The sequence below is a fragment of the Marmota monax genome, unplaced genomic scaffold (assembly GCF_021218885.2).
Source record: "Marmota monax isolate L192 unplaced genomic scaffold, Marmota_monax_Labrador192_F-V1.1 WCK01_AAM20220418_F8-fsc00251, whole genome shotgun sequence".
Classification (NCBI taxonomy): domain Eukaryota; kingdom Metazoa; phylum Chordata; class Mammalia; order Rodentia; family Sciuridae; genus Marmota; species Marmota monax.
This window is the reverse complement of record NW_026694546.1, coordinates 1,851,060-1,995,238: the sequence shown is the minus strand read 5'-3', so window position 1 is coordinate 1,995,238 and position 144,179 is coordinate 1,851,060. Positions and strand designations below refer to the sequence as shown.

The 144,179-nt window shown below is 39.3% G+C and overlaps 4 protein-coding genes and 1 non-coding gene across 10 annotated transcripts; 4 read left to right on the top strand and 1 right to left on the bottom strand.

Moving 5' to 3' along the window:
• Positions 1-22,267: 22,267 nt before the first annotated feature.
• On the bottom strand, positions 22,268-22,374 carry LOC124076669 (U6 spliceosomal RNA). The gene has a single exon (XR_006846414.1). It is a non-coding gene; the product is annotated as a U6 spliceosomal RNA (small nuclear RNA).
• A 16,062-nt stretch (positions 22,375-38,436) lies between these two features.
• Trim16 (tripartite motif containing 16) lies at positions 38,437-57,335 on the top strand. Its single transcript, XM_046420710.2, has 6 exons — positions 38,437-39,013; positions 46,085-46,180; positions 50,172-50,405; positions 52,616-52,781; positions 53,271-53,366; positions 56,443-57,335. The coding sequence occupies exons 1-6, from the start codon at positions 38,513-38,515 to the stop codon at positions 57,024-57,026; spliced, it is 1,677 nt and encodes a 558-aa protein (XP_046276666.1). The 5' UTR covers positions 38,437-38,512; the 3' UTR covers positions 57,027-57,335.
• An 11,037-nt stretch (positions 57,336-68,372) lies between these two features.
• Positions 68,373-115,984, top strand: Fbxw10b (F-box and WD repeat domain containing 10B). 3 transcript variants are annotated; one of them, XM_046420717.2, is made up of 13 exons: positions 68,373-69,060; positions 71,003-71,179; positions 72,956-73,156; positions 73,256-73,383; positions 74,826-74,948; positions 78,242-78,351; positions 80,601-80,801; positions 86,933-87,054; positions 93,797-93,945; positions 95,351-95,493; positions 108,923-109,081; positions 110,825-111,096; positions 114,474-115,983. In XM_046420717.2, the coding sequence occupies exons 1-13, from the start codon at positions 68,562-68,564 to the stop codon at positions 115,292-115,294; spliced, it is 3,105 nt and encodes a 1,034-aa protein (XP_046276673.1). In that variant the 5' UTR covers positions 68,373-68,561; the 3' UTR covers positions 115,295-115,983. The 3 variants fall into 3 exon arrangements, with proteins under 3 accessions (XP_046276673.1, XP_046276671.1, XP_058427573.1); XM_046420715.2 differs by having other exon boundaries at positions 72,956-73,383; XM_058571590.1 differs by having other exon boundaries at positions 68,932-69,068; positions 72,956-73,383; positions 114,474-115,984.
• On the top strand, positions 87,512-89,837 carry LOC124076666 (occludin-like). Its single transcript, XM_046420718.2, is given in 2 exon segments — positions 87,512-87,704; positions 87,707-89,837. Coding segments are annotated over 2 exon segments (1,572 nt in total). The 5' UTR covers positions 87,512-87,661; the 3' UTR covers positions 89,236-89,837.
• Positions 115,985-117,398: 1,414 nt separating the features above from the next.
• Positions 117,399-137,316, top strand: Tvp23c (trans-golgi network vesicle protein 23 homolog C). Of its 4 annotated transcripts, none has more exons than XM_058571589.1 (8): positions 117,399-117,651; positions 121,033-121,110; positions 122,247-122,278; positions 122,421-122,565; positions 127,503-127,592; positions 128,753-128,884; positions 134,354-134,482; positions 135,599-137,316. In XM_058571589.1, exons 4-8 carry the CDS (start codon positions 122,518-122,520, stop codon positions 135,623-135,625), a joined length of 426 nt encoding a protein of 141 aa, XP_058427572.1. In that variant the 5' UTR covers positions 117,399-117,651; positions 121,033-121,110; positions 122,247-122,278; positions 122,421-122,517; the 3' UTR covers positions 135,626-137,316. The 4 variants fall into 4 exon arrangements, with proteins under 4 accessions (XP_058427572.1, XP_046276661.1, XP_058427571.1 ...); XM_058571588.1 differs by lacking the exon at positions 117,399-117,651 and adding an exon at positions 117,659-118,156; XM_058571587.1 differs by lacking the exon at positions 117,399-117,651 and adding an exon at positions 117,659-118,156 and having other exon boundaries at positions 121,028-121,110.
• Positions 137,317-144,179: the final 6,863 nt, after the last annotated feature.

Sequence of the window (144,179 nt, the reverse complement as noted above, 5' to 3'; positions counted from 1 at the left end):
TATCCTGAAAAGAATTATTGAATATAATGAAAAGGAAAGGTGAAAGTAAACAAACAGATCTGTTAACCTACTTTAAAAACAATCCTTAACAGCTGTTTACCTAATTTAAATTAAACCATTTAAATCACGTGAATAAAAATAATAATAATAATTCGGATCCATTTTTTCATGAGCGCTCCTCATATAAGAAATATGGACATACGCACATACAGACATACAACACAAAACACAAGAGTGTACACAAATGTACAACACATAAGAAAATAGTAAAGGCCTTGTAGCTTTACCTGGGTGAAATCTCCATTGCAATGTTTAAAAACTCCACAGTCAAAAAATAAAACTGATCAGAAAAACATTAACCTAGGTTTGTATGAGCTCAAAAAATAAAAATAGAATCTTATGATGTGGAAAAATGCTATAATAAAATAGCTATTGAAAAAAGCATCCTGGTTAATCACTGTCGCAGATGTAAGAATGGCCAAGCTGGAGTTCTGGATATCAGCTGTTATGGATTTGAGTCAAATCATCTTCTTTTCGATCTGTAGAAATTGTTTTAGTTAATCTCTCTGGAATCCAAATTGGCTGCTGTTCTCCCTGTGGAAACACACAAAAAGACCCCCGACTCCAGACAATCACTGGGTCAGGACCTTTCCATTGTCCTGTTAGAATATCTTTCCAAAGTACTTTAGGCTTATGTACATTTTTTGGATACATATGCCTTTCTGCAGCACTAAGTCCTGATGAATCCAAATTTAAAAAGTTTAGAGTAAAAAGCGTTATTTTAAGTTTATCTTTGGGGGATATATACCCCCTTCCAATTCCCTCTTTTTGCTTTAATAAGTACGTTTTAATAGTTTGATGAGCTCTTTCAACTATGCCTTGTCCCTGTGGATTGTATAGGATTCCTGTTATATGAGTAATACCAAATGATGAGCAAAATTGTTTAAAAGAGGTAGAGGTATAGCCAGGACCATTATCGGTTTTTAACTGTTTAGGAACGCCCACAGTGGCAAAATTTTGTAAGCAATGAGCTATAACATCTTTAGTTTTTTCTCCGGCATGAAGGGAGCCCATCAAAAATCCAGAAGAAGTATCAACTGTAACGTGTAAATATTTTAATTTTCCAAATTCTGGCAAGTGTGTGACGTCCATCTGCCAAATATGGTTAGGTATCAGTCCTCTAGGATTGACTCCAAGATTAACTTGTGGTAAAAATGTCACACAATTTTGACATTGTTTTATTATATGTCTGGCTTGTTCCTTAGTTATTTTAAAACGCTTTTGTAAAGTATTAGCATTAACATGAAACCTTTTATGAAAATTTGTAGCTTCTTCAAATGTAGAGAAAATATGTATGTCATGTGTAGTTTTATCTGCTAAATCATTGCCTAAACTAAGGGCTCCAGGCAATCCTGTATGTGCCCTAATATGTCCTATGAAGAATGGATCTTTTCTGTCCCAGATTAGACTTTTTATAGTGGAAAACAAAGAGAAAACAGTAGAGGAAGGGGAAATCCTACCAGCATCTTCAAGAGATACTATAGCATTAACTACATACTGACTATCAGAAAATAAATTAAATACAGAATCTTTAAACATCAAAAAAGCTTGTAAAATTGCATTAAGCTCTACCTTTTGAGCTGATTGTTTGGGTACTAAAAATGTAAAAGTTCGATCTGGGGTAACTACTGCTGCTGTACCATTATTAGACCCATCAGTGAATATATTTGGAGCATTCATGATAGGTGTTTTTCTTGTCATTTTAGGAAAAACTACAGGATGCTTAAACCAAAAAGACAACAAAGGATTAGATGGCAAATGTAACATTAGATTTACACATGATTATTGCCCAAGTATTTAACTCATTAGCTAACTCATCAATTTGATCCATAGTATATGGAGTAATAATTTTATTGGGAGAAATTCCAAACACTCCCTTCACTGCTTTTATTCCTTTGAGTATTAATTGTCCTACAGCCTCAGGATACCTAGTACGAATAGTGTTAGGAGAATAAGATAAATGTATCCACAATAATGGACCTTCTTGCCAAAATACTCATGTAGGAATATTTTTTGTTGGTAGTACAATAAATAATAAAGGCAAACTTATATCAATTCTATCCAAATGCATATTTTCCATATATGTTTCAATAATTTTTAATGCCTTTCTTGCTTTAGGAGTTAACATGCGGGGTGAATTTGGATCTGATGGACCTTTTAGGATATCAAATAAAGGTCCCAACTCTCCTGTTGGTATACCTAGATAAGGCCTTATCCAATTTATGTCTCCCAATAACTTTTGAAAGTCGTTAAGTGATTTGAGTTGATCTACTCGTATTTGAATTTTTGGTGGATGGGCCATGGTTGAGGATAATAGAACTCCTAAATAATTAATTGGAAAATTTAATTGTACTTTATCTATTGCTATCTCTAGATTACAATTTTTTAATAAGTTTGTAAGTGTGGCATAACATTCCAGCAATATGTTTTTATCTTTATGTGCCAATAATACATCATCCATATAGTGAAATATTTGTGGTTCAGGATTTTGATTTCTAAGTGGCTGGATTGCTTTGTTAACATATATTTGACACATAGTTGGACTGTTAGCCATCCCTTGAGGGAGTACTTTCCATTCATATCTCTGATCAGGACCTTCATGATTTAACGCAGGGATAGTAAATGCAAAACGTGGACTACCCTCGGGATGAATTGGAATTGAAAAAAAACAATCTTTAATATCTATAGCTAAAACATGCCAGGTTTTTGGAAAAGCAGACAATTGAGGAATCCCTGATTGAGCAGGTCCCATAATAACCATCTCATTATTAATGGCTCTTAAATCTTGCAATAATCTCCATTTACCAGATTTCTTTTTGATGACAAAAATGGGAGTATTATGGGGAGATATGGAAGGTTGTATATGTCCTTCCGCTAATTGTTGTTTGACCAGATCATGGGCTACTTGTATCTTTTCTTTAGTCAGGGGCCACTGAGGAACCCACACTGGTCTTTCTGATTTCCAAGTAATTTTGATTGTCTCAGTGGCCCTTTCTGAAAATCCAACCCATGTCTGTCTGTTCCTTGATCTATTTGTATTGGTGCTGCTATACCTTGCCCTTGTTTTCCTAATCTTTTTTCTTTCCTAAAGCCTTGTCTAGCCCTAGTAGTGGGCGCATTAGGATTGATGTTATTTGTTAACGTCAAACCTAATTGATCTAGGACATCTCGTCCCCATAAATTTATAGGAAGATGATCCGATACATATGGCTGTATAGTTCCTTCACATCCTTCAGGATCCTTCCAATCTAATATCATAGAACTTCTATGGGGATTAGTCACCACTCCTAGGCCTTGAAGCGTTTGAGTGGCTTGTTGTAATGGCCAATGTTTTGGCCATTCTTGACGAGATATAATGCTAAGGTCAGCTCCTGTGTCCAGTAGCCCATTAAACTCATGACCTTGAATATTTAGTTTTAGCATTGGGCGAGAATCTAAATTTAAAGACAACATAGCCCAATCTACACCTGTGGAGCCTAATCCCCTGGAACCTCTTTCTACACTACGACTACAAAATTTATTATGTAGGCTGGGTATTATTAACAACTGTGCTATTCTATCTCCAGGTGAAATTACTGATATACCTCTTGGAGAACTAGCTATAATTTTTATTTCACCTACATAATCGGGATCAATTACCCCAGGACTTATCATAAGTCCTTTTAATGTAGATGAACTACATCCCAATAATAAGCCTACTGTTCCTTGGGGAAGAGGTCCTTTTACTCCTGTGGGAATGATTTGAACTCCCATCTCTGGAGTTAATACTGCTCTGGCAGAGGCGCAGATGTCCAACCCTGCGCTCCCTTGGGTTTGTCTGATGAGGGATTTAATGGACAATGTGTCCTGGGCACTACCCTGATGGTGTTGCTGGGTTCCTCCACTGCCCCGTAGATTTGTGGTTGTGGGCCCCGGGGCATTGGGCTCCCCTGTCCGTTTTTTGGCAATAGAGCCTGATGCCTTTCTCCATGATATCGTGGATAAATACCTGGTCTTTGTCCGTTTTTTGATAAGGGAGTAGCCTCTATGGTGGTTTGAGAATGGCATTCATTAGCCCAATGTCTCCCTCTACGGCATCGTGGGCAAATACCCGGTATTCTATTCCTTTGATACCTACTTTTGTTAAACCCTCCTCCTATGGGGCAATTCCTTTTAAAATGTCCTGTTTGTTCACAATCATAGCATGTTTTTAGCCTGGCATCTAAAGCCTGTTGTACTGCAGCTGCCAAGACTTGCCCTTGTTCATTAATATCTCTACATAATTTAATATATGTGTTTAAATCTTCATGTCTCCATGGTCTAATAACCTCTCTGCAGCAACGATTTGCTTGGTCATAAGCCAGTTGTTTTATTAATGGCATTGCTTGTTCTGTATCCCAAAAAATTTTGGCAGCCGTTTGAATTAGCCTATCTACAAAGTCAGCGTAAGGTTCATTAGCTCTCTGTATTACCTTAGATAGCTGACCTTGTAAATCTCCATGTCCTTGTAAAGTCTTCCATGCCCTAACTGCATCTGCAGCAATTTGTGCATATATAGCAGGATCATATTCAATTTGTTGCCGTTGACCCTCATAAGGTCCTTTTCCTAACAACATATCTAGATTTCTTTGAGGGTAACTGGCTGCTGCATTTCGCCTAGCTGTCTCCGTGCAAAATTCCTCATTGGCAACCTTCCATAACAAATATTGTCCTCCATTTAGTACAGATTTACATATGCTAGCCCAATCTGCTGGCGTCATGTCCAAGTTAGTAATGGACTCGACCATGCTTACCGTGAAGGGAGCTTGGGGACCATAGGTTGTTATAGCCTCCTTTAACTGCTTCACTGTTTTAAAATCTAAAGCACGGTGAATTCGCTGTCCTCCTACCTGTTCAGTACAGGGCATGCTAATCTTTGAGGTCCTGTCTCAGGATCCCATTTATCAACTACAGGGTTTGAGGGCCACTCAGCTGTCTCCATCGGTGGGGCTGTTGGTTGAATTATGCCCTCTTGTGATAAAACGGAGTTAGTAACAGCCTCCTGTTGTGGCCTTTTTCCTAACAACCCCTTTTCCTTTAAATTTTCTTCCTCTGTCTGACTAGCTCGAGAGACCTTCTCTTTTGCTTGATCTAAAATGTCTTTCTCCATGGTCTGAACCTCTAACAATTTACTTAACATCTTTTCAGTTTGTTTTTTACTAATTTCTAATCTACTATAAAGATAATGCAACCCAATAAGATAACACAAAACAAAACCAAAACTGAATGAAACAAAAACGGAATAAAAAATCGTTGTATCTATTTTCTCTTCCTCAGGGCCGACAAACTTCAAACCTTTAGTCAACCATTTTTTCCAGTTTTCCTGAGAAATTTCTAGGGATAGGCAGCTTGAAACAACAACAAGATAAATCAAAACAATAACACATTGCTTTTTGAATTGGTCACCCATTCTTTCCCTCTTCCTCAGGGGCGAGCAATTTCACTTACCTCCAAGCTTCAGAAGTTCCCCGCACGGGCCGCCAAATGCCGCAGTCTGGCTGGGCACACAATCACGAGCCACCACACAGCTTATAGATTCAAACAGCAACTCTTTATTCCCGAACTCACACCAGCCATCTACAATCACGTTCTGGGGAAATCCACGTTCTCTGCCCAAATCCACTTCCACTGGGCTTCTATCTCCCAAAAAATACTGTCTGAATCCCGTGAGAACTCAAGGGGAACTCAGGCAGCAGGATACGCCCTATTCCCAGCAGGAATAATCTTAAACCTGGAACACCCTAAACCCAATTATCCTAAACCGGGAACACCTTAATCCCGGATCCGCCTTGGTCCTTGAGCAAGGTCACCTAACTGCAATGTCACTGCAAAATGTCCTATTTCCACGAGTCCTTCCACTAAGCAACATGGGGTACGCTGGCAAGGAAATTGTCATACTTACTTGGCTAATGGCTCCCAGCAGCCCTAGGTTCAATCCCCAGCACCAAAACAAAAAAATAAAAAACACAAACCAAAACAAAACAAATCAAAGACACACCAGGCAAATATGTGGTTAAGTGCCCCTTTGCTTAACCACAAATACCAATTTTATTATAATAAAAATGAATTTTAAAATGAAAACATCATACTGAGCAAAAGATGGACATTATATATTTGTAAAATGATTAAGGAGAAGGATTATCTATTGTATTTGTCCAAATTTCTATCCTTTCTATTGTTCTTTGCTCCTTCTTGATGCTCCATGATTAGTTTCCTGTTTGAAGAACTTTATCCTTCTTTAAGGACAAGTCTGATAGAAGCTGATTATTTTAGTTTCCATTCATCTCATAATATCTAAATTTCTTCATTCCTAAAGGTTAGCTTCAATAGATATGCAATGCATGTTTGACAATTCTTTTCCTTGAAGTTGACAGCACTTGAAAAATATTCTATTCCTTTTTTGCCTTCATTATCTCAAGTAGCAAACCCACTGTCATTCAAATTGGTGTTCTTCCATAGAAAATGCCATGTTTCTGGTGCTATTAAGATCATTTTCATTGTATTTTATTTACAGCATTTTTAATGTGCCTCCATAGAAATTTATTTAATTTGGAACTTATTCATCTTCTTGAATCTGTAAGGTTATGTCTTTCTACAAATGTGAGATATTACCTACCATTATTCCTTTGAATGTTCTGTCAGACCCGCTCTCTTTTTTCATTTCTTTCTGAGACTTTGTTGGAGATGATTGGATCTTCTTTCATTGATCCATAACAGCTTGAGACTCTTCATCTTTAGTCCATTTTCTTTCTGTTGTTTAGATTGGGTAAATTCTATTGATTTATCCTATGTTCACTGATTCTATTATCTGTCATCTTCACTCTACTCAATGACAGTTTAATTTTTAGTCCTGTTTTGGTCTGTAGTTCCCACTGGTCCATGCTGGTGCTGCCTGAGTGGCTGGAAGGAGTTTTCCCAGGTTGGTCCAAGGTGGGGAAAGGAATTCTTCAGTCCATGAGGAAGACCTATGTGTTGGTATTCCCAGCTGCCATTATTACCCAACTACTTTATGTTTCTAGGTGTGTGTGTGTGTGTGTGTGTGTGTGTGTGTGAGAGAGAGTGGGAATTCCCAGATATGGCTGAGCCAGTAATTGCTGTGGTAGGATGCCCTTTTTTGATGCTGCTCATTTACTTGTATTCTGGATGGGAGATATCTTAGTCTTGGTTAGGAAGAAAAATACTTCCTCTGGCTGCTTATTGTCAGTAGGCCTTCCAATTGTCCTCCAGTCACCAATCCTTGCCAGTTCACCTGGAATTGTCCCTGGGGCTGCAGCACCTTCTACCACTAGGGTTGGGGGAAGTAAGATGCTTTGCTACCACAATGTTCCTCCAGTCTTGAATTCTCTTTCTATCTACTCCATCTTCCTTTGTCTATTCTCAGAGTTCCTATATATTATTTCTAATATTTTTACTGTACTTAGCATCTGGATCCACTTGTACTTATAAAAAGAATGAAAGATCAAGAAAGCATTTTAGTGAACTGATAGATAAATCAGTATTCATAATAGAAAACTTTTATATAATTTCTGAGAAACTGATAAAGTAGCTAAAAGTAAGAGAGTTTTAGACATCTTAATAGTAAGAATCTCAAAGTAATAAATCTATATGCAATTTCCCATGAAACAGAATATATATTATTTTCTAGCACACATGCATTATTCAGAAAGTGTGACCATATGCTAAACGCAGCTGTCTCAATGAATTTAAAATAATTAACATCTAAACCTGTTTCTATATGTATTATAGATTATAGAAACATAATTCATCCTCACATGTAATTTTAACTATTTTTGAAGCTATATTTAAAAAATATACTTACTTAACCCAACATTTTTATTTTAACTTATATTTTTGTCTTAACTTATTAGTATAATCAATATTTTTATTTTAATTTAAGATCAATATAAAACATTGTTTCTTTGATTAAGCCAAAGAAACAAAAAACATAAAAATAATAAATGGTCAAAATTGGTAAAATAATGTGCACAAAACCAATAGATTCACAAAATCAAAAGCTCATTCAATGGATAGATTAATAAGGTATACAAGTCTCAAGTGAGAATGATGAGGCTATACTATAAAAAAATCTACCAACCATTCAAGGAATAAAGTTTCTTTATCTCATAAAAGGTTCCCACACTGCCCATGTCCAGGGATTGAACTCAGGGGCACTTTACCACTGAGCTATATTTAGCAAGACTCTAAGCAATGAAACAAGACCCTGTCTCAAAATTTAAAAAAATAAAAAGGGTTGGGGGTGTGGCACAGTGGTTAAGTACCCCTGGGTTCAATCCCTGATCCCCCCTCCCAAATTAAAGGACACTAAAGGAGAAAAGTCAAATAACTAACTTGGTAAAAACACAAATCATTTGATAAACTACATGATCTTTTAATGACTAACATTTTAAAATTACCAAGATTACTTTCTCAATTTGATAAACTTTATATACCAAAAGCTTAGAGAAAATGTGAATTTAAAAGAGAATTTAGGAATGTTCTCTTTAAGCTGCTGTTGTTTAATATAGTACAGGAGGACCTGTCCCATACAGTAACAACAAGCAAACAAAGAAGGGTCTGGGCTAGAAGTCTGAAAGACAATAGACAAAACTTGTATAGCAGTCATTTGACAGGCAGTCTCAATAAATCCTAAAGCAAGGTGACCAGGTTTTAAATTTAAAATTTTGGCTCTGTTACTTGCTCTTTGACCTCAAGCGTGTTCCCTAACCTCTCTGTTCTTGAATTTCTCTCATCTATAAAGAAGAGATAATAAATAATACCTTCTGTATAGAGTAATGGGGAAGATTAAATGAGCTATGCAGGTGAGGATCAAGTGGGCTTATGTTAAATTAACTCATTATATATATGTGTATGTGTGTGTGTGTGTGTGTGTATATATATATATATATATATATATATATATATATATATATGTATATATATATATATATATATATATATATTTTAAATTTACTTATGTCCTAGTGGTAGACCCTGAGATAATTATCTACCTGAAAAACCTGAAAGAATCAGCAAATAATTAAAACTATAAAAAATTAAGTTTAACAAAGTTTCCATATTAAAAGTCAGTTTACTAATGTCAATAACATTTCTCTCTACAACAACAGAAAGTAATATGCTATCTGTAGTATGATACTACTTGGATTACCATCCAAGAAGTGGCTACATGGGCATTTGTTTTATTATTTTTAAGCATTATGTATTCTTTTGCATGTCTGACATTTATATCATAATAAAAAAATTTAAGATGCCACTTACATGCTCAACAAAAAGAACCTATAAGTTGCCTAATAAAGGAATACACATGCAAAACAAGTAAGTGCTTAGGATATATTGATCAAAACAAAAGAGTGGAGGTAGAGAAAGAGCAAATAAATATATAAATATATAATGTCAAGTGGAGATAAGTGTTATAAGGAAATTATAAGACGGTGAGTGATATTAAACAGTTTTTATTTTGATAGGATGTAGGAGGAAAGACATTAATGTTCAAGGTGACATTTAAGCAGAGATATGATGAAGTCGAAGGAATAAGCTATGTAACTATATGAGGGTGTAGCATGGCATGTGGAATAGCAAAGAGGCTGGAGTGAATATTGAAATATGGGGGAAGAGGAAAGGTGAGTGCTAGTACATAAGGGACAGGCTATGAGGTTGGAGACTGGATCATTATAGCAATAATTCTCAAGCTCCTTTGACCATTACCCAAAGAAACACCTAACCCCCTGCCCACAAAAACTTTACATTACAACCAAGTATACACATGCAAAAAGCATAAGTTCATTTAACAACTACTTATTTGTACTACATATAATGCACTCCAGTGTTTTTTCTTCTTTTCTGTTCTATTTCTTTAAAAAATGATATAAGCAGGCTTGGAGGCTCACGCATGTAGTTACAGGGGCTTAGGAGGCTGGGACAGGAGGATCCTAAGTTCAAAGCCAGCCTCAGCAATGGCAAGGTTCTAAGCAACTCAGTGAGACCCTGTCTCTGAATAAAATTATACAAAATAGGGCTGGGGGTGTGGCTCAGTGGTCGAGTGCCCCTGAGTTCAATTCCTGGTATCAAAAAAAAAAAAGGTATGTAGCACTAAGTGGATTACATGATTACTCAAATAGTATACACTTTGGATTTCAGCTTGCAAAGGGAAGCAAGTCTAACGAAAATTTTGAGCATAGGAAAGGTAGATTCTAACCTGCCTTATTTTTTTTATGCTCAAGGTATTTATTTTATTTTATTTTATTTTAATTTTTATTGTTGGTTGTTCAAAACATTACATAGTTCTTGATATATCATATTTCACATTTTGATTCAAGTGGGTTATGAACTCCCATTTTTACCCTGTATACAGATTGCAGAATCACAGCAGTTACACATCCATTGATTTACATATTGCCATACTAGTGTCTGTTGTATTCTGCTGCCTTTCCTATCCTCTACTATCCCCCCTCCCCTCCCCTCCCCTCTTCTCTCTCTACCCCCTCTACTGTCATTCATTTCTCCCCCTTGTATTATTTTTCCCTTTCACCTCACTTCCTCTTGTATGTAATTTTGTATAACCCTGAGTGTCTCCTTCCATTTCCATGCAATTCCCCTTCTCTCTCCCTTTCCCTCCCACCTCTCATCCCTGTTTAATGTTAATCTTCTTCTCATGCTCTTCGTCCCTACTCTGTTCTTAGTTATTCTCCTTATATCAAAGAAGACATTTGGCATTTGTTTTTTAGGGATTGGCTAGCTTCACTTAGCATAATCTGCTCTAATGCCGTCCATTTCCCTGCAAATTCTATGATTTTGTCATTTTTTAATGCAGAGTAATACTCCATTGTGTATAAATGCCACATTTTTTTTTTATTCATTCGTCTATTGAAGGGCATCTAGGTTGGTTCCACAGTCTTGGTATTGTGAATTGTGCTGCTATGAACATTGATGTAGCAGTGTCCCTGTAGCATGCTCTTTTTAGGTCTTTAGGGAATAGACCGAGAAGGGGAATAGCTGGGTCAAATGGTGGTTCCATTCCCAGCTTTCCAAGAAATCTCCATACTGCTTTCCAAATTGGCTGCACCAATTTGCAGTCCCACCAGCAATGTACAAGTGTACCCTTTTCCCCACATCCTCGCCAGCACTTGTTGTTGTTTGCCAATCTTACTGGAGTGAGATGGTATCTTAGGGTGGTTTTGATTTGCATTTCTCTGAGTGCTAGAGATGGTGAGCATTTTTTCATGTACTTGTTGATTGACTGTATGTCCTCCTCTGAGAAGTGTCTGTTCAGGTCCTTGGCCCATATGTTGATTGGGTAATTTGTTATTTTATTGTATAATTTTTTGAGTTCTTTGTATACTCTGGATATTAGGGCTCTATCTGAAGTGTGAGGAGTAAATATTTGTTCCCAGGATGTAGGCTCCCTATTTACTTCTCTTATTGTTTCTTTTGCTGATAAAAAACTTTTTAGTTTGAGTAAGTCCCATTTGTTGATTCTAGTTATTAACTCTTGTGCTATGGGTGTCCTACTGAGGAATTTGGAGCCCGACCCCACAGTATGTAGATTGCAGCCAACTTTTTCTTGTGTCAGATGCCATGTCTCTGATTTGATATCAAGCTCCTTGATCCATTTTGAGTTAACTTTTGTGCATGGCGAGAGAAAGGGATTCAGTTTCATTTTGTTGCATATGGATTTCCAGTTTTCCCAGCACCATTTGTTGAAGATGCTATCCTTCTTCCATTGCATGCTTTTAGCCCCTTTATCAAATATAAGATAGTTGTAGTTTTGTGGATTGGTTTCTGTGTCCTCTATTCTGTACCATTGGTCCACCCGCCTGTTTTGGTACCAGTACCATGCTGTTTTTGTTACTATTGCTCTGTAGTATAGTTTGAAGTCTGGTATCGCTATACCGCCTGATTCACACTTCCTGCTTAGCATTGTTTTTGCTATTCTGGGTCTTTTATTTTTCCATATGAATTTCATGATTGCTTTCTCTATTTCTACAAGAAATGCCGTTGGGATTTTGATTGGCATTGCATTAAACCTATAGAGAACTTTTGGTAATATTGCCATTTTGATGATGTTAGTTCTGCCTATCCATGAACAGGGTATATTTTTCCATCTTCTAAGATCTTCTTCTATTTCTCTCTTTAGGGTTCTGTAGTTTTCATTGTATAAGTCTTTCACCTCTTTTGTTAGGTTGATTCCCAAGTATTTTATTTTTTTTGAAGATATTTTGAATGGAGTGGTTGTCCTCATTTCCATTTCAGAGGATTTGTCGCTGATATACAGGAATGCGTTTGATTTATGCGTGTTGATTTTATATCCTGCCACTTTGCTGAATTCATTTATTAGCTCTAATAGTTTCTTTGTAGACCCTTTTGGGTCTGCTAGGTATAGAATCATGTCACCTGCAAATAGTGATAATTTAAGTTCTTCTTTTCCTATTTTTATGCCTTTAATTTCTTTCGTCTGTCTAATTGCTCTGGCCAGTGTTTCGAGAACTATGTTGAACAGAAGTGGTGAGAGAGGGCATCCCTGTCTTGTTCCAGATTTTAGAGGGAATGCCTTCAATTTTTCTCCATTCAGAATGATGCTAGCCTGAGGCTTAGCATAGATTGCTTTTACAATATTGAGGTATGTTCCTGTTATCCCTAGTTTTTCTAGAGTTTTGAACATAAAGGGATGCTGTACTTTGTCGAATGCTTTTTCTGCATCTATCGAGATGATCGTATGGTTCTTATTTTTAAGTCTATTGATGTGGTGAATAACATTTATTGATTTCCGTATATTGAACCAGCCTTGCATCCCAGGGATGAATCCTACTTGATCATGGTGCACAATTTTTTTGATATGTTTTTGTATCCGATTCGCCAGAATTTTATTGAGGATTTTTGCATCTAGGTTCATTAGAGATATTGGTCTGTAGTTTTCTTTCTTTGAAGTGTCTTTGTCTGGTTTAGGTATCAGGGTGATGTTGGCCTCATAGAATGAATTTGGAAGTTCTCCCTCTTTTTCTATTTCCTGAAGTAGCTTGAAAAGTATTGGTGTTAGTTCCTCTTTAAAGGTTTTGTAAAACTCTGCTGTATATCCATCCGGTCCTGGGCTTTTCTTAGTTGGTAGTCTTTTGATGGTTTCTTCTATTCCCTCAATTGATATTGGTCTGTTTAGGTTGTCTATATCCTCCTGACTCAATCTGGGCAGATCATATGACTTAAGAAATTTATCGATGCCTTCACTATCTTCTATTTTATTGGAGTATAAGGATTCAAAATAATTTCTGATTATCTTCTGTATTTTTGAAGTGTCTGTTGTGATATTGCCTTTTTCATCCTGTATGCTAGTTATTTGAGTTCTCTCTCTTCTTCTCTTCGTTAGCATGGCTAAGGGTCTGTCGATTTTATTCATTTTTTCAAAGAACCAACTTTTAGTTTTGTCAATTTTTTCAATTGTTTCTTTTGTTTCGATTTCATTAATTTCAGCTCTGATTTTAATTATTTTTTGCCTTCTACTTCTTTTGCTGTTGTTTTGCTCTTCTTTTTCAAGGATTTTGAGATGAAGTATGAGATCATTTATTTGTTGGTTTTTTCTTTTTTTAAGCAATGAACTCCAAGCAATAAATTTTCCTCTTAGAACTGCTTTCAATGTGTCCCATAGATTCCAATATGTTGTGTCTGTGTTTTCATTTATCTCTAAGAATTTTTTAATTTCCTCCTTGATGTCTTCTATAACCCATTGATCATTCAGTAACCTATTGTTCATTCTCCAAGTGATGCATGCTTTTTCCTTCCTTTTTTTATTGTTGATTTTCAGTTTCATTCCATTATGATCAGATAAGATGCATGGTATTATCTCTACTCCTTTATATTGTCCAAGAGTTGCCCTGTGACATAATATATGATCTATTTTTGAGAAGGATCCATGTGCTGCTGAGAAAAAAGTGTAACTGCTTGATGTTGGGTGGTATATTCTATATATGTCAATTAAGTCTAGGTTATTAATAGTGTTATTGAGTTCTATAGTTTCCTTATTCAACTTTTGTTCGGAAGATCTGTCCAGTGGTGTGGTGAGAGAGGTGTGTTGAAGTCTCCCATGATTATTGTATGGTGGTCTTTTAGACTCTTGAACTTGAGAAGAGTTTGTTTGATGAACATAGCTGCACCATTGTTTGGGGCATATATATTTATGATTGTTATGTCTTGTTGGTGTATGGTTCCCTTGAGCAGTATGTAGTGTCCCTCTTTATCCCTTTTGATTAACTTTGGCTTGAAATCTATTTTATTTGACATGAGTATGGACACTCCTGCTTGTTTCCGAAGTCCATATGAGTGATATGATTTTTCCCAACCTTTCACCTTCAGTCTATGTATGTCTTTTCCTATCAAATGCGTCTCCTGTAGGCAGCATATTGTTAGGTCTTGTTTTGTGATCCATTCTACTAGCCTGTGCCTCTTAATGGTGAGTTTAAGCCATTAACATTTAGGGTTATTATTGAGATATGGGTTGTTCTTCCAGCCATATTTGTTTATTTATGTTACTAAACATGGTTTGTTTTCCTCTTTGATTATTTTTCCCCCGTTTACTGTCCTACCTCCCACTGTTGGTTTTCATTGTTATTTTCCATTTCCTCTTCCTGTAATGTTTTGCCGAGGATGTTTTGAAGAGATGGTTTTCTAGCTGCAAATTCTTTTAACTTTTGTTTATTGTGGAAGGTTTTAATTTCAACTTCCATCCTGAAGCTTAATTTCGCTGGATACACGATTCTTGGTTGGAACCCGTTTTCTTTCAGTGTTTGAAATATGTTATTCCAGGGTCTTCTAGCTTTCGGAGTCTGTGTTGAAAGATCAGCTGTTATCCTGATTGGTTTACCCCTAAATATAATTTGCTTCCTTTCTCTTGTAGCTTTTAAAATTCTCTCCTTATTCTGTATGTTGGGCATCTTCATTATAATGTTTCTAGGTGTGGATCTCTTATGATTTTGCAGATTCGGCATCCTGTAGACTTCTAGGATTTGGGATTCTGTCTCATTCTTCAAGTCTGGGAAGTTTTCTAGTATTATTTCATTGAATGGATTGCTCATTCCTTCGGTTTGGACCTCTATACCTTCCTGTATCCCAATGACTCTTAAGTTTGGTCTCTTTATGTTATCCCATATTTCTTGGATGTTCTGCTCATGGTTTCTTAACAGTCTTGCTGAGCTGTCTATGTTCTTTTCAAGTTGAAATACTTTGTCTTCATTGTCTGATGTTCTATCTTCTAAGTGGGTAGTATTCTCAATTGAGTTTTTAAGTTGGTTTATTGCTTCCTGCATTTCTAGGATTTCTGTTTGTTTGTTTTTTATAACCTCTATCTCCCTGTATAGTTGATCTTTTGCTTCTTGGATTTGTTTATGTAATTCATTGTCGAAGTGATCTTTCATTGTCTGATTTTGCTGTCTAATGTCTTCCTTGAGACTCCAGATCATCTGAAGCATGTATATCCTGAATTCTTTATCTGACATTCCATCTGCTGCAGCTATTACCTCTTCTAAAGTTGAGTTGACCTGCATTGCTTGTGGTCCTTTCTTTCCTTATCTTTTCATACTGCTCACGTTTCTTTCTGCTTGGTGAAACTGTTGTGTTTTTGAAATTTTCCTCATATATATTTATATTGCTCTTGTATAGTTGAAAAGTCTCCCTTGCAGGGGCAGGTGGTGGCTGCGCTCCTCCTCCAATTGGGGTTATCTGTCTACCACACTGACGGGCCGCTGGGCCTGTTCTGCCGGTGGGTCGCAGGTCTGCCTACCTTGCAGGCGCAGGCGGCGGCTCTGCTCTGCCCCTCCTCCAATTGGTGTGACGTGTCTACCACGCCCGCGGACCCCTGGGCCTGTTCTGCCGGTGGGTCGCAGGTCTGCCTACCTTGCAGGCATGGGCGGCGGCTCTGCTCAGCCCCTACTCCAAATGGGGTGACGCGTCTGCCGCGCCGGCAGGTCCCTGGGCCTGTTCCGCCGGTCGGTCGCAGGTCTTCCTACCTTGCGGGCGCGGGTGGCAGCTCTGCTCTGCCCCTACTCCAATTGGGGTATTGTGACTACCACACCGGCAGGTCGCTGGGCCTGTTCCGGGCACGGGTGGCAGCTCTGCTCTGCCCCTACTCCAATTGGGGTGAAGTGACTACCACTCTGGTGGGCCGCTGGGCCTGTTCCGGGCGTGGGCAAAGGCTCTGCTCTGCCCCTACTCTAATTGGGGTGACATGTCTACCACGCCGGCAGGCCGCTGGGCCTGTTCTGCTGGTTGGTCGCAGGTCTGCCTACCTTGCGGGCTCGGGCGGCGGCTCTGCTCTGCCCCTACTCCAATTGGGGTGATAGGACTACCACGCCGGCGGGTCGCTGGGCCTGTTCCGGGCGCGGGCGGCGGCTCTGCTCTGCCCCTCTGGCTTGATGACAAAGCGAGAGAGACTCGGGTGTTTGTGACTCACTTTCTTTACCAGGAGACCAACTGTTTCTGTCGCCGCTGGTATCGATGAAGTTCTCTCCTCCGCCGCTTTCTGATGACATCAGATCTCTGCCATGTTGGTATCCCATGCGAATGGCAGCATTTTGTTCCCTTTGCCGGGTGACCAAAGCAACGGGTGAGTCCTGACCGGCCCTCACAATCCCCGTCTCAATCCTGTTGCCACTGCCTATGGAAGCTCAGTTGGTATTTACCTCCACAGTATTCAGCAGGACCCGGACCGAGAAGCAGTTTCCGCGGGTTCTTTAGCCCTGGGCCAGAGCAGTTCCGGGAGCCGGAATTCAGCTGCTCCGGGCTCAGTGTATGTTCTGATAGGAGCAGACTCCAAGAAGCAGTTTCCACGGGTTCTTTAGCACTGAGCCTGAGTAATTTGTCTGCGAGACGCAGGCGAATGGCAGCCTGAAATTACCTGTTCTATAGCTAAATGACCTGCCTTATTTTTTAATGAACTTTTTATTGTTGAAAATTACTTCATGAAAATTTTCAAACATACACAACAGTGGAGGGCAAGGCATAATGAATTTTCATTTATCTGTCATTATGACAGTTAGTCATAGTCAACAACTATCAACACTTTGCTATTCCTGTTTCATCTACTACTCCAAACATTTTTAATAAATCATTAGACTCCAGAGGACTTTAGGGGCTTTTCTTGTGGTGGAGAGGGGAAGCCCAGCTGGTTGAGTGTCCTATGGGATTTCCATCTCCGTCACTGAACCCAAAATTGTAGAGGCTTCAGCATTTCTTTTCCTTTGTACTAGGGATTGAATTCAGGGGCACTTAACCACTGAGCCACATCCCCAGTCCTTTTTATTTTTTATTTTGAGACAGAGTCTTGCTAAGTTGCTGAGGGTCTTGTTAAGTTGCTGAGGCTGGCCTGGAATTTACAATCCTCATGCCTCAGTCTTCCAAGTTGCTGGAATTACATGCTTTTGCCACCATGTCTGGTGAGGTTTCAGAATTTCTTCAGAAATTCTGGCACAAGGATGTCAAGTTGGAAGTTTTGCTTTCTGTACAGTAGCATCTTTGTGATTCCCAGAGCATTCTGGCCAGAAAAATGCTTTAAAAGACAGGATCCAGAGCACAGTTGTAAAGACAGGATAGACTGAACTCAGGTACAGCTTCTCCAATTGATGGTGGAGACTGTTGCACACTGGGGCCTATTCTAAAAAATTGTATGTGTCCTGCAGACGTCTCCTGATTCCGGAAGAGAAAAAGAAGAGACCAAGAATTCGACTATCTTCATTGTTTTCTCAGTAGAACCATCATGGAGCTGGATGCAGAATGTACCCTTAATTAACTGAACCTGGGCACACAAAAATCCAATCGCTTAGGTATTTGGAGGACTATGGTCAATATAAAAGTGGCTAGGAAACAGGACATAACAAATAAATGGACACTTTTCTGAGCAGAGACATAAACATGGGGGTGCAATGACGGTCTAGGGAGGCCCCACCTCTCCATGAATCAGAACCCAGTTCTTCAGTGACAGAAACCCAGATAGCCATCAAAGGACCGTGTCCTGGGCAAAAGATGGGATCCGCTGTAGAATGAATGGGCCAGCTGATGTGTGCAATGGCAACCATAACGCGTGAGCTTGGTGCATCATCCAGAATTCTGGAAAAGAAGAATACCGAAATTGTGGCAGACTCTGAAGGAATGCTGCAGTCCAGCTTATTCTGTGGACAGTGACCCAAGGGACAAAATCTACAATTTCTGACTTCCTATCTTTTCCTCCTAAAACACTGTGAATAGTCCTTCATGGTTCACTAAACGCTCCCAATGGCTCTAGTCCGCCTTTTCCCGCCAGCCAACGACAACCTGTGCTTTCGGGGCCACAGGAGGGCTCTGCTCTGCCTTCAGAGACAGCTGAGGGTTACCGAGGTCTCAACTCAGCGGGGTCGCAGCCGGTTCAGGTCTGGCAGCCCGAGGAGCCGGACTACATTTCCCAGGAGCCTCTGCGCCGACTTCCGCTTCCGATCCCTTTTGCTGGCTGCGCTCTTTCCCGGCAGATACCCTCCTGGTGTCTGGACCTGGAAGGAGCAGATGCTGGGCTTTTCTCGCTGGGTCTCTTCCCAGGCCCCCCACCCCGCCCCAGGCCCACTAATCTGACCATAGTCCCTTCTTCTGGAGCTGGGTTGGTGTCCGTGTAGGCTTGGCCACCTTGACCCACCCCTTCTCCCCTGGAGTTTTCTCTGGGTTTTGTGTGTGCCTGACAATGGGGTATGTGTGTTTCACATCCTGAATTACCTCTGGGTCCTTTGCTCAGAAATGGGTTAAGGGTCCATACTGCCTGGCTGGAAGGTGAGGCAGGTAGAGTCCGAGGCTCCCAGTGTTTGGGGCAGGTCAGAGATCAAGCCGCGAGCACCCATGTGTCCCTGCAGACTACCCTGTGGTGGAACATTTGTTTGTTTGGTTTTGTTTTTTAAAGACGTGGGAAGGGCTGAATGTAGGAGATCATTCATAATCATTTGCGGAAAGCTGTGTTACTTCAGTAGTAGACATCCATCTCATCTTTTGCACATACAAAGAAACTGAAATACAGGAAGGAAAAGTGCCTTGTTCTGGGTCACCCACTGGCACATGGAATACAGGTGCCCTCATTCCCAGCAGGGCATTTTCCATCAGGCCTTCTTACACTTATGTATTAATTGGGCTTGTTGATTACAGTATCTTACCTTTGTAATTGTCTTATATTCTTAGGTGTCTTTCTCTGCAGAACCCCTGGGTAAAGGTATTGAGGCTTCCTGAAGACTAAGTGGTTTCTGTTCGTTCGTTCATTCTTTCTTTTCAAATATTTTTTTAGTTGTCCATGGACCTTTATTTCACTTATTTATATGTAGTGCTGAGGATCAAACCCAGTGCCTCACAAATGGTGGGCAAGTGCTGTACCACTGGGCTACAACTCCAACCTTTGAAGTTCTTAAATTTAGCCTTATCTCAAAAGATACTGCTTCAGACTCCCTATTTGTTTTGAGCAGGATCTCAGGGAATAGAAAAAGAAATATTCAGTCCAGAATCTTTTGCCAGAATTTCTGGAAGAATGGTGGAAATTCTCAGAAAGGAAGTGGAAGACTTGGGAATGGTTACTAAACTCAAGTGGTGCTGCAAAGGCTGTGATTATAGAGGATTGGGCCCACAAACTTCAGAACAGAGGTAAGAAATATGAGAGAGGACTCTACCACTATCTGGGCATCTTACAGGAACACACATAATTTGCTTTTTCTTTACAGTCATCTTGTAAAATGTGTGTGGGTAACTCTGAAATCTTGGACAAGTTACTTCTTTCATAATATATAAAAAGTGATTTATGGAAAACACCTGGTAAATGGTGAGTGCTTGATAAATGGTATTAATTTTCTGATATCATTCACTTTTTAATTGAAGCTCCAAGAAAATAAGATACCTACTTTCTATACTTTCTTTCTTTATACTGGCTTCCTCTCTGAAAGACGAGAGAGGCGGCAAGTCACACTGTGGGTGGAGATAAGAAAGTGGACAGGGAGAAGCTGATGATTTGATTTGGCATGGTAGTACATGGGGGAGTTCTGGGCCTTTGAACCTTTCATGAGGGCAGGCATATCTGTATCTGCAGAGTCCATGGACCTGCTACCTGGTTCTGAAAGAATTAGGGACTACTTCTTGGCTGGTTCTCAGTTCCCTCTTAAAAAGTACTCTCTCATTTAAGGAAGTACAGTGGGGTGATCCAGATTAGAAGGGCTTTCACACCAGGTGTGGTGGCGGAGGCCTGTAATCCCAGTGGCTCGGGAGGCTGAGACAGGAGGATCGCAAATTCAAAGCCAGCCTCAGCAAATTAGTGAGACCCTATCTCTAAAAAATATTTTTTAAAAATATTTTTTAAAAAGGGCTGGGGTTATGTCTCAGTGGTTAAGTGCGTGCGCGCGCGCGCACACACACACACACACACACACACACACAGGTGGGGAGGGGGCTTCCATAGTCTGCCCTTATTCCTATTCTTTCTGGCTTTCCCATAACATCCTGCCCTCAGCCCCTCTGGTTTCTCAAGGCTTGGGACTTATGAGTTCCTATTTCCACCTTACCCACTGCTGATTGCCACTGTCCAGTACAGGGAGCTGGTAGGCATTTTGGGGGGAAGTAGGGGTTAGGGAGTATCACAAAATATTGATTATACTTTTTGTCTTCATAGAACAAGGAATAGAAAGAAAGCACAAAGTCTTGATTAATGTTGATGTGTAGAAGGTATTGAGAATAATAATGAACTGATAATTAAATGACCTTTACTGAATATTTACTCTGTACTGGGTACTGGTTTGGCCCTTTATATGTGTTAATGAACAGTTCTATGTGGTAGATACCATTATTCCTGCTCACCCCTTCCCCCCTTTTTAAAGTGAAGAAACTGAAGCAAGAAGAAACTTTGCTATGGTTACACAGGACCAGGATTTGAAAATAGGCAGGAAACCTCCAATGCTAGTGTTGTAATGAGAAAGGATTATAAGAGGCACGGATTTTTCAAAATTGGGAAATACTGTGCTGTTTATGATGACCGAAGGCTACAAACATTGATTCCTCAAACAAATCTACAAGGGGATTTAACTATTGCTTTTGTGGATGGGAGGTAGGGGGAGAGGAGTAGAGCATGAGGGAAGATTAAAGAAATAATAAACTGTAGAATATTAGGAAAATACAGAATTATATATAGAATTAAATTGATAGCATGTTACCCTACAACCCAGAAATAAGTTCAAAGAATTTCTTAAAGTTAATATGATCTTAAAGTTATTTGTATTTCTCCTTGTAGGCAAAAAATCAAAACGGAGAAATAGACATAAGCAGAAAATTCCTTGATGGGCATTGAATCAGACATAGGGAATTAGTGGATCATTCATTGATTGATTCACAATGCTTTGGGCCTGCTATCTTCCCAGGTACACAGTGCTTAGGATGCAGGATGAGTGAGTTGACTGAATGCAACTTTGTGGATCATGTGTGTAGTGGGACAGATAGTGTCTTATTCTGTTTTTTGCTGCTGTAACAGAATACCATGGACTCGGTAATTTACAATGAAAGCAATTTATTTGGCTCACAGTTCTGGAAGCTGGGAAGTCCAAGGATTGGCAGCACCATCTCTTCAGCATCTCATGCGGGTTGCTTTGTACATCATCACATGGTGGAAGGCAGAAGGAAACGCTAGTACATGAGATAGAGGATGGGGATTGAATTTTTCCTCTTACTGGGAGTCTGCTCCTGCAATAACTATCCTATTTCTTTGATAAAAACCACATCATCTCTTAAAGGTCCCACCTCTTAATACTGTCATCAGAGCATTTAAATTTAAATGTGAGTTTTGAAGGACATATTAAAATTATAATAGATGGTCACAGGCTTATCCTGGACCTGGAATACTTAGGATGTGGTGGCTGAAGACCTCTGTGATTTTTGACTGCTAAAATGGGCACTACTTTTTCTTTTTCTTCTGTGGCTTTTCCTTGTTCTATAAAGTTAGAAAACTTTTTAAACACATTATTAATCATTTATTGTGAGATAATTAAATTCCAAATTCAATGAAAGATTCCATAGAATTGTAAAGTTTAAAGCTTCTATAAAATTTAAGAGTCATAATAATGCAAGATAAAAATATAGCCACAATAAAGTGAAATATTTACACAGTCTACTTGTACTAAAGTTGCTTCCATGTTGTGGAAGAGAAATACACACAAAAAATATGGAACACTTCACAAATCTGCATGGCACCCTTTAGTAGGGGTCATGTTAATTTTCTCTGTATCCTTCCAATTTGTGTATATGTGTTTTTGAAGTGAGTACAAAGTTAAGACAGTTTTTCCATTTTTGAATGTAGGAGTTGAGGCTGGCAGTCTTTAATTTTTTTTTAATTTGACATAGTAATTGTGTATTTACAGAGTACAGTGTGACATTTGAATACTTCTGTATAACATATAATGATCAGATCAATGAATTGGCCTGTCACCTCAGAGACTAGAGTTTTTCTCCAGCCCTATTAGTAAGGGTTACTTTTTGTTCTTGTTTGTTTGGTTAATCACAGGGAATCTCATTCTTAGAACAGTGGCTCATGCAGATCCTGAACCCCATTAATGGTCATATTGTTCCCTAAGTTAACATTCATTCTACCCTCTGAGATTATCTTTGAAGCTTTAGATGTCTGTAAAATCCTTTAAACCATATGACATCCAATGTCTGAGGCACATATTATCGTAAGTATCTTTTTCTAATGCAATAGATCTGACACATATAAAAATAACTGGTTCTTTTGTTAACTTTTTCCTTCAAGCTCTGCCATTTGGGACCCTGCCCTTTACCCCAAAAGGGTATCTTGAAGAAGAAACCATGGCTGCTCTTCAACATACAGGGAAATACCAGGTAAGCTGTGGGTTTTACTCTCTTCCCTGAAATCTTATTTTAATTTTGGAAGCAAATAGGTTTCTTACTTTTAGCAGGAAGATTGTCAGTAATAGTTTGAAAAGACAGGATCAGATGGGTGGGATGGACTGCCACCAAGATGGTGTTCAGATGTTCCTCAGTTGTGTGGAATCAGCAGTGATGATCAGGAGGCTTGGCAGCCTCTCCCATCAGTCTAGAGAGGGTGAGGAAGATGAGCCTCTTTAGCAAATAATTGGGGAGGATAAGTCATAGAATGTGGTGGAGTAAGAATCAAAGTTCCATTTGTTCACTTTGGTATAGATAGACAAAAATACAGGAGGCATTTCTTGCTTCCATCTGCTTAGAATCCTATAGGGAGAAAGGATGTACATAGTCTGTGGTACAAATCAGATTTACTAAGGGCTTACTTAATAATAAAGTGCTACAGGAAAATGCAGTATGAATTCAGAGGACAGTGAGAAAGTGTGTCTGGTTGGGAGAGATTGGGAAGGCCCTATTCATTCATTTTGCATTTTTAAGTCCTTTTAAGCAGCTCCCTGAAATGAAAGTAGTAATATTTGGGCTGTGGTTGTGGCTCAGTGGTAAGAGTGCTTGCCTAGTGCGTGTGAGGCCCTGGGTTCGATCCTCAGCACCACATAAAAATAAATAAATAAAATAAAGGTATTGTGTTCAACTACAACTAAAAAATAAATATTTTTAAAAATTTTGAATCTCAGAATATCCCAAAGCTATGAAAAGAAATCTATTTGAGAATACCCAGGGGATAGAGATCACTTATTCCACCAAAAAAGAAACAAGTCAAACATTAGAAAATTATCATGTAAAGACTTTCTGTTGTGATATTTTTGAAAGTGAATGAATACATTTTGTTTATATACCTTGCACTCATGAGACTGTCAGTCTCTTAAAAGAATGATGTTGCCAGCAATATGAATGATTTTTGAGTTCACATTACAATTCATTGAGGAAAGGAAGAATTGTATAATAAAGACTGTAATACAATTGGCTAACTGTTTGGAAAATATTGTGTTATTTCCAATTCACCTCCAATATGTCCCACTGGAGACAATTTTGGTTGTCACAACTCAGGGGAGAGAATACTACTGGTATATAGAGGATAGAGCCCAGGGATACTGTCAAACATCCTACAAGGCATGGTACATCCCCTACAACAAAGGATTAGCCTGCCCCAAATGGCAAGGGTACTGAGGTCCAGAAATGCTTAGGTAGGTGGTTTTCCATGGTAGCATTGCACCACAAGGTGGCAGCAGTGCCTCTTGTGGAGATGCTGAGATCAAAACCACAGTGAAATTTCACAGGAGCAGCTGATTTTAATCAATCTATTTTCTTAACACACACACACACACACACACACACACACACTTAAATGTTTTTACACTGCAAAAGTGAAATCTTTTAACAGATTCAAATACTATAAAAAGTAAAAAAAGCGTAAAGTAAAATATAAACTCCTCTTTTCCTCTTCACATTCTACCTTTTAGAATTGTTCAATATATATCCATTCACATTGTTTCCTTAAATATGTGTGTGTTGTGTGTGAAATGTGTGCGTGTAATTAGGATTGTACTGTTTTTTTCAACTCATTTTAACTCAAAATTATCCTGTAGACATCTTTTAAAGTAATTTAGAACTACTTCATTTAAAAAATGTTTTATGGATGCACTATTACATATTTTATATATATATATATATATATATATATATACACACACACACACACACACACACACACACACACACATATTCATTCTTTCCTTTTTTGCTGAAACAAATAATTCTGTGGTCATGTTGTTACTTCTGTAGGATAAAGTTAAATTTCTGGAAACATTTATAATGTATAAACAAAATGTATAAAGAGATACTGCAAATTGATAAGAAAGAAAGTAACCCAATGTAAAAATAGGAGAAGGAAATGAATAGATCTGTGTTCCTATTCCATTTTCAAATAAAAGGAACCAGGGATCCTTGGAGAAACAGCCGATTCCAGAATTGTGGTAGAGAAAGTATAAGATGAACATCTTATACTTGAAAACACCAAACAACAAAATAAAACAAAAAACACATCAGAGAGACACAGGAACTCAAGTGAAGGGTTCCCAATGGACAAATCTGGGCAACAAAATAAAGTAGTATTTTAATATAACTCAATGTACAAAGTGAATACCCATGAGTCTATACTGCTGTTAATAAGTGATTGAGTAAATAAATAAATTTGGGATAAATAGACAAATCTCCCATTCTGAAGAATTCCCAAATAATTTTTATAGATATTTCATCCTCAGAGAGGTGAAACATAACTTCTCATTCTTTAAGTGTAGAGAAACCTGAACAGGTGATCAAGGTTATCCGGGTGATCAAGGTCAACATCAACTTGCTAAATCATGTTGACTATATGTGCTTTTATAAGATGTGGTGAAAATGACACTTTACCTCTGTTTTTCCTCTACAAACACCAAAACTAAAACACCAGTCTAATAATGAAAACACAATTTTCAATCAAAAGACATGTGAATTTCCTAACCAGTACAATTCAGAATTGCCAAGGTCATCAAATACAAAACAAACAAAAAAACTGCCTTAAAAAAAATGTTGCAATTCAGAGTTACCTAAAGAGAATTATGATGTGTTCTTGATGGGATCCTGGGACAGAAAAATGACACTAGATACTAGATTAAAAACCAAGGATATCTAAGCAAGTGTGGACTTCAGTGAATAACATATTAGTATTGGTTTATAATTGTGACAAGTTTATAATAACATAAGATATTAGCAGTAGGGGAATTTGGGTGTGGGGTATGTGGAAACTGTAAAAAAAAAGTTTGATCTATCATGGTAGAGAAATTTGTTCTTCCCAAGAAATTATGAAATTCTCTTATGAAGAAGTACTCATAGAAATCAGCCAAAAACTATCAGAAAAAGAAAGTGTCCTAGACGTGTATCAGGAAGTTAATTAATAAAAATTAATTAAAAGAGTTATGTCTGCTTGTGATTCTCCTGCCTCAGCCTCCTGAGTAGTTGATATAACAGGTGTGCACCTCTGCACCTGGCTGCTCATAACTCTTACAATTATACAAGTACATTTTTGCTAGAAAACCAAAATGTAGTCCCATTTTGCCACCTAGAAAATATAAAGTCGTATACACAAGGATCGAGAAATTTAAAATTTAATAATTTTTTTAACATTTCATCAAGCATACTCTTGAATGAAACTGGCTTTTGTTTGCTTTAATGTGAGTGGGGAATAAAATAACATAACTGCTAGTACAGGCTTGGTGTCATTGCTTTGATTTTTGCTGAAGTCCCAGCAGTTTTACCCACTAATGCTTCTGCATTATCAGTGCCATGACAGTTGTGTTAGTTTTCTGTCACTGTGACAAAATACCTCAGATATCTCCTTAGAAGGAGGAGAGGTTTATTTTGGCTCATGGTTTCAAAAGTTTCAGTCCAGAATTACTTGACCCAGTCGCTTTGGGCTTGTGGCAGCACAGAATGTGATGGAGGAGGCCGGTTTACCAAATATACATCTAAAAACTGAAAGAGAGGGGGAGAGGAAGGGACTGGGATTCCAATATACCCATCAAGGGCATACCCCCAGTGAGTGGACTTCTACTAGGCTTCTCTCTTAAATGTTCTAGGTGTCTCAATGTTCAAGGTGTCTCCTTGGCGCCACAGACTAGGGATCAAGCTTAAAGGCTTGGTATGTTAAAACATATGGGCCTTGAAGGACACTTACAAGCCATAGTAATAATTGTGAAAAAGGGAAAGAATACCTAACACTATTAGGAAAATGACTTTTGTCCTCACACAATCCCTAAAGGGTCTCTGTGAAACCTTAGGGCTCCATCAACCACACTTTAAGAACCACTGGGTTAACAGTGGGCATCCAGATTTTAATGGAAGGTGAAGGCAAACCTTTATAAATACTTAATGCTTGTCCTTCTTAACTCATTAATAAATCTATTAGTCCTGTCCCTGTTCTCCAAAGGCAGAGATCATTAGAGTGGATGAAAACAAGACTCACGTGATACTTACAAAGATGCATTTCAAATAACAAGGTCAGGTTGGCTGGTAAAAGGATGGCAAAATGACAATATCAAATACCCCAAATCTGGAACCAACACAAACATTTATCTACAGTGAAAAGATAAATTTATTGTGGCAAGTAATAAAATTACTGTTTAGCAATCAAAGTGAACAAGCTACTAATACAGACATTCACATTTTATTGAATGAAATAAGTCAGACATACTACCTACTGTTTCCAATTATATGAAATTATATAATAAGTAAAATTAATCTATAGGGGTTAAAATATTTATTTAAAAAATCAAATCTATAGTTTCCTGGAATCAGCAGTGACTGGGAAAATGAGCAAAAAGAAATGAGAAACTCCCTAGGGGTGCTGGAAATATTCTCTGCCTTAATTGGGTGGTGGTTACATGAATGGATACCTCTGTCAAAACTCATTGATCTGGACATTAAAAAATATGTGAATTTTATTTGTGTAAATTATACCATAGAAAAGCTGATTTTTAAAAAAGCTTCTCTGGATTTGGTGTAGAAAATGGATTGGAGGAAACAATGAGTAGATGTAGGAGTTATAGTTTGGAGGCCATTGCCATAATCCAGGTGAGAGACAATGGCAGTGGAAATATAAAGTGTAAAGGGTTTGTAGATACTTGGGATGAAAAATGGTGAAGGAAGGGGGCATGGGTTGTGAGAGAAAGAAAGGAGTTAGGGATGCTCCTGAGGCTTCTGGTTTGTGCATCTGGTTGGGTGCTGGCAGCAAAACCTAAGAACCATGAGGTGGGTCAGGTTTGTTGTGATAGGATCAGGTAAGGTCTTGAGTATAATTTTGCATATGCAAGATTCAAGGTATATATGAGGAAAGCAATAAGGACATTTCTTATGTGACTCAAAATCTGGAAACAAGCAGTTTTAGAGTTTAGCAATTCAGCAATATCATTGAGGCTCTTTACATTTTTTGGTTCCATTATCCTCACCTTACTGATCTGGTCCTTGTGTTGGTTCTTATGATTGCAAAATGTTGCTGGAGCCTGAAAGCAGAAAAATCCATGAAGTTGGAAAAGAAAGGTGAAGTTCCAGAGATATTGTGCATGTAGGACTGGTAACTGCAGGACCCATGTCACATCTTGTACTTATTTTGTGACCTCCACCAAATGTAGCATTAAGCATCAAATGGATGCAGGGTAAATAATGAATGCATGGAGCAATCCTTGGTGGAGAGGAGACAGGTCCATAGAAATATCTTCCAAGTTATATATTAGGTCAGACCTGGCTCTGGGACCAATGACACAGTCCAGAGTGTACTTGTTGGTTAGTAAAAGGTTAAATGATAAAAGATGTTTCAGAAGTGAGAGAAAGTTCCAGTTAATTGGAGAAATATCCTATGCCCATTTCCTCCTCTTGAGGAGGAGAAGGCTTCTGAGAAGACAGAATTGGAGAAAGGCAGATAGCAACTGAGGGATGGACTTCACCACCACCAGCCACGGCAAAAGAAACTTTCCCACATCTACTAGTGGATGACGTGTCACTCTCTTCTGAGAGGTACCTAGGAGTAACCTTGTCCTATTCCAGGATCAGCAAGAAGGTCCCCGGGACTTCTTTGGTTTTGGAGTTACAAGTGTGCATTTGGATTCTGACTGTCATATATCAAATGTATGACGTTGGGCCAGTTACTCAATCTCATTTAACTGCTGTTTCTGTTCTATAAAACTCTACAGCATAAAGATTATATATACTCACTGCTCAACACAGTCCCTGCACTGAATGAGTAGTTAGCTATGATGATGGTGTTGCTGGTGGCAATAGTGATGGGAGTGGTGGTGGCAGGTTTCAAAGACAGATTTGCTCTCAAGTTCAAGAAGATACCATGAAAAAAAAATCACAGCTTTGCTCTGTGATTGGGAGGTCAGGCTGAAGTGTTCCAAGAGCCTAATTATATGAAAGATGAAATTTGAGAACCATGCAATCAAGGATTCAAAACAGAATGCATGCAATGTGTATAACAGAAAAAGAAAAGACAACAGGTGAATACAAACTAAGAAGTTCAAAGAAATACCAACAAAGCTATGCTAAGGAATATGGAATTCTTGTGACAACTGGAGGGAACCAGTGCAAAGAGATCATTGGTTTTGATTCAGCCAAATCTGAGCTCATCTTAGACTTGGGCCTGGTCCCTCACAACCAGTTCTCAATCCAATTCATTTTTAACAAGTATTTATTAGCTTGTTAAAAATGTACATATACAGGGCTGGAGTTGTGGCTCAGTGGCAGAGCGCTTGCCTTGCCTGCATGAGGCACTGAGTTTGATCCCCGGAACCACATAAAAAAATAAACAAATAAAATAAAGGTATTTAAAAAATGTACATATGCTTTATATAGCTTACCAAATACCATAATGTTAGAATAAATGAGAAATGGTAAGGGCAGTGAGGAAAAGGGAAAGTTAATGATTATGAAGTGATTGGGAAGAAAGAAAGAGTAGAATTTGAGCTGAGACATGAAGAATGGATATTTAGAGGGGAAAAAATGGGAGATTGAGAGAAAAATGGTCCTTTAGTTTGAGCTTCAAATCTAGCACCATGTGGTTTATTCAAGAACCTGTCATGGGAGAAGCTGCATGATAAAGGGATAGAGATGAGACAGAAAGACAATATCTGGAGGAAAGAGAGGTGTCTTCTAAGCCCTTGATAGCTTTCTTAGTTACTGTGTTACTGTTTGCATGCTACTAAATTCTTAAGTAATAATAATCCATGACAGCAGTTAGCTTGTTGAAAATGAAGGTTGCTCGTGAATATGTATGGTTTAAATTCATCCTCTGAACTCCTTTGAGATCAGTATCACTTTTTCTTTTTGGAAAAACAGAGAAGTTAAACTTGACCAAAGCTACCTCTGTAGGTTTGAACCCAGATGGTATGATTCCAGAGTTGCAGAAATTGGCTAGTCTCCTTATGGAAAGAAGATTGTTTTGGGAAAACTCAGAGTATGAAAACCAGCTGCCAAGCGTAGAGGATCTAAGAGGTAGAAGAAAGAGGCAAACAAATCTAGGATTGTACAAAATGCACTTTATTAGGGATTTGTGGACAGAAGGATGTCTTTGATGATAGTAAAGTCAGGAGGATTCCTGTGTCCAAAAGTTGATAAGCTTGGGTTTGAAAGCTAAGATAAATAGACAAAGATAACCCCAAAACAAATGAAATGTACCTGAGATTTTGTTTTTAAAAAGTAATTTGTCAAACATCAGTTAATGTTATGGTTTAGAATGCAGGTATCCCCCAAAAGCTCATATGTGAGACAATCCAAGAAAGTTTAGAAGTGAAATGATGGGGATATAAGAGTCTGAACTTCATCAGTGCATTGATTCCCTGATAGGGTGGTAACTCCAGTTACCACTGGAGGAAAAGGGTTATTGGGGTTGTGCCTTTCCGGGTAAATATTTTATGCCTGATCTGCAGTGTCTCCCTCTCTGCTTCCTGGTGTCATGTCTCTAGCTATTTCCTCTGCCGCACTCTTCCTCCTTGATGTTCTGCCTCATCTTAGGCACAGAGCAATGGAGTCTGCCATCTGTGGACTGAGACCTCTAAAACCATGATCCCCAGGTGAACTTTTCCTCCTCTAAAAATGTTCTTGTCAGGTATTTTGGTCACAGAAATGAAAAAGGTGACTAAGATAGTTAAGAAATAGGGTCAGCTGTCTTGACTATTGATTCTCAAGGCTTTAGAATGCATGCCAGGATCACCTGGTGGGCAAGATGGTGGTTGTGACCAAGTTATATATCAAGCTTGATCCCTGCAAGGATACAGGGGATACAAATACAGAGGGGGGGTCTACATTTCCAGTGCTGGAACCCCCTTGGATGGTCACATCAGAGGTAAGTGGCCCAAACTAACTATTGTTTCCAAAAGGAGTAATGTGATTAGCAGAAATTTTGCCTATAAGTGAAAAGGGTCTCTGACTACTGAGGAAAACATTGGATACAAATTCAGTGGTGCTTATAATGAACTTTATGATCTTAGTTTCTTGACGAATTTTGTTCCTCCCTGAAACAATGCAAACAGAAGCATAGGGGTGTAGCTGGAATTAAGGTTTGTGGCAAAAGAATTCAGGCTGATCTCAGAATGGCTTTTAGAAAGTATTCCTTTGTCAGGGGGTTTCAGACTATCTGAAGACTTAACTTTCTTTTTTTTTAAAACTGTAAACCTAAATAACAATTAGATTTTCCAGAGTATAATATTTATTTGGGAATAACAAAGCATTTGAGGGAACACACATGCCATAGTAAACTGTGAGGATATTCAAGGAGGTTGAGGCAAATGGATGTTTTGAAAGGTAAAAAGGGAGAAATTTACTTAAGTAACTTGGAACAAAATTCACTGGTCTTGGAAACCTGAGGCAGGAGTTGGCATCAGCTCATTGGTGAAGGTACCCTTGCCGGGAAAGTGTGCTATCCAGAGCATCTTCTCTCAGTTATTACAAAGTTTATTACATATAAGTTTTGGCCTGGTGCTGTGGCACATGCCTGTAATCCCAGTGAGTTGGGAAGCTGAGGCAGGATGATTGCAAGTTTGAGCCCAGCCTGGGCAACTTAGCAAGATCCTGTCTCAAAACAAAACACAAAAGGAACGGGATGAAGTTCAGTGATAGAGTACTTACTTAGCATCCACAAGCTCTAGGTTCATTCCCCAGTACTGCAAAGATATATTTTGTTACAGAAATCTGTGCCTAAATTGTAGGCAGGCAAATCATAGGGTGCATGTAGAACTAAAAGGAAAGTCCCTGAAATAGTACTTATCTCAGACAGGCAGACATAAGCTCTCTTTCTTTGTTACTTTCCAGCTCTAATTTTGACTGGGTCTGGCAAGAACATTCTCATATTCATATCATCAACGTATACAAAACAAAAATGTTTATCATCTCACAATTTATTTGAGTCAAGAATCTGAGCTCCATGGAGTTGCCAACCCAAATGCTTTTAAGCTATAAAGAAATGTATGGAAAGTGGATCAACCTGATTCTGCAGCTCAATGATGTCATCATTAAGGACATGGTCCTTACAGCCTCTGCTTGGCTGTTCACTGTGAAGACCTCATCCTAAGGTCAGTTCCTAGATCCCAGGGTGGTTGTCCTTATTCAGAGGAGAAAGAAGCTGGTTTCCCAAGTGTCTCTCTTGAGAGCTAAGAACTTTACAGCAGACTTCTCATATGATGGCTCTAAATTAATATAGACTTGCCCATCTCTGAGGCAGGATTGCATAGAGTACAATTTATTTGGGACTTACAGACAGAAATATGTCTTGAGTAGCAACAAAACAGGAAGATACCTGTGTCCCAAGGCAAGAGGAAGAGTTCTATATGCTAAAGTAGACAAAGATGGGTTGTGACCAACCAGAATGCATCTGGTCTCTTTTCAAAAGATACCCTCTGAGCATCAGTCACCAGCATGACACAGTTGACTATCATCTTAACAACTTTAATTGTCCTATAGGGTTTTGGATGTGTACCAGGTTCACCTGGTGGGCAAAATTGTGGTTACAACCAAGATGGCTGTAGTTATGTCAAGCTGGATCTCAGTGGTTTCTTTTGAGCAGACTTGGTGTCACATATTCTTTCTGAGTTTATGCATTAGAGGAGTGATGTCCCCTCATCCTAAGAGACATGTACAATTCCTCCACCCAGACAATCAGGGAACAGAAATACAGAGCACTCTTTATCCATCTGTTTTTCAACAATGAAGCAGAAGTAGAAACCATTTGAGCAAATGGGTGTCCCAGGGGAAGTGAAATTAAGAATTGAGCTTTAAGGACTCCTGAAGCTTAAGAGATCCCTGGAGGATTTTGGTGAGGCAGATAGTGTGTTGCTTATACAGAAAATGATGTATTGTTCTCAGAACCTGATCACAAACAGTCCCTGAAGGGAGGGGCACATTTTGGGTACAGAATGAAAAAGTCTTTTTCCTTCCTTTGAACAGTGTTCTGAGTTTATAGTCCCTACTTATTGTTGAAAAACATGTCTGGGTTTTCTTAATTATAGATGTTGAGGAGAGTAGATATTTCTGAGATTCTTTCCTACTTCAAAGGTCTGTACCTCACTAGTAAAACCAAGAAGTCCCTTACCTTCACTTTGTACCCTGATGTTGCATAAAGACATCTGTCCCTAGGCCCACCTGTGTGCCTAGCAAGGCTGACCTGCCCTGGCTATTTGGCCTGCTGAGCTGCTGAGGCACATCTCTCTTAGCATGTTAGTGGCTGTCACACCCTGGCTGATATGAGATAATTGTGCCCTTTAGGAAGGTGTGTACGGCTTCCTGGAATGTGCGGTATTCTAACAAACAGCTAGATTTTGACTAGGGGCTGGATAACTGCCCAAGTGTTAGAAAACATGCACTGTCAAGACAACAGCTGGTTTAGGACCTTTAGTTGAGCCAAACTTGAAAATCATGTTCTGTCTTAGGACAAGAGAGAACATTTGTTACATATTTTAAGAGATTTATTTCATTTATTATGTGTGGGTTCTTGTGCTATTTTAGTCATAACCTAAAAAGATAAGTAAGTTTAATTTCTGTAATTACTTTATACCATATTTTGTAGTATTGTTAAAGGGGCTGATATAGTGATTCAACAAAGCATGGTTCAAATATTCCAACTATTTTGCCCCATAAAATGTCATGCCCTTGTGTTTGGAATTTATAACAACAGTTGGAGAGTGTGGTCAAATTCCTGAGTCCTTTATTTCCAGGGCTTTGCAGGCTCTCCAATAAGTTCCTGGGTGGTACAGTAGCTAATTCTGGCCTTGTAAGCTTGGGTGGTTTGAGAAGAGGGCATCAAGGCTGTACCTCTGCCTTGTGGCCACATCTCATTGGTAGATAAATAGGAACCTGGAGATAACCCAGGACTAGACCTTTTGTAGCTTAGGGGGGAAATGACCCTGTTGCGTTTCCTTAGATGGTGGATGCCCATAGCTGAAGGCATTGTTCAAGCTGACTTCAGCCAGGTTTCTTCATCCTGTGGAAGGCATCCTTTGGGCTTTTTGTTATGTGTTGAGCAAGACAGGCCTTATCCCCTTTCCTGTGGAGTGGGCAGTCTTGCCTTCTGTACTCATATATATATCCTCCTGTCTTTGCAAAGGGAAGGCATGTATGATGCCCTGGGATGCCTCCTCTTTCCTACCCCCATAAAGGAATGTCATATTTTGAGTTTAAGAGCAATGATCCCTAAAGTCTTTAATGCTCTTCTGTTCTCTCTATTTTTTTCCCATTGTTTTGCCAGCAATATCTAATTACTAAAGCAATTCAAGAAACTGATTTCTTAAATTAGAAGAAAAGTAGGGCTAGAGACCAGTTTGCTGATAGTGACCCCAGGCCAGGGGTCCACAGGGTCTACCCCCAAAGGTTAGCTAGTAAAGTACTGGGCTGGTTCCCAGAAGAATGATGCAACTTCACTCTTGGTGGCTCTCAGACTGGGATTTTACCAGAAAAATTGCAAAGTGAATTTGGACAACTGACTCAGAAGTAACTCTTTAATATACCCTCACTCCTACTACTATTAGTGTTATTTTATATATGATAGGACAAGTTCAGAAAAAGGAAAAGGACACAGCCTAGGTGAAGTACAACATCTTCAATTAATCAAATTCAGTATTGTGACCTATTTATTTTTCTCAGTCTGATGGACTGTTTTTTCTTAATTTCTGCAGTATGATGGATAAATATTATCTAGGTTTGTGAATCACAGCTCTGCATGACTCAGGAGAATCACATATGGGAAAAAAATCCAAGGAGATTTTTAAATTTGTGATGCTGGGGATGAAATCCAGGACCTAGCATGCTAGGCAAGGGCTCTACCACTGACCTATGCATCCAACTGAGACAGGGATAATGGACAGGTAGTCAGCACAGATAATAAATGATTGGGTAGGAAAGATGGGGGCTAATTATCAATTCAAAGAAAAGGAAATGGGGTTGCTAAAGCTAACCTCCAGATAGCACCACCCCTCACCCCTTGTTAAAACCTCCAGGGGAGGGGAAGGAGGAAGGATCCCATTTCCCAGCATAAGCAATTACCCTCTGAGTGGCTCTTTTTCTGCTTTGGGGCAGGAAAGAAATAAGGTGGGGGTTGTGTGAAAAAGCGAGACCGTCCCCCCACACTCTCTTGGATACCAGCTATTCTTCTCTGGAGGAGACTACTATTTCTATTCTATCTTTTACATAAAATTTGTTTTCTGTACTTGCCTCAGCATTTCTCAGGTGTTTAGTCTTCAACACCCTGGAATGAGGACCTGATGCTGATTCCAAGACCAGTATCACAATTCTCTAGGAGAGTTTCAAAGAGACAGACCAAAGGCTTTGTATACCCAAGAACCAGCCTACGTGTCCATAAATGGAAGAATGGATAAAGAAATATGGTTTATATATACAGTGAAGTTTTATTCATCCATAAATAAGAATGAAACTATGCCATTTGCAGTAAAAGGGATGGAACTTGAGAGTATTATGTTAAGCAAAAGAAGCCAAACTCATAAAGTCAAGAGTGGTATGTTTTTCTCATATGTGGAAGATAGAGAAGAAAAAGGAAAAGAAAGGTTTATGGGGGGGGGTCTCATGAAAATGAAGGAGAGACCAATAGGCTAGAAGAAAGTGACCAGGGGTAGGCAGGAAGGGAGGGAAAGGAGAAAACTGGGTAATGATATTGACCAAGTTATAGTGTTCTATTATACATGGATATAACATAATAATATGTAACAATAAATCTCACTATTGTGTATAATGATAATGCACCAATGAAAGATATGGGAAGGAAAAGACCTTTGCTCAGAAAATGTTAGCATTAGTGTGATCTAAAGGTGGAGTTTTGGCCCTCTGATATCAAAAGATCAGACACCTGTGCAGCCACAAGTGAAGAGTCTATGGTTTCAATAAAAGCAGTCCTCAAGTCCCAGAAAAGTAACCTAGGTAACCATGATCATCATGACCCACTTGTCAGGGGTATTAGGTATTATCTTTTTTTTTTTTTTTAACTACATCAGAGTCATCACATCCATGTTTCCCAGCCTCCAACCCAGAAAATGCTCTCAAAGACACTGAGGTTCCACTGGCTCTGGACTTGCCCTTTCCTCTGGGATCCTGGGGCCGTGTTTATTAGGAAGCCACAACAATTCTCAGCACATGGGCTGGCCCTGCTCAGATCCCAGGAGAATCCAGGCATTGTTTCTACTTGTAGTCCATCATGACCCACGACACAATGCCTGGTCACTTGAATCCAGAGTCCTCTATTCCACCCAGACGGCCCTGCCCCCTGCTCAAGATACATCCTCCAATCAGCAACAGAAACTACCAGGCACAGGGCCTTGGCGCACACTGGCTTGCAAAGACCTGAGGCAGGAGGGGACCCATAGGCTGGGTGGGACCCAAGACCCTAGATCCTGGGATCACAGCTGCCCACTAACATGAACAGACAGCTCATGTGCACAGTCACTACTGACTGTCACTCAGAGTCCAATTGAGACCCTGCAGACTTGGCAGTGGACTTGGTCTACCCAGGAGTGGGGGTGAACTGCACCCATTGAAAATGATGATGTTCAAATAAAGACAGATTTTTTAGGATTTCATTTATCTCAGATTCCCAATAATCAGCTTCATAAAAACATAAAGTAGAAGTATTGTCTTGGGCCTGGGGAGGGGAGTCGAATTCAGTACTGATGGCAAGAGTATGTCCATGTGAGTTCTGGAGATGCATGGTAGCAATGGCTAGGCAACAACACAAATATGCTTAATGACATTCAACTAAGTGTGCACTTCAAAAATGGTTCAATCTCAAAGTGTGTGTTTGGTGTAGACAACCACAATGTAAATATCAGGGAGATTGCTGATTGACTCTGTTCGAATTGTTCGTGTTGTGATGGCAGAATACAAGAGACTGGGTAATTTATAGCACGGATTTTATTTCTCAAACTTGGGAGGCTGGAAGACCAAGATCAGGGACCAATTTCTGAGAACATTTTTGTTCTATCCTCCTGGGAAGCAGGTGAAACAGGGAAAAGGGCTGCTTTGAAAAGCCCCTTCCCACAGAAGGAGACTCCATGGCCTAAACATATCTTCAAGCTCCCACCTGGTAACACATCATAATGCAGAGACAAAATAGAATGACATCCTATGCTCCGTAGAACATCCAAACTTCTTGGGATGACTCAATTTCTGCAAGTCATGATTTTGGATAAGACAAGAGTTAAGCTTAACACATGGGGGAAAGGGTTTCCTTCTCTTCTCCTGCTTGTAGTGTTGGATGTGGCCCTTACAAGCCATTACTGAAGTTCTGCACAACATCTCCAACTGCCCACCTACCACTTCCCCAGGGGGGGGCTGACTCACACTCAAGTCCTGAAGACTCTCAAATCCAGAAATCAGAAACGTCACAGGAAATCCAAGGGGAATTTGTTCACAGACTGCCGAAAACACCACAGTCCACACATGCTCAAGTCTCACAAAAAATGACAGAATATTTGCATCTAAACACTGCATATCCTCTACCTGTATCACTTCCATTATCGCTAGATGACTTCTGATTCCTGATACAATGAAAGGACAGTGTCATTCTCTGTAATACTGTAAGATCCAGGAAACAATGATGAGAGAAGTATCTGTCCATAGAGACACAAATTCTTTCCTGATAGTTTTGATTTCCAGCTGGTGGGGACCATGCATGCAGAAGAATCGGTGCAGAGCCAACTGCACTTTCTTGCTTTTCATTACAGGAGGAAACACTGCAGCCAAGAGGGGGGCTTCTAGGAGCTGATATCCTTCAAGTCAACATGTGGACACATTTGTCCGAGGTATTATCTACAGCACAGCTAGTGGGAGACGAATAATATGTTGCTCAGCTTTGTGGCTTTCCAAAATTAGTGATTTTTAAAGTCAACTAAAAGCAAGTAACTTGAAACAAGTGAAGCCAGGTGGTTTGTGGTTGCAGTTGTGGGAAATCCCGCAGTCTTTTGCCTGCTAAGCAAGTGCTCTACCACTGAGCTACGCCCCAGTCTAAGTCAGAGGGCTCATTTGGTTTTTCCATGAGTTTCTGCTAGCTGCTTCATGCCCAGTTCTGAGATGTGAAAACACTCAAAGCCACACAGGCTTACGACAGAGCTCAGGAATCTCCAGTGATTCTAGAGCAGCCACAGACACACATGGTCTTCTGCAGAGCCTACGGGGGACAAATGATTCACCTAACAATAGAAGTTTCAGGGTTGGACTTGAGGAGGGGCGTGAGCTATCAAGGAGACTTCCTGAGCCAGTCCTGAGCCTGAGTAATCTAGCCGCCCTGTCACTGCTGTTGGCTGCCATCCAAGACTGAAGTGCAGTTATGAGTAACTGAGCTTCCTCCTAGAGGCAGTAAACAGTTAAAATCTTGGGGCAGCTGTAATCTTGTAGGCGTGGTTCTCTGGGCTGACTTGGGCTGCACAGATCCTGGGCCAAGGGGCAGAGGAAAGCCTGCTTAGGCGGCAGAGCCTCCAGGATGACTGAACTGGATCTGATGGCCCCAGGGCCATTGCCTGGCGTCACTGCTCACCCTCTGGCCCCTCTCAGCTCAGATTCTGGGTCTGTCAGCCCCACAGAAGAAGAGGATTTGGGCTCCCCGGGGAGAGCTGTGGAGGAGACAGAGGGAGAGGGCAGCTCCTCTGCAGAGTCAGGGGCACCCGGTGAAGATGGGGAGGAGGACATACTGTGTGACTTCTGCCTTGGAACCAGCAAGGTGAAGGCAGTGAAATCCTGTCTCACCTGCATGGTGAATTACTGTGAGGAGCACCTGCGTCCTCATCAGGAGAACAGTAAGCTGCACAGCCACCAGCTGACTGAGCCATCAAAGGACCGAGACCTACCCACCTGCTCTGCCCACCACAGCCCTCTGGTTGCTTTCTGCTGCAGTGACCAGCAGTGCATTTGCCAGGAATGTGGCCAGGATGAACACAAGGACCACACTACAGTCTCCCTGGATGCTGCCCGCAGAGACAAGGAGGTGAGTGCTTGGGGTCTGTCCAGCTGGGACAGGGCAGTGGGACATGGTGCTCGCCTGGGGAAGCCCAGCCACACCACAATCCTTTGCTCTGCTGATGTCACTTCTGTGCTCTGTATGAACAGAAAAAGGAAATTAGCCATAGCTCCTGGCTGTTCGTGCAGCATAAGAATCTGTTGCCCTTGGATTTGAAAAATGAAGTAGGTCACTCTGTCCTCTCCTTGTCTCCCTGTTGTCGTGCTACCTCTGTGCCTGTCTCGGCTTCTCTCTGAGTTTCCTGCTGTTTTTCATGTAGCTTTTGGGAATGGGTATTTGGGTGTAGGACGCAGAAGTTGTGGGGCTCAGAGGAGATGTTTCTCTCTGGAGGGAATTACATGGCACGTATACTATCAATTAATAAAACACCAACCTTGGCAGCAATTCAAGAGAAAAGTATAAATCTTTCCCCTAATTTTTCTTTTTCCCTTTATCCTAAACAAAGACTAGTGAAAAGTGACCTGCTAGAGATAATCAGTGTGAAATCCAAGAGCTTGAAAAAATGCTAAGGTAATAGAATTTGACACTCCAGTCTGGGTGTAATGTCAAGAATGGGTTAACTTACGGAAAATGAAAGTTCCTCACCAGGTAGAGTATCAGGAGGAACTAAGAATACTGTGCTCAGAGCCTGTAATTTTACTTCTATCAGATAAAGGCATTAATTGTAAAATATAACTTACCTTTGTCTTAAAGCTGAGGACCTAGAGAAATCCTTGGGAATTGATTCAGCAAGTTTATATGCTCTGTTTCTCCCACTTTGACTTTCCATGAGCACTTTTTCTTACTTTTTTTTTTCCTGTAGGGAAGTACAGTTGACTTCTGTCCCACATTTCTTATAGTCATACCTGCAGCAACTTCCCAAATGCATGGCTGGCATGTTTACAGTAATTTCTTGGCAAATGCTCCTTGGCAGTAAAGGAAAGAGGTTTCTGGGAAAGAGGGTGTGCACACCAGGGCACCCCCTCTATGCCTATCCCTAGACACATATTTTATCTAGTGCTGGTGGGAGTTGTTTTGGAGAGCTCTGAATTCCACATGTCAATGAGTCACTGCTTCCGGCCTGGGAAGTCATTTAATTGTTTCCAGTGTTTCCTGTGACCAAGGATGTCAGACTAAGAGAAAGAGCAACAAATATACACATCAAAGGAAAAATCTCCACATAGTTAAGGAGAATAGTCTTCACTGAGTATTGTCAAAATACTGAGTATTGTTCAAAATGAATTTTTGTGGCTCTTCTCATCCAATTCTCAAATAACTGTGAGGTAAAAAATTTATTATCTCCACCACATTTGTCTCAGTTCATATAGTTGACTAAGTGATGCAGTGAGGCATGGAAGTTTCTGGAAAGCCATCCTACTGGAGGGACATGAAGGAAGGACTCCAAAATTACAACAGTATAACTTTATCTTTTTGATATGTTTTACTCCAAAAACTGGCCATATATGGTAGAGATTTTAAGACAAAATGTATTGTTATTCCCTTTGGGTATAATATAGGAATTTTATTTATTTATTTATTTTGGTACCAGGGATTGAACCCAAGGGCACTTAACCACTAAGCCACATTCCCAGCCCTTTTTTATATTTTATTAGAGAAAAGGTCTTGCTGAGTTGCTGAGGTGGGTTTGAATTCAAGATCCTCCTGCCTCAGCCTCCTGAGCTGCTGGGATTACAGGCTTGAGCCAATGCCTGGCTGGAATTTTATTATTTTTTAACTGGAAAATGATATATGGAGTTGTTAAATAACAATGTTACCCAAATCGATTTTAGTGGGAAGAGAGGTCTCCAGCCCATCCCCAATCCCTGTATTTGCCTCCTCTTAACTGTACTTTGTTTCCTTCAGAAATGTTCTATGCCTGGACCAACACCTATACAATATAAATGTTAAATGTACGGGATCTAGAATGCCACAGAGACTTAGGGTGATAGAAATTTGAGCAGGAGAGCTGGGCAGAACTCCAAATTCAGATATCTTAGGAAAGAGCTGGGTAAAGTAGAATAAAGGCAATTGGGTGAGGTGCTCTAAGGTAGTCTGGGGGCTGAAAAGCAGTCATGGCTATAGTTACAGTGTGGCAGCCCTGTAACACAGATCCCCCTGCTTTCTGGTCTGCTACCGAGATCTTATGTCCTTTCTACCCTGTGTCCTCATTTTCATCTTGGAGAGCAAATTTACTCTGTGAGTGCAGCTACATTCTATGCAATTCCACCAAATCTTAGGAACAAAGGATTTCTTACAAGGAGCCCAAGCAAACAGCCCAGAAGACATGGGACCTTGATGGCTTAAGAAGCTTAAGGTTCTAGCTCCACTGTGATTGTTTTGAAAGAATTATCAGTTATCATTAAGGCTCCCCAAACCTAGGGTTCCTTTCAGCTAGCCCAAGCCTACTGCAGTTACTCTCTGAAGGTCACTTTGGAGTGGGCTAATCATTATTCAGGCAGGCATTGTGTACAGGAAATTGTAATGGCAGGTTCATCTGGGGGGACAGAAAGCACTGAGATCCTGCTGGGGATCTACAGAGTGATTGACATTTCTCAGCTGCCAAGTTAGCTTTTTCGGAAGCTTCTGTGGTTAGCAATAGCTAGGCCATTGGGCAAGACCTGTGGGCTTTGAGAGCCCAGCTATACCTAGTGGTTCCCTTTGCCCCCAGACTCCTTTCCTCTTAAAAGCAGCTGGTCTTGACTGGCTCCTGCTAATTCCTGTCACCTTTGGATCTCAGACTTGCCACCATGGAAATGAGACCCCATGTCTGTGGGGAGCAGTGTAAAATTGGGACTCCTATGACCACCTTTTCTGTCTATTCTGTCCTGTGTGGTTCTTTCCTGTTCTTCATGCTTATCATACATTATGAAGTCTGTGGCTAAGTGCTAAGCTGCCCAGTCCATAACCTCCCAGAGTTTGGAATCTAGTCAGGAAGCCAAGGCACATACCCTGGCTTCACAGAGTGCTAAAGGGCTGGCACATTGCAAGTGCTGCATATTCAAAGGAGGCAGCCATTGCTGGGAATGTTAAGGTAGGGTTCTTGAAGGAGAAGATATGAGTTGAGCTTGGCCTTAGATCTTTGGAGACCCCACTTGTACCAGGCCACTACCTTCAACTTCAGTCTTGGTTCTAGAAAAGTCAGGACTGGATGCTGACCATGGTCACACTCTCCATGTAGAGCAAGAACCAAGTATCAGAGAGCCAAAAGTCTTTGTGCTTACCTGGGAGTAGTTAGCATTGTTCAAAGTCTGATTGCTGGTAGCCAGTAGGTGGATGATATGCAGACACTCAGGACAAGAATTTCTTCCAGAAATTGTAAGGAAGGCCTTGGATTCAGTACTATGTAACTTGGTCTTTCTTTCTTCCCTCCCACCCCCAACTTTTTCTGAGAATGAGGATGGAACCCAGGGAGCTCTACCTTTGAGCTACATCCCTATCTCTCTCTCTCTCTCTCTCTCTCTCTCTCTCTCTCTCTCTATATATATATATATATATATATATATATATATATATATATATATATATATATAATTTTATTTTGAGAGAGGGTATTGCTAAGTTGCCTGGGCTAGCCTCAAATTTGTGATCCTTTTGCTTCAGCCTCCCACACTGCTGGGATTGTGTGTGTGCCACCGTGCTTGATGTAACTTGATTTTTCATAAGTAGCCTACCAGGCTATAAGCCTTCCAAGGACAGATAGTGAGTGTTTCAGTTGACTGAATTGGCATGCAATAGGTCCTGATCAATTAACTGAGGAATGGAATCAATATCCAGGTAAAATTCTCGTGATTACAAAGATAAGTCTCTAGAGGGCTAACCTCACATGGTTGGAAATACAAGAGAACTGACTCCATCTGGAATTTTCGTCTCTCTTCTCATTTTCTCAGTTCTTCCCCTTTGCATCTCTAACCTATCCCCAGCCACCAAGCTTTGGATGTCCCCTTTGCTCTGTAGACAGAATAAGGAAATATTCAGTCAACATATTTCTGTGACCTTGTACCAGAGGAGAATCTAAATGATTTGACAAGATTATAAGCCAGCAAGCAACAGGTCTGCAGACCCCAAATATTGTGCCTTTTGTACATTTTTCCAATACCTTGATGAAGCATGCAGGTCTCTTTGTGCCCTTTGCTAGAAGGTCATCTATGCTCATAGGTACCACTGTTCCACACTTGGGTAGGGTATGGGCAGGGCCCACTCTGGCCATGTATGCATGGCTGATCTTGGGAAACCCTGAAACCAGAGTCTGAGACAACCCATCATTTTCTAGGAACAGGAATAACTGGATATACGAATCTCCCAACTGGCCCCACCTTTTGTGGTAATTGGGAGTGCCTTCCCTTGGAGTGACTCACTCAGAGAGATCCTGGTTCAGTACTTAGCAGCCCTTTTCTCCTTTTATGGTAGTCTGCAGACATAGAGGAGAAGCCCCTCTTTGGATATCTGGGTGTCTCCTTAGGACATGACTGGGAACAACTGCTTTAACTTACGTTGCTGCTATTAAGGTGCCATGTTGTATGAGCTGGTTGCTAGGGTGTGTTCTGTTATGTCTTTCAATTCTTTCAAACAAACAGTTCATGTTCTTCCCCTTTCTTCTAGAATGGGTCACTATAAAAGATTCCAGGATTTCCCCCAATAGGCCAGACCCCTGACTCTTTCTCATTCTCTACTACTAGGCATTAGGTCACAGGTATTAGGGGTGAGAAGCCATGGGGCTCCCTAGACTGGTCAAAGGTTACCAGCCTTCTGCAGAGTGTACTTGTGAAGTGACTGCTCTACCTGCAGCTGTGTTCCCCACTGGGGAGCCTGGAACCCCCAGGCTTCCTTGGGAGAATTAATTTATGCACTTAATTTATGCGCTTTGAGATCTGTTGGGGCATAATGACTCACAGCTTTAAATGCAGACAGAAGCTATTAAAAATATTGAAAGCTGCTTATTTATTATTATTATTACTTCTTTTTGCTATCTCATGCCCTTGTGGAAGGAGGGAAGTGACAGGGCCTTGGAAGTTGGCAAAGTCTTAGATTTTCTGCCAGGCAGACTTTTTGGCAGAAGTTGTTTAGGGAGTCCCAGGAGGCAAGGTCAAGGCAGGCAAACACTTGCACTTGCTTTGGCTGGAGTGGCAGTGGGGCTATAGTAAGGGGAGGGAGGGAGGACTCGGGGGAGGGTTTGGAGTGGCGACGGCTGGCTCTACCTGCCTCCAGGAGCAAACACAGAGTATGAAGGGAAATCAGCCATAATAGTAAGATGGATGATAATGAGGAGGAGGAGGATCTCAAAGACAACCACTGACATTTAGGGTGTACTTTCAACATGTCTGGTACTGTACCAAGCTCTTATTATACTTGCTCTTAGCCAAAAGGCCAAGAAGCAATCCAAGTTTTTATTAACATACATTATCTCATTTAATTCATTATCTTACAATCTTAGGAAGCAGGCACTTTATTTATCTCCATTTCATAGGTGAAGATACGAAAATTTAGAGGCATTAAGTTCTGAAATAATAAGAAATACATGCTTGATCTTTGGCCACATTTCTTGACACATATATAGCTCTTAAAACCCTTGCAAGGCTGGGGATGTGGCTCAACGATAGAATGTTTGCCTGGGATGCATGGTCTGGGTTCATTCTTTTTTTCTTTTCTTTTCTCAGGGGTGCTTAACCACTGAGTCACATCCCCAGCACTTTTTATCTTCTATTTTGAGACAGAGTCTCACTGAATTGCTTAGGTCCTGGCTAAGTTGCTGAGGCTGGATTTGAACTGGAAATCCTCCTGCTTCAGCCTCCAGGGCCACTGGGATTACAGGTGTGTGCCATGGAGCCTGGCCTAAGGAATCTCTGAAGTGATCTGTGTCTTTTGTATGCTAATGAGATTACTGCTGGCTGGAGCTGCTGGACAGCCTGTGGATGGGGACAACTTGCCAAGGGAACCTACCACTCGGTTAGGTGTTTGGGACTTTCAGCCCATCTCTCAACCTCTGGGGAAGGAAAGGAGCTGAAGGTTGAGTTGTTGACTGGTGGCCATGAATTTTATCAATTGTGTCTCTTATAATAAAGTGTCCATAAAAACCTAAGGGCCAGAGTTCTGAGAGCTTCCATATTGTTGAACATGTAAGTGCATAAAGAAGACATAGAAGCTCTGTGCTTCTTCCCATATGCCTTGCCCCATGCATCTTCCATCTATCTGATTTGTGTTCTTTCATAATAAACAGGTGACATAAGTAAAATGTTTACTTAATTTATGAGCCATTCTAGCAAATAACTGAACCTGAGGAGCAGGTGGTGGAACCTCTGATTTCTAGCTGGTTGGTCAGAGGCAGGGGTTACCACCTGGACTTGGATTGGCATCTGAAGTGGTGGTAGGGGTTGCAGTCTTATGGGACCTGAGTCCTCAACTTGTGGATCTGACATGATCAGAATTAACTCAGAATCAAGTTAAATTGAAGAAAACCCAGCTGGTGTGTGAGAACTGCTATGTGTGGGGAAAACACACACACACACACACACACACACACATTTTGGTCACTAAAGTTTTCTGTGTTGAGTGTGAGTATAAGGGAAAAAAATGTCTTTTTCATCCATAAGTAAATTTTTCCAAAGTTTTTGCTGCTAAGTAAAAGAGCTGGACTCCCTACCTGGCTGTCTGGCTCCAAGGCTCACTCTCCTTGTTAGGCTGTTCTGGGGTCAGAAGGTCTAGACTCAACTCCACCAATGAGCTGCTAACCTTGGGTAAATGGTTCAATGTTATCATCTACATAATGAAGATAATAATTTTTACCTTATATGGGTATAGAAAGCATAATAAGAGGTCATCTAGCACTGTTTAAACCAGATACATTTTAGCTAATTTATGCTGAGTTCAGCCCCAGAACAGCCCTGGCACACAGCCCACGCTTCACACCTCTAGACTGGCTTCTGAGATCAGCTTCAGAGGTCAAACTTTCCCTTTCGTGGAAGAAAGGCAGGGACCTAAGGAATGAAAAGCGTCATTGCCCTTGTGGACTTTTGAGTACAACTGGGCCCCTTCCTTCTTAACTCTATCCTTTCTGTTTCTCAGGCTGAACTTCGGTCCACCCAGTTAGACTTGGAGCAGAAACTCAAGTTGAATGAAAATGCCATTGCCAGGCTTCAAGCCAATCACAAGTCCGTTTTGGTAAGATGGGTGTGGGTCACCTGTTATATTTCAGCATGTCTGGCTGCTTCTTCAGGGTCAGTCAGGCTATAGGGGGTTGTGGGACATGGGTTGTAGGTCCAGTGGGGTTTTTCTGCTAGGAGAATTATAGGTATAGTTGGCTAAACTATGAGGCAGCCTCACCTTGATGTCAGGATTTGTTATGAAATTTGCTTAAGTTTTAAAGCTGGCAAGTGATTTGCTTTTTAATAATATAGAGTAGAACCAAGATTAGTCATGGTATAACAGCATTATTTTTATATGTGCATTCTTGACCAGCAGAAAAGTGTATGAATGTGCCTGTGTGTATAAAAGAGAGGTATTTAGTTAGAGCTCCAGGAATTATAAAAAATCTTGGCTTCCTCCATCATGGGAGGATGTTCTGCATGTATGTCCTGGCATCCGGATAAAAGACTTTAGAACTGCGGGATAAATGGATGGTACTTGATAAGACCAATGGTGTACCAGGCTGCTTGGCTTTAGTCACTCTAGTGGTGGCCACTTTCCAAATAGACTCTATAAGTGGACCCAAGCAATTCCACAAATAGCTTTCATTGGTGGCAAGCCAATAACCACTACTTGGAAAAGATTGCTGAACACTTACTCTATGATAATGAGTCAGCAGTATCATTTCATATGCTGAGAATGAATAATTTCATCCATCTATCCATCCACCCACCTATCCATTCATTCATCCATCCTTCCATTCATTTATTTACCTACAAATCCACTCACTTGCCTACTTATATACATGTCCATCCATCTGTCTACCTATCCATTCATCCACTCATCCATCCATCCACCCACCCACCTAATGTAATACATATATCCATTTTAACTTAATTTCTACCTCTTTATTTTAAATAATTTTTATACCTTTATTTATTATCTATCTATCTATCTATTTATTTATTTATATGTGGTGCTAAGGATCGAACCCAGCACCTTGCACATGCTAGGCAAGTGCTCTACTGCTGAGCCACAACCCCAGCCCATAATTTCCACCTCTTGTGTTTATAACTAATTAGTTGCTGAAGAATGAAATCTCTTTCTTGCCCACAATATTTTATTAAAGGAAGAAAAATAATTACTCTTTTAAATCCTTATAAACCTTCAGAGATAGTTGATTTTCAGGATTCAAATGACTTAGAGAATCACATTTTAGCTTTTTTTCCGGCTTTTCAATGTTTAGACACTTTGATCCCTACTCAGTTCTCATAATGGCATGGTAACCAGGGGAGGTAATTTTACAATGACCTTCATGAACAAGGGATGTGATAAGGCTTGTCTAGGGTCCCTTAGATTGGTGGGACAGGAGAACCTGGGAATGTTGCTCTCTCAACCTAAGAATGACTCATACACTGATAGGCATGTGCACCATCCTCAAATATAAACCACTAACTGTTAACTACTTCGATATGTTTGTAGCCCCTCCTATCTGCACTATTTATTTGTCATCATTTGGGTAGTAAATAATATCGGTCACACATTCCATTTACATGCAAAAAAGAAGTGTTTCTCAATGGGAAGGTTTAGGAAGGAGAGGCTACAGTAGGAGCCAATCACCAATATCATTCAAGGCCCCCTTTATACTATCTCTTCTCATTGGTGGCAGGGAAGGGATGTGGATCATGAATTTTGTCTTCAGATTTATGCCTCTTATCTCACAGTATGATATTTCTATGAGGAAACTACATGTTGGAATTATAGAGAGTAAATGGATTTGGGTTCTTTACCCACCTCATGTGACTACCCATATCTAGTCCTCCTCCTGTTTTATGATAGTGATCAGGAGTAGGCAGGGCAGGGAGCCTCTGCTGGCCTCTATGATTCATGGAGTCTGGATACCTGAGCCTAATAGGGTTGGAAGGGCAGTAAGCCAGGGATCTAGCATATTCCTTAATGTAGAGCTTTGATAAGACATCAACAGCTATACCACCCTTCTCCAAAAAAAGTGATGAGTAAATCTCACCTGTATTCTAAGGTAGATTTCTCCATCTTTGCTTTCATATTTATAAAATGAAGACATATTTTGACATTTAGATTTAAATCCAGTTATGATTAATTGTCTCAGAATTCATAGTATTTATAATGACAAGGAGGCAACATCTGTAAACTCTTGCTTCATAAACTGCTGAGTAGGTTTGGCATCTTGTTTTGGTCACCTGCTCAACAAAAGCCTGTGTATTTAGTCCATTAGGGGTATAGGTGGTGCCCCTGACCTACTGCCCACAGTGACCAAAGGGCTAAGTCCTATTCCCTTTCCAGTCTCGAGAGGGCATCAGTTTAATATGCTAATGAGATGACTGCTGGCTGGAGCTCCTGGACAGCCTGCTGCCCTTCCTTCTCCCCAGAGTTAGGCTCAGCCTGAACATCCCAGAGCTCCAAAGGGAGTCTGAACAATAGATTTCCTCTGAGTTTCCTAAACTACCTCTGGTGCTACCCTTGCTTCTCAATACAGCCATCTGTCTGAAGCCTTTTCTTGGTTTGGGCTTGAGGAATTTAGAGAAAATCTGCCATCTAGCCTCTTTCTTCCTCCTACCAGCTGTGCCCAGCTGCCCTAGCCTAATAAGCCAACAAGTGATAGAAACATTGGCATAAAAATGAGAATGGAGGGAGTGTCTACATACTTTCCTACCCCCTCCCAGGAACGATCCCAATTGCTTCCTTTTCCCTGCTTATTCCTCCTTTGGCCACTGGATCAAAGGCTGATCAGAGACCATGAATTCTCTTGGGATTACATTCCTGAGTCTTGGTCTGAGGCAGGGTCCCCAGCCGACAGAAGTCCTCCTACCTGATATCATCATTTCTTTTTCTCATCTTTCTTCAAACCTCCAGGTTCCCACATGTCCTGGGCCCAACGACCCTTGTTTTCTGATTTCTTCTCTTATTGAGTTTCACTTTTTGGGTCTGAGTCTTATTCTCCCTGCCTCCCAGGATAGAGAGGTGCCCTTGCAGTACCCGTCCTAAGGGCATCTATTGTTTTGACTCCCTTTAGAGGCCTGGAACTTACCCTTGGGACCAGGAACAGAAAACAGCACCTGGAGGGGATGCTCAGAGAGATCTCAGATGGGATAGGATGGTGGGGACAATGGGAGAGACTTGAGATAGGTAGGGAATGGACTTTGGGTTGTGGGGTTGGGTCAGGGAATATCCAAGACCTATGAAATTTAAGAGCATTGTACAGTATGGACAGATGCAGAAGGAGCTGTCTACATACTTAAGAACTATTAAAGAGAAGAAGACAGCATTTAGAACTCAGATTGATGTTGTAGATGTTCTAGTAATTGAAGGCATTCAGAAGGGATATTCATGAAAGAGTTCCACAAGCATGCATATCAACATGCAAACCCTTAATATTGATTTTGTCTTATAGTTTGATTGCAGCATTCTATTTTGCATTGATAATGCTCATCCTGTAACTTCTTGGTTACCATGGTCACCTACACATATTTTAAACATTTCCTGTCTCTGCTTTGCAGAGACACCATGATCTTAAATGTGCTTTTGGCTCAGACTGTTCAGTGATCATTTTAACCAGGTGTAATAAAATGCTGAGAAAGCTGATTCACACTATCTATTTGTGCAAAAAGGTCAAGTTATTCATTTACCTCTTGAAGTATACTATCAAATATACTGAATACAGACATTTCTCTTGTAGAAAAAATTGGTTTCATAAACTCGATTAACAGACCCAGACTGTCAGAGCTTAAAGAAATCCTACAAGTCACATAGCAATCTCATCAAATGGATAAGGAGACTAAGTTAACAATCAGCAAAGAAGCACTTGCATTTCAGGAGAGTAAATCTTTTCTCCAGGAATAAAAGTTCCCTTTTACAGTAGAACATTGTTCCCTCGTTTATGGGTTTCTCGAGTTTGTTTATTTATTTATTTATATTTTATGTTGAGCTTCCATGAAATTGAATGCCTCACTAACGAATTTTTGGATGCCTTCCACTCCATCCCTGCCAGGTGTCAGTGTCGGAGGTGAAGGTGGTAGCTGAAGAGCAGTTTGGGGAACTGCTTGCTGCTGTGAGGAAGGCCCAGGCAGATGTGATGCTCTTCTTGGAGGAGAAAGAGCAAGCTGCTCTGAACCAGGCTAATGGCATCAAGACCCACCTGGAGTACAGGAGTGTAGAGATGGAGAAAAGCAAGCAGGAGCTGGAGAGGTTGGCGGCCATCAGCAACACCGTCCTCTTTTTGGAGGTACAGAATTGAGGGGTGGGGCAGGGGAAGAGGTGGAGGTATCCATGCAGCTGCACCACGGAGAATCCTTCTTCTACCAAGCCTGTGGCACATCTATGAATGCGACTGCATTTTGATAAAACCCCATTGGAATCAGAGACACAGGTTTGATTCAGCAAAGTACAGCAGTGGTAGGAGTAGGGAGGATCCCTCAGAGCAGGGAAGGTCCTAGAAGGTAAGTCATGTTCAAGGTGCAGTATGTTCCAGATAGAGGGAACAGAGTGTGCGAAAGCACAGAGGATTGAGAAAGCATGGCTGGCTTGGGGAACCAAGGCATTTCATAGAGATGGAGCACAGGATGCTGGGCTCATAGTGATGGACTATGAGGCTGGTGGGGCCAAGCAGGCATCTGACTGTGAAGGACTTTGGGAGGGGGAGTGAGGAAGGCAGATGAGTATATTTTATAAAGCACCCTGGCAGTTGTGTGGAAACTTACCTGGCAGGGATGAAACTGGACACCTGCTGTTTTTCAGACAGAGCTGTGTCTATTGAGTCATTGAGGACTGCTCAGTAGAGGGAAGGAACTTTCCACTATAATGTATCATTATACATTATGATATGTGCCTTTTGAACCAGATCTAAAGAACATGTCATTTTGCAGGAAAGGAACACTAGGTTGGGGGTAAATTTCATCATCCTGGATCTATCATAAATAAGCTGTGTAGCTTTTAGTAATATATATTCAACCTCTCTGGGTCTCAAATTTCTCACTTATCCAAACAGAAGATTGGAATAAATAATTTACAAGTCTTCTTCCAAAAGACAAAATAATTTTTCTTGCTTGCATTTTTGAAAAATAAAAATCCCTTGTAGGTGCAATAAACTGTTTATTGTGAAAAATTGGGGGATGTACAGAAAAATATGAAGGAAAAAAAATAACCCATAGTCCCAGCACCCAAAGACAGCCATAGTTAGTCTTTTATGGTTAACTCTCATAGTAAGTGAGAGAAAGAGAAACATACAAAGAAAAATAGTAAAAAATATGAATAGTATCTCTCTCTTTTAAAATGTTTTTTAGTTATACATGGACATAATATCTTTATTTTTTTATTCATTTTTGTGTAGTGCTGAGGCTAGAACCCAGTGCCTCACATGTGTGAGGCAGGCACTCTGCCACTGAGCCACAACTCCAGCCCCTGAATAGTGTCTCCTTTTTCATTTGTGTCTCTAATTTTCAATATCAAAACACAGCAAATGAATATGGATAAAAATTTGACTTTCTGTCACAAGTTTCTTCCAAGATCTCCTGCCCAAAGAGTATAAAAATCACTTTTTCTTGTTTTCTTTTCTCCTTTTGTAACTTGTTTTTTACATTAAAACTTTAAGATGTATAAGATATATTTTAGCATAGGATAACAGTTATTAATTTTGGTGAAAGAAAAGTTATTTTTGCCCAAACTGTCAGCCAACTGAAATGACAGCATTTATTGAATAATTTATTCTTTCCCCACACTGAAATAAAATTCTAGTTTTGTTGAATATAGTAACCAAATCTTTGTACAATATTAAAATGTTGTGCTATCAACTTTCTGATTTGTACTTTTTCTTCTCTTCCTTGGCTCTGGCATAGCCATGTTCATGGTTAAGTGTTCTTCTGTATCCATTCTGCTCTTCAATATTCATTTGCCTGTGAGTTTTGATAATGTCTTACGTCTGAAATCAATCTTTCCTGTTTCCTGTGTTGTTTTGGAACTGAAGTGACTTAATGTGATCATCTATATGAAAACACTTCAAACTGGAAATCACAGTAAAAGAATTATAGAAAACTACACATTGGACTGAATTGACAAGGAGAAGGTAGCATTCCTGTCTGAGGGATGGTTTGTGGATCTTTAGAATACTGCAACTAGCTCCTCCCGCCCTACCATGGCTAGAATGTTCTCATTCTTATGACTCCCAGTCTGGGCTGTGTATTAGAGCTGTTCATGGATATTAGGTCCCTCCTGATTTTAAAAGCTCATGTTCTCGCTTGATTTTTAAAAGGCCCACTTTTTAAAGTCTAGCAGCATTTAAAAAAAACGTTATTTTTATTTTTTAGACCTGAGATGGACACTGTACACACGTTTTTCTCCTTGAAGTATGTTATCAACCCATTTTAAAGATGTAGAAAGGAGAACAATCCAATTTAAGAAACAATTTAAGACGCAAATTATTCTGTTTCCTTTTTGTAGGAGTACTGCAAGTTCAAGAACACGGAAGACACTGCTTTCCCTAGTGTTTACATAGGGCTGAAGGATAAACTGTCAGGCATCCGCAAGGTCATCACAGACTCCACCCTACACTTAATCCAGCTGTTGGAGAACTACAAGGAAAAACTCCAGGAGTTCTCCAAAGAAGGTGAGGAGTTTTCTGGGCCATGGACTATAATCGGTGTGTCTCTAGGAACGGTCTATGGGGAAATAGAGAGACAGGCAAGGATGAGTAAATTGGAGAATGCTTATTTTCCAAGCCATCCTTTAGCTAGGTCATGTGACTAATGGAACAATATCTTAACTTTATTTTTATAATTATAATTCATGTATGCTTTATTTTATAATTAAGATCTGGAGAAGGTAAGTTAGTCACATTGTGCAATGGGATGCATTTCTATGATTAGCATCTCACATTGCTGCTGCTTGTGCTAGGAGGTAAAAATTCAAATCAGCGTGGGATCTTTTTCTGGTGATTGTATCTCATCCGTGAAAGTGGTGTGATCCATTAAATGTGTTCCACGTTAGTAGGCACCAGGCCTCTCTAGCCTCAGGAATCTCAGGGAAGGGTGCAGTTTTCTCAAGTTCTCTTGATTACCCAAGCAGATGTGTATTCACAACTCTCTGATTTTTCTAGAGGAGTATGACATCAAAACTCAAGTTTCTGCCATCGTTCAGCGCAAGTATCGGACCTCAAAACCTGAGCCTAAAACCAGGAAAGAGTTCCTTCAATGTAAGTTGTGAACAGATTCCCCTTCCCCAGGTGACAATGTCAGTGTAATGCTGACATTACACTGAAGTGAGAACCACCATCTTTCATATAGGATTCAGGTTCTTGTAACCTCTTGACTATCCCTAAACAATACACCTTTTAAAATTCAATTAAATAATAGTTATTCTGAAATAATTTAAAACTTAGAAAAAATTGCAAAAATAGGGCAAAGAATTCTGTATACCTTCACTCAGTTTTTCTAAATGTTGTATGTAGCCATAATATATTGATCAAAACTAATAAATTAACATTGTTGCAATACTATTAACTAATCCATAGAATTTATTTAGGTTTCATTCATTTTCCACCAATTTTTCTGGTCCAGATTCCAACCTAGGAATACAAATGTTTCCATCTCCTTAGTCTTCTCCAGTCTAGGTCAACCCTCTGTCTCTCTGTGTCTTTAATAATCTTGGCACTTTTAAGAGTTTTGGCCAGATACCAAATGGTTCACTTTTAAGTCTCGCTTGGACAGAATTGCACAACACATTGTTTTGTCATTCTAAGAAATCTACCCGTTCTGTTAACATTGTTAAAAGCACTGTATTTTTTTATTGATTTTTAAAAAAATAGATGACAGTGGAATACATTACAATTCTTATTGCACATATACAGCACAATTTTTCACATCTCTGGTTATATATAAAGTATGTTGACACCAATTCGTGTCTTCATCCATCTACTTTTTAAAAAAATTTTTTTATTTTTAGTTGTTGATGGACCTATATTTTATTTATTTATTTATTTATTTCATATGGTGCTGAGAATCAAACCCAGTGCCTCACACATGCTAGGCAAGTGCGTTACCATAAAGCCACCACCCCAGCCCCATCATACATGTACTTTGGATAATGATGTCCATCACATTCCACCATCATTGCTAATCCCCTGCCCCCTCCCTTTCCTTCCCACCCCTCTGCCCTATCTAGAGTTTATCTATTCCTCCCATGCTCCCCCTCCCTACCCCACTATGAAGCCTCCTTGTATCAGAGAAAACATTTGACATTTATTTTGGGGGGATTGGCTAACTTCACTTAGCATTATCTTCTCCAGCGTCATCCATTTACCTGCAAATGCCATGATTTTATTCTCTTTTATTGCTGAGTAAAATTCCATTGTGTATATGTGCCACATTTTTTTTATCCATTCATCCACTGAAGGACATCTAGGTTGGCTCCACAGTTTAGCTATTGTGAATTGAAGCACTGTATTTCTAATCAATACTTCATGTTAGAATGAGTTCAAGAGCTTGTTGTACAACATGGTGACTGTAATTAATCACAATGCATTATGAACTCAAAAATTGCTAAGAGAATGGACTTAAAGTGTTCTCACCACACACACACACACACACACGCAAAGAAAGAAATGCATATGGCATATGTTAGGTAGCCCATATGTTAATTAGATGTTAATTAGCTTGGTTTAGCCATCCCACAATATATATGTATTTTCAGACATCATGTTGTACACTGTAAAAATGTACAATTTTTGTCAACTAAAACAGTTAAATTGAAAAATAAAAAACACTCGATGATGGTTAACCAGTTCATCAGATCTCATCTGCTAGCAGAGGAAAAATTACACTGTGTGGCCAATGCTTATTTTTATAACTTATTTTTGGAACATGCCATTGAACCTTGCTTCTGATTATTCTTTGAGGGGGACCACTGGTGGAGAAACTCATGAACAGCCTTTTTCTCTGGTTTTTACTTATGACGATAACAATCTCCTGTTCTTGCCACAGCTCCTATTTTTTTCCCAGGATGTTTTGGTTTCCATGTGGTTTTCTTTGTTCTTTCCTGCTTCCTGACAGAAGCACAGTTATATTTTATAAGCAGACTCATTTTAATAAAAGAACCCAAATACCCTTTATTCTTTTTGTGTGTGTGTGTGTGTGTGGTACTGAGGATTGAGCTGAGGGGCAGTCAGTTGTAGCCCTTTCTCTTTTAATTTTTGTTTTTTAAATTTTGAGACAGGGTCTCACTAAGTTTCTTAGACTGGCCTCAAACTTACAGTCCTCCTGCCTCCTCAAACACTGGGATTACAGGGATGTACCATTATGCCTGGCTCAAAATCCTTTATTCATTACATTAAATTAAAAATTAAACATATGCTATTATAATTCAGGTTCTTCTGCATTAAAAATATTTTATACATATTAACTTTTCCCTTTTTTGAATATTGCTATGAATATTATTCATAGTATTATCTTTTGAATTATTATGGGCAGCCAATAAGGAGCCTGTGGCACTGGTATAGGTGAGATTTGATGGTGGCTTAGACGGGAGTTGAAGCAGAGGGCTGGAGAAAAGTGTGGAGACCTACAGGATTTTCTCTTGTCTGTGTGTGGAGGGATGGGGCTTAAGAATGGGGGCAAAAGACATGTCAAGAATGACTTGGCTCTGACGTGAGCAACTGTGTGCAGGAAGGTGCTATTATTCTCTGGGATTAGAAATAGAATATATTTGGGGAAATGTTTGACATGCTAATTATTAGTCAAATAGTTTTGAAAATGAGTGAACGTGGGGCTGGGGCTCAGTGGCAGAGCGCTCGTCTTGCATGTGTGAGGCACTGAGTTTGATCCTCAGCACCACATAAAAGCAAACAAATAAAATAAAGGTGGGCTGTCTATCTACAACTACAAAGATTTTTTTTTTTTTTAATGAGTGAATGTATAGAATGTAGCTATACCCATATCCCCAAACCTTTGCTAACACTGATAGAATAGTGCCTGGCTTTCTTCACAGATTTGTTGAATGAATGAGTAAATTCTGTTTCTTGATTCACTTCACCAAATAATACAGTGAATGCTGAGCAACTTGAGCTTCAGAAAGGAATGAAGTGAAGTGACTTGTGTTCACCCTGTTCTGTCTTTATCCTCCTTTTTTCCTAAGGGAATAGCAGCTGGGTCAAGGGTCAACAGGGGATGGGTGTTTTCCCAGACATGCTTTGGAGGCCATCTGGGTTTAAAGCATTCTGTCAGAATCAGCTGTCATTTCCTGAAACAGCCTTCTTGCCTTCTGTGTTTCTTCAGATGCTCACGATATCACATTTGACCCGGACACAGCACATAGGTATCTCCGACTGCAAGAGGACAACCGCAAAGTCACCAACACCACACCCTGGGAACATCCCTACCCAGACCTCCCCAGCAGATTCCTGCACTGGAGGCAGGTGCTGTCCCAACAGAGTCTGTACCTGCACAGGTACTATTTTGAGATAGAGATCTCCGGGGCAGGCACTTACTTTGGCCTGACCTGCAAAGGAATTGACCGGAAAGGGGAGGAACGCAACAGTTGCATTTCTGGAAACAACTTCTCCTGGAGCCTCCATTGGAACGGGAAGGAGTTCACAGCCTGGCACAGTGACACAGAGACCCCACTCAAAGCTGGCCCTTTCCGGAGGCTTGGGATCTATGTCAACTTCCCGGGAGGGACCCTTTCCTTCTATGGTGTAGAATATGATTGCATGACGCTGGTTCACAAGTTTGACTGCAAATTTTCAGAGCCAGTCTATGCGGCCTTCTGGCTTTCCAAGAAAGAAAATGCCATCCGGATTGTGGATCTGGGAGAGGAACCTGAGAAGCCAGCGCTGTCCTCAGTGGAGCCTGCTTCTTAGGTTCCAGGATCCATATCCCAGGCCTTTGCTAAAACTATGATGGGACAGCAACTTGCATTGTAAGGGCGACTTGGGGGACAGGAATATCTGCCAGTGGTAGCTGGTTTTAGAAATCACGTAGGTCTGAGAATGAGAAGTTTGTCCAGCTGTTCTCTTTGCTGCATGTAGCGTTCTCTATATGTTTGCAATATTCTAAAGTGCTAAAGTCTCAGGTGAACATCACACTTTGCCCAGAATTGTAACCAGGACTCTTTAGAGTACTAAAATGGTTGTAGAGGAATCATAATAAACTGCAAACTTTATCATGTATTTCCTGTGTGCCAGGCTCTGTTATGGGACTTCCTATGCATTAACTTGTTTAATCTTCACAGCAGACCCATGGGGTAAATGCTTACATTCTCATTTTTCAAATGGGGGAAAGGTGGTAGGTAGTGCAGTCCAGAGCAGTTAGCTAGCTTGCTCAAGCTCACACTGGTCACCTGATGAGAGGCAGAGCTGGGATTCAAATCTGGGTGGGTGGTTGTTAAACTTAACCACCATGATATATTGCCTTCTTCATTAGACCATAGACATTATGTATATAAGGGAATAAACCATATGATGAACTACACAGCAGAGAAACAGAGTGTCTTAACTCACCTGTTAAGAGTTTACACATCTTTTTTGCATATACCATTTCTTTTAGCCAAAATCTGGCCAATAGCTTACCAGCTCATTCTGGTTTTGGATAGCAAGGATTAGAAGAAATGCCTTAATGGAGTCCAAGCCTTAGTTCCTGTGAACTCTGGGGAGGGACTCCCTCCTCTCTTCTAAAGACACCTAGACTATGTGAATTTGTCTGCTTTCTCGTCCGAATGACAGTTCTTCACATATTTGTGGTTAGCTCTCATATCCTCTCTTCCCTGGAGCTATTCATGTTTTTACACTAAACTTCCCACTTTTTCTCATGATTCCCAGTCTTTCACACATACACACATCCCTCAGGTATTCTCATTTTGACAGATAAGCACCCTAAGATTAATGACATTAACTCATCAAGCCTTTAAGAAAATGAAAAAACTGCCTTTAAATGGGTTTCTGAAGACATAACCTGAAGCTCTTAGTGGGATTTACCAGAAATATTATTTCCAGGTCTTTTCCTTTGACCTGTGTCAAAGCCAATCTCTTCCTGTTGGACCAGTTGGGTGAGCCTATCTCCATAGTATATTATTTTACCATTTCTTGGCTTGTTTCCAGAGATTCTGTCATATATTTTTACTTAAGGATTTATCCAGTGTAGGATTTAAATATTTTTACTTTAATTTCTTCACATCACTGCTGTGTGCTGAGATGGTTTAGTGATTCTTCATCCAGTGTATTTTGCTCTCTTTCCCAGTCTAGTGTCACCTGCAGAAATTAATGATTTTACTTCTTAAGTCTCAATGCTGTTCACAAATGTATGGATTAGGGTAGGACTGAATCCAGAATCTTGCAGCAGTCAGCCAATACCTCTGAGTTCAGTAATACATAAATTATTCATTGGTAGAACTGCACAATAGTGTATTTTGTCTTTGCCCCTTTCTCCACTATACATAATGAAGGACATTTTCAGCAGCAGAAATCAATATATGTATGCTACATTTGAATTTTTTTGATCTCTTTGTCATGTAATGCTCTTAAAAGCAGCTTGGCCTACTTTAACTTTTTTCCTTTGCTTTTTTTAAAAAAATTTAATTGGAACATAATAATTGCACATACTTATTGAGTACAGGGTGATATTTCAATATATTTATACAATGTGTAATGATCCAATAAGGGTAATTAGCATACCCATTGCCTTCAATGTTTATTTCTTTGTAAATGAAAACATTCAAAAATCTTATCTTCTAGCTATTTTGAAATGGCCCTGCCTTGCATGTACTAAACATGTGGGTTGTTGATGCTTGTCACTTTCTTTTCTAAAATTTCACAGATAAACCCTTTTAGAATTCTGCTGTGGGTTAATGTCAAGTTTTCTAGTCTGTCATTTCCAGGATCTACCTTATTTTTCTTTTTAAAAAATCAAGACTATTTTGTCTGTCCCCATTCTCTACCATCCTCTCTAATTTCTCAAAGATTCCTGCCTGATTGGTAGGCACATAGGTAAATTGCCTCAGTGTCCTGGGATATAATTTGGTTAGGTCAGAACACTCAGGCTCAGGCTGGGTTTATAGCTCAATGGTAAAGTGCTTGCCTAGCATTTGTGAGGCACTGGGTTCAATTCTCAGCACTGCATATAAATAAATAAAATAAAGGTCCACTGACAACTTAAAAAAAATCAAAGTGTATGTATCTAGTAACAGAAAAAAAAAGAAAATTAAAAAAAATTAGAACACTCAAGCTCATTAAAAAGGAGCCATTTAGGTATCTCCTTACCTTGTTTGAATTTTGTTTCTCTATTAGCTCTTTTTGTCTATTAGTTTTCAGGTTCAAGTCCTCCTTTCTTGATATAAAAGATCAAAGCAAAATTAAGAGTTAGGCATATCTGTTTTCTGTCATTGCTTCAAGTGATGGATATACCATGTTTATTTTTTTCTTGGTCTGTAAACTAAAAACTGCTTAAAACAAACAAATAAAAATGAGAGAGAGAGAGAGAGAGAGAGAGAGAGAGAGAGAGAGAGAGAGAGAAGATATGAATGCAGGCCTATATTATATTTTCCGGCATTTTGCTCAAGCAGTCGTGTGTACCACTTGTTTGTATTTATCCCACCCTTATCTCCTCTTCCATATATAGATTTATCTAAAACAAAAATAGAAACAAAACAAAACAAAACAAAAAACCCTGAACTCAAGGAGAGCTCACTTTGTTTGCCAGATCATTTTGTTCCATTACTAGATGAGTCAGAATATAATTTTAGCCACCATCTAATTTTATTTTTTTTATTTTAGTGCTGGGGATTAAACTCGGGACCTTATGCATTCCAGGCAAATGCTCTATCACTGAGCTACACCTCAGACTCTAATCTATTCTTGTTTTAATTTTTTTTTTTTTGAATCCAAGTGCATAGGATATTCTCTTCTAGGAATCTTGTGAATTCTGAGTAAATTCCTATATTCTTCCAAGATTCAGGATGAAATGATGAGCTATCAGGATTTGTACCATCATGGATTCCTTATCTCTTTGTCTGCATTTTATGTGCTGTAACAGAATACCACAGACTGGATAAAGAAAATAAATTGATTTTTTTATAATTCTTTTAAGTTGGGAATTCCAAGCTTTTAGGAGCCTGCATCTGATAAAGGCCTTTTTGCTACATGATCCCATGATAGAAAGTGGTAGAGAAAGAAAGCACTTGTGAGACAGATTGAACTCAAGAGCAGATGCAAGTCAACCTACAATCCTAGCGATTCAAGAGGCTGAGACAGGAGGATCAGGAGGCTGAAGAGGAACACAAATTTGAGGCCAGACTGTTTTAAAAATAAAAAGGGCTGGGGTATAGCTCAGTGGCTTAGTGGTAAAGTGCCCTGGATTTAATTTCCAGTACCACTGCCCCCAACCCCCACTGAGAGAGAGAGAGAGAGAGAGAGAGAGAGAGAGAGAGAGAGAGAGAGAGAGAAAGAGAGAGAGAGACCCTTCAAACTCTTTCATAACTGGCATCAATGCATTTATGAGAGTGGAGTCCCCATGAAGACTCTATCTCCCAACGTTGCTGCAGTGGGCGTTAAGTTTCCAGCATATGCTTTTTTGGAGAAATGCATTCAAACCATAGTACTCTTCAACCTGGCTCCGCATCTTTTTGGAATGAACGTCCTCAAATCAAATCCATTCAATATCTGTGGCATTAATGATGTGCAAGCTGCAGTGTTAGATATCGTGATAGAGTAACCCAGAAGATAGCTATCTTTTGATAGTTATCAGTTATCTTTTGATAACTGATTTAAATTGAAATGAAAAGAATTCATAAGTGAAGAGTTAAAAAGAAATGAATTATTCAAAATAATAATAGATGTATTCCTTATTTCTGTGTCTGAGTGTGCTTTCTTATTTATCATTTTTCTTAGTCTGTCTTCAGGGACTGAATTCCGTCTTGTGTTGGTGACTGACCAGCTTCTTGGTTGATCCCCCATCTCTACAGGCAACTGCCTCCATTCAGAGGCCACCTCTCTACTCCATTAACCTCAGACAGAAGATGGAAAGAAACGGGTGTACATTTCCTGCTTCTCTTAGATCCCTCAGATTTGGGCACTGACTCTCCTGCATCTGAGATTAGACATCGTGGTGGCAGGGCAGGAGGTCTCAGCAGGGAAGTTCTCCACATCACATGCATCCCATATCCACATTCAGGGCACAGACTGTGTGGCTCAGGTAGAGGGCTGGCCATTTAGGCTTTGCAAACTTGCCTCATTTTTATCTCTATTTCTGGCTTGCTCAGTAGTCTTGTTGAGAAAAATTCCCCCATCTTCCAGAAACAAGACTGGGTACTGGAAAAGAAGGGGGTGAACGAGACATTTAGCAAGTACCTAGGCTCAGTATAGCAATAGTTAGTCATTCAAGGTTAAAATCCTGGGGCTGGAATTGTGGTTCAGCGGTAGAGCGCTCCCCTAGGATGGGCGGGTTCAATTCTCAGCACCACATAAAGATAAAGGCATTGTGTCCATCTACAAAAAAAAAAAAAAAAAAAAAAAAAAAGGTTCATTCTCTCTTTCTCTCTCTCTCTCTCTCTCAAAAAAAAAAAAAAAAAGGAATTTAAGGTTAAAATCCTTCTCCCCATATTAATAATTTATGTAACCACTCTGATGATTACCTGAAAAATGTATGTGTGTGCATGTGCATGCACAAATTCATATTTTATCTTATGTAAAAAATACTTTCCCCAAATCTCACCAAAGTATCATAGCCAAACAGCAGCTAATCCCTTATACATCTCAGGGACTTTTTTTCTCTAAGAGTTCACTGTTAGGAGTCATATCAAATTGAAATATGTTCGTAAGACATTTACATAATATCCTTAAGATTCTTTCTTCTGACACCTCCTACCCTCCTCCTGTCCTCCTTCTTCATCTTCCATCAGGTCAGTTAGAAGATTATTTTGATTTTGGTCCTTGTTATGATGAAATGATAAGTGTGTCAAATTTTTCACTGTGTAAACTAGCAATATGAACACACATGCCAATGTATCCTAACAGATCTACTTGGTTACATCTCAGGGTTACTCTACTTAATCTTGATTCATGTATGGAGAAATGGCTGGGATAACATAATGCCTGCTTGTTATATAAGAAAGTTATGTCCATTACTCTGAGCTCCTTACTTTAAAGTTTTTCCTCCTGGCTTCTCTGTATTCTCTTTTTATCCTGAAATGCATTTTTTTAGGTTGTGAGGTATGTTTAAGGAGTGGAAGCCAGTGGTATATTCTTGGCATTTGCTACTTCCAAAAGTCAACAGCATCTCAATTAACGAGCATCTCTGGTCTTTCGTGAAATTTGAACTAAATCTATGAGCCTTATTCAATATCTACAATTCTATGATATTTTTTAATTATGGGAAATTGATGGAAGATGTTTACATGAAGTTTTGGAGTGTGTCTGGGTACATGGGCAAAGAGTAGGAAAACTGTTTCTGAAACAAACCTTGACATATTTGTAATGAAAAGTAAATTTAAAGATTGCTATGATTGTGATATAGAAACAATGCAAGTATTAAACAAAATACACAACCAAAAAAAGATTATTTTGAAGTGAAATTTTCTTTTCCTGCAGGAGGTGCCAATCTTTATGTTGTGCTATCAAGGAACTACAATTGGTTTTGTGTGAGGGTTGCTAAACTGTGACCTGAAACTCTAGCCCTCACTGGAGTAAGTGTGGGCGGGGCCCCAGGAGCTGGGGGGAGGCAGGTGAGGTGGGAGATGGGGATTGGTTTATGGTATCCATAGATAGGTAGATGTTCATTCAGAGGAAGGTTCTTAGCCTGTGCAAAACTTCCCTTTAGGGGAAGATTAGAATGTAACCAGCCTATGTGTCCCATTAGTACTTATGTAAATTTAGAGGAGAGCAATTACCCCTAAAGCATGGAACCTGTTTATTGGTAATTTTGCTTACTCTTAAATGAAACATGTTTCCATTTTGCAAAACAGTAGTTCCTCCTTATTTTGGGGGGACTACATTTCAGGACTCCCAGTGGATGCCTGAAACTGCAGATAGTCCTGATCCGACTGCTGTCAGGGGGACATGTTTCTGTTCATGTCTTGTGGCCACAGGTTCAGTGCATTTTCCAACTTAACACTTTTCACATATTGGGGCCAGAACTTTTGCACTTTGAGGTGCAACAGGCAAACTAGCATGAATTTCTTTTTTTCTTCTTTCCACATACAAAAGGCATGTTCTTAACTGTGAATCTTAGCAACTTCAGCATGTGATTTTCTTTCTTTCTTTATTAAGTCTAGAACTTTGATCTTTCACCTGAAGGAAGCACTTTATGGCATCTCTTGGGCATATCTAAATTGCAAGCATCATCTTGCTCTTTGGAGCTACTACAAAGTTAAATCAGGGTTACTTTCACACAAGCACTGTGATACTCTGACAGTCAATCTGAAAACTGAGATGGCTACTAAATGACTAATAAGTGGATAAGTGTATATAACATAGATATAATATATAAAGGGATGGTTCATGTTCTGGGCAGGATGGGATATTAAGAGATTTCATCACACTATTCAGAATTATGCACAATTGAAAATTAATAAATTGTGTCTTTGTAATATTTGCCACTTAATATTTTTGGACTGTGGTTGACCATGGGTAACTGAAACCATGGGAGCAAAACTATGTAGTGCATTATTTATTTAATTTAGTTTTCTTTTTTTTTTTTTGGTCAAATTCTGTGCTTCCCTCAGTATACTTCCCTCAGCATCCCGTTCTGAATCCCAGTTGGAAGGATTAAGGTGAAAGATCCAGGAAAAAAGGACATCCGGATATCTTTCTAGTCTTTTATTTTCTTACTTTGTTTCTAATTTCCATTTTGCCACCTTTTCTCTTCTTTGTTTCCGTTCTCATTTCTATGATTTATGCTCTTCTTGACCTGCTCTTCAAACCAGGCACTAGAAGTCCAAAGTTTCTTTCTTTCCATCTCAGGGAAGTGAAAAATCTATCCACCTTTATGCAGGAAAGCCAAATCCTACTTTCCTTGAAATACATTATTTTTTCATCTATTTTTCATTATTGCGCTTTAAGCTTACTCTAGTTCTATGAGGGATATTTGGGTATCTTGCTTAATTATTATGGACCTCATTTTCCCCATCTAAACAATTGGGGGGGATGAGATTCCCCACATAATCTCTCAGAGTGCACCCAGCCCTGTAGTAAGCCTTTTCTTATTTATAGAACATCAGTGATCACTTCTACACCCTTAACCAACCGATCATGTTATTCATCAACACTAAACAGGTAGCTAGATCTTATAAAAAGCTACAAAAGCTGCATAATTTTAAGTGTGTGTTTAAACATAAGCCAGGAAACCATCATACAGAAGGATTCATGGTCTTTGGAAACTCCTTTAGCACACATAAGAACTTTTAAATAGTAGATTCATTTGGCCAGACAATGAGAAGTTCTGGGTCCTCTTTCTATCTCCAAATCCACCTTTGCTGAGGTTCTGATGAGGTCCCCAGATATCCTCTAAAAACCTTAGATTTTATAAAGATGGATAAGAAATAGAAAAGAAATTGCATTTTGAGTACCATTTTCAAATGCCATGTCCCATCTCTTATCTCATTTAACCTCAGCAGCCCCGGAATGTAGATACTACTTTCCCTATTTTATGGAATGAAGATGAAAAGTGTAACAGCTCAGATAGGTTAAATAGCTTGCTCCAGGTTATTTGATAATAAATTATGAAAGAATTAAATAACTCATGTTTATTTCTGATATGAAGTCACTTGCACAGATTTTGAGACACGAGCTTTGCTTACTTCAGTGCTTCTCAAAAAGTGGTTTCTCCACCAGTAGCATCAGCTCACCTGGGAACTTGTATGAAATGCAACATCTTAGGACCTCAATCCAGACCTCCTGACTCAGAAACTCCCAAAACCTGGAGTTTTAAGAAGGACCCTCTGATTTAAGAAGGACTGTTGGGGATTCTGATGCACCCTTAGCTTTAAGAACCACTCCTTTTCATCTATTCTCTTGAGACGGTTCTCTCTTCACTACCAATAGCAAGTGCCTGTGCTGTGAGTTCAGTACAATCAGGAAGATGTTTTTGGCCACCCCAGGAGTTTGCAAGCTACCTCCTTGGGGTTCAGCTAAGTTGAGAACATTTCTGTGTTCTCTTAATTCTCATCTTTGTGCTAATAAAACTTTTCTAGCCAGTGCCCTTTGCTATGGATTGGATAGTGTTCCTGAAGGTCCATGTGTTAAAGGCTTGATCCCCAGGTTGGCATCTTGGGGAAGTGGTGGAATCTTTAGTAGGTGGGGTCTGTAAGAGCACCTTGGGTCATTGGATATGTGTCCTTGAAGGGGGTTATGGGACCCTGGCTCCTTCCTCTCTTCCTCTTGTTCTGCTGGTCCATGAGGTAAGCAGTTTGCTCTGCCACATGCTTCCAACCATAACTATCTGGCACCTTCACCAAAGGCTCAAAGCAATGGGTCTGCCCAGTCTTAGACTTGAACCTCTGAAACCATGAGCCAAATAACCTTCTCTCTTTTTTAAAGTTAATTGTTAATTGTCTCAGGCATTAAGTTATAGTGATAGAAAACTAACACCTCCATGTTTTTCTATTCCCTCCTTTTTAAGTCAAAAGACAAGTTAGTGACTTGGAAACACTAATTTCTCACAAATAAAGGATTTTTTTTCTTATTTAACTTTGGCAACAAGTGTCATCCAGGTTGAATAAGCCTTGCCTCAAACTTAAAGTGTGTCAGATTTCCAGATTTTTTTCCCTGGGTTTCATTCACAATGTTTACATATATAATGAGATATCTTGTAGATGGGTCCAAGTATAAACAGGAAATATATTGATTTCATCTATACCTGATACATGCGGCCTGAAGGCAATTTTATACATATTTTAAATAATATCGTGCATGAAACAAAGTATCATGGTGTGGAATTTTCTACTTGAGACATAAAGTTGGCACTCAAAAGTTATGGATTTTGGAATATTTCCAATTTTGGTGTTTTGGATTAGGGATGCTCAGCCTGTACCACATAATAAGAAGGTGATAGATGAGACAATACCATCTCCCTGTGTTCCCTAATGATAATAACCATACTTACATGACTCTTGACACTGTGTAAAAGTTCCTTCATTTAACCCTGATGGCCACCTGTGTGCCAGATGAGACTGTGATTTTCATTTCAAGGAAGGAGACAGTGAGCCTAGAGAGGCAAGTGAATTATCCTGAGGTACACAGCTGCTTGTGGCAGAGGGTGGCTGAAGTTCATGCTCCCTATTCTGAAGCAGTGCTCTTTCCTGAGCCCCTGCTGACTGACCTGGACAGGTAGCTGTGAAGGAGATTGTGGACCAGGTCCTCTGGGGCAGAGTATGTTCATGGGTTTAGCTCTAATGGCCCAAGTCATTGCTCCTGAATGAGTCATAAGCTAGAGCCAAAGGGTAAAGGTCTCAGAAAACTGGTAAGACTTACATCTTCATGTCATTTTTATTTTAAAAGCTATACACCTGTATACATACATACATTATTTTCTTACATGCATCTCAATATAGGATGGACACACACATATAAACATGGTAAGGATATCAATTGTTTGCCCAAAACAACAATCTCAATGACAACACATAGTTCTCTCTTATCTGCAGTTTTGTTTTCTGAGGCTTCAGTTATGCTCAGTCAACCTCTGTCTGAACTATTGGCAACTTCATCACAAAAAGAAGGGTAAACCAGGTGTGGTGGTGCATGCCTGTAATCCCAGCAACACTGGAGGCAAAGGCAAGAGGATCCCCAGTTTGAGGCCTGCCTCAGCAACTTAGCAAGGCCTTCAACAACTTAATTTTGAGACTCTGTCTCAAAATTAAAAAAAGAAAAATAAAAGAACTGGGGATGCAGCTCAGTGGTGAGTACAGTCCAATAAAATATTTTGAAAGAGAAAGACTACATTCACACACTTTTATTATATTATTATAATTTTTCTATTTTTTATTAGTCACCATTATTTTCTTACTGTGCCTCATTTATTTAATTTTGGCATATAATTATATATTATAATTATTAGCACATATTAATTGTACAAAATAATGGGTTTCATTGTGACATTTTCATACATGCATATGGCATGCTTTGATCATATCTGCCATCCCTATTACTCCTTCTTACCCTCCCCCCCATGAACCCTTTCCTTTCCCTAACAGTGCCCCCTTCTTTTTTCATATTGTCTTCCCCACCCAGATTCTACATATGAGAGAAAACATGAGTTACTTGTCTTTCTGAGTCTAATTTATTTTGCTGTGCCTAATTTATAAATCAAACTTTTTCATAGCTATGTATGTATAGGAAAAAGCATAACACATGTAAGGATTTTTACTATCTGTGGTTTTAATGTGTCCACTGGGAATTTGGATGCATCCCCATGGCTAAGTGGGGACGACAGTAATCATGATGACAATACCATGCAGGTTAGCATGTATAAAGGGCTACACAGGTACTGGGCAATCTTCTAAGTGCTTTGCATGTAGATTCTCACTGAATATTCATTATAGCATTAGAAGTAGGAACTAGTGTGGTCTATATTTTACAGATGAGGACAGTGAAACATAGAGGATTAAATAATCTGCCTGTGTTCACGGGAGCTAGTAAAAGGCTGTATTGGGGTCCCAACCCAGCAGTCTAACCCCAGACCCTCCACTCTTTGCTGATGAGCTGTGCTGTGTCCCCTACACATAGATAGGTATGTTATTGCATCTGGCAGTCCACCCCCCCCCACATATTCTCAGGTCAAGTAAAATTTTCTGTACCTCAGTGTGATTCTCTGAAGTGATTTCTGGTTAGCATTCTGAAGCAGTTAAACAATTTCAATGTAATTTAAATATTTGTGGTTTTACTTTGATGATGCCTTAAGAAATTGAATATAAACTTCTTCGGGATCATTGAGATAGCCACCTTATAACTGAATAGCTATAAACATAAGAAGCTTATATCTAATTAAATATTTATGAAGATTTAAAAGTCATTAATAACAACAATTGAAGTGCAACACCAAGCTACATGGTATTTTTTCCTCTTTAAAAGCACATATTATTTAAATTTTTGCAGTATTCTCATTCTAGAAATGAGATGACCAGCTCTTTCAGAATATACAGCAACTGCCTCCACAAAAGCAGTGCCAGGTTTAGGAGATTTACGGTAAAGCCATGTTTCCAAGGAGGTCAGTACAAAAAGCCAGACTTCTACTGGCAGTTTCTGGGTCAGATAAACTTTCCATTGGTCACTATGGTTTACTTTTTCTCCGGGAGATGTTTATAACAGAAAAGGCTCAGTAGGGGCTTTTGTCCACTTTCTCTGTTCCTCCGGTGTTTGGTACAGAGTTTCTAACTGGCAAGGATAAAATGATCTGGTTATCTCAGGATCATGGCAAACCTGGAACCAAGGCTCAAGAATGCCCCCTATTTTCGTTGTGAGAAGGGAAATGATTCTGTCCCTTTGTGCCAGAAGTGTGAAACATGTATCTTAGCCTGGAAGATCTTTTCTACCAAAGAGTGGTTCCGAAGGATCAGCAGCATGTCGCAGAGGAGGTTTCTAGTTAGCATTCTGGAACAGTTAAACAGCTTGTACTTGTTAAACTACTTCCAAAATATCCTTCAGACTACCCAGGGAAAGGATTTCATCTATAACAGGTCCCGGATCAATCTCAGGATGGAGGGGAAAGCGAAATCCTCCTTGAACCAAATGTTGGATAAAACTGCGGAAGAAAAGTTGAGTGAGATCTTGTACTGGTTTGGCAATAGCACCCACCAGACGAAGGCAAATTACACTCTTTTGCTGCTGCAGATGTGTGACACCAAGTTACTGCTCATGGCTGCCGATGTGATCAGAGTCCTGTTTCTGAGAGAGTGGAACAATATCTCAGGTAAACAGGTAGGGAGAAGAGGGCCCTGGGAGACCAGAAAGCAAGACTACAAGGAGCAGCAGGTGCAGACAAGCTTAGGCAGACGAATATTGTGTAATGCAGGAAAGTCTTCTTTGAACCTTGTCCTGACATTTGATCTTGTTTGCCCAAGGAGAAATCACTGAATGTGACTTCCTTCTAGAAAACTAAAAAAAAAATGGCCAATGCAGGAGGAAGTTTAGGACTTGAAACTGTGAGGATTTGAAATGGGTTTCTGCATGACTTAGGTTCAGAAATGGCTGGTCCCTGCCTCTGACCACTCAGTGCTGGTATCATTTCATTCCTGCATTAGGGATTATTAGACTGGGCTTGGGAGGGATGTAATGGGGAAGTTGCAAAACTGGTTTGTTCTTCAATAGCCCTGCTCAGAAACCAAGCCAAGAGGTTAGAGCTTAGGACTTTAAAAACATTCATTCTGCCCTATTTTTTTTTTATCATAGAATCAAATCTTGAAGTGGAGTTTATTCAAGGTTGGAGGTAGCTAAACATCCAAATGATTCTAGGGCGGTAGTTCTCAAACTGTATTTCCATCAGAGTCTCCAGTTACACTTGTTAAAACAGATTGTTGTCCTCTTGCAGTAGAACTTTTTACTCATTAGGTCTGAGGTAGTCAATATGCTGTATTTTTAATAAGTTTTCAGCTATTGCTAATGCCACTAGTCTGGAAACATCATATTGAGAGTCATTAGTGTAGGGTATCCATAGGAGACTTTTGAAAGTGTTTGGCCAGCTGGTTTAGGAAGGCAAAAGAAACCATAAGAGAGGCAAGGGACTCAAGATTAGGAGGGGACTAAGAGTTGGAATTTCCAGCAAGGGGAAGGGAAGGGGGGTTGGGGTAGGAAAAGAGTGGGAAGGGTGAGTTTCTTGGAGGGGTTTTGGAATTTGAGCTCTTGAAGATGGGTAATTCCTATTGTCAAGGAGGCTTGAGTTGTGATCATGTTTGCAGGCTAATGAAATCCAAAGGAATTTTAAAGTTAAATAACCTAGGGCACGATTTTTTTTTAAAATTTCATTTATTTATTTATTTTACAGTAGAATGCATTTTGACGTATAGTACACAGATGAAGCACAACTTCTCATTCCTCTGGTTGTACATGGTTCAGGGTCCTAGGGTACAATTTGATCCCTAAGTATTTCACTTGTTTTCATCCATGTCAGGGATATAAAAGAATGATAACTGGGGTGAAAAATGATAGAAGACTGGCGTGTCAAAACCATGAGTTAGATTGGTGATCAAACAGTCCCATTCCTTAATTTTATAGATAAGCAAGCCACAGTCCGGGGAATCTGAGCAACTGAGCTTAGGTCACTCAGCAAGTGAATTGATATCTGTGTCTTCTCCTGAGCATCTCCCATGGTGGAACATACTCATGTGGTGTATTTCAAAAGCTCCACCATGCACTCTAGGAATCAGCTCTTTATGTTAGAGCTAATAAGTTCAGTTATAAATTGTGGTGACCCTCTTCTTCCTAGGACATATTCTCTCTTAAAGAGTTAAGTTTTCTAATTTGATTTAAGACAGTTATTCATGTTCATAAAATGGTGCAGTATTTGCATAGAACCTCTCAGATACTTTAACTCCTCTAGAGTACTAGAGATCTCTGGATTGCTTATATAATACCTAATACATGCAAATGCTAGGCAAAAAAGTTATTATCCTATATGGCTTAGTGAATAATGACAAGAAAAAAAATGTTTGTACATGTTTAGTACAGATTCATTATTTTTCCTCAATATTTTATATCTGTGATTGGTTGAATCCAAGAATGAAAAACATGCAGAAACAGTCTACAGATACAGACTATTCGTAAAAGAAATAAGGAAAAATAAAACCATTGACCTCTGTCTCATGTTCTGTATACCTGCTTGAAGAGCAACTTTGTCTTGGTGTTTTGTTCTTTAGCGCTTAGTCAAGACTCTGCCCATGTGAGTTTTTTCCCTGAGAAAGGCTACGACCCCAAGTCTAAGACTTCACATATCTTCTGGGCAGCTAAACTCAAGCCCACATCTTTCCCGTTGTCTAAAGCCCCAGGAAATAAAACAGTGCCTGAAAAGCTGGAGAGAGAAGCATCACATACTGGTAAGTCAGCTTTTAGCAAGAAAGCCAGTGTACAACTACTGGCTTAGCACTTTTAACTCATCACTTTTTAAAATTTACAATGGGTTTATTGGGATATAATCTCACCTTAAGTCAGAAGTATCTTTATTTGTGATGATTTGACTTGCTGTGTTGTTTTTTTTTTTTCAACTTAACAATGGGTTAGAGTGGATCAAGTGCATTTTTGAGTTATGGTATTTTTTTTTTTATGTGGTGCTGAGGATTGAACCCAGGGCCTCACGCACGCGAGGCAAGCGCTCTACCACTGAGCCACAATGCCAGCCCAAGTTATGGTATTTTTAACTTAGGGATGTTTTTATTTGTGGAGGATGTAACCCTATGTAAATTGAAGAGTCTCTGAATATATGAGATTGGGAAGTCTTAGTGGAGTTGGAGGGGCTGGGAGGGCAGTGACCTCTGATTGTATCAGATTTTGGGAACTAACATTCACTCAGCATCTCCAGTGTGTTGGGCTCTTTGATTTTTTTTTTCTCATTTACTCCTCACAGCTGGTAACCTGGTAAGGGATGAAGGATAAAAATTGGTCAGTATGACCCCAAAGCTCATGCTTTTGTCCTTCCACCATGATGCTTACAAGAGACATCTGGAAGTAAAGATCAAAAGGAAACTTTACAGAGCTTCTTATGATATCTCCTTCTGTCCCAGGTCATAACCCACCATCCAGCTCTGAGCTTTGGCATAGTGCATGGGTACCTCTAGGATCCAACTCACCTGTGGCTAATTTTTTTTAAGCTTTGGATTTAGTCTTGAGGAAGAAACTAAAGCAGTGAGGAATTTGGTCCCTGATCTCAAAGGCCCTCCTAAGTTTGTTTTTGAAATAAGATATGTACACTCATGAATCATCTTAACTTCAGAGATGCATTTTGAGAAACATGTTGTTAGTTGATTTCACCATTGTGTGAACAACATAAAGTGTACTTACACAAACCAAGATGTTGTATAGCCTACTATACACCATAGTAGACATAGTAGACATAGGCTATATGGTGTAACCACCATCACACACATGGTCTATTATTGACTGAAACACCAGTCAATAATGTGTGGCATATGACTAGTACATAAAATAATCATGAGAAACACAAAGCATAAATTCTAAAACACCTTTTATATGGAAAATTCCAAACTTTAAAAGTAGATAGAACAGGACTGGGGTTGTGGCTCAATGGTAGAGTGCCCACCTAGCATGTGTGAGGCCTTGGGTTCAATCCTCAGCATCACATAAAAATAAATAAAATAAAGATATTGTGTCCAACTAAAAGTAATATATATAACTTTTCTTTAAGTAGATAGAACAGTCTAATAAATCATCCATATAACCATTATTCAGCTTTAACAATTGTCAATAGTTTACTCAGGGTCTCATACTTGCTAGGCAAGCATCTACCCTGAGCTACATCTCAAACCCTACTAATCTTATTTTATCCATCTCTACCCCTTAAAAATTGCTTAATTTTTTTCTTGTTGGGATATTTTCAAAGAAATTCCAGATACGATGTCATTTCAGGCTTTGCTACTTTAGACATCTCCTGTCACTGAGAAGGCAGTAAACGAATTGCATGTTTGGGTCAGGAAGTACTATTTTCATGTGGCAGAAGAGATAAGAAGAATATGTTGCATGAGCTCACTTGCATAAGCTTTATTTTTGGGAGGGAAGCTTTTGGTGAGGATTTGTTCTGAGGCCAGAGTTACTGTAGAGACAACTCAACCATGCACCCTTCTCTGGCTTCACTCTAGAGGGACAATGGAAGAATACACTGCAGTGTATTTCCGAGATGAACAGAATGTTTTCTGGAAAAACAATCACATCGAGATCAGAAGACAATTCCTGCAATCTGCTGATAAACCTGGATGATGTCAGAGACCTGTCTTGTGGCTACAGCAGATACCGGGACTTTATCCGTCACCTCCCTCTCCATCTCTCCAAGTACATTCTAAGTATGCTGGGATGGATGAGGGGAGTCCTCAGAGACCTCCCATTCTGGCCCAATCCTGGGGTTTCTGGGCCCATCTTTCTGTTTTTTACCACTCCCCTAGGAATGCTCGATAGAAACACTCTGAACAAGTGTGCCTCTGTAAGCCAGCACTGGGCTGCGATGGCTCATCAGGTGAAGATGGAGTTGAACACACAAACCTTCATTCAGAACCAAATTGCCCTCTTGCAGGTATTTCCAGTCTGGGAGGGGCATCTCTGGAGACCAGCTTCATTTCCATGTTGAGGTTTACCTAACTATGCGCCTTTTCATTTCCCTGGCAGACCCTCAGCTGGCCTCCTGCTTCACATTAGCTGCTTGTTAGGTATTAGTAGCCACTTTCTTGTTGTCTGGACTCCCTATTGGTCACCATTTACCCTTCTATTGTCAGTGTACATAGCAGGGACAATATGTATAAAAATTTGTCTGTAACAGAGAGGCCAAGCCTTTCCAAAACTGCCAGGGCTTGGGATGTATCTCAGTGGTAGAGCACTTGCCTAGTATGAATAAAGTCCTGGGATCCATCCCCAGAGCTGCAAAATATGAAGCAAAACATAATCTCACAAAGCAGGGAATTTTCAACCCCCCACCCAAGGACTCATATTGGAGCTTACACAATAAGAAAGCCATGAATACGCTTCTGAACCAAACTCATGCTATAGAGAAGTTTACAAGGTCACCAAGAATATATTTAGGTCCATAAGAAATTTTCTACCTGACAGTCATTATCTCTGGCATTTTTACTACTCAGTTTCTTGCCTGATATCTTGGTGGTCTTGAATTTTTTTTCCCCCCAGCAGAGGTAGGTGACAACGGATGAGAAGACGCAGGCATGGTAAGGCAGGTCATCATCTGGAAACTGATGACCATCTCTTGCTGGTCTTCCTCCAGGCATTTGATAGTCATCCTCCTCCTCCATTGGTCCATGCACATCATTAGCATAACTTGCCAGACTTGGACCTTCCTTCCCTGGACAGAGTTTACCCATCTTCAGATTTTACCAAAAACTAGTCTTTTCTGTTCTCCTGGAGAGAAGGAATGAAGAGTTGTCATTTCTTGTTTTATAAAAAATTTACAGCTAAGTAACAAATGCATCACCTCACATAGTTCTCAATTTTGTGGTGCAAGAGCACTTAACATCTACTCTCTTTGCATTTTTCTAGAATACAATATATATCATTATTAACTATAGTCACCTGCTATACAATAGACCCCTTGAATTTAATTCTCTTATCTAACTATAATTATGAATCCTTTGACGAACATCTCTCCATCTCCACTCCACCTGAAATACCTTAGCCTCTGCTGACCATTATTCTACTCTCCACTTGTATGAAGTAAGCTTTTTTAGGTTCCGCACATGAGGCCCATTCACATAGTATTTATCTTTCTGTGCATGGCTTATTTCACTTAGCATAATGTCCTCACTGCCATCCACATTGTTGCAAATGACAGGATTTCCTTCCTTTTTTTTAATGACAGGATAGTATTCGGTTGTATATACCACATTGTCTTTAGCCATTCACCATGAATAGGACATTTTTATACTTGGCTATTGTGAATATTGCTGCAATAAATGAGAGTGCAGCTATCCAAGAGCAGCCGTTTTCTGTTTTTTTTTTCCCCCTCTCCAGGGATCCTACACAAAAGGAATAGATCCCAATTATGCCAACAAGCTTTCTATCCCAGTTCCTAAAATAGGAGATGATGGGAAGCGCATGGGTACCAAAAATCCCAAGTGGAAACTGAGAACAAAGGTGAGTTTTAATGGCGCCTGGGGCAAGTTCCATGAGTGTCCAATGCTCCTATTGGCCATTGAAGGCTGACATAGAGACTCAGTCCTCAAGAAAGGATAGTGATGGTAGGAGGCACTATTCCCTAAGGGAGACCAGAGTTGTTCTGTGTTGCTACCAAGTTGCAAGTCACTTCCCCTCCATAGATCTTGATTCCCCATCTGTTTAATGAATAGATTGATTGGGTTGTCCTCTCGGGATTCTTTTTGGCTCATATCCTGTGGCCAGGACCTGTGTTCATGGCACTAGATCATCTAGTGGAGAGCTCAGAGACCAGGAGTGAATTCAGCTTTGAGCTGGGGTTTCCCTCAACTCTCTCAGCCCATCCATCTTGAGGCTACTTGAATCTGCTGCTCAGGAATGAGAAAAAACTTGAGAGGAGGACCAGCGTTGATCCAAAAGGTCCGCCTTCTCAACTCTCACATCTGGGTTCTTTTCGTTTCTTGGATGGAAGGAGAGATTCTAGATAAAATCACCCCATCTATTCTTAGGCAGTGATAAAGTAAAGGAAAGACTCTTGCAGCTTCATGAATTGAGTCTGCAGGCATGGTAGTTACTCCTAAGAACACTAGACTCCTTCCCCCACCTCTCTGCTGAAGGTCCTACTATTTAGTTGACCCAGAAGGGATATTAGATGAAGGGTGGTCTGACTTTAGCTTCCTTATGTGGCATAACTAAGAATTTAAGCAATAGAAGCATCCAGAGAGATCACTTAGCTTCTGTGTAGCGACAGGCAGGTCACTTAGATCAGGGAGCAGACAGTGGGGAGAGTAAAGGACATTGAAACTGTGATGAACTAGAGAGCTCACTCCCTACTGAAAGGGGCCAGTCACTGCTCAGCTTCAGCTAATTATTACTATGATAACTCTGCCCCCTGCCTGCCAGGACATATGAGTTTTCAGGAGGAAATCTGAATGATTATGTGAAATTTTTTGCTTTTCTTAATTAATGGCAAGCAGTGAAAGGCATTTCATGGGCCAAAGAAAATACATTTGTGAATCTTAACGGGAGCAATGGCCAGTGGCCAGTGTCTTGTTGGGGGGGGTCTTCTTCCTGCTGAGGAGGGTGTACGCCACCTTAAAACTTAAAGTCTAAATAATTAGTGAAGAACAAAACACAAAGAGGCAGAAATATATTTACAAAAGCAGAGCCCCTGATACATCAGTCCGCGCAAGACCTGGAACTAGACAAGGGAAAGATGGCTCTGGTGGTTATTTAAGGGGGTGCATCAGAGGCAGGGATAAGGCTTCAAGGGTAGAAGTTTTGCAGTCAGCAGGTTGATTGGCATCATGGCAGGTCACACCCATCTCAGGTGCTATGTGGGATCTTTGGCAGAGCTGAGGGGGAAGTTCACCTGCATCAGGTGGTCTATCCCTGTTGGGGTGCCATGGGAAGTTCCCAATGCCAGACCTATCCCCTCACTAGGCTACAATGCGCAGCATAGTCCACACACAGCCCATGGATGACTCTCAACAGAATCTCCTTCACCCATTTTATAGATAAAGAAAGTGAGGCTCAGAGAAGTCAAGTTCTCCCAGACATTTGCATGAAAGAGGCACAAGTTGAATTCAACCCTGACCTTCCCAAGTTTATTTCTTTTCTAAGTCTAATGAAACAAATGCCCTTATTCTTTACTTTAGGTGATGGAATTTGTAACTGACCAACAAAAAGGATATTCAAGGCAAGGTTTGGCATTTCAGAAATGTCTTAAAAAAGGGAGGGGAATTAGAAACAAGGAAGAAAGTATGAAGACTAGAGAGAACATATAAAATAACAGGATGAAGCAGTTACAGGCTCTGCCCCCATGAAGCAGGAGCCATACTCTTAGAAGAGAGAATCCATGGGTCCTTGCACCATTGCCCAGGGACAAATGGAGGTGAATGCTTCTCACCATAGGCACTCTCTACTAAAGGCGAGGAGTATGTTAGACAAGGTGCTGATGGCTTTATATACATCATCTATTTGATTTTTCACTGTGGATCAAGTAGGTATAATCCCTCCTAGTTTATGGATGTAGAAATTAAGACTATGATGTTAGAAAACTTGCTGAGGTCTCCTAGCTGGTGAGGGGTAGAGCTGTGTTTTCTCCTTCCCGATGATTCCACCATGTGCCTTCCAGGGCTCCCAAAACCGAGGGATAATGGAGGGCCAAGGAATTTCCATCTTTGTTGGGAGAAACCAGGGAAGCCTTGTTTAATTCAAGTGGGGATATGGAATGTTGCTTGGGCTGGAGGGGAGGAAGGCTGGCACATTCTGAGCAGAGATTTGTAGGTGAGTGTCACTACTTGATTAAAGATTAAGGAGGAGATTGGGCAGAGAAAGAGGGCATCTGAGGAAGAGTCCAAAGGCATGAAGGAGAAGGAGAAGGTTTGGAAGGAGATCCAAAGATGTCCCCAAGGCTGTCAGATGCAAGTGTGATTTTGTGGTCTTCTTTTTTGCTTTCATGATAAACTTGCTGTCTTTTATTTTTTCTTGCCAGTGTTGTTTCCTGCTCTTTAAGGGTTTAGTATGGTTGAGAAGAAGAGGAACTAGGAGTGTTGTTCAATCATCTATATCAGAATTTATCATGCATGGCATGCCATAGCTGCTCAGGAAGTGTGTCATGAGTGAGGGAGGGAAGGAGAGAGGGAAGAGGAAGAAAGGAAAAGAGGTAAGGAAGGAAGGAAGGAGAAAAGGAAGAAAAAATATGTTGAGAAACACAGGAAAACATTTCTGTTGAGACTTTATAAAATTTCTTTCCCCTCCCTGAGTCCCAGATATATTATCTGTTAAGGTGATGAGAATATTTTGTGAGCAAGTGATCTACCTCATTAGGCAGCTCTCAGAACAATGAAAGTTGAAGATGTATGAAAATTCAGAAACAGAAATGTACAAAGAGTGTAGCTTAATTATATATATATATATATATATATATATATATATATATATATATATGAGCCTTTGTGAGCTCATTTGCAGAAAAGCTGCATTCTCAGCATTATTTGGAATTCATCCTTAAAAGCTCCTAGAATCAGAACATATAGAAAATACAGAGGGGAAAGATTAATTGGGACCCTTAACTGAGCATGTTCTATATAACTCATGGATTATTTTGGTGCCAACTCATGGGCTTTCCCCTTTCACCATGAAGCAGAAGCCACACTCTTAGAAGAAAGAATCCATGGGTCTTTGTACCATTGCCAGGGGAGACTGGAGGAGTATCAGGAGCCCTGGATAAAGTTGATGCCACATTTTGACTTCACATATTCCCTTGTTAGAGTGACTACAATCTGTGGACTGCATACCAGAACCAGGAAACTCAACAGGTCCAGATGGAGGAGAGAAATGTTTTCTGTGGGACCTACAATATCCGCATTCTCTCTGACACGTAGGTACTGGAGTCAGAATCAAGGTTTTCTGGGACACTTTGATTAACTACATTGACATCTTAGAATTCTCCTGACCCCTGTCAGCTTAGAAAGATCTTCTCACCCTTGCCCCTGAACTAGCATGAGATCTTCTTTGAACAATATGTGCTTAATTTTGCACCATTCTTGGTAGTAGGGAGAGAACATTTTCTCTGAATAAATTTTGGGTATGCTGACCACCAACATTTTTCACATGTTATGTGCATAAAATATTTTTTTAGAATATCTTTATTGTTTTAATTAAAGAAAGAATATGTGCTTATTGGGGGAAAATCCTCCAAATGCCAGAAAAAGTGTAGAGAAAAGAAAACATCTAAAATTTTGTCGCATAGAGATAACTGCCATTAATATTGATGTCTATTCTCTAGCATTTTCTTTTCATATGCATAAGGCATAATTTTTAAAATATCTTTAATTTTTATTTATTTATTTATTTATTTGTATGTGGTGATGAGGATGGAACCCATGGCCTCATGCATGCATGGCAAGCGCTCTACCACTGAGCCACAACCCTAGCCCCTGCATAGGACATATTTTGAATAACAATAGGATTATGCTATATGTTTTTGTAATCCAATCCAGCAAAACACGGTGGATATCTTTCCACATTAAATGTGACAGTTGTATTTATAAGTATTGCATAATGTGACATCATTTGGTTGTGCCACCTCTACTTTAATGTTGGCCATGAATTTTATTAACAAAATGCATCTCAAAAATAGACCAATCAGTATGGGGAAGACAGAATTGAAGGTTTTTGTTATTGCTTTTTCCAGTGCTAGGGACTGAACCTGGGATCTTGCACATTCTAGGCAAGAACTCTACCACTGAGCTAGCTGTGTTAGTTAGGTTTCCATTGCTGGGACAAAATACCTAAGAAAAACAACTTAGAGGGGGAAAGACTTATTTAGGTTCACACTTTCAGTGGTTTCAATCCATACTCAGCTGGGCTCCATTGTTTTGGGCCTGAACATAATGGTGGAAGGACATCGTGGAAGGGCATGTTAGAAGAAAGCTATTCACCTTATAGCAGCTGAGAAGCAGAGTGTAAAAGAGAGAGAGTGCAAGGAAAGGGTCTATTCTTCTAGGGTGGGTCTCCAGTAATATCTTTCCTCTAGTGAGGCCCCATCACCTACAGTTTCCATCATCTCCAAATAATGCCATCAAACATTAATCCCTCAGTGGATTAATCCACTGATGCAGCCAGAACATGACCTAATCACTTCTCAAAAGCTCCACTCTAAATATTGCTATATTGTGGACCAAACCTTCAATGCATGAGGTTTTAGGAGACAGTCTAGATCTAAACCATAATACTATCTATTCTTCCTGCTCCAGAGTTGAATTTTTATGGGTAAGTATGGTGATAATTACTCTTTAGATGATGACTGGTTAAACTCTGAATATGACAAATGGAATGAAGACAAAAATCTAAAGAATTGCTCCTTATATTTAGAGTGAGTATATTATTGAGACAATTCCATTTTACTGTGTTCCTAGTATACTAACTAATAGCATCCTCTTTCACAACAAGAAAGTCTCAGTTTGGATAATAAATTATTTGGTTATCCTGAGAATATTTTAGTTACTTCATAATAATTCTATTATTGGAAAATTAATTCAACTTACCTGGATTTATTGAATTCTAAGCTTTTGGTGAGCAAGGTTTGTATCTTATTCATTTTTTAATTTCCCATGGTACCTACTAGCACAGAAATTTGGACCTAATAAATGTTCCTTAGATATTAGTTAAGGAAAAGGAAGAAAGAAGGGTATAAGAAAAGGAAAAAGAAAGGAAAGAAATAGAAGAAATACAGATGAACATAGGACTTCCTCTGAGATTTTCCATGAAGAAAGATTTCCATGGTCCAATAAGTTTGGGGAATGCCACATATTCTATTCTCTTTCTTGGGGATTTAGCATACATTAGCAGAATAATTTAAAAAATTTTTTTTATAATTTTGGACTTATGTCTTTAGGCTTTAAATCTACCTGAAACGGATTTTTTTTCATGGTATGAGGTTGGAATCATCAGGGTCTGTTAATACTAGGTCTTGCCTTCTGCTGTCTCCCTTCTCAGCAAGGGAGGTCCTAGATTTTCCATTATACAACCACAGTATACAAAAGTCAGTGCTAAGTAAGATCCAGGAAGGATGCTAACTTTTCTTTCATGTATAATCCATTTCCCCATCCCCATCCCAAAATTCAGGTGGGACCAGAACAGAGTGATCCATTATTCTGGGGGAGAGTTGATAGCTGTGTCATCTAATAGGAAGATCAAACTTCTTAACATCTTAAAAATCAAGGTGATACCTATTGAATTCCGAGGCCATGTGGGGAGTATCCGGACTCTCTTCCTGTGTGAGGGGGAACACTTTCTCCTAAGCGGGAGTTACGACCTAAGCATCAGGTGAGTGGTCCAAAGAGGTAATGATTGCCATCAGACCGAGGGTCTAGAGTCAGAAGTGGAAGAAGTGTACAGACTTTTTGTATTTATTGAAAAGTCATTCTCAATAATACTAATTTTTAGAAAACCTACAATGGATTTTTTTTGACAAGGTAAAAGTCAAGAATTTACTTAAATGGGATAGATTCATAAACTTATCAGTTGTATTCCCAGTGGGTGACTGTGAATCAGAAAAAGTCTCTCTTTTTTTTTAGCATTCTTAAATAAAGATAAAATCTGTACTTCTTTTAGTAGATTCCTTCAATGAAAGATAGTTTTTGTGAGTATGAAGTATAGGAGAAAATGGTATTTAAAAATATATGTGTTTATGCACTAATTTATTTTTTCTTTTTTCTATTTTTTCAATCATGGTTTAAAAGCTATTTTATTTAAAATTTAAAAAATATAAAAAATAAACAGAATAGAACAACAATATCCATGTGCCCACAACCAACCTTCAATCATTATCAACATTCTATCATTATTATTTCATTTATACATCTACCCATTCTTAATTCATTGCTTATTATTATTACTTTGAGGTCTTTTTAAATTGATTTTATTTTTTAAATATACAATGGCAGAATGCATTACAATTCTTATTACACATATATAGCACAATTTTTCATATCTTTGTATATAATGTATGTTCACGCCAATTCATGTCTTTATACATGTACTTTGTTTTTGTTTTTTTATGCACTAATTTAAAACAACCTTTAAATAAACACAAGGAAGACCCGTAGAGTAGAGGAAGGGGAATAGAGGGAAAGAGGAGGGGAGGAAAAGGGGAAGTACTAGGGACTGAAGTAGAGCAAATTATATTCTATGCATATATGATTATGTCAAAATGAACCCCAACATTATATATAACTATGATAAAAACATTAAAGGTATGTATTCATGTATGTATTCATATATTTTAAGCAGAATAATAAATACTCTTCTACCCATTTCTCAGACCAAGAATAGAACATTACCCCTCCTCCATCACCCATGGGTGCCTTTCCCTTATTGCTTTTATCCTCTTTCCAATCAGGGATAATGTTACCCTAAATTTTGTATTGACTACTCCCTTGTGTTTATTTATAGTTTCTGCTTCTTGTTTATATATCTCCAGTATATTAATTATTTTTGCCTATTTTTGAACTTAACATAAATGGAATCATGTTTTAAAAAAATCATCAGTACTTGAATCTTTTTTAAAAAAAATATTTTTAATATCTTTATTTATTTTTTATGTGGTGCTGAGGATCTAACCCAGGGCCTCCCACACGCTAGGTGAGCACTCTACCACTGAGCCACAACCCCAGCCCCAGTACTTGAATCTTACACTGAACTTTGTTTTGAGATTGATCCATGTGATGTAGGTAGCAGTCATGATTTATTTTCACAGAGATATAATATCTTATTGAATGAATGTATTGTAACTCACACTATTCTGTTGATGGACATTTGTATTATTTCTAGTTTTTAATTCTTTCCAAGAATACTTCCATAGATGGTCTTGGCATCACCTGGTACTCACATGCATGAATTTTTTTTTAAAGATATCTTCTCAGTAGGGGAATTTTTGTTTTCCAAAATGGTTGGATTAATTTATACCTCCATCCACAGGATATGAGAATATCCCTCCTTATAAACACTCACCAATACTTTTTGTTGGGAGTGGCACTCGACCACTGAGCCACATCCCCAGCCCTATTTTGTATTTTATTTAGAGACAGTGTCTCACTGAGTTGCTTAGCACCTCGCTTTTGCTGAGGCTGGGCTTTGAATTTGCGATACTCCTTCCTTAGCTTCCTGAGCCTCTGGGATTACAGGCATGCACCCAGCTCACCAAGACTTTTTGTCAATCAGTCTTTGACATTTTTTCCAATCTGATGAGTACTAAATAAAACCTCCTTAGGGTTTTGATTCTAGCCTTGGTTATTCTAGTGAGACTGAACATTTTTTTTCCATATGTACATCAGGGTTCTCCTGAGAAACAAGACCAATAGGATGTGTACATAAATGAAGATTTATTGTAAGGTATTGGTTTGAGTGGTTATGGAGGTGGGCAAATTCAAAATCTGTAGTCTGGCCTGGAAGGCTGAGCTCTGCAGAACTTAAGGTGCAGATAAAGGCTGAAGGCAATGTTCTGGAAAACTCCGTCCTGCTAGGGGAGATCCACGTTTTTGTTCTGTACATGGCCTTCAGCTGATCGAATGAGGACTGTCTACATTTTAGAGGGCCATCTGCTTTACTCAAAGTTCAATGTAAATATTACTCTCATTCCAAAGCACCTTCTCTGCAAGTTGACGTGTAAAATTAACCATAACAATATGTTTTGGGAGACATTTATGCTTTTATGAGATTCCTTTTTATAAGAGTTACTTCTTTTTTGAAGGGAGCAACATTTTCATAAGAATTTTGTGTAATTTCTGGATACGAATCTCTTCTTTATATTTGTATTGGAAATTTCTTCTTCCATGTTAAGACTTATCTTCTCATTTTTCTATGGCATCTTTTGATGAACAGAAATTCTTAATTTTTGTCTGGTAGTATGTGTTAATGGCTAACACTATTTATTTATGCTATTTTACCTTTATTCTTTACTTCTATTATCCACTGGACTACCACCTAATTTTTCTTCTTTTTATTTGTGTGTTCTTTCAAAATGTGTATTGATAAATTCTGTACATGTATCAATAATTTGTATCTATGTTCCTAAGGTTTGAACCCCCACCCTATATTTCAAAAGATTCACCCATGTTACCATCTAGTTGGTTGTTTTAGGCTGTTCTCCAAGTTCTGTATATACACTTTACCTACTTGCTTCTCTAGTAATGGACACTAGATTGGATTGGCTCTAAATAATGCTGCAGGCTGGGGTTGTGGCTCAGTGGTAGAGTGCTCCTCTAGCATTCATGAGGCACTGGGTTCGATCCTCAGCACCACATAAAATAAAGATATTGTGTCCACCAAAAAACTAACTAACTTTATAAATAAATAAATAATGCTGCATTGAACATCTTCATGTATGTCTCTTTGATGATGTAAGATGATTTTTAGGAATATGCACACACACAAAAAATGAACTTGCTTAGATACAGGTTAGGCAGCACCTAATTTGATTAAGAAGTACCATATTGAAGTCTGGAAACACTGTACAGATCTATGCTTTTACCAGTAGGGCTCCAGCATCCCTATTTCCCTACCAACACAGGACATCATCCAGCTTTCAAACTTTTGCCAGATGAATATGTGTAAAATCATTTCCATGTGCATTACTCTGATTACTAATAAGTTTACCTTTTGTGACTTCTTCTTTTGTAAATTGCCTGATTATGTTCTTTGGCCTACTTTTCCTTTAAAGCTGCTCCAATTTTCTTATTGATTTGCTGTTGTATTTTTTTCTAGATCTTTCCAGACTTCAATAGGTACTTCTTAATCAAATTAGGTGCTGCCTATCCTGTATCTAAGCAAGTTCATTTTTTGTGCATATTCCTAAAAATCATCTTACATCATCAAGGGGACATAAATGAAGATGTTCAATACAGCATTATTTAGAGCCAATCCAATCTAGTGTCCATTACTAGAAAAGCAAGTAGATAAAATGTATATACAGAACTCAGAGAACAGCCTAAAACAACCAATTAGATGGTCTCTTGTCAGTTTTAAAATTTCAAATATGATCTCCAATTCTTTAATTTATCAACCATGTTTATAGTTCCCTTTTGTTGAACAAAAATTCTTAATATTGTTGTAATAAAATTCATCAGTTTATCAGGATTTTTTCCTCTCATGTTTGTAGTTCTTTCTATTTTGAGGTCACAGAGATATTTTCCAATATTTTCTGTTATTGACTTTATGGTCTGATCTTTTATAGTCAGTTGATCTATCTGGAGTTTTACTTTGTATGCTTGTTAGATAGGGCTTCCATTACTTTTTAAAAAATTTTTAGATAAAGTGAACAGTTTTCCTCCCACAGCAATTACTAAGATGACAAATTATTCTGCCCCCCGCCCTCTGTTGATTTGTGGACCCCAATTTATCACATGGTCATTTTCCATACATGCATGGAAATGTCTCTGAATTCGTGTTGCTGTTTTTCTGTTATGGCATCAAAATTACCCTGTTTTAAATGTTTTATATATATTTTATTTTTAGCACTGCATTTGGTGAATAGATCATAGTGAGGAAAGTTCCACTCTTTTCCATGTTAACAGTTGTGGTATACATATGAGTTTTTGGATTAAGTTTATCAATTTAAAAAAACCTAAAAAGAGTTTTGATTGGTGTTGCATTGAATTTATAGATTAATTTTTGAAATGCATTCATTGGCATCATCTTCTTGGCTCTTTCTTTGAACTTTATAGTTTTCTTTATAAAAATCTTGCATATTCTTATTAAATGTCTATATATAATTCTATTGCTATTATGAATGCTATCTTAATTTGTATTTTCTAATTGGTTATTGCTGGAGTAGAGAAATACTATTGATCTATGCAGGTTGATACTGTGTCTGGCAATCTTGCTCACCTCTCTTATTAGTGCTAAAAGTATGCATTAATGCATTAATATTGATTTGGTTTTATTTTGTAGGTGATCTTATTAGGTGCCAATAATGACAATATATTATATTCCCTTTTTTATAACTTTGCCTGGGATTTCCAGTGCCATGGCAAGCAACAGCACATGAGAGTGGCCACTGTCACCTTGTTTCCCTTCTCAAAAAGACTCAGCAGTGCAGTTTCTTCATTAAGAATAGTGCATACTGTTGTGACTTTGGTTTAAAGTTGCATTAAGTTGAGGAAGTTCCTTCTATTCCCATTTTCTAAAAATGTCTATCATGTCTTTTCTTCCATACATTACATAAACCAACCTGGGCACAAGGACTGCCATGCTACTAGAAACAAATTTAGAACATGCTTTCTTTCATATTCCCGTGAATTCACTGTGGCTGCATAGCAGGCTCTGAAAGGATGCATAGCAGGCTCTGGGGAAGGTATTGGTAAGGCTGTGGGACTTTGGAGAATATTAGAAGGAAAAAAACTTTTCATGTCCCAAGAAACACTTATTAATCATTCACTAAGTTCTGAGCCTAAAATAACCTTGGGAAATAAGAAATGTTTTTATTCCAAATTTATGGAGGAAGAGACTGAGGCACAGAGTGGTTCTAAAACTTACCAAAGATCACACAAATAGTAAGTAATGGACCTGGAATTGAACCTTAGGCAGCTGGCTCCAGAGTCAGTTATCTTAATATTATAACTTTGTCCTGTCACAAGAGCAGCTTGGCTAAAGTGAAAGAATTTTTCAATGACAGAGAAGAGTCTTCAGGCAAGTTTCCTCATTGAAAAATAGCATGACTCATATATGTGTTCCCATATATATCTTAGATAGGCTTTAGATGTGCATAAAATATTTTTGAACTAAGTGACATGGTAAATTATTTTGTTGCTTTTGTTTTAAGATCAGGTCTACCATTGTATCAGTACTGTGAATCCTATTCGTGGTGGTCATTCCAGAGACCCTCCCAACTAAATCCAACTACCATTTATCAAGCATTTTCTATGTGTGGGTCACTGTCCTAATGTTAGCTGCATTGGTGCAGTGCTTCTAAACTTCTGTGCTATTGACACTTGGAGATGAAAAATTCTTCATTGTGGGGGCTCCCCTGTGCATTGGGGGTGTTCAGTAGTATCCTTGGACTCTATTTCCTCCTTCCCCACCAAAAATCTCTTTTGTAACCACCAAAAATCTCTCCAGATACTTCCAAATGTCCTCTGAGGGTAGAACTCATTTCCAGTTGATGCTCACTCTATTAGTGCATTAATTATTTCCAAAAACCCTACAAAGTAACTACTGTTGTTACCATTACCACTGTATCTATGAGAAAATGATCTTGCATAGAAATTAAGTAACTTTCCCAAAATTACGCCAAATAGTGCTTTAACTGGGATTCAAGTCCTGGTGTCTGAATCTTAAGCTTAACCATGAAACTCTGCTGCTTTCCAACTACCCACCGATATAAAGAAACACTATACAGTGTGATTGATCCCTTGGGCCCTCAGAAAATCCCAGTCATTATTTTGGCCTGTTTCCTGCAGATACTGGGATCTGAAAACTGGGGTTTGCTTACGGATCTTCTATGGCCACCAGGGAACAGTAACTTGCATGGATTTGTATAAGAACAAACTTGTATCTGGAGCCAGAGACTGTCAAGTGAAAGGTGAGAAAGAATTGCCTTACATTCTCCAAAGGCGTTTCCCCAGATCTGTGTGCTGGGTTTGTTAATTTCTATAGGTAGCCATTTATTCTTTTATTCATCCATCCATCTGCTAGGTCTGGTGATAAAAAAATGAATATGAGATGGTTCTTTAGATATGGCTTTTTATTTCCTCAAAAGGGTCATCAGTTTCTAATGGAAGAGAATATGTAGCTATATAATGGAGGACATAGTAACAGATGAATGATAACAGCTGTCATTTATTGAGTACCAATTTTGGGACAGGCTCTGTGATAGATGCTTTAGACATATTATCTTATTTACTCCTCACAAGAACCCCATGAGGTAGAAGATAAAGATGAGCAATCAAAAACTGAGAGAGAAAAATAACATGCCTCAAATCAAAGATGCAAAGTGGTAGATGGGGGATTTGAACTCAAGATTGTCTGGTTCTGGGGTGAGGGGAAGGAGGAGGAAGGCTGAGTCCCCCGCTCGGTCTCTGGCTGCCTGCTGGCTGCCCACTTGGAGTCAGGTGTTCCTGCCAGATTGGCTGATCTTGGGAGCTACAGGGAATTGCTCATCCTAAAGCAGGTGACCAGTGACATCAGCCATGTCATCCAGGCCTTTTGAAAGTCTGCCTCCTTATAGACCTGATAATTCAAACCGAATCATTATGCACCAAGCAATGACATATATGGTGGAGAAATGCATGTTCGGCCAATGCTCTCTCAGCCTGCGTATTCTTTTTACCCAGAAGATGAAATTCTTCACTTCTACAAATGGACATCTCCTCCAGGAGTGATTTGTATTCTGTCTATGCTCATTATTGTGATGTGTATTGCTATATTTGCCTGTGTTGCCTCCACACTTGCCTGGGACAGAGGCTATGGAACTGGCTTACTAGGAGGTGGTTTTGGCTACCCTTATGGAAGAAGTAGCTTTGGTGGCTATGGAGGCAGCTATGGCTATGGTTATGGCTACGGTTATGGCTATGGAGGAGGCTATACGGATCCAAGAGCGGCAAAGGGTTTCCTGTTGGCCATGGCTGCCTTTTGTTTCATTGCCTCATTGGCAATATTTGTTACCAGTGTTATAAGATCTGAAATATCCAGAACAAGAGGATATTACTTGACTGTGATAATAGTGAGTGCTATCCTAGGTATCCTGGTGTTTATTGCCACAATTGTCTATATAATGGGAGTCAACCCAACTGCCCAGGCTTCTGGATCTTTATATAGTTCACAAATATATGCCCTCTGCAACCAGTTCTATACACCTGCAGTTACTGGAGTCTATGTGGATCAGTATTTGTATCACTACTGTGTGGTGGATCCCCAGGAGGCTATTGCCATTGTGCTAGGATTCATGATTATTGTGGCTTTTGCTTTAATAATTTTCTTTGCTGTGAAAACTTGAAGAAAGATGGACCGGTATGACAAGTCCAATATTTTGTGGGACAAAGAACACATTTATGAGGAACAGCCACCCAATGTGGAAGAATGGGTTAAAAATGTGTCTGCAGGCACACAAGACATACCTCCACCCCCATCTGACTACGTGGAGAGAGTCGATAGTTCCATGGTGTACTCTTCCAATGACAAAGTGAATGGCAAGCGGTCATATCCAGAGTCTTCCTATAAGTCAACACCACCGGTGCCTGAAGTGGCTCAGGAGCTTCCCCTCACTTCACCCATGGATGACTTCAGACAGGCTCGATACAGCAGCAGTGGTAACTTAGAGACACCTTCAAAAAGGGCTCCCACTAAGGGAAGAGCAGGAAAGCCCAAGATAACAGAGCAAGATCACTATGAGACAGACTACACGACGGGTGGAGAATCCTGTGATGAGCTGGAGGAGGACTGGATCAGGGAATATCCACCCATCACTTCAGATCAACAAAGACAACTCTACAAGCGAAATTTTGACACTGGCCTGCAGGAATACAAGAGCTTACAAGCAGAACTTGATGAGGTCAATAGAGAACTCTCTCATCTAGATAAAGAATTGGATGACTATAGAGAAGAAAGTGAAGAGTACATGGCTGCTGCTGATGAATACAATAGACTGAAGCAAGTTAAGGGATCTGCAGATTACAAAAGAAAGAGAAATTACTGCAAACAGTTGAAGAGTAAATTGTCACACATCAAGAAGATGGTTGGAGACTATGATAGACGGAAAACTTAGAAGGCAGATGCCACAGTGCTGGAGAAATTAAGGAATATCTATCTGATATCTCTGAAATGTTCTCAGAAGGCAAATGACTTTGGACTCTTATCTAGGAAGCCAAACTCGGTGTTCATTACAAAGTTTTGGTAGCTTTAATATCATCAGTTTCATATCATCAGTATTGAAGCATTTATAAATAACTTTTGTTAATCAACTGGGCTGAACACTCCTATTAAGGATTTTATAGTTTAAACACTGGTTCTCGTATTAAGAACAAAATAATGCTGTTTGAGGTTTTTAAACCTTAAAGGAAGGTCCTGGTATGAACTGTGCTGTGAATTTTCACACCCAAGAAAGCATCTAATCTTCCCAACAATGCTTTAGATAATTATTATTTATAATCATTTTTTTTAAATAAGAAAACTGGGTCCCTGCAATGAAGTCTCTGAAGTGAGACTGCTTGTGTACTAGCATATGCTTTTGGTTTTGTCTATTTTATGACTCCATTAATAATAAAGTCCCTGCCTTTGGAATTTTAGCTACTGTGTATACTACATTCTGCCAACCTCCCTATTGATTTTTTTCTGTTATAAAAATGATTAAAAGGGTTTTTTTGTTGCTTTTTGTCACCTGTTAATTAAGATCATGTAAAATTAACAAATGTATGAAATTTAAAGATTGTAAATATATATGTGTGTGTGTGTGTTTATATATATATATATATATATATATATATATATATATATATATATATATACTTTTTAAAAATGAAAGCTTAAACCTAGTGGTTAGAATTTTGTGTTTTTAAGTAGTTTTTATCTTTTATGGTTTACATGCATTTTTTGGTAATCAACTAGACCTTTTTCACTATATAAGAATGTCCCATTACATTCATAATTGAATTATGACTTGAATTATATCATACATGAATGTTCAACTTCTGTACATATTTCATAAGGTATTAAACCTGGTGTTCTCTTTTTGTAATATACAGTTTGATGTCATTAGTATGGTTAATATTAGGCTGTGGAAAACTACACTCAGGAGTTGTCCCTTGTTTTAAACTATTTTGTGTGCTGTGCTTGTTGGCAATTTCCCAATCCTTTGGCTGTAAGAAGGCTAATGTGTCTGGAAATAGAATGCTATTCCATAAAACACCAAATTATTTCAAAAAAAAAAAAAAGATTGTCTGGTTCTAAGTCATGTCCTCCTAACCATATGTGGAGTTATTTTTTTTAATTCTTGGTATTAGGAATTGAACCTGAGGTTGCTTTACCACTGAGCCACATCTTCAGCCCTTTTTATTTTTAAATGGCTTAGGGCCTCACTAAGTTGCTGAGTCTGGTCTAAAACCTGTGATCCTCCTGCCTCAGCTTTCTGAGTTGCTAGGATTACAGGTGTGCACCACCATACCTGGCCACATGTGGCGTTCTAAGGGACAATACATATAAGGGTAAATTAGATAAAGCTCCACAGATAGGATGCTATTTGTCTGTGATCTTAAGGATGAGTACTTTTATAGGCAAAAAAGAGTGAGAGTAAAATATATTCTAAGTTGAGGGAACTCATCAGGCAAATATATAGAGACTGAAGAAGATAGTGTATTCAGAGAATTTCCCATTCTTTGGTGTGGCAGGACTGTAGTGTGTGGAATGGGAGATCAGGCTAGTAAGTTCGTTTGGTGTCAGATTCTAAAGTTCCCTCTACATCATGGTACAAAACTAAACTTCATCTTATAGGACATGGAAAGCCATAAATGCATTTTAAGGTTTGAATTGATATGATTATATGTGTATTTTAGAAAGGTAACTCCAGTGAGTGATTGGTGAAGGACTTAGAAGGGGTGTCTATGGATACAGGGGACAAGTTAAGACATCTTCAGCCTAGAGTACTAGCATGATGTCTTCAGGATGTTGGAGAACAAGCAAGTGTGAAGAGACTTCAATGGACGTGACTTTACATTCAGTGGCCCAGATGGAATGGAGATTGTTAGAGGAAAAATTGGCAGGACATTACCACTAACTATATATGAAAGTGCCAAATATAGAGGTGCAGATAATAAATCAAGTTTTGATTTTTAAATTCAGGCCACTAGATGTATGGAATTATCATTAATGGAAATAATAAGGACCTCAGAGGAAAAGCATGGTAGAAAGATAGAAATGGGGAAAAGATCATGGGTTCAGTTTTGGACATGCTGATTGTGGTAGGCAGAAGAATGACTATGCCAAGGTGTTTGCATCCTGGTCAAATATTTCTCAAAACTTTATCACTATTTGTAATTTAATATTTGAAGTAGCTCCTTTGGATGGAGATATTATAATCCCTTCTTAATAGATATGATGATTTCAATATTTTCTATACTGAATTTTTGTAAACACTTCTTATTTCATATAATATGATCACAATTTTCTGACTATTTTAGATCTGTAGTGGGTTGAATCTGAGGATGTGGAAGCCATGGATATGTTGGAATGACTATATACTGAAAAGTAGAAGCACTAAGTGTGGGTGGGATTTCCCCAGAGAAACAGGAGTTAAGATTGAAAAGAGAAGAAAAGTCAGGGACTTGGAAAACCACAGCATGTTAGGGGCAGGTAGAAGGAAAAGATGTGGGAAAGGAACAGTGCAGTGGGGTTCCATTTGCCAACTCTCAGACTTGATGAGAAAACCTCTTTACCTTCCTCTGTCTGACTGAATGTCATTGCCACTGTTGCTCTGAGGGGTGCAACAGTAAAAGTGAGAACTCTCCAGGTGATGGTTTGAAGATGGAAGGGTAACCATGACCTCCATGCAGTCTGGGAGAGTTTTGTGGGCCACCAGTGAGGTCAGGACTGGGGAGAGGAAGTTAGGCTCCAATTTGAGGGGACACCAAGACAACTCAGTAATCAACATACATATTTCAATGTAGTATTTTAAAAAGCAAAATTAATACACAAAATTCACAATGAACAAAATATCAAAATCTTTCTCTTCACCCTAATCCTGCCCCTGGTCACCAACCTGCCTGCTTCCCCTGGGTTCTTCCCACCTGCCTGGGCTACCAAAGCAGAATGAACAAGGAGAACTAAAAAGTACAGTCTTAACTTTTAAAGTTTGTTAAACCACAGAATATTACCAATAAATCTTTAGTCTTTCAGTTTCCCCATTGGGTTTATAAATAGGCCAAGATAGACATAAAAAAAAATGGGGAAAAGCAATAGCTAGGGTTCACTTCACATAAATGGTTAATAGAACCAGAGGCCACCGAATACTTGGATTCAAAGCAGCTGGGCTGCTTCCCACCTGTGTGAACCTGAGCTGGTTATTGAACTCTATGCCTCAGTTTCCTTATCTGAATAGTTGGGATTAATAATAGGACCTGTCTTGTGTGATGAGGTATACAAGCCAGGCATTTTGAGTGGTTCCTTTCTCATTGTAGTGCTTATCAAGTCTTGATTGTGCTTATTATTTTGTTGTCTTAGGCTACATGTTTTGTTTTTTGGTGGTGGTGGTGGTGGTGGTGATGAAGCAGGGTTTAAAGTTTTCATCCCTAAATTTGTCTCACCCCCTTCCTTCTAGCCCTGGTCTCCAATTTTTTTTGTTATGGTTTGTTATGTTATGAGTTATCCTCCAAAAGCTTGTGAGACAATGAAGCAATGTTCAGAGGTGAAATTATTAGATTATGTGAGCTATGACCTAATCAGGGGATTAATCCATTAATTGGAATGGAATGAATGGTGGTAACTGTAGGCAGATAGGGTGTGGTTGAAGGAAGTAAGTCACTACGTGTGTGCCCTCCTTGCCCTTTCTCTGCATTCTGGTTGACATGAGCTGAGTAGTTTTCTTCCTCTAATTTCTTCCACCGTGATATTCTGCCTCACTAGGACCCACAGCAATGGAGTTGGCCAACCATAGACTGAACCTCTAAAACCATCAGCTCAAAATAAACTTTTCTTGGTGAAGTTGTTCTTGTCAGATATTTTGATCAGTGACAAAAAGCTGATGGACACACGTACATACCCAACCCCTCTCACAGTACCTACTATACTAGGGCAGTTGCTGTAACCCAGACTATGTAGAAGCAGCATCAAACCCACCCCTAGTCATGGAAATTCTTTCATAAAATTCAAAAGTCAGATACAGAATTATTCAGAAAAGTGAAGGTAGACAAGTTACTTATTTTTTTGGCAATATCAGGAGTGGGTCAGGAAGACAACATTTGGGAAGAATAACAACACTAAAAATATGCTGTATTTTCATGAAACCTCCTCAATAGCAAGCGTTTTCAGGCTTGAAGAATAGATTTATTGGAGATGAGCTATCTAGCACTTGGAACCCAAGTCAAAGCTCCAGGGTTAGAGCCAAGGTCTTCTGCTTTACTAGCTCTTCCAAGGGAAGAGAGCTAGCTCAGGCAGCTGTGTGTGCAGGTATGTGGAGCTTCTGGCAAATCAGCAGGATGCTAGGCCAGGTGAAGTTCCTCTGGGTCTGATTCAATGAGCCCAGCTGATCTTTGCTTTTATGATGGGGGGCAGAACTCTACTATAACTCTCCCTTACCCCACTCTCCTTTGTTCTCCCTTTCCCCATCTCCTCTTCAGAATGGGATGTAGACACAGGGAAGTGCCTGAAGACATATAAACACAAAGACCCCATTTTGGCTACCAGGATCAATGACACCTACATCGTGAGCAGCTGTGAGCGAGGGATCGTCAAAGTGTGGCACCTTGCCTTGGCCCAGCTGGTAAAGGTGAGCAAGGCAGTAGGCTGAGATGAAGTTAGGGCCACTGTTGCTGATGATTCATGAAGACGGATGGTGTCTCCCTCATGTAGACCCCCAGACCATCCTTGAGCAATGGACTTACCACCATGCTGAGGCACTAAAGGGAAAGGACCCTAAGGGGGAGGCATTCTGAGTTGGTGCAGGGTCAGGAGCTTTACCACCCACATAGTGACTCACAAGGTTGGAGGAAGAAGGCTGGATTCTGACTCAGCACACTATACAGGCCTCAGGGATAAAGTACCTTATTCTTTTCCAGAATATTGTACTTAATGTCTAGCATGAGGTAAAGGTATAAACAAACAAAGCCCCCTGCCCCCACCTCCTTATTCTTTTAGTAAGGAGAAAACATTGGGGATGGACAAATAATTTTCTTCCTCTTTACTCTCTAATGAGAAGAGAACATTGGCTGCCTTGAAAGGGATTGACTTAGTCCATTTTCAGTTGCTATAACAAAACACCCAAGACTGGGTTATTTATCAAGAATAAGGTTCATCTGGCTCACTGTTTTGGAGGCTGAAAAGTCCACAAGCATGATGCTGGCATTTGGTGAGAGCCTTCCTGCAGGGTCATGTCATGGTGAATGGTGTCACATGATAAGATAGAGGGCAAGTGTGTCGGTCTTTTATAACAAAGCCACTACTGAGATAACCCATCAATCCCCTAATCTATGAATGGATTAATTCATTCATGAGGGCAGAACCTTATGATTCAGTCACTTCCCAGACCTCGCCTCCAAATACCATTAACCTATGACTTTGGGGATAATTTCCAACACATGAATTCCATGGGACATACCCAAACCATAGCAAAGGTTCATAAAACATGTTCTTGCTGAACTTGGACCCCTTTGCCTCAGTGAGTGGTAGTGAGAGATAATTTGTGCCAGGAACACAGGATCACAGTGACAAATGGCTAGCTTTGCTTGAGAGTTTTTCTCCATCATTCTTGTCATTGCGGCTGAACCTCAGATGCAGAACAGGGATGCCCCTTATGCCTTCTGGGTTCTGACAAGTTGCTGGTGATGGAATACTTTACCCTTCACCCTACTGATGAATTTCTGGCCCTCTTGGCACTCCAGAAAGATGGTGCATGCTTCAGCCACAGACACATCAGAAATAAGGCCCTTACTCAATTATATTCTTCCTCAGTTGGGGAGAGAACTCTGCAGAGAGGGAAGCATGAAGCCCTTGGCCTTTCTCAGATCCGAAGCAAAAGCAGATCAAGGACATTCCAAGTGAATGGCAGTCATGGATGTGTGCAGTGTGACTTTGGATTCATCTAAAGAATCCTCCAGCTTTGGTTGGAGGAGTCACAGTTGGAATTGAAGGAGGATCTTTTCAGTGATTAAAAACAATGGCATATTTTCTTGCAGACTCTCACTGGGCATGAGGGACCTGTGAAATGCCTGTTCTTTGACCACTGGCATCTCCTCTCAGGAAGCACCGATGGCCTGGTCATGGGCTGGAGCATGGTGGGAAAGTATGAGCGATGTCTGATGGCATTCAAGCATCCAAAGTAGGTGCCAGGGAAATGGGGACTGGCAAATGTGGCATTCTCTTCTTTTCCTTTCATAGCCTAGACTGTGATCTTTGGCAGATCATTTTCTCCTCTCTGATGAACTCCTGTCCTTTCTGCTTCTCATACATTGCCCCTTCCTTACTCTTTCACCGGTTACCCTTCCCCCCACCACCCTCTCTTCTGGCCATTCCACCTTCTACTCTCATTTCCTTCTCTTGAGAAATAATAACACTAGATGTGGATTTTGAGAAGGTATTGAAATTTTATACTTATGACACATGTGATAAATTCATATCTGTTAGTTCATGCCAGACATAGGAATACCAACAGGGCCATCCCAAATAATGCTAATTCTAAACTTAAAATTCTTGAAAATTGTCTTCATCCCAGGAAGCCTGTACTCACAAAAGATTAAAATAATCCATGTGCCAAAGGTTTAAACATAATGAAGAACTTTTTAAAAAGCTTATATTCATAAGTCTGTGGGCTAGATATTATTCTATGACAACAAATGAATTTGAAGCCAATTAGGCAGTACTCTAGTGTCACAACTGGGATTATTTGAAAAGCAAAATGTGGTCAATTAATGATTCTGCATTAATCATATGGGTTTTGTAGGTTGCCATTCTTAGACTGATGCTTCTGTCTTAGACTAGAACTTCATGTAAGAAGTTCTAGGAAACAAAATGCTATCTTATTTGATGAAAAGAGTGGATTTTGCAGGGAGTCTATTAGAAGATAGATGCTTATTTACTAAATTATGGCTCTAGATTTCTTTATACCCACATAGAAACTTCTAAATCAGGCACACTAGTCTGTGTGTATATTCTCCAACTGTGATAGTACTGCAATATTAATGGGTGGGTATCAGGAAGTATGTGTGTTTAGTGATTTGTCCAACCCCTTTGGAACTGTTAGGAAGCCTTTTAATATGTCATCTGGATTATCTAGGCTTGATCTCAAGGAGGGGGTCAAACTTCATGATGTCACCTGAAAATTTTAACTATTTGTCCTAAAAACCTTCTAAGCAGGATTCAGTAGGATCTAATTAGTTATTGGAAAATAATTTGGTCCCAGTAAACATGGTAGTTCAGTTGCAGTCTTATTATCCATGAACCTCTCATTCTATCTCTGCTATGAGACTATGTCATATGACTGACACTCCCAGTGAAAGTCAACACTAATATACCACTCAAACTGGTTCCTGATACCTGGCATAGTCACAGAAGAATCACTGACACCTGAAGGACAAGGCCAATGCTTTGTTTGTAGTTCTCCTTTCCCCATCCCTCTATTTTAGTACTGAGTGATATAAGTGCTTAATAAATATACCTAACTGATTGGTAGGTAATACACTGATTTGACAGGTTGCTTTTCTGGGGAGTTCTAATGATTGGGCTGATACCCATCTTTTGAATATGATGTAGGTGAGAAAACAGACATAGTTACTCTCTGTCCTTTGGTAGAAGAGCTGGAAACAAGGGTCTCCTTTCTTGATTCAACATTTTTTTCAACTAAAATTACAATTTTGCATATAGAGTGAGAGAGAATGGATACGAGAGTGAACTTTGAGGATGTAAAATAGGGCTGATGGAAATGATGAACTTTGGAAAAACTTCTGTACACTATGGGGTCTTTCTGGAAAAAAATAATAAAACTTTATTCTTCAATGTCTTTTCCATAGCTCATATTGTAATTAGAGTTTTGAGGTAATTTTTAATTAGGATATGATTTACAAAACATAAAATTCCCTACTTTTGTGTACAAAAAAACAGTTTTTTAAAATATCTTTATTTTATTATTTATTTTTTATGTGGTGCTGAGGATCGAACCCACGGCCTTGCACGTGCTAGGCGAGTGCTCTACTGCTGAGCACAATCCCAGCCCCAACAAAATAGTTTTTTTTTTTTTTTTTTAATTTTTTATTGTGGGTTGTTCAAAACATTACAAATTTCTTGACATATCATATTCCACACTTTGATTCAAGTGGGTTATGAACTCCCACCTTCACCCCATACACAGATTGCAGATTCACATCAGTTACACATCCATTGATTTACAAATTGCCATACTAGTGTCTGTTGTGCTCCGCTGCCTTTCCCATCATCCACCCTCCCCCCTCCCCACCTCTCCCCTCCCCTCCCCTCCTCTCTCTCTACTCCCTCCACTGTATAACCCTGAGGGTCTCCTTCCATTACCGTGCAATTTCCCTTCTCTCTCCCTTTCCCTCCCACCTCTCATCCCTGTTAAATGTTAATCTTCTTCTCCTGTTCTTCGTCCCTACTCTGTTCTTAGTTACTTTGCTTATATCAAAGAAGACATTTGGCATTTGTTTTTTAGGGATTGGCTAGCTTCACTTAGCATAATCTGCTCTAATGCCATCCATTTCCCTGTAAATTCTATGATTTTGTCATTTTTTAATGCAGAGTAATACTCCATTGTGTATAAATGCCACATTTTTTTTATCCATTCGTCTATTGAAGGGCATCTGGTTGGTTCCACAGTCTTGGTATTGTGAACTGTGCTGCTATGAACATCGATGTAGCAGTGTCCCTGTAGCATGCTCTTTTTAGGTCTTTAGGGAATAGACCAAGAAGGGGAATAGCTGGGTCAAATAGTGGCTCCATTCCCAGCTTTCCAAGAAATCTCCATACTGCTTTCCAAATTGGCTGCACCAATCTGCAGTCCCACCAGCAATGTACAAGTGTACCCTTTTCCCCACATCCTCGCCAGCACTTGTTGTTGTTTGACTTCCTAATGGCTGCCAATCTTACTGGAGTGAGATGGTATCTTAGGGTGGTTTTGATTTGCATTTCTCTGACAGCTAGAGATGGTGAGCATTTTTTCATGTACTTGTTGATTGACTGTATGTCCTCCTCTGAGAAGTGTCTGTTCAGGTCCTTGGCCCATTTGTTGATTGGGTTGTTTGTTCTCTTATTGTCTAATTTTTTGAGTTCTTTGTATACTCTGGATATTAGGGCTCTATCTGAAGTGTGAGGAGTAAAGATTTGTTCCCAGGATGTAGGCTCCCTATTTACCTCTCTTATTGTTTCTTTTGCTGAGAAAAAACTTCTTAGTTTGAGTAAGTCCCATTTGTTGATTCTAGTTATTAACTTTTGTGCTATGGGTGTCCTATTGAGGAATTTGGAGCCCGACCCCACCGACTGTAGATCGTAGCCAACTTTTTCTTCTATCAGACGGCGCGTCTCTGATTTGATATCAAGCTCCTTGATCCATTTTGAATTCACTTTTGTGCATGGCGAGAGAAAGGGATTCAGTTTCATTTTGTTGCATATGGATTTCCAGTTTTCCCAGCACCATTTGTTGAAGATGCTATCCTTCCTCCATTGCATGCTTTTAGCCCCTTTATCAAATATAAGATAGTTGTAGTTTTGTGGATTGGTTTCTGTGTCCTCTATTCTGTACCATTGGTCCACCCGCCTGTTTTGGTACCAGTACCATGCTGTTTTTGTTACTATTGCTCTGTAGTATAGTTTGAAGTCTGGTATCGCTATACCGCCTGATTCACACTTCTTGCTTAGCATTGTTTTTGCTATTCTGGGTCTTTTATTTTTCCATATGAATTTCATGATTGCTTTCTCTATTTCTACAAGAAATGCCGTTGGGATTTTGATTGGTATTGCATTAAACCTATAGAGAACTTTTGGTAATATCGCCATTTTGATGATGTTAGTTCTGCCTATCCATGAACAGGGTATATTTTTCCATCTTCTAAGATCTTCTTCTGTTTCTCTCTTTAGGGTTCTGTAGTTTTCATTGTATAAGTCTTTCACCTCTTTTGTTAGGTTGATTCCCAAGTATTTTATTTTTTTTGAAGATATTTTGAATGGAGTGGTTGTCCTCATTTCCATTTCAGAGGATTTGTCGCTGATATACAGGAATGCCTTTGATTTATGCGTGTTGGTTTTAAATCCTGCCACTTTGCTGAATTCATTTATTAGCTCTAATAGTTTCTTTGTAGAGCCTTTTGGGTCTGCTAGATATAGAATCATATCATCTGCAAATAGTGATAATTTAATTTCTTCTTTTCCTAATTTTATGCCTTTAATTTCTTTCGTCTGTCTAATTGCTCTGGCCAGTGTTTCGAGAACTATGTTGAAGAGAAGTGGAGAGAGAGGGCATCCCTGTCTTGTTCCAGATTTTAGAGGGAATGCCTTCAGTTTTTCTCCATTCAGAATGATGCTAGCCTGAGGCTTAGCATAGATTGCTTTTACAATATTGAGGTATGTTCCTGTTATCCCTAGTTTTTCTAGAGTTTTGAACATAAAGGGATGCTGTACTTTGTCGAATGCTTTTTCTGCATCTATCGAGATGATCATATGGTTCTTATTTTTAAGTCTATTGATGTGGTGAATAAAATTTATTGATTTCCGTATATTGAACCAGCCTTGCATCCCAGGGATGAATCCTACTTGATCATGGTGTACAATTTTTTTGATATGTTTTTGTATCCGATTCGCCAGAATTTTATTGAGGATTTTTGCATCTAGGTTCATTAGAGATATTGGTCTATAGTTTTCTTTCTTTGAAGTGTCTTTGTCTGGTTTAGGTATCAGGGTGATGTTGGCCTCATAGAATGAATTTGGAAGTTCTCCTTCCTTTTCTATTTCCTGAAGTAGCTTGAAAAGTATTGGTATTAGTTCTTCTTTAAAGGTTTTGTAAAATTCTGCTGTATACCCATCCGGACCTGGGCTTTTCTTAGTTGGTAGTCTTTTTATGGTTTCTTCTGTTTCCTCAATTGATATTGGTCTGTTTAGGTTTTCTATATCCTCCTGACTCAATCTGGGCAGATCATATGGCTTAAGAAATTTATCTATGCCTTCACTATCTTCTAATTTATTGGAGTATAAGGATTCAAAATAGTTTTTGATTATCTTCTGTATTTCTGAAGTGTCTGTTGTGATATTGCCTTTTTCATCCCGTATGCTAGTAATTTGAGTTCTCTCTCTTCTTCTCTTCGCTAGCATTGCTAAGGGTCTGTCGATTTTGTTTATTTTTTCAAAGAACCAACTTTTAGTTTTGTCAATTTTTTCAATTGTTTCTTTTGTTTCCATTTCATTAATTTCAGCTCTGATTTTAATTATTTCTTGCCTTCTACTTCTTTTGCTGTTGTTTTGCTCTTCTTTTTCAAGGATTTTGAGATGAAGTATGAGATCATTTATTTGTTGGTTTTTTCTTTTTTTAAGGAATGAACTCCAAGCAATGAATTTTCCTCTTAGAACTGCTTTCAATGTGTCCCATAGATTCCGATATGTTGTGTCTGTGTTTTCATTTATCTCTAAGAATTTTTTAATTTCCTCCTTGATGTCTTCTATAACCCATTGATCATTCAGTAACCTATTGTTCATTCTCCAATTGATGTATGCTTTTTCCTTCCTTCTTTTATCGTTGATTTTCAGTTTCATTCCATTATGATCAGATAAGATGCATGGTATTATCTCTACTCCTTTATATTGTCTAAGAGTTGCCCTGTGACATAATATATGATCTATTTTTGAGAAGGATCCATGTGCTGCTGAGAAAAAAGTGTAACTGCTTGATGTTGGGTGGTATACTCTATATATGTCAATTAGGTCTAGGTTATTAATAGTGTTATTGAGTTCTATAGTTTCCTTATTCAACTTTTGTTTGGAAGATCTGTCCAGTGGCGAGAGAGGTGTGTTGAAGTCTCCCATGATTATGGTGTGGTGGTCTATTAGACTCTTGAACTTGAGAAGAGTTTGTTTGACGAACATAGCTGCACCATTGTTTGGGGCATAAATATTTATGATTGTTATGTCTTGTTGGTGTATGGTTCCCTTAAGCAGTATGTAGTGTCCCTCTTTATCTCTTTTGATTAACTTTGGCTTGAAATCTATTTTATTTGATATGAGTATGGACACGCCTGCTTGTTTCCGAAGTCCATATGAGTGATATGATTTTTCCCAACCTTTCACCTTCAGCCTATGTATGTCTTTTCCTATCAAATGCGTCTCCTGTAGGCAGCATATTGTTGGGTCTTGTTTTGTGATCCATTCTACTAGCCTGTGTCTCTTAATTGGTGAGTTTAAGCCATTAACATTTAGGGTTATTATTGAGATATGGGTTGTTCTTCCAGCCATATTTGTTTATTTCTGTTACTAAACATTGTTTGTTTTCCTCTTTGATTATTCCCCCCCCCCTTTACTGTCCTACCTCCCACTGTTGGTTTTCATTGTTATTTTCCATTTCCTCTTCCTGTAATGCTTTGGCGAGGATGTTTTGAAGAGATGGTTTTCTAGCTGCGAATTCTTTAAATTTTTGTTTATCGTGGAAGGTTTTAATTTCATTCTCCATCCTGAAGCTTAATTTCGCTGGATACACAATTCTTGGTTGGAACCCATTTTCTTTCAGTGTTTGAAATATGTTATTCCAGGATCTTCTAGCTTTCAGAGTCTGTGTTGAAAGATCAGCTGTTATCCTGATTGGCTTACCCCTAAATGTAATCTGCTTCCTTTCTCTTGTAGCTTTTAAAATTCTCTCCTTATTCTGTATGTTGGGCATCTTCATTATAATGTGTCTAGGTGTGGATCTCTTATGATTTTGCACATTCGGCGTCCTGTAGGCTTCTAGGATTTGGGATTCTGTCTCATTCTTCAAGTCTGGGAAGTTTTCTTGTATTATTTCATTGAATAGACTGCTCATTCCTTTGGTTTGGAGCTCTGTACCTTCCTGTATCCCAATGACTCTTAAGTTTGGTCTCTTAATGTTATCCCATATTTCTTGGATGTTCTGCTCATGGTTTCTTAACAGTCTTGCTGAGCTGTCTATGTTCTTTTCCAGTTGAAATACTTTGTCTTCATTGTCTGATGTTCTATCTTCTAAGTGTTCTACTCTGCTGGTAGTATTCTCCATTGAGTTTTTAAGTTGGTTTATTGCTTCCTGCATTTCTAGGATTTCTGATTGCTTGTTTTTTATAACCTCTATCTCCCTGTATAGTTGATCCTTTGCTTCCTGGATTTGTTTGCGTAATTCGTTGTCGAAGTGATCTTTCATTGTCTGATTTTGCTGTTTAATGTCTTCCTTGATACTCCAGATCATCTGAAGCATGTATATCCTGAATTCTTTATCTGACATTCCACCTGCTGCAGCTGTTACCTCTTCTAAAGTTGCGTTGACCTGCATTGCTTGTGGTCCTTTCTTTCCTTGTCTTTTCATACTGCTTGCGTATCTTTCCTGCAGGTGCGGGCGGCGGCTCTGCTCTCTCCTTATTCCACTTGGGGTGTCGTGGCTACCACGCCAGCAGGTCACTGGGCCTGTTCTGGGAGCTGGTGGCGGCTCTGTTCTGCCCCTACTCCAATTGGGGTGACGAGTGTACCACGCCGGCAGGCCACCGGGCCTGATCCGCCGGTCGGTTGCAGGTTTGCCTACCCTGCAGGCGCGGGCGGCAGCTCTACTCTGCCCCTACTCCAAATGGGGTGACGTGTCTGTCGTACCAGCAGGCCACTGGGCCTGTCCCGCTGGTCGGTCGCAGATCTGCCCACCTTTCGGGCACGGGTGGAGGCTCTGCTCTGCCCCTACTCCAATTGGGGTGTCGTGACTACCCCGCCTGCAGGACACTGGGCCTGTTCCTGGCAAGGGAGGCGACTCTGCTCTGTCACTATTCCAATTAGGGTGGTGTTTGTACCATGCCGGCAGGCTCCTGGGCCTGATCCGCCGGTCTGTTGTAGGTCTGCCTACCTTGAAGGCGCGGGCGGCGGATCTGCCCTGCCCCTCCTACCACGCCTGCGGACCCCTGGGCCTGATCTGCAGGTTGATCACTTGTCTGCTCACCCTGCGGGCACGGGTGGCGGTTCCGCTCTGCCCCCACTCCAATTGGGGTCAGGTGACCACCACACCGGCAGGGCCTGATCCGGGCGTGGGAGAAGGATCTGCTCTGCCCCTACTCTAGTTGGGATGATGTGTGTACCACACTGGCAGGTCACTGGGCCTGACCCGCCAGGCTGTCACAGGTCTGTTTACCTTGCAAGCGCGAAGGGCGGCTCTGCCCTGCCCCTCCTACCACGCCCATGTACTACTGGGTCGTGGGTCTGCCCACCTGGCGGGTGTGGGTGGCGGCTCCGCTCCGCCCCCTCTCCAATTGGGGTCATGCGGTCACCACGCTGGCGAGCCGCTGGGCCTGCTCCGGGGGCTGGCGGCGGCCTGGCTCCTTCCCTCTGGCTCGAGGACAAATTGAGGAGACTCGGGTGACTGAGCCTCACCCCCCTTACCAGGAGACCAACTGCTTATGTCACCGCTGGTATTGATGAAGATCTCTCCTCCACCGCTTTCTGCTGACATCAGATCTCTGCCATGTTGGTATCCTATGTGAATGGCAGCATTTCGTTCCCCTTGCCGGGCAACCCAAGCAATGGGTGAGTCCTGACCGGCCCTCAGCAGGACCCGGACCGAGACGCAGTTTCCGCGGGCTCCTAGTCCCGGTCCAGGGAAGTTCCGGGAGCCGGAACTCGGCCGCTCCGTGCTCGGTGTAAGCTCCTATAAGTGTAAGCTCCAAGAAGCAGTCCCCGCGGGCTCAGTTCCGGGAGCTGGAATTCGGCTTCTTAGTGCTTGGTGTTTGCTCTGATAGTAGCAGGGTCCAAGAAGCAGCCTCCGCAGGCTCCGCAGCCCTGAGCCAGGGCGGTTCCGGGACGGTTCCGGGAGCCGGAACTCGGCCGCCCTGCGCTCGGTGTTCACTCCGATAAGATCAGATTTTAAGAAGCACCCAGGCTCTGAACCCTAGCAATCTGTCTGCAAGCCGCAGGCGAATTGCAGCCTGAAATTACCTGTTCTATGGCTGAATGAGCTGCGGTCAGTCAAAAACAGGTATGGTGACGTCAGTTTACCAACATGGTGGCTGCTGGCCTCCTCTGTGGTCTGACCGGTGTGGAGAACCGAGATGGACCGCTTCCTTCCCCCGTCTCGAACCCAGAATTCAGCCCTGAGTGAGGTGCTTGCGCGGCTGGCAGAAACTGCAGCACTGTAACCCTGCGTCTCTATCCCAGCGCGCGTTGCAGACTCTAGCCGCGGGGCGATTTGCTGAATAAGCAGTTTTACCCTCCGTGCGACAAACCTCTCGCGTTTGAGTCCCCGTAGCCGATCCTCGTGCGATGGAAATCCTTCCTCCAGGTTCCGGCGCACCCCACTATTGCTGGAAATTCCTAACAAGATATCCTTTAGCCGTCCTGACTTGTCATACTCCCACACAGTGAAGCAGCACACGGGGGTAATGCACTCCCCTCGCCGCCATCTTCCTTCCCTTCCAAAATAGTTTTTAATATACTCATAATGTTGTACAAGCACTATCACTATTTAACTATAGAACATTTCCTTCAGTTAGTAGAAATGGTCCCTGTGATATTTACTTCCTCATATCACTATCTTGAGCCATTGCTCTCATTTTCTTGGTTAGTTTAAGTAAAGATGTGACAACCGTCTGGCTGAATACTTTTAAAATTTTTTCAAAGAACCAATTTTTGGTTTCATTAATTCTGTGTTTTTCTTCAATTCTCCATTTCATTAGTTTCTGACAGTATCTTTATTCTTTCTTGCCTCCTGCTTTTTTGGGTGTAGCCTTATCTTTTTCTAGTTTATTAAGGTGAAAGGTTAGATAATTAATTAGAGATATATAGGCCTCTACTGCTATGAATTTTCGTCTAAGCACACTACTTTAGCTGCATTCTATAATTCCGGTATGTTGTTTTTACTTTCAGTCATTTCAAAATATTTACTAATTTCCTTTTTGATTTCTTCTTTGACCTGTATTAGCCCTCAGTTCCTGCCTGCGCAGAACAGAAAGCTTATGAGAGGTGGAAGCTTATGACTTTCCTAGGTGTTTCCTAAGCATGTATATTGCTTTGGACATGTGTGTGATCATCTAGATTCTTGGGAATATATCTAAAATATTCAAAACCTTTTGAACACTTCATTTGAGCATTTTCTCTAAAGCCAGTTTTGTTAGTGTGTTGTTTGCTTCAGTAAATATTTATTGCCTCAGGTAGCAGGGACTAAAACAATTTCCTGTAAATATTTTCAACAAATGTTTTCCAGGTAGCAGCTTTAAACGTGGGTGAATTTTTAGTCAGGCCAAATAAGGACAAGCCTTTTGAGCCAGTCTTCCAAGAAATCATCAGACAGGTCAAATAATTCACTGTGAAGGAATGTTCCACGCTCCCCACCCCATCTCCAGTATCAGAAATGCAGGCTATTATTTTCATAGCTACCATTGGACTGTGAAGTAAGGAATGACATTTAATGAGCAAACTGTTCTCACTGACACCAATACCAATTTTCTTGCTCTTTGGGTTCCTGTAAACATTTGGTTATTTTCCAGAATTCTGAAAAAATTGATTTTGACAGGTTTCATTGCTGTTATGGAAGGGTGAAATTCTGTAGTTTCTTACTCTGCCATTTTCATCCGCATTGCTCTTGGCAGTGTCTTTGATAAACAGAGAGCAAAGAAAGACGAATAATTTGTTTCTAGGGCAGAAATAAAATGTGAAAGGAGATCGAGCTATTGTAAGACCAAAATAACTGGTATTGTGACTGGGATAAGTTTTAAAAAATACTTTAATTAATTTAATACTGACAGCAATCTTTTGAGGTGGAAATTGTTAGTTCCTTTTCTTAAAAAAGAAAACTGACAACAGGGTGTTTAGGTTGCTTTCTCTAGATTATACACCAAGTAAATGGCATAGTCTGATTTTTGATCCCAGGTTTTCTGATCCCAAAGCCTATTTACTACTACTACTACTACTACTACTGCTACTGCTACTACTACTACTACTACCAGGGGTTGAACTTGAGGTTGCTTAACCACTGAGCCACATCCCCAGACCTATCTATCTGTCTGTCTGTCTATCTATCTATAGGCTCTTGCTGAGTTGCTTATGGCCTTGCCAAATTGCTGAGGCTGGCTTTGAACTCACGATCCTCCTGCCTCAACTCTCAGCCTCCGGAGTCACTGGAATTACAAGCATGTGCCACTGCATCTGGCCTGAAGCCTGTTCTTTTTTTTTTTTTTTCTTCTTATTTTTTTTGTTGTTGTTCTTTCCGGTTATACATGACAGTAGAACCCATTTTGACATAATTATACAACTATGGAATATATCTTGTTCTAAGACAGACCCCAGGACCTTTCCTTCCCCTTCCTTCTCCTCACCCCTGCTCCCTGTGTTTTTTAATCACTAGGCTACAATTGTACAGGCTGAACTGCCAAATGTTACAGGAGCCTAAAAGAAGTGTAGGCCCAACTCAGCAAAATCAAAAGAGATACAAAAAGCAGCAAACCCTTCTATCACAGGGCGTCTCTCCCGGTGCCAGACTGCCTCATAGGCAGACTAAGATGTTCTCAATGTATTAAGAAAGTTATTTTATTTCCATCTTCAAAACAATGAGAACTTTGTTGGACTTTTAAATACTTATAGTTTTGCTCATTCTATCTATCTATCTATGTATCTATCTACCCACTTACCTATCTGCCATACAATGAGGGGGTCAAGCCACATTAGCCTCCTTGCTGTCTTCTGAATATTCTGAGGATGCTCCTGCCTTTTGAGGTCTTGCTGTTTCTGTTTTGATAGTGGTTAGGGACTTGAAAATTTGTCATTTGGCCCTAGGAGCTGACCAAAACTAAGGCTAATGGTATGGGGTAGATATGGTTCTTCTAATGCTCTGTAGTAAAGACCTTGCATTGAAAACACAATCAGACAGTCATCTTTTCACCAAATACATATTAAGCATCTACTATAGATGTATGTATTGTGTGCTAGGGGCTGGGAATGTAATGATGGAATAATACTACATGAGTTATGCCCAAGAGGATCTGGCAATATACCTGAAGTTTGTGTGCATGCATGGTGGGGAGGAGATGGAAGTAAGAGGTGGTTTTCTTTTATTGGAAAAGGCAGCACACGAGCTTTAGGAAATGGGTGGACTGTTTCCTAGTTTACTTTCTGAAACTAGAAGGAAATATCTGGAGCCTGGTATTCTGTAAAAAGAAAAAAGTTTTATTTAGCTCACAGTTTTGGAGACTGAAAGTCCATGATCAGGTAGCCCCATATATTCAGCCTCTGGCAAGGGACTGTTTGGCTTCATCACAACATGGCAGAGAAATAGAATGGGAAGCAGTCACATGCAGAAGTGGCCCAGTGCATGAAATAGACTTGCTTATAAAAACCTCTGTTGCAGGAACTAACCAGGGTCCTGTGAGACCTACGTTAATCCCATCCAAAGGCACACTCAACATGACCTACCCACCTTCTGCTAGGCCCTATCTCTTAAAAGAGTCTGTCTCCTCTCAAAGTTGCTACCCTGGGATCAAGCTTCCAGTGCATGAGCCACTGGGAAACACACTCAAACAATTTGCAAACCATAGAAGACTTGGATGGGTAAGAGATGGCAGGGAGTAATGGACTTGCCTTACAAAAAGGATATAACAAATCGGGGACATCAAATCCAACTTTTCAATGCCATTAACAGGAATGGGATTAATTAATTACACTTGTCAGAATTGGATACACAATATATTAGGGGTCTAACTTGTACCCAATTTTTGTAAGGATGAGAGGCATCTATCTAGATATTCCCTCTTTTCCTACTGGTCATCATGAAAGGACATTCATAAACCTCCTCCCTTGGTATAATTTCCTTAAAGATGTTAAGGATTTCATTCACTGAAAGAAGAAAAGATGCTAATTTAAGACCAAAACCAGATTGTTCTATTTAGGTTTTTGTTTTATATGAAGACAATCCTTTTCCTCCTGAATTTTTTCTTTTTTATACAATAATACTATTTAAAAGGAATCAGGTGTGGTGGAGCACACCTGTAATTCCAGAGACTGGGAAGGCTGAGGCAGGAGTATCACAAGTTCAAGGCCAGCCTTAGCAACTTAGAGAGACCCTCAGCAACTCAGTGAGACCCTGTCTCAAAATAAAAAGGGCTGGGCATGTGGCTCAGTCACAGAGCACCTCTGGGTTCAATCTTCAGTACTTAAAAAAAGGGGGGGAGGAATCAAAACATTAAATTATTAATTCTCAGCATGACTTTTATATAAGTAAATAGCTAGGTAGGGATCAAATTACAAGAAAAAAATACGATCATCTGTTATACTCCTGTCCCTCGATCCCCACCCCCCCCCAAAAAAACCCTGACATTAATCCTTTTGTTTTGCCACTTGTGGCCCTGGGAACAAACTATAGAAAAAGTAACTGTGAGGTAACTTTAGGATAGGAAGAGGATTGTCAGAGGGTTCATGGTTTACATCCAGAATTATTAAAGTGATGGCAAACATCACTTTGAAGACAGTTAGTGGCCACCACCTCCCAACCACGTACAAAACATGCCAAACTACAAATAAACTCAAGAAGTTACCAGAAAGTGGGTGCTGCCTGTGGTTCTCTTCCCTTCCAGGGAGGTGCTCCATGTGTCCCTTCACTATCTCCGGGTCATCAGCGCTTGCGCAGACGGCAAGATCCGCATTTACAATTTTCTCAATGGAAACTGTCTGAAGGTGATAAAAACCAATGCCAGAGGTGATCCTGTGCTGTCCTTCTTTTTTCAGGGCAACAGGTGGGTGGTAGGTGTAGAGGTTGGAACTGGGGGTAATTGTGTTGGTTGATGTTTTTGTTCTCCGCTGGGACACCAGCTTTGGATTTCCTACCAGAAGGAGAGAGGGGGCAGTGCCTTTCTCCAGTTTTGGCTGCTGTGGAATAATAAGTCTTGTGGGGAACTAATTGGGCTTTGTAGAAAACCTAGCACTCAGGAAACAATAAGAGTTCATTTTGACTCTTCATTCATTCTTGGTGTTTGGAAAAAAATCACGTTATAGGTACAATATAGCTCTTCTGTCAGGAGCATGGTTCTGGTTTCCCTTTGATTATGTATTTGCCTGCCCAGAGCTCCAACAGCTGTCACTGATACTCAGTTCTGATGGAAAGACTTGTAGGAGGGTCGGGGTGGGAGTTACAGTAGCTGGAGAGCCAGATAGGAAGAACTTAGCTAGTGAGTTGACAGAAACCAGTACCATGATGAACTCATTGTATGTAGAACTATGCTTATTGTGTGTGTGTGTGTGTGTGTATAAAATTTCAGAGAGGTAGTATGTGAAAATAAGCACAATTAATGGCCAATTCCACCCTGAGCTCAATTGAGACATCATTTAATCTCTTTGAATATACTGCTGTCCTTTTAATGAAAGTTCATTAAAACTATTAACTCTCTTAAGGAAAAGACAGTGCTGGTAATAAGGCTCAATAAATTAACATTTTTCAGTTATGAAATAATACTTCTGTAAAAGATGGGAATGTAGCTCAGTGGTAAAGCATGTGCTTAGCACCTGTGAGGCCCTGGGTTCAATCTCCAGCATTCCCTCCAAAAAAAAAAAAACAGTCCTAGTCCTAAATTTTTCTCATTCACAGCATCCAAAGAAGATGATTTTCTTTTAGTTTGAATAAAAACAAGCTTGCAAGTTATTTCTTAGTGGAATTTGATTCCATTTCAGTGTTTCTAAGTACAAACAAGTCACTTTTCTAGAGAGTTTACACTAACAGTTTAGGTCTTAAAGTTGTAGCCTTTGGAGTGAAAAGGAATCTGTACATAATATTTCTATTTCTTACTTATAGTTACAGAAGTTTGCTTTATGTAAATGACAAGATGACATAAACTAGCGGGTGGTAAGGAGGCAGTTCTAGGGGCAGAAAGGGCAACTTCAGAGCCTCTTTGACTACTGGGGCATGTAAGTGGGGATTAGAGAATGGAGGTATCATCCTGCTTTATAAACTACAGATGTTCTGTCTACATGTGGAGTGTGTCCAGAGACCTTGGAGGGATAGAGTGAGGGAGTGTGGCCTCTGTATATGGAGCTTCAGCAGAGCAGAGGAGGCATCCTCAGATGTATAGAGTTTTCACTCCCATTGCAACAATAGAAACATTGTGTCTGAAAGCTTTGGATCTTGCAAAATAAAGGAGTGAATTTGAAGATATCTGTGTGCAGAGTACCTAAGCTTCTGCCTTAGGCACCCTAGGTACTGGGCACTCACTCCAAGAACAGAATCATTGAAAAGATATTCTAATCTGAGAAATGAAGCAATTAGGCCATGTGTGTCCCATTAATGCTACAAAGCTAACCCCTCTTGCTGCATGGTCTGATACCTTTCACTGCTCCCAACACTCCAATGGCCTCCACTAGTGTGCTTGGGTGGACATTGCCTGGGTACTGCTCCTTTGGCTTAGGGATGGGATGGGACAGTAACTGCTTTCTATATTTTGGTGGTCTGCATGCTCCTTTTGTGGGCAATTTTGTTTTGGTTCCAGGATGGTGGTCAACACCGAGAGAAATATTCTCATGTTCCAGTTTGAGAATATAAAGTGGCAGTACTCCCTGGAAAGAAGCAAACAAAGGAAGAACAAGGATAAAGAAGATGAAAAGGAAGAAAATAGCCTCATGGATGTTCTCTCCAAGTCTAGCACTCAGGTCCACAGTCTGAGAGACTCGATATCCAGTAAACAAATACTGACCCAGGAGTTCCTACCCAATAAGTTTCACAAATCTCGCATCTTTCTGAGTTCAATGAAGTTAACTTCAGGTAAAGGAGCTAATCACAGGCAAGGAAGTTGCATGACAGGACTGGTTTCTTTGTGGGATATTTTGGCTAAGACTTTCTTGATGTAAATCCAAACCCTCCAGGAAGGTGGGAGCCATTCTCTTTGATCCAACAAAAAATGTTAGCCAGTCAAAGGGAATTTCTTGACTTTTATGACATAGATTTTTGAATTTATTAGAACTTTGGACAGTAGATAAAAGTAGCCTTATTATTTGCCATTAAAACAAAACATGCAAACAACATTTCTCAGCCCCCAAATCCAAACATATATTACATAATGATTTCCTCAAGATAGAGACAAGAAGTTACTATAAGCAGAAAAATGTTCCATGTAGAATGTCTTATCTTTAGACTTCCAAGTGATAATGTATGCAGGTGGAAAGTATTAGTTATAAAGCTGGTGTGGGAGAGGCATGGCTCACACGATTTATATCATCTAAATAATGCAATTACACATGGGTTAGAGTAGCAAGGCTCCATCCTTTAATCTGCCCTATGTGGCATGACATTGGATCCCCAGATCTATAGAGAACACCAACAAATCACTTCGAAAAATGTCATACTACAAATAGTCTATTTCTTGAAGAAGTAAGAGTTTTAGATAATGCTTATAGTTTCATAATCAGGAAAATTATATGGGAGGGAAGTCAGGATGTGACCTAAGCCTTAGACTTCAGGTGACTACTTAGTTAGTTGTCTGGCAATAAGCAATACAGTGACATTTTTTAAAGTGAAAACCACTTGAATTATGAGCCCCCATTATTATTGCTTGTATTATTATTACCATACCCCCATTATTCAGATCTAACTGAATTATATAGTGATTATAGTTTCTCCCTCAATCTTAATTTAGCTACAATAGTAGAGGTACCTCAAAGCCAAGGGAAGCCAAAATCATCCCAAAAAAGATAGCAAGAAGAAAGCTGGTCCTGTTCACAGGAAAGTAAATGGCCTGGATGATGGGCAAGAGAATTTGGAAGCAAAATGTGAAATAGGAGATAAAATTAATGGTGATAGTTTATTCTGAATTAGTGGCAAGATCCTCCCTCTCTTCTGTTTTTCAGCAAGTCCGTAGTTTTATTTCTGAGAATTTAGAATGGATATAATTGCTGCTTTAACGATGACTGGGTTTCCTAATTGTCCCAGTTACTAACTTGAAGCCACAGAGTGAGAAACTTTCTAAGAGCTGAGTGTTCAGTCCCTGCCATTCAGTCTCCTGGCTTATTGCTCTGTTGTGTCACCAATCTGAGTAAGAACAGAAGAGGATGTAGGAATAGTTATAGAAAATTTCACGAGAGGGCAGAGATATTTTTGGGTGGGTGGTGGGTATGTGAGATAAGGAGATGGGGGAGAGAGAAATTGGGAAGGGGATTTTAAGAAGTATTGCTGGACATCATCACTAGACTATCCCTTGTTGTTTTTGAAGGACACTGGTAAAAATTTCAGATGCTTTTAAAAAAATTTTTTTGACTAGTAATATAATAGCATTTGAAACAAACTCCCTGCAGAGATCAGTTTCAAGGTAAGATGAAAACACCTCAGTTTCATGAGGGTATCCTTATATATACCTATCTATGTACCTGTACAGGTCTACCTGTATGGTAAAATCCTAGAAGTGAAATTGCTGATCCAAACGATAAGTGCACTTAAAAAACTATAAAGATACCCACTTGAATCAAAGTGTGGAATATGATATGTCAAGAAATTTGTAATGTTTTGAACAACCCACAATAAAAAATTAAAAAAAAAAAACAACTATAAAGATAGCTGGGCATGGTGGAAAATGCCTGTAATTCTAGCAGCTTAGCAGGCTGAGGCAGGAGGATCACAAGTTCAAAGCCAGCCTCAGCAAAAGCGAGGCGCTAAGCAACTCAGTGAGACCCTGTCTCTAAGTAAAATACAAAATAGGACTGGGGATGTGGCTCAGTGGTTGAGTGCCCCTGAGTTCAATCCCTGGCACCCCCACCCCCAAAAAACTATATATTGCCATGGTTTTTCTTAAAAATGTGGTATCAATTTATAGTCCCACTAAGCATGAGAGCTTCCCCCCACATTCATACCAACTCTGGGTGTTATCTATCACCTTGTACTTGCTTAAATAAGTAAAAGTGGTATTTGCATTTCTTTAAGGTTAATCATTAACAAGCCAAATGTCCATCAGTGGATGATGGATGAATAGATAATTAAAAATCCATACTATGGATATTACATGATAACTCAAAATTTTATGATGAGGATTTATATATGTATTGACTTTGAAAGAGATCCACCATGTATTATTATGTGAAAAAAGATGAGTTAATGAACAATGAACTTATCATCATCCCTGTTTTATAAAAGGAGAAAAATTCTGTTTCATATGTTTTAAATAAAAATTGCTTAATTAACAAAGTAAAGATCAGGGAACAACCCTGAAGTTTCATTCCATCTTAATCTGTCTACTTGAGGATAAAACCTGTTTGACCAAGGTAACTATATGCATATAGTACATGGTTACATTTTATCTGCTAGTGTAGTTTGGGGTTTAGAGCTTTTTCCTTGGTAGCTGCCAGATTAGACAAATGATTTCTATTTTTTAATTTCTACTTTTTTAAAAATTGAGAATGAGGATATTTCCAGTGTTTCTGTGAGGTATTATAGGGAATGAAAAGCCCACATGGGAGATACAATAGGTTTGCTCATCTGTGAAGACATCTTTGGTAATTTAGTGGTTTTAGACATATGGAGATCTTGACACTAAAGTGATATACTGGAAGCATTCTGTTGCTCTAGCCACTGGCTTTTGAACCTGCTGTTATTGTTTGGAACTTTTTGGGAACTTCTCTTTAAGAGCCTGTTTTTATCACTTTGTGATGTTTTGCATTAACCAGGAGTGACATATTCTTTGAAGGCAGGTCTGATTTTAGGAAAAATTCAAATCAATTGGAATAAAATCTGATTAATAAGGTAGAGATCAAAGTTTGCAATACAAATCATTGTTGAAAAACATTAGACACACTATTATAAATTTATGTGACCTGTTTTGTGGGAATCATAAAAGAGAAACTTCCCCATAAGAAAATTTTGAAAAGGTGTGGAACAGTGCAATCACATATGTTGCCTTCAAAATATGCACATCCAGAAGCTAATATACACTTTACACAAGCATTGGCATATTCATTAAGAACTTATTTTGTTACGTGATATCTGGTGTCATCATTTCTGATATCATCAGGACAATTGTCCAAATGACGACATGCCTGTTGGGCAATAAGACCTCAGTGTTGTAGTAATTAGAATGGTTTTCACTTTCTTGTACAAATACTTTTTTCATGGAATGCTGTTTTTGCTTTTGTTTCCCATTTTTCCTTCTGTAAAAGATGATGTGGAAAAGGTACAAGAACAAGTAAAACTGGAAACTCGTGGAGAATTGATGAGCCGCTTGAAGTCAAAGTCCTGGAAAACCCCTATTTCACCTGACCGGTTCCTCCTGACTGTCAGTGCTCTACAACGAGCCCATAATTCTGGGCAATTTGCCTATCTCCACAAGCCCCAAACCCAAGTCCTTGATGCCTGGGGACCTTCAATTTCATATCCAAGGAAGGTCCTGAATTTCAAAGGAAAATCAATCCAACATGCAGTTGATCGCTTGAGAATCAACAATCATCCCATAGATGTGAAACAAACTAGTACTCCCTTTGAAGTCCAGAAACTGCAGCCCAACTTGAAGAAATCTTTGCATAGTCCCAGAGTCCTGTCCACCGTACCCCAGCCCATGATTATCCGCTCTAGGTTTTCTGACAGATTAAAGGGTGAAGATCAAATAACCAGTTCAATTGAAGGGGCAGTGCCCAGTATGGGGCCCCTGACCAGCATGCAGGTCATTAAGCCAAATCATCTGCTGGCTTCCCGACTGGGCACGGCTACCCTGTCTCTCCAGAGAGAAAGGCCTCGCTTCTACACAACCCTGGATCCCCTTCGAATGAACACTGAATTCATGCTGTTGACGGTAAAAGAGGAAAAAGAGTATGAGGAAGCCATGATGAAGGAATATCAGGCCAGCGAACCCACAAGAGTAGATGATCCAGGAAAATCCAGGAAAGCTGCATGGATCCGGAAGGTCAAAGGTTTGCCCATTGATAATTTCATGAAGCCAGGGAAAACAGCAGCCCCTGAACTTGGACAAAATATGTTTATCTAAACCAACCTCAGGAAATTACAATGTCTTAAATAAACAGAAAACTAGGTAGGTTTGGGTAGTTTTTTTTTTTTTTTAATTCCCTGGCAAGTAATGTGAAAACTCCTAATTATCTTCTTGTGATCAAAGGATTGCTATAACAGTAAGAAAACAGAAGGACTGGAAGATATTGGCATCTGCATTCCCACTGGAAACCACTTAGTGAGACTTAGGGAAGTCCAATGTCATCGAGTCGGGTAGGGAGGTGATCACTGGAAATGAGATACACTCATCACTACCAATTTCATGCTATGATTCTTCCTATCAAATGAAATGATGGTGAGGTAGGGGAAAGAGGCAGAGTAGGAAAATGGTAAGAGTCAGTAAGAGGATGGATGTCAGGACCACCGTTTGAGTTGTTTCATCACTTGATGTGCTCTAGCAAGTCAAACAACACCTGTTTCCCAAACAGGACAAAAGGCTCCATTCTTACAAAAAAGACAACTATGCAATTCAGCCTGAGCATGCACACATGACAAAATCTCAAGGACAGGTTACAGGGAGCCAGTCAACTTTTTCTCAGGTGCCTTTAAAAGAAGGGATATCAAGAGACCATGGAGGCACTCTTGCTCCTCCCATACTCTGTTGGGAACTTTCTTACACTTCTGAACCATAACCTCTTTAATAAATTTCTGCTTATCTTGGTATTCATGGTGTTCATTCTTTGACTCTGTGGAACATGGACCCAATCTGGATTTCTACCTTGTGTAACAATGGAATTTATCAGGATAATATATTGAAATTTGTTGCTATGTTTTTTAATGAAAGTCCAATGAATCTCAAGAATCTAAAAGAGGTAAACGTTCACCAATTTGACATTTGCATGCCTTTCCTTCTCAGAATTCTTTAAGAAAATTAAGCATACATCCTTTGTATAAAGGGAGTCTTTAATATGAAGTGTGTTCAGGTTTCTACTTAAAACTTTGGAGGGTGGTGTCAGGGATCAGGGAAGTAACTTAGAGGAGTGCAGCCCTCAAGAGTTGGGAGTAATGGCCCACTGGAGAGCTCAAATCCTGTACATATGGGACAGTTCCTACTCAGTGGCTCAGCATGGCCACATCTTTTGCTTCTTCAAGAAAAGTCAGAAATTCAGATTTTTTTCTGTCAAATGCCCTTTTTTTTTTTTTAAAGGATGGTAATAAATTCAAATAGTATGCATAACAAAAGTAAAAATGACAAAGACAACTTCACAAAACCCCACAATTTTGAGGCACCAAAAACATGTCCAAGGAGGGCTAGACACACACAGGTCATCTATCCACCTTTATGTGCAAGCATGCAATTGCTTTGCCAAGCTTTCTCTCTGTGGGAAATGTGTGTGCATGAGGATGGGGGTGACTTCACATTCAGATATTAGGTTTGAAATAGCACTACAAATAACTGTGTAAACATTTGTGGTTTTAATGAAAAGAAGTCCCTCAAGTTCATCTGAGAATACATGAACTTTCCAACAGCAGTCTGACCTATGCTCGACAAAAGAATGCCATCATTCTAGTTTCAAAGTTGACTTTAAGGCCTGTGAACTTTAGGTCCAGGCAAGATCATTCCATCAATGGCTGGACTTAAAACAGTAACCCTCTCCTATTCACTAAATACCCTGTAAGGATGCTATCGTCACTTCCACTTTAAGATCAAGGAAAAAAGTACAGAGAGGTTGATTATTTAATTGGTAATAAGGGCAGGAGGCTGAAATCCAGGCGCCCAAACGCCAGGTCGCCCGTCGTCCTCAACCGTCATCAGGTTATTTCCATTGATTTGATTAACTTTTTATCCCTTCCCAAGGCCACCTTTACTTTTCCAATTGCTTCTAAAATTCAGAGAGCAAAAGTAGTACTATTCAGAAATACAGGTCACTGTCAAATATTCCAATGAAGTTAAATGCCATGGAATAAAACCTGGCCCTCTGCACTCAGGGCATCGGCCTTGGCGAGAATGACTTCACAGTTTGCACTTCATCGCCGCGAAACACGTTTCCCTTTAAGAAACCACGCAACTTTTCCTTAGGGCCAACTGTGGTAACGGGCTTCTTTCCCAGCGGGTTTTTGCTTCTACTCGGACCAGAACCCACCAGCACTTCTCGCCCTGCCCCGGATCGCCCCGCCCCGGAATAACCCCTTGCACCTCCCCTCCCGGTGTTGCTCCTCCCGCGAGACTCCTAGAAGCGGAAGTGTATCCGGGAAGCCAAGCCGGGCTAGGGCTGTACATGGGCCCCTCCCGGATTGTAGGGAAGAGGCCACGTAAATTTGCAGACCGATTTGACGCTGGTGCGCTGACGTGGTTCCCGGAAGTGGGGTTGGCGCACGGTCGCCATGTTGTCTCAGGTGAGGGGCTGTGGGCGCGGAGAGCGGGTGGCCGAGGCTTGGCGGATGGGAGGGTCCCTCCTGGAGGGTTTGTGGAGTGAGCCGGCCGCACAGGGGCGGTTGTGATCGCGTCCCCTCCGGCTGTTCGTCTTGAGGAACAGCGAGGTGGGCGGGAGGGAATGGAGGACCGTGGGTAGTTGTCGCGGAGGTGTTCTGGGTGCTCGGAGGCCCTCGTAGGAGACAGTGACCCAGGAGTCGTCGAGCTCGGGAAGCTTGGGGGTGTGGAGAGGAGAAGCCCGTCCTCAACCAACGCCCAGCGCTGGGCGGCTCCGATGCTGGGCTGCAGAAGTTCTCTGTATGGTGGGTGGGTTGCGGGTGGTCTTTTTCCTCGGCCCGTCGTCGTGCACGCGAGGAGGTGAAAGGGGAGCGGCCTCCGGGCATCTCTTCAGCTCCCTTGTGACCTTCCCTGTAGGGGTGCCCTGCAATCCTGTAGGAATAGGAGACGCTGGCAGAGCCTTGCGTTCAGGTAGCTGTTACCACATTAATATTGATTATCGCGTTTGTGCCCTTAAAATGTAATTGTGGTCCAGAGGTTTTCGACTGGAGATTAATAAGTGTAATTTAATAATGTCCCCCTTTAAAAAATTACTGTTTATAGGGTACTTCCATTTAGATTATATTAGTGTTTTTTTTCTTTTGTTTCACAATTTACCGAGGAATTGTAGCTTAGGCACTGTTCTGGGTTCCAGGGATAGGGATGTGAAAAGTGTAGATAGGTTTCTTTTCCTGCATTGTCAGGTTTGGGGTGGGTGGGTTCAAGAAAATGGGGCATAAAGCAGGTAGGGAGGGGAGATGTGATAAGTAAAATAACCTAAGTTACTTTCAGATTATAATAGCAAAGTCGAGGTGATGAAATAGCATGTATCTGAAGTTAGGATAACTAGGATTTATGGTCAGAAAAGACTACTACAGGGTGACTTGAGAAAATCCAGTGGTGATTTAAATTCAGCTCTGTAAATTTGCACCCAGGCCTAATGAGGCTGAAGAAATAGACAAAACTATATCAGTTGTTTCTACTTTATAAGTTTGTGATCGTGAACCTCAAATTAGTCTCTCATGCTGCCAGACAACCCTGCATTTCTGTGCCATCAACCTCCTTCTTTGGCAACTTGTGCACTAAAACTTTTCTCAGTCCTTCAACATTTCCTCCCTTGTCTTCTCTCAGCTGGTAATCTTGCTTCTTGTTTCACTGAGAAATGGAAGTAATTAGAAAAGAATTTTCATACCACCTGCCTACCTATTTGCATTTTTACCCATAATTGCACTTGTATTTTATAATTGAACTGTCTGTGCTTTATTTTTTGACCATCCCCTCCTGCCCATTGCAAAGCATTGTTGCAGCAGTTCTTTTATCTTGCATTGCCAGTCCCCTCCCCTCACCCCCAATTTGATAAGCTTGTTCACATTTCATGTAAACATGCTTTAATTTCTCCTGTCTTCAAAAATAAAAACTTATGCCCACATAGTCTTTCAACTGTCACCCCATTCTGTCAGTTCTAGTCAACTTTTCGACCCCTTCCCCTCCTGTTCTGATCTTATTGAGGTCAACTGTTCAAAATATAGTAGTCACTTTGGTTTTCATTTTACTTGTTAAGAACATCTGACAAAATTGAATTCTCCTGGAAATACTTCCTGGGCTTTCCAGATCACTACCTTCTCTTGGGTTACCTACCACTCTTTTTAGTACTCCTTCTTAGTTCCCACTGTTTATTCTCACATTTTTTACTCAAGATATTGGAGTGTCCAGAGTCTATATTTGGCATCTCCTTTTAACTGTTCAGACAAAAACTTTGGAATCTTCCTTGACATCTTACCTATATTAACTCCATATTTAGTCCATCAGGTAATCCTGTCAGTTCTTAAGTATTTGGAATCTGCCCATTTTTCACCATCTCCACTGCATTTACCTGGAACAGCCCCTTACTTCTTGGCTTCATTATTTGAGTAGGCTCCTAACCAGTTTTCTAGTTTTATGCTTTTATTTCTTCCCCTCCCCTCTTTACCCTCCAGATTCTTCATACAGCAGCAGGAATTTTCTTAGGAGTCTGAATGTGTCAGTCCATTGCTTATAACACTAAAGGTTACCCCTCTCAAATTTTTTTATATAGTTCTTATACTAGTATCTTAATGTGCTCAAAATCAGACTTTTTAATTTACCCCCAAATCTGTTACACACATGTTTTTTTTTTTTTACTGTAGTAAATATAACTCGAGAATGCAGAACTAATAACTGCAAGATGGAGAGGAGGTAGGGAAGGGAAGAGCTTTTGAGTAGAAAAAAATGAAAACATGAAAGAAAGGTGGGAAAGACCATATAGTAAATGCATTGCTGCAAGGTCTAGTGGGAGAGAGTGTTGGAAGATTAGTAGGAGATCATGTGATGTGTGCTTTATGTGAAGAAGTTATTTTATCCTGTATGTGGAGGAGCACAATTGAAAAGTTTCAGCAGGGTAGTGACATGGTATGATTTCCACGGTGGATGATTGCTCTGTGGGTTATGTGGAGAAGAGACTAGAATGGACTAGTGTGAATGAGACTAGAAATAAAGGCAGGGAGGCTGGTGAGTGGCACTAGAAAGGCACAGTGAGCAGGGTTGTGTATGAGGCTTAACAGGAGTAGAAATAGGTTAGACTATGAACCACTCTTGAGAATCCTACATCTGTGAAGACAGGAGTGCAGTGGGAAAGTAGAAGACAGAGGGTATCAAGGTTTTTTAAATATTTTTTGAGCTGTAAATGGCACTTGAAGAAGTTCATATTCTTAAAAAGACTCAGTAAAAATGTATAAAGACACAAGAAGGTATAAATAAAATGCTTCTGAGGAAGCATGAAAAAGGATTATAAGCACAAATAGTGGGTTTAGCCAGCTATTATCAGATAATAGCATTGTGAGGAGTCATGGAAATAAGGGTGTGTCAGATGGTTTTGCGAAGGAGCCAAAAAAAAATTGAGTTTATTCCCAGTAGCTTTAGGTTTCTGTGACAATTGTGAGAGCGCTAAGAATAAATGTTAAGTTTGTAGGCACATCATCTGCACTCCATTGTTTCTAATCCATACCACTGGTTTTGCTTCAGGGTAATTTGCAGTTGTGCTATGCATAATTTCTCCCAGCTGCTGAGATGGAGACAGTTGATTCCTGAATGCAGGGGTATTTGTCAGGTGTTTGGAGTGGTAGGGTAGTAGAGGGTCTACAGGTGTCTCTTTCCTAAGTTGTGAATTTCTGATGCTATGTCCGTGTAATTTTATCTTCCATTTTAACAAGTGATCAGCCTTGTATATAGTAGGAATGTAAATACTGAATTTCATTTTGCTTCATGGATATTTAATGTTCCTCCTAGGACAGCAATGATGATACTGAAGATGTTTCATTGTTTGATGCAGAAGAAGAGACAACTAATAGACCAAGAAAATCCAAAATCCGGTATGGGGATAAGTTAGATGGGTTGTATTGGTGCCCAGTGCTGTGGTGTCCATGTATTGGTGCCAGCTGATGAGATTCAAGGCAGTGGTTGCAATGTGTTTATTAATTCTATGTTGCTAGTTTGATTTAGTGTCAGACAAAGGTAACTTCAGATTTTCTTGGGAGTAATTGGCATATGGAATGTTAATACTGAGTTTTCAAATTAGCAAGTTCAATTTTTTGAATACTGGTGTTCTTTCAATTGGTGCATTGTAATTATACATTTTAGAATCTATTATGTGAATATATATTTATATTATATTTGATCAATCTTATTCCCCAGTGAACATCAGTTTTAAATTCTGTGCTAGTTGTTTTTCCAAGAATGCACCATTTTAAAATATAATTTCTATAAGTAAGTTACACTTTGATTTTTGTGCAAATTTGAGAATTATATAAGTAATGCGTATTTATATTCTTTTTTGGTGGGGTGATACTGGGGATTGAACTCAGGGCCGCTCAACCACTGAGCCACATCCCCAGCCCTATTTTGAATTTTATTTAGAGACAGCCTCTTGCAGAATTGCTTAGAGCCTCGCCATTGCTGGGGTTGGCTTTGAACTTGCCATCCTCCTGCCTCAACCTCCTGAGCCGCTGAGATTATAGGTGTGTGCCACTGTGCCCGGCAATTCTACCCAATCTTGAAAACATTATGCTAAGTGAAAGATAGTAGTCACAAATGACCAAATGTTGTATGGGTTTATTTATATGATGTGTCTAGAATATGCAAATCTGTAGAGACAAAGAATAGTTTGTTGGTTGTTTAGGACTGAGATGGTTAGCCATCTGATTGCCAGAGGGGTTTTTTTTTTCTGACTGTAGTGATGAATACACACCTCTAAAATCCGTTAAATTGTTCACTTTTATGTAGGTTGAGTTACGTATGAATCATATCCCAATTAAAGCTGGTAAAAAATGAAAACACTGTACCTGACAGTGACTTAATTCCTGAAGTGATTTTGGAGGAATTGTTTTGGCATGATTTGGTAATCCAAGCTAGGTAAAATTGCTTTTTTGTGTTCTATAAAAACTTATGTTCATAGACGTAATAGTTATGATTACATAGTACATTTTTTTTTTTTTTTTTTTTGCGACAGAGGGCCTTGTCAAATAGTGGGTCTTAAGAGAGGTAGGTGGTTTGCTGCTGCTTTAAGTTATCTCTTATTTTGACAGAACTCTTCATGGCTATGCCATGGCTGAACCATTTGTCATCTAAATCTGAAAGTACTTATAGTAAATTGTAATTGCCTTTCTTATGTTTTGGTTTCCAGACATCCAGTGGCATCATTTTTCCATTTGTTCTTCCGAGTCAGTGCCATTATAGTCTATCTTCTCTGTGAATTGCTCAGCAGCAGTTTTATTGCCTGTATGGTGACAATTATCTTATTGTTGTCATGTGACTTTTGGGCAGTGAAGGTAAGTTTGTTTTTATTAAAGTTATATTTAATATGAGTTTGAATATCGTATAAGCAGCAAACAATATGAGATTAGGCATTTTGGATTGATGTTATCTTTTTATTACTTCAGACCTTCTGATCACATGCAGGTTATTACACTACTGAGTTGTCTGTGCTATATGACAGCCTTTATTAACTATGAAGTTAGGTAAACAGATGGTTACTAGCAACCATAGACCTTATATATTGTTTCTAATCTATACCACTGGTTTTTGCTTCAGGGTAATTTGCAGGTGTGCTATGTATAATTTCTCCATAAAACTTTGTATAGTTGCTATACAAATACTTAAGAAGTACCCACTTTTTGCAGAGGTTCCTGTGGGTGCTCCCGGGCAGTTATTTTTCAACCAGAGGCAACCTTTGGTCCTTCATGGGATATTTGTCAATTTCTGAAACATTTTTGTTTTTTGCAGTTGTGGAGGGGAAGTGTAATATTGGCATACAGCGGGTGGAGGCCATGTATGCTGCTCAGTGTCTTTGAGATGTACAGGATACCCCCACCTGCTCAACAACAAATACTTGTCTGTTCAAAATGTCAATTGTGCCAAGGTTGAGAAACCCTGCTATAGGGAATCCAGGAATAGGAAATAGTCTCAAGTCAAAGGCAATGGTGGGTAGAGAGATGGATTGATGGTGGATAACTCAGAAAAATGAGTATGAAATAAATTATAATAAAATATTAAGTATGGACCAAGTGATAGGTACTTGGGTTTTCACTGTAAAATTTAACCTTTCTGTGTATTTGAAAAATTTTATAGTAAAATTATGGAGAGGGAAATCAAAGGTGAAAAAAGGTTAATTTTGAAGTTTCAAGAGATTTGTGTTCTAATTCAAAGACCAGTAAGATGCTACAAATCTGTCTGTATCCACCAACCCTGTCAATTTTTAGATCTTTAATTTCTTAACAGATATTAGAAGTGTTTGACTCAATAGTGACTAGTTTCCATAGGCCACATAATGCTGAGAAGGAGATTTCAGAGATCTGTTTTCTTTAGGCTTTTCTTTCATGCACTCTTCTTTGACATTTTTTTCCTCTTTGAATTTCTTCCATTGCTTTATGTTCTAGTGTGTTTACTGTATCTCGGTCACAGATTTGTTTTGATGAATGTTTCTTTTTATTGTTCATACCACTTGTGTTCATCTAGAGAGAAAATGCATTTAGTCAGTTCTTTATAGTTTCCAGGCTGTTGCACAGATAAGTATTCCTTATCTAAAATGCTTAGGTCCAGAAGTGTTTCAGATTTCAGAATTTTTTTAACCTATTGACCATTCCTAATCTGAAATAATTTTTATAAGTCTTAGTGTGGTTGTCAAAAGAGAGAGAATTTTGAAAAAGCAGTCTCTCTAAACCCCTAAATAGTGTTGATGAAAACCAAGAAAAGGAAGAGCAGGGATAATAGTTCCAATATTATTTTTAAATGGGCTTATAAGGAATTTTTGTCTTATTATTCTGACAGTATAAAAAGGTTAAACAGTGGTTTTAAAATTTTAATGCCAACTATTAATAAAATTTAAAACAAGCTGTGACTTCTGTAATGCAGAGAAGACAGGAGCAACTAAAACAGTTCATATAACAAAAGAAGGAGAGCAAAGAAGGTGTCAAGGAAGGATAAATGTCACAAAGCCCATGTACACAGTGATTTATAATAGTAAATTAATTTGATTAAGCTTCTTTTTAAAAAATTTTTTTTGTAGTTGTGGATGGACAGAATGCCTTTATTTTATTTGTTTATTTTTATGTGGTGCTGAGGATTGAACCCAGTGCCTCACACATGCTCAGCAAGTGCTCTGCCACTGAGCTACAGCCCCAGCCCTGATTAAGCTTCTTTTTGTAAAGATAAGAACTCAAAGATTGGATCAAAAATTAAAATCTAACCCAAAATATCTAACTAAGATAGTGACATTAGAGAACGAAAATAATGACATTAGAGAAAATAAAAGAAGGCAAAAATAACATTGAACCAATTCATATAAAAAGAAATATTGGCATTATATAAATCAAATTGATATCAGATTAAGAAAGCACTAAATCACATAGTTAAGCTATGAAACCAATGTAGGTGCCCTTCAGCAGATGAAATGATGAAGAAAATGTGGTATATATACTCAATGGAATATTACTCAGCCATAAAAAAATGAGTTTATGACATTTGCTGGAAAATGGATGGATCTGGAGACTATTAATTATGCTAAGTGAAATAAGCCAATCCCCAAAAACCAAAGGTCGAATGTTCTGTCCGATATGTGGAATTTAACACATAGCAAAGAGGGAGGGGAAGAATATAAGTTCTGTATATTAGACAAAGGGGGAATGAAGGAAAGGGAAGGGGGACAGGAAGAGGAAAAATAGTGGGATGAGTCTGACTTAACTTTACTGTGTACATATATAAATACACTACAGTGAATCTGCACATCATGTACAACCACAAGACTGGGATCCTAATTAGTGTAAGATATATTCCATGTTTGTATAAATAGGTCAAAATATATTATACTGTCATGTATAACCACAAAGAACAATTAAAATTTTTTTAAAAATAGCACTAAATGGAACAAAAATCATGAATCAGTGAAGATCATTCACAGAATAAAATTATATCAAACTAACATTAAAATACTAGGTGAAAATGAAGGAAACGTTGTGATGGGAGTATTAAGAAACGAGTTTTTGACAGAATGAAGTGACAAAAAATAAGACCCAAAGGATCTGGATGGTAATTAACAAAGTCAGTTTAATTGTAGTTTTTGGAACTTTGTATATCCAGAGATAATAACTTCTCATTAGTGCTGGTAGAACATTTGCAAAAGTTGGTTAATATCCCTATGAAGAAACTCCAGATAAATTGTGAAAGCTATATTTTCTGGTCTAGTAAAATAAAGCTAAGGGGAAAAAAAGGTTACTAAATTGGAGTTTCTTTAAAAAAAAGTTAAGTTGCTAAAAATCTTGGTTTAAAAATGAAACTGGAATTGTAGATTATTTATATCTTACGATTATCATCTACATCAAACTCTTAAAATATATCTAAAACTGAATTTAGAGGAAAGTCAGTAGATAAAATGCTTGTATTATTAGAGAAGAATGAAAATAATCTACTTTGGGTCCAGAAGTTTCAAAAACAAAAACAAGCCTGAGAGGAATTCAGAAAAATAAACTAATAAAGATAAGAGAAAGCAAAAGAATTAGAAAATGGAGCATGGAAGTATATGGAGTAGCTTCCAACTGCATATCTATCCAGTTAGTCATCAAGTTTTATTTTTTATTTAGTTTTTTGTGTGGTGCTGGGGATTGAACTCGGGGCTTTGTACATACAAGGCAACACTCTACCCACTGAGCTATATCCCCAGCCCTAGTTATAAGTTTTAATACATACATTCTACTTTTCTTCCTTAGGGATGTTATACCTACTACTCTATCTGGGTGCTTGTTTTGTTCCCGCATTACTTTAATACAGGAATTTCTAATCTTTTTTTCTGTGCTATGGACTCTTCATGGTGTCATGAAGCTATGAATAATGTTTTTAAATATATAAAAGAAAAATACATAAGATTACAAAAATCACTTAATTGAAAATATAGTCAGCTATCTATATCCATGGTATGTGCATGTATTCAACTAACTGTGTATCAAAGACATTCAGAAAAAAATAATTGCATCTGTGCTGAACACAGATTTTTTTCTTGTCATTATTCCATAAACAGTACAACATAACAGCTATTTATGTAGCATTTACCTTATATGAGCTAATTTAAAATATATGGGAATATGTGAATAGGTTATAAACAAATACTGTGCTATTTTATATAAGGGACTTGAGCATCTGCAGAAATTTCTGACTTAGAAGTGTGTACTTTATGATCACATTAATAGTAAGACCTAGTGGCAGGTCTTACCATTTTGAAGGTAGTGATGAGCATAAACAATACGTTGAGATGTCTACACCAAGTATAGTACAAAATGAAAAATATATGGAGTTTATTGTAACAAAGATACGGGTTTTGTTAATTCTACCTGCATTTGTGTTTTTTTGGTCTACACTTTATAAGTTGAAGGTATGCTAAACTTAAACTAGAGGTTGATGAAAATGAAGAAATATATATATTTTTTACCCGGGTTCATAGAAACCCTGAAACTTTTTGGTGAACATCACCAATTAAACACCCCTCTATGACACATTACTGCTTATTCATTACAAATGTTGATTCCTTGGGAAATCATTGTCTGATACTCAGATTCAATCCAATTCCCTGTTATACTCAAAGTATTCTAAACTTCTCTCACAGTTCTGATCACAGTTGGCTCTCTTCCCTTGAAGCTTCATGGGGACAGGGAAGGTACCTGTTTGTCGCTGTTTTGTTACAGCACTTTCTAGGTGCTTAGGAAATATTTGTTGAATAAACAAGACATTGGGAAAACTATCAAAGTAATTTGTTTCATTAATAAGCAAGAAGAGAACTTAGTGTATTTGAGGGACCGAATGAATGAAAGCCAATGCTTATAATCATTTTTAGGGATGTGCAGTTTAAAATATACATAGTTATGATGGGAAAAGGTAGGTCACATTAGCCAAAGAGCAGGGGAAGACATTAAGAAATTGGAGAAAGGACAAATGTTCTTGAGGGAAATGAGGAAGGTATTATTTATGGATGGACTTCTGCTTACCCTGTAATTCTGCTCCTGTTGATTATGCACTTCCCATTTTATTTATTTTTTTTAACCAGGTCTGATACGTAGCTATTATGTAGCTTTGTGAACGGGCTATTATTGAGGTAATAATGTATGGAGCATGTTTGGAGGTTAATGAAGATTTGTTTGTGAAATGTTACATTAAGGTATGATTTTATAGTGCTTTTATTTAATGATTTAAAAATGTGTGTGTTTATATTAATCTTCCCTAGAATGTCACAGGTAGACTGATGGTAGGCCTTCGGTGGTGGAATCATATTGATGAGGATGGAAAGAGTCATTGGGTGTTTGAGTCCAGGAAGGTAAGCTGCCTTTTGTTGTTATTGTTGTTTTGTTATTAATAGTGTCATCTAATACATTCTGTGTAGATTTGAATATTTAAGGATTAAGTATTCAAGATTAAAAGTACTACCCCACATCACTTGCCATGTCAGTACTAAACCAGATGGCTTTCCAAAACGTACACATTTTTCTGTCTAGTTCAGACTGAAAATAAGGCGTGTACAGGACAGAATCCTCCAAGAGGACACTGAGTCAGAGTTTATACAGCATGCCAAACTGCCTATCGAGGGTTTCTTTCTGATGACCCCCAGATTGGTCACCTTACTGGGTATCTTCATCCCTCTATGTATAGCAGATAATTGCTCCCATGGGCAAAGACACTTGTGAGCAGAATAAAGGATTGTAGGTGATAGAAAAATCTCAGTTGATGTGTCTCTTTTTTAAGTCTGTGCCCTCAGGAGCCCTGGGGGACCCTTATCTATTTTGGATTAGTCTGTTACTCTAGTGAACATTCTGTTCCCTTGTGAAAATCAGTTTGGGAGGCAGAGGACAAAATTCTTGGAAATGATACATGTTAAATTGCTTGCCTTCTGCTTGGAAGAGCCTTGACAAGTGAGACTTACCAGAGAGTGGCACTGTGCTCAGTGAGGCCATATTCCTTAATATTATAAAATCTGCCTTGGAAAAAAATGTGTTGCCCTCTAATTTCCTAACTTTTGCTGAGACATTTTGGTCATTATTCAGAATCCCTTGTTTCCATTTTTTTCTGAGGATCTGACTTGGCTTTTTAAATCTCAAGGATGACTATAAACTTGATTTCCTTGATTTTTATCTAAAGATGTATCATTCAAATCTTCCTCATGAATCAACAGCACGAGTGTAAGAAGAATCGAGTTGAAATCTACCAGAGACAGTTGTTTACTATTTTGAGTCATGATAAACTGTCTGTTTTGCCCAAATATGCAAAATTCTGGAACTAGAACAAAACATACTAAAATCATTTCCTAAAATTACAATTGTGGTTGAGGCATTAACTGTTTTTTTGGTTTAATTTGGGACTTGAGCTGTTTGTATTAATCTTTGTGTTAGGGGTTTCTTTTTTTTTTTTAAGTTAGACTTTGTACTGATAAATTTTAGATCAGTGATGAGTGAATTTATTTTTTATTTAATTTTTTTGTAGGCATCTCCTCAGGAGAATAAAACTGTTTCAGAAGCTGAATCAAGAATCTTTTGGTTAGGACTAATTGCCTGTCCAATACTGTGGGTGATATTTGCCTTTAGTGCTCTCTTCTCCTTCAGAGTAAAATGGTTGGTAAGTGTCTGTGTAGAACTTTGGAATAATCCACTATGCCGTTATTAGAGACCTATCTTGAATAGGCAGCTTTATCTTGTATTTCCCAGGTTCTATTTCCTAACTGCTTTTTTTCTTAAGCATTGGAGAATAGATCCTGTGACCCCAACTCCACCAATTTTCTAGGATATTAGTGCCTATAATATTAGTTTTTTTTTCCCCCCCTGAAAAATGTTGATTGGCGACCTGTTCTGATTACTTGTTGCTGCATAGTAGATCACCCAAAAGCTTTGTGATGTAGAACAACACATCTTTTTATCTCATAGTTCTTGGGTGAGGACCTTAGGAAGGGTTCTTCTGGAGATTAAGGCTTGGGGTCTGAGTTGTAGTCATACAGTAGTGGGAGAAGCTTGAGGACATAAGACATCTCCTCTTCATGAGGGTTTGTGCCTCCCTACCTGTCCCTCTGTGTAGCTTAGTTTGGACTTCTTAACAGAATGGTGGCCTTATGGCAGTTGGGCTGCTTGGACGGAGGATTCCACTCTTTTCAGCATAGTCTGAGATATCATAGCATCATCTTTGTCACCATTCACATTCAAGGGAATATAAATTAGGCTCTACCTCTTATTGGGAGACTAAGAAAGTTCTAGAGTTGTAGAACAGGAACTACTGTTGCTGCCATCTTTGGAAGATACAGTCTGACACTTGACTCAAATTATGAATCTTGTTCTTATAACCATTGAGTTTGTTTCCACATAACATTTATTGATGTCAGATAAATTTTGGCTTGAATTATGTTTTTCCTACAATTTTTAGTACTTTTTTTCTTTGTGACATTCATAACTTTCCTTCGTAGGCTTTGGATGCTTTATTATTGATTTTCTGTTATTCATCTTTACTACTTAATATAGTTATAACACTCTTTCATGAATTAGGAAATTTACTCAATATTTGTGAATTTTGAATATTTTTGAATTTCCTGATATGGAAGATAAGAAAGCTAACATTCATGATTTCATTTCAGAATTTTGTCCATTAAATTTGTACTTTAGTTCTTTCAAGTGGTTAGTTTTATAACATGAGGTAGTATACTCACATCTGTTTATTGACCAATAGACTGTTTAGAAAGGGACGAAAATAAACAACTTATTATTCTTTCCTGTGTTTCTTCCTTTATTGTTTGTTCCAATGATTTTTTTGTGTTTTCAAGGTTTGGAACAATTGCCCTTTGAAGTAATATTTCTTATTGGTTGTTCAGTCTTTGATCTATTTTTTTTTTTTTAAATACATCAATTCAGCGTCCACTTTTATTTCAGATTCTTTTTTACTGCTTGGTTAGCTATAGTACATTCTTTTGAAAAGAATGTGTAGATTTGCTTTTTCTTTGATTTTTTTTTTTTTTCATATTTAAGAATGTGAGTTTATTGGACTGTTCTTGAAGATGACTTTATTTGGTTTTTCCATAGTTTCTTTTATGTTTTAGAGAAATCTGATGCGAGTATGTTAATCAGCTTTTTGTTGCTGTAACAAAATATGAGAACAACTCAAACGAAGAAACATTTTGGTTCTCAGTTTGAGTTAACATTAGTATTTGTATTTCCTAGCTCTGCCTACCTTTAGTCCATGGAGAGAGAGAGAGAGAGACATACACACACACACAAAAGATGGACTGACAGACCAAATATAGTCCCCATGGGCACATCTCCAAGGACCCACTCCTTTCAGTAAGGTCCCAGCTCCTACTCTTTCTAACCCCTCCCAATAATTCAGTCAGCTATGAATCTGTCAGTGGATCAATCCACTGGTGATGTTAGTTAGAGTCTTCATGATTTAATCACTTTCCCAGATCACTTCCTAACCTGTTTCATTGGGGACCAAGCTTTTAACAGCCTTTGGGGGATATTCCAGATCCACCACACTGTAATACCAGGCTTACCTACCCTCTGTGTGAGGAGTGAATCATTTTTCTCTCTGATGAATTTTTTTTTGAGAGGACGGTACCAGGGATTGAACTCAGGGGCAATTGATCACTGAGTCACATCCCCAGCCCTATTTTGTATTTTATTTAGAGACAGCCTCTCAATTGCTTAGTGCCTTGCTGTTGCTGAGGCTGGCTTTGAACTCACGATTCTCCTGGGATTATAGGCATGTGCCACTGAGCCTGGCTCTGAAGATTTTTTTTTTTTTTTTTTTTTGAAGTTTTTAAATATCATAGCCAGGATATGTCTTTCTCACTCTATATTAAGTTTTCTGTAACTTATGTTTCCTTCTTATTTTCAGACTCCGCTTTTGCTTTGAATTAGGAAAATTGACTTTGGTTAAATTTTTAAATCTATTTATATTCAGTTTTTTTCACTTGTCCAATTTCAAGATACCAGTTGTTTCTGTTTTGTATCATTTTATATCTGTTCTCATCTGCTGTCCTCTAATTGTTTTAATCATTCATCTTTTTCTTTTCTGCAGCAGATATTTTTAAGAGTTCACCATATATCAGAGATGTTTTGGGGCACTGAATACTGTTTGGGGCCATGTAAGCAAGACAATTGCTCTGGTAGAGCTTATATTTCAGTAAAGGGTTTACAGACAAAAAAAAAAAAGACCAGAATAGGAGATGTTAGACAGTGATACCAGGAATTGAGTGGAGTGCGTCAGACATAGCAGCAGCTACATTAGATTAGGGGTCTGGAAAGGAGTATTTGTATTTCCTAGCTCTGCCTACTCCTTTTTCATCTCCTATTGTCTTAGTTTCATGCTAAGAATTCTTATGTTCTTATGTGTAGGTTCTTCTATAGGATGAAGTATTCCCAGGAATGCGTTTATTTTGATGACCTGTACTTCTTTTTTAAAAAAATACCTTTATTATTTTTATGTGATGCTGAAATTGAACCCAGGGCCTCGCATGTGCTAGGTGAGTGCTCTACTGCAGAGCCACAATGCGAGCCCCGATGATCTATACTTCTTTCAGAATAGATTCTTCACTGGTCTTTTTCAGAGTGTGGTTTTTTTTTTTAACTCTTTTTTTTCCCCCCTGAAGTTTTGCAGAGATGCCTTTCCCTTTTCTCATTTCCATTTTGCTGATACTCATAGTGGCAGCTCTGTCCAGATCTTCCTTTTCTGCCACTTTAGAGCGATTGAATTTCCCTCGACTCCCTTCCCATGTTCTCTGTAACTGTTGCTGCTGCTTTGAGCTAGAGTTTGAATGCTAGTTGGTGGCCTGAAGGTGCAGGCCTGAGGAGGATTGCCCATACAGGCTTTAGCTGCCTTGCTTGGGTTTTACCTTCTTTTTTGGAGTGGAGCTGTTGTGGACCCTACTCTGGTTCTGCACTCCTGCTTTATTTAGATCATTTGTGAGATTCTGTAGCTTTAGCACCATCCAGGAGAATCGGCCCAGACTTGCTCTAGCAGTGCTTCTACTTCTCTAAAACAATAGGAAATTATTATGTGAAACATGGTTTGGTCCTATGGTTAAGACCATAGCATAGGACAGGAGGAGGTTTCACCCAGACTCTCCATCAGTCTTTTCCCTCTTTCTGAGTGTTCTTAAGATGGTCAGTGATTGCTGGTCCTCCTGTACTTTCTCTTCTGCTTCTTTCAGGGAAATACCAGCTGTTGGTATTTCCTCCTTGCTTGGCGGGAGTTTTTGTATTCATAGCTATTTTTGCATTATTTCTTATGGCAGCTATGTCCTCAGTTCTTTTGTTTCTCTCTTAGTTGGGGATGGTAATTATTAGTGTAATTTCCCTTAAAATTTCTGCAAAGCCGTGTCATACTTCCTCTTTTTCTGATCACCAGTCCTTTTTTGTGTTTATTGGTACAGGTATTGACTTACTTGCTTTGTTTTTTTTAACCCGTACTGTCTGTATCTTATGGGGAAATGTTCATGTCTGACTTTATTACACTATCTTAAACCAGAAGTCTGCATGTTTTAACTTTTAAAAATTTGTTGCCATTGAATAAAAATTGGTGCCTCAGCAGAACCATGTTCAGTCTGAATTCAGGTGCCCCTTGCATGTTGGTATATATGTACCTGGGAGTGTTCCAATTGAGGAATATGGGAAGTTAAAGTAGATTCATGTAAATAAAAAAAATAAGATGTATGTTTATTTGGATAAGTAGCAACCTTATAACAGAAGGTACCAGCTCTACCTTTTTTTACTAGGAACACTTGAAACCAGTTCCTTAAAGATTTAAATCTTCTTAGAGTGGAGAGTAAAGTACTTGCCTAGCACATGCAAGGCCCTGGGTTTGATCCCCAGTACTGCCAAAAAACAAATTCTCTCACTTGCTTAAAATCAGCTATACTATTTGTTAAGGGTTAAAGAGAAGAAGCCCGAAGCCAGGTACGGTGAGTTATGCCTTTAATCCCAGCTACTTGGAGGGAGGCTAAGGAAGTAAGATTGCAAGTTTGAGGCTAGCCTGGACAACTGAACAACTAAATGAGACCCCATCTCAAATAAGAAAGAAAAAAGGTAAAAAAAAGTCTGGATTGGAAAATGAGATTTCATTTAGCCTCTTTGCCTTTCATAGATGTGAACATCTCCTGAATGATACTTTTAATAGTAAAAGGGTTGATGAGTTGTTTATTGTAGAAGGGGGTTGGCCGACTATGGCTTGTGAATCAAATCCAACCCAACAATTTGTGAATTTTTATTGGAACACAGCATTGCCCGTTTGTTTACATTTACTGAGGCTTTTGGGGGCCAAAATAGCAGAATTGAGTAGTGGCAACAGAGACTAAAATTTTATTATCTGGCTCTTTACAGAGAAACTTCTAGAATACCTAACTTTGAAGCTTCCTCACATTGTGCTAATTAATTTTTCTCCCTTAAATATTTAAAGAGAGGGTGTGAATTTCTTATTCTCAATTTTTAGTGGTCTGAGTCACTATAGGATTCCTGATATGATCACAAGGATTAAGCAGCTTTGCAGAAATATACTTCTTTCTACTCATCTCTCTTTGCTCTGAAGGCAAAAGCAAACCCCTGTTTGTTGCTGCCTTAGGGCACCTAGTCAACTTGCCCAGGATCCAATCACATATATTAGCATAGAGTAGAGATTCCATCTCTGCCTACTTTCAGGTTATTGAACTTGACTACTTCTTGACTGTTCTTTTGTGATTCTTAAAGGAACAAGTAACATTTTAGTCTTTTCTAGTTTCACTTTTCCTTATGCCTTTTTTAGGACCTAGAGAGAAGGTCCCCCTCCACTGTGTTCACCAGGTCTGACATAGAGCTTGCATATGTAGCAGTTGTGTTCAACAGAATTGAGTAGTGGCAACAGAGTGAATATGAGTGAATAACCCAGTGCCTTGTACAGAACATATATCAGGCCTCTTCTGGTAGTTTGATATTAGATCGTGCTCCTTGGCACAACCCTTGCTTCCTTTTTCCTTTCCTTTCTCACCATAAGTCTGCCTTGTCTCATTTATGACTTAAGAGAAAAGTCAATTTTAGGTCAGTAACCATTGTGTTATTTTTCCCCTGATCCCAGGCTGTGGTTATCATGGGTGTGGTACTACAGGGTGCCAACCTGTATGGTTACATCAGGTGCAAAGTGGGCAGCCGGAAGAATTTAACCAGCATGGCTACCTCGTATCTCGGAAAGCAGTTTTTAAAACAAGTAAGTGTTTTCTGGATATGACCAGTGACAAATGAAATGGTTTTTTTAACTCTTGTGGAATTTAATTTTTAAGAAATGCTTCTCAACTGAGGTTTTTAAAAGGCATATTGTCACTGAAATATGAGAATGATATTCTCCCCTATAACATAAAGATTGTATTGTAGTCCCCGATGTGAGGATATAAATTCAGATTTTCAGTGTGATTTGTCATATTGGTAAATAGTTACTGATTAAATCTCTTGGGGCAAATTGACTGGGTCTTTATATGAGTCATAGCTTACATTTGTTAGTGCAGCAGGCCGGGTAAGTATTGAATATAGGACAGTAGTTCTCAAATTCCAGCAGGTATCAGAATCACCTAGAGTGCAAAGATTCCTGGGCTCCACTCTTAAGGTTTCTTATTCAGTAGATCTGGAGGGAGGTGGATGGTCTTACAATTAGCATTTCTAACAAGTTTCTAGTTCAGAGATTATGCTTTGGATAACTAAAGCCTGAGATTGTTTTACTTCAGAATATAAAGCTGATAGGTAGTACAGAGCTTGAACCCAGCCCTCTACACAAGAAATTCATTTTTCTTTATTCTACTATACTGTTGCTCTTAAGATAAGAGGTCAAGAAAATGAATATTCTAGTTAGGGTCATGGTTCTCTTCCTAAAGGATTTCTGCTTGGCCCCAAGTAAAAGAATTCACTGTGGCCCATCTTAGGGTAATTTTCATGTGTGTGCTTTTTAAGTTTTTTCCCCTTGGGATTTTCCATGTGTCTGAAGGTGGAGGGGGATTTTCAATATAGGTGAAATTGAACCGTGAGCCTGGCATAACATGAATAGGGTTAGAGTCTTACATGGCACCTGGTGCACTCTGTTCTGTGGGATAAGATGAACATCTGAGTGGAAAATGGCATTTGCTGGGTTCATTTTCCCCATACTGCAAAAAAAAAAAAAAAAAGGAATAACTGTAACATATCCACTTTTTGACATGATGGGCTATTACATACAATGTAATAAAGTAACAGGTTCTATTTACAAAGGTACAAGATTTTCTAGGTTTAGTGCTTTGAAAACCCTGGTATATGAAGTAAAATAACTGAATATTAAGGAGTGTTTTCTATTTTGCAGAACACCGGAAATGAACAGACTTCTTGAATAGAGAGAAAATTATGTTTTCTGTGATATTGGGGACTGGCCGAAGAGATTCTTGATTATGAACTGTTTAGACCTCAGTCCGGTTGCAAAGAGGAGCATTGGGTTTTTTTGTTTGTTTTCACTTACAAAGTTACTATGAAAACTGTTTTCCTTTTTTAAAGAAAGTTTTTGTTTTTATTTTTTTTTCTAATAGTTGAGGCTGGGAAATATGATATCATTAAGAACATTGTCAGAATTTATTTTATGGTGTACATATGTATGCATATAGTAATGTATCCGTATATCCCAAATTAATGTGTTAGTTTACATATGTTACAGAGATATTTGTATTTTGATCCATAGAAAATAGAATGTTCTTAGTCAAAGGTATGTGTGTTTACATACTATTTCTGTAAGTTATTTTCGGAAATAAGTTGATTCCATGATTAAGAGTAAACACTTGGCTTGTGTATGAGTTAAAATGTAGAAAAGATTGTTAATTTTAAAAATATACTTCATGCTGAAATTGCTTACCTTAGACATGCACAAGTGAAAACAAAATTCAGGCTGGTAGTATTAACTAGTTTCTAAAATTTCTTTTATTTTTTTACTTAAGGCCTAAATAATAAAAGGAATCTTTATAGTTTATGTTTAAGGGATACCCAAGGGATTGCTGCTGTTCTATTTATTTTGTGGAAAGGATGGTCAGATTTTATTTTGGAACTTCCTGGAAACTCTTCAGTGGTCTCTGGACTAATAAAATCTTTTAGTACTAAATGAATATTGTTCTTATGTCTTAGTAAGAATAATCATTTAAATACTTGGCATAATAAATGCCTAAAGACATTATATGAATCTATTTTTTCTTGCTATAATGGGGATATTGTAAATCATACATTTGTATTAATAATATTTCTTAAACAAGGCAATATATTTAACTGTAAAGTAAACCAATCTGCAAATTATTGTAGGCAGTTGTAAATTCTGTTGTAGGTACTAGAAACTTTGTTGGAGTCTTTTAATCAGCAGATTATGTAGTGAGTGTATTTGTACATTGTTAAAATATTTTTAAAGATATTTTGTTTTAGTTGAATAAATGTGTGTTGGAGTGATAGCTTGGAAGGTGCACAACTTTATATTTGTATAAAACTATTGTTTACAAAGCATTTGATGTGTGTAATCTCATTTAACCCTCATAACAAACATGATATTTTTGATGATGAAACCATCTTTGTGGTTATTGAGCAACTTGCTCAAGAAAGCACAGATTGCAGGAATATACAACAGGGTACATTGCTATTTTTAGAATAAATATCTCTAAATGTCTTTTCCTTTCTTCAGATGCAGTCAGTCATCTTGGGCCTCAGCTAGGCTGTTAATTGGAAGTACAGCATTGTGATCTCTGGGTATTTTCTCTGTGGGCTCATGAGGGCTTCTTCACAACCTGGCTCTGGGTTCTAATAGTAACCCAAGAGATAAGGAGAAATACATGATATTTTTATGACTAGTCTCAGAATTCGCATTGCCTCAGCTATTCTCTTTTGGACAAAGTAGTCACTATAGTCTATCCGGGTTCAAAAGAAGGTTACATAGAACCAGCCATTTGATAAGAGGAGTGTTAAGAGTTTATGATATAATAAGAGTGTGTGGGATGGGAGATATTGCTTGCAACCATCTTTGGAAATAAAATCTGCCTCACTTTAATAATTTTATCATGGTTGAAAAAATTACTTGAAAGAAACAAGAGTATTTGTGTGTGTGTGTGTGTGTGTGTTTTTTAAGTCATTTCTGGTTCAATCTTGGATATAGGTGAATTAATTTGATGGTACAAAGTGAAAGCATCAAATCCTCTATCCCATAGAAGGTCTGTCCTTTGAGTTGCCTCTGAATAAATAGGTAAGGGTGTGTGTATATGTGTAGAGGTGAAGGCACATTGACTTCATGGTAGTGCTTTGGTCCTTTAAAACCGTATATTCAGAGCTTCTCAAAGTTCTTTTGTATATTTTCTCATTTGATTCTCCCCATAACCTTCAGAGGTAGGAAAAACCATATGTATTATGACTTCAAGACCCAGAGATGCATAACTAAGGTTTAGAGAAGTAAAATAATCTTTAGAAGGTTGCATGTAGTAAAGATAGTAAATACCAAGTATTCCATTTGTTCTATGTGGGAGGCCATCTTCACACGTGATTTGAGTTACCTCCCTGGCTGGGGGAGAGGCGCTTAGAGGCATCCTTGTGTCCACAGCTTTCCCCACCCTTCTCAGGTCCCAGGGCTTGACTGTATGGAGGCGTGTCTGGCCACTACCCTGAAGACCCATCGCACCTGACCTTGGGACACTGCCCCCCCTTAATCTTCATTGGATGGGATTTTCCCCAGAATTTTTTGTTCCCCAATAAAAGTCCATTCCCTGGCGTGTTCTCTCTTGCTAGCCTCTTCAGTAAACCTCGCTACCGTAATAGGTAGCTGGAGGCTGGAGCTAGGAGAAGCCGTCCTGGAGCTGGTTTAAAGGTAATTAGAGCCTGTCTCTTTAATTCAAACTCCCTGAGGATTTCTCATGTCGCTGAACCTTCATTTATGAAGCCTGGGCTGGCTGCGGGTTAAAGTTCTACATTTTTTTGGACCCTTAATTAGTTGAGGCCATGTGGTTATCTATGGTCAATGAAATGTGAGTCAAAGTAGTGGTGTTTTAGGGGAGAAGAAGGAGAAACTGATGTGAAATTCTTCATTCCCCTTTTGTGGCACCCACTAGCGTTTAGTATGGTAGAGCTTCAGTCGAGGAGTTAAGTGACTTCTATAATCCCTCTATACTCTAGTTGGACATACTAGAAAAACCTATATTTCTTTTATTGAGAAATAAACCTTTGGTGTATTAAGTCAGTTGGCTTCCTGTATTATTGGTTCACATCACAGCATACCATGACATAATTGCCCATTATGACTAATATAGTTGAACAACTGAAGGATGAATTCAAAACTTCTTTTAAAATTCTAACTCAGTATATCTTTTCATTTTTCCATGATTTTTCCTGTTGCAAAGAAAGAAATTGTATTCCTTGTCCTTTAGTGTAGCGTCCCCAATTCTGGTGGGGCCACGTAGACTGAATGAGTGAAATTGGAGTCCATATCCATCCAAATGAACCAGAAACTTCTGATCTCCAGCCATTTGTTGCCATTTGCAGATGTGGACCTGTGTTGCTGGGTATTTCAGTTGTTCAGGAGAAATGGAAAATCTGGATGTTTATATGAAATCTGATATATGCTTATAAATGAAATTTAAAAGGAGAAAACACCATGTGAAGCCAAACTAAATGTATTTGTAGGTCAAATTAGCTGTACCACCAGCTTTTGCCATAGTATAATGATTTTCGTACTTTTCAAACTAGTTGCCCCCCCCCGCAATTAAATCTTATATTAAAACCTAGTAACAAAGCAGAAGAGTTTTTTAATGAAAGCAGAACTAGCAGTTATGAAATCACTTCGCCTTCACTTATTTCCAAGGAGCTTCCTGAGTCTGTTGGAAAACCACTGGTGGAAAATTGAAACCAGATTCTATCCCTGGCTTTGAAAAATACATTCTAAGGTTGTATGTAACACTTTTTTTTTTTTTAATCTAAAAATAAAATCTCATTAATGATTTTTTTTAACTTGTGAGAAGTAGGAAATACTCCTTAAAACCTTTAAATTATCACTCTTGGTAAGAAAGGAAGCAGAGTAGCATTTCCTAAGAAGTCATAATTTAGTGCTAGGAAAAAATATAATCTATATAAATTTTCCTCTGCTATGATTAATTAAAAAAAAAAACAAACAGCAAAACATGGTTAAGAAATCAAGTAGTAAGTGTTTACAGAGAAAAGTCTGATCCCAGAAACAAAAACCTTTCAATTGCTTCTGTGTTTTAATTTTGAGGAAGTTACCTCCTTATCACTAAATACTATACTTGTTAGTATTTCATGGCCTATTAACTTCAAAACTACTGGCTTTCTGCTATGAAAAGTGAAGGTATAATTTGAATCCCTCCCCTGCATATAATTTAAACACTTTAATTGATTGTAATAGTAAATGTTTTCCATAAACCTTTTTTTCCCTATAAATCTTTTATTCACTCTAGTAAATGTTTTCCATAAACATTTTTTTTTCCCCCGTAAGTCTTTTATTCACTCTGTTGGTTGTTGCACCTGTTGATTTCCTCCAACTTGTTTGCTCTACAGGGACTTGGTTCAACTGCAAATAACAAAAAGTCATACAAATAATAGTGGCCTAAACAAAAAAGAATTGTGTGTGTTTCTCACAAAGGAAGTCTGAAAGGCAATTGCTGGTCAAATTCAGCTGGTGTTATGCAGCTACTTAGCAATTCCATCCAGGACCCGGATGCTTCACCATCCTTATCTGGCTGTTGTCTCCATGCTTGTCTCATGGTCACAGGATCAGTGTCACAGCTGAAGATGACACATCTGTTTTTAAGGAAAAAAAAAAAAAAGACGGGTGTTTGAGAACAAAGCTTTCTCAGAAATCACAACAGGTTTTGCTCTACTTTCTTCTCCTTGGCCAAAGTATTGTCACCCAGGTGTGAGGCAGTCTGGGAAAACAGGTATTTAGGTAGGCACATTGTCTTCCACAGTTATCTTATTTGGGGTTGTGTATAGAGGACATCAGATGCTGTGGTGGGTGATGCTCTCAGCATCATTCCTAAAATAAGTAGCCTTCTGTCTGGACAGTTTTTTTTTTTTTTAACTTTTGATGTAAAGCCATTAAAGTATAACTTGGTAAGATAGTTCTTTGAGGGTGCCTGCTTATGTATTCTGAAGTATGTATTCCTTCCTTGATCTGATTCAGGGTGGATTTAGACTATACGGAGCAGTGGTGCTCTTGAGCATGGTGCACTCCCCAGAGGGTGTTTCTTTAACTTGGGAGGGATGGGTTGCTTAACACCATGTTGGTGGGTAGCTGCTGGTACTTTTATAGATGTTAACCATATCACAAGATACTTTCACAGCAACGCCTGCATTAGTGTTTGATTAAATAACTGTACTAGAAACTAGCCAAATTGATGCATGAAAGTAAACCTCACATGTCTCCAGTTGTCTGTAAACACTATGACGGCAGGGAGGCTGTCTTCCTCCATCACCTCTGTTTCCAGTGTATAGACCAATGCTGGGAGTCTAATGGCATTCAATAAATGCCATTCAATAAATGGAGGGCAGGGATGCTAGGTGCCTATATAATGTACAATGCAGAATTTTCCTGCATCTCTCATAGCTTCTGTAGATCCTGCTGAATAATTATGTACATGGCAGTTCTGTTTATAATGAGAAAGGAAAAGCTGGAAATTGACCTGGTCCTAATAGCTAGACTATGATGTTTATAGAGCATCAAGACCTGACAAGGCCTTGTCACTGTGCTGGAGTGAGACATAAATAAGGATACTTGAGAGTCATGTTGAAGGAAACAAGATGCCATGTAAACCACAAAGAAATGACCAAACATCCCCTCTGCTGGCTTTTGTGAGTTCTGCTTTACCAATTACAGTTTTAGACCACTCTGTTACTTCTTCCTAGATTAAAATTAAGATTTGCACTCACAGAATCGCCCTTGCTTTCTGAAGGGTAAAACCATGACTCATAGAACCCTTTTCTGATCATGTAGAATTAAGTCTGAAAGCAACAGAAAGGAATTGGGGGAATTTTGTAAATATGTGGGAATTGAACAACATGCTACTAAATAACCAATGGGTCAAAGAAAAAAAGACGAGGGAAATTAGAAAAGGCTTAGATTTATGAAAATGGAAACATAACATACTGAAATATATGGGATGCAAGTTATTCCAGTAGAATGAAAAAAAAAAAACATTTAAACATATTTTGGATGTTAACATTGTTATGCAAGCATTGAAAATACTGTGCTCTCTCCAAAAACTACTTTGCATGAAATTGTTTGATCTGCACTCCATTCTTAGAATGCAGGGACTGTTGTATATAGTAAAATGTAATCAGGAAGAACCTGTGTTGATTCAGGCAGATCTAGGTTGTTGTGGATCTAGCTCTGCAAGCCTGGTTTAGATTGTGAGCAAGTCACTCACTCTCTTTTACAAACAAGGCAACAGAGAGTCCTAAGTATGAATACTATGCTGAAGGGCAGGGGAGGAGTTCATAAGCATTAAATGAGATAATCCAGGTAAAGTGCTCAGGATACCCAAAGCCCCGTGGTTCAGCATTTGATAATGGTAATTTTATTCATAATGGAAAGCTAGGTTCTTAGCTTGTCAAAGATAGAGCAGTCAGGAAATATAAACCCTAGTTGAGAGGCTCCCCTTTAATTTAAATTCCCATCTAATATATGACATGGAGGATCCAAATGGATCAAAGTAGTTATGGAGAAAAGCTGATTTTTGCATTTTATTTTGTTTACATGTTAGAGATGGGAAAAGAAAAACTGTAGACAAAGTAAATTGACAATTTATGAGTTAGAACTCTCAGAACTAGAAGAGGTTTGGAGAGCTCTGCTGTGCAATGTGGGCAGTATTTATGGACAAAAAATGATGAAGAAAGCAGGAATTTTGGATTGGTTGTTTGAAAATTACTTTCCTTGTAAAGGTTAAAGCAGGGGGTACTTCTTTACCATGCCTGCTGTCTGCTTAGAGATTCGGCTTCTTTTTCTCCCTCTGATTTCTCAGAAGGTCAGTTAACTTAGTTTTGGCTTGGTGGGGTGGAACTTTAGCATGAGTCACTCCATTTTTGTTTGGTTTTTTGGAGCCTGGTTCAGGAAATTCATCCAAATCCATTTCCCCGCTATGAAATTTTGACAAAAATCATGAGATTATGAAGTGGTAGCTTCTTATAGTGTTCATTTCTAATTAATTTTATAGTTAAAGCATGTGCTATTATTCTTTGTTTTTCAGATGTTGAAATCCAACAATGGATTTGTCTCCGTATTTTAAAACACTTTTAGGTTGTTGCCTTTCTCAGCAAGCCCTAGTCCCTCCTTTTGTTTGTCACTTGCATATAGTTCACTAGGTGGCGACACGTGAACAGACCATGTAAATGAAACAGCTGTTGTCTGTAGCACCCAGTTTCCTTGGTTTAATGGGAAGTGATGGTTTTCTGGTTGGCCTGCAAATAGTGAGTTAGGACTCAATCCATTTCTATGGTGGAATTAATTAGGATTATTGCTGATGAATGAATAGATGCTGAATGGATAAATACAATAATAAAATACTTGCTGGAGTAACTACAGTAAGATACCTACAATGTACCAGACACCAAGATAGGTACAGCAGATATAAAGAGACATAGGAACACTGCATGATTTGTGCCTTCCTCCATGATCTCACCAAAAACCCGCACCCCCCCCCCCCCCCAAATAAGTGAGAAGACCGGTTGGAGGGTCAGTGACTTTCCTAAGATCATATTGGAGAGAAGTGAAGCCAGGGTTTGGCAATGGTGAGGGGAAGATGATGAATTTGAAGTTAGGACATGTTGGTGTCTTAAACACCAACGAATTACAGCAAAGTAGCAGAATGCAATGAAATCTAGAGCACAATCAGATGATAGATGTTTCTACAGGATACCATCACAGCAGTGCCTGCATAAGCGTTTGATGAAATAACTGCATACTACAGCTTCAAGTAACACATTGTAAACACATGACCGGGAGTCTGTTCTTCTCATTCACCTGTAGCAGTCAGTTTATTAAATATTCCCAGCCTAGGTGAAGGTGAATATGTGCATCCTGTTTTTAACTATAGACCTGGCCAAGGCAGAGTTGCAGTGAATTTGACTCCTACACTACTTTCTTTAGGGCTTCCTGAGTGGAGTGACAGGACTCGTATCAAAGCAAAAGGTAGATAAACCTAATTTTTGGAGTTCCAGCTTGGCCAACCTGGGCAGTTTTTCCTTTTTTTAGAAGATAAAGCAACTGATGGACATTGCCAGCTGGGACCATGAGCAGGACTGCCACCACCAAGAGCCAAGAGGCCATTCTTGTAGAATAGCAGGCATATGCTATTCCTGGTTTTTAGATTTCAGCTGCCTCCTGTATCCAGCTCCAGATGTTTTCTTGAGATGAAGGCATAAAAGTTTTCAAGCAATAAAATTTGCTGAGGTTAGATAAGTGCATCAATAGCCACTGTGTGCATCCCTCTGAGGCCAGGTATCCCCTTCTGAGAAAACAGATGGGGTAGTGGATGCCACCCAGAGGGTGGGAACATCTATAAAAATTGGGCTGAAAATGCGTTCTCTGGGAGAGCCTTCTTGGGCATCTGATTTCATGCCTCCCTCTACATCAAGAATGACATCATCTAGTTGATGAGCATTTACACACACCTTGTAACATGTGTTCAGCTTTTCCTTCCTCCTCTCTCTGGGATTATATCATACTGCCTGCTAGAATCTGCTTTCACCCCTTTCCTTAAAATTTATCTGCACAAATCATCTGGTAACAACCACAGTCCCTAGGATACAGCTGGGCCTGTTATTTAAACAGGGAGAACCCACATTAGGCCTAGGGAGTAGGGAGAGACATACTGCTACTCATAACGAATTGTAATGTTTTAAAATGTGTCTAAAGAATGTAAAAC

Bases quoted from the DNA above. Each gene is read 5' to 3' on its own strand.
- Trim16 (XM_046420710.2), top strand. From the start codon at position 38,513: ATGACTGAACTGGATCTGATGGCCCCAGGGCCATTGCCTGGCGTCACT. The intron at 39,014-46,084 runs GTGAGTGCTTGG...TCTGTTTCTCAG, and splicing joins CTGCCCGCAGAGACAAGGAG to GCTGAACTTCGGTCCACCCA. The intron at 53,367-56,442 runs GTAAGTTGTGAA...GTGTTTCTTCAG, and splicing joins CAGGAAAGAGTTCCTTCAAT to ATGCTCACGATATCACATTT.
- Fbxw10b (XM_046420715.2), top strand. From the start codon at position 68,562: ATGGCAAACCTGGAACCAAGGCTCAAGAATGCCCCCTATTTTCGTTGT. The intron at 73,384-74,825 runs GTATTTCCAGTC...CCCCCTCTCCAG, and splicing joins ACCAAATTGCCCTCTTGCAG to GGATCCTACACAAAAGGAAT. The intron at 95,494-108,922 runs GTAGGTGCCAGG...CTTCCCTTCCAG, and splicing joins ATGGCATTCAAGCATCCAAA to GGAGGTGCTCCATGTGTCCC.
- Tvp23c (XM_046420705.2), top strand. The intron at 121,111-122,420 runs GTATGGGGATAA...TTTGGTTTCCAG, and splicing joins CCAAGAAAATCCAAAATCCG to ACATCCAGTGGCATCATTTT. The intron at 127,593-128,752 runs GTAAGCTGCCTT...ATTTTTTTGTAG, and splicing joins GGGTGTTTGAGTCCAGGAAG to GCATCTCCTCAGGAGAATAA.